At 48.4% G+C, this 142,955-nt stretch overlaps 2 protein-coding genes and 1 non-coding gene across 6 annotated transcripts; 1 reads left to right on the top strand and 2 right to left on the bottom strand.

The window, feature by feature from the left end:
- Positions 1 to 11,950: 11,950 nt before the first annotated feature.
- On the bottom strand, positions 11,951 to 12,170 carry LOC123463022. The gene has a single exon (XR_006638640.1). It is a non-coding gene; the product is annotated as a small nucleolar RNA U3 (small nucleolar RNA).
- A 30,232-nt stretch (positions 12,171 to 42,402) lies between these two features.
- On the top strand, positions 42,403 to 62,528 carry Mocs1 (molybdenum cofactor synthesis 1). Of its 3 annotated transcripts, none has more exons than XM_004649523.2 (11): positions 42,403 to 42,555; positions 48,690 to 48,816; positions 50,826 to 50,993; positions 53,798 to 53,962; positions 56,274 to 56,335; positions 56,672 to 56,783; positions 56,948 to 57,060; positions 57,413 to 57,523; positions 57,800 to 57,920; positions 58,451 to 58,498; positions 60,977 to 62,528. In XM_004649523.2, the coding sequence occupies exons 1-11, from the start codon at positions 42,433 to 42,435 to the stop codon at positions 61,735 to 61,737; spliced, it is 1,911 nt and encodes a 636-aa protein (XP_004649580.2). In that variant the 5' UTR covers positions 42,403 to 42,432; the 3' UTR covers positions 61,738 to 62,528. The 3 variants fall into 3 exon arrangements, with proteins under 3 accessions (XP_004649580.2, XP_045013486.1, XP_045013484.1); XM_045157551.1 differs by having other exon boundaries at positions 58,451 to 58,513; positions 60,977 to 61,114; XM_045157549.1 differs by having other exon boundaries at positions 42,418 to 42,555; positions 50,870 to 50,993.
- Positions 62,529 to 63,151: 623 nt separating this feature from the next.
- On the bottom strand, positions 63,152 to 132,310 carry Daam2 (dishevelled associated activator of morphogenesis 2). Of its 2 annotated transcripts, XM_045155983.1 has the most exons (25): positions 132,090 to 132,310; positions 126,513 to 126,602; positions 121,571 to 121,645; positions 121,082 to 121,176; positions 116,651 to 116,984; positions 115,607 to 115,717; positions 113,696 to 113,799; positions 112,530 to 112,596; positions 109,518 to 109,635; positions 101,325 to 101,463; positions 97,083 to 97,141; positions 96,766 to 96,950; positions 95,879 to 96,184; positions 89,671 to 89,778; positions 87,455 to 87,513; positions 86,481 to 86,612; positions 84,202 to 84,286; positions 80,639 to 80,745; positions 80,400 to 80,488; positions 74,329 to 74,497; positions 74,038 to 74,145; positions 71,152 to 71,212; positions 68,240 to 68,371; positions 66,222 to 66,392; positions 63,152 to 65,897 (listed from the first exon to the last, which is right to left on the bottom strand). In XM_045155983.1, the coding sequence occupies exons 1-25, from the start codon at positions 132,255 to 132,257 to the stop codon at positions 65,676 to 65,678; spliced, it is 3,294 nt and encodes a 1,097-aa protein (XP_045011918.1). In that variant the 5' UTR covers positions 132,258 to 132,310; the 3' UTR covers positions 63,152 to 65,675. The 2 variants fall into 2 exon arrangements, with proteins under 2 accessions (XP_045011918.1, XP_004649582.1); XM_004649525.3 differs by lacking the exon at positions 87,455 to 87,513 and having other exon boundaries at positions 86,481 to 86,587.
- Positions 132,311 to 142,955: the final 10,645 nt, after the last annotated feature.

The following is a 142,955-nucleotide window of genomic DNA, read 5'->3' as shown; positions in this document are numbered from 1 at the left end:
AGGTACTTCACAGCCCAGACTTAACTATAAGCAGCTGTGGCAGAGGCTTGGGAGGTGGCTCAGCGGCTAAAGATACTTGATCCAGCCAGAAGCAAGCAAGGTCGCACGGGCGCATAAGATGGCACATGCATCCGAATTCGACTGCAGTGGATGGACGACCTTGTGGGCCAATTCCCCCTCCCTTGCACTTTCTGTCTCATAAAAAAAAAGGGATGCTTGCCATAAGCCTGCTGAGTGGAGTTTGGATTCCCCAGACACAGTAGTACATGGAAAACCTGGCGCACCCAGTGACAGCCAACGAGAGGGGTCCTGCCTCAAAACAAGGTGGAAAGAGAGGAACCACACCAAAGTGGCCTTCTGGCATCCACACGGGCATTGTGGCACACACATATTTCATACACACGCTGATATAGTGATGAAAATCAATAAGAACTCGTTGTGACAAGGAGGCAGAGGTCAGCCCACACTCCTGTGAGAAGAGACATGGTAGCCAGTAGAAGGAGACTGAGGGTACCAAGAAACACCTGCAAAGATTTTGGAATTGCATCATGTGGACAGGGAAGGCTTTGGATTTCTGTTGAGTGGGTGTCTCGATTAAAATAAACTTCCTGTGGCTCTTAGAATAACTCTTTAAAAAATTATTTATTTGGGGCTGGAGAGATGGCTTAGTGGTTAAGTGCTTGCCTGTGAAGCCTGAGGACCCACGTTTGATTCCCCAGAACCCACATAAGCCAGATGCACAAGGTGGCACATGTGTCTGCCTGGAGCTTGCTTGCAATGGCCAGAGACTCTGGAGCTCCTATTCTCTCTCTGACCCCCTCTCTCTCTCAAATAAATAAATAAGTTATAAAAGAATGTTGATTGCAAAAGAATATTTCACATCAAGTTTTAGAATATACATTGTACTGAATGAAGAAAGTTTCTTCTAGTATTGTTGGTTGAGAATTCCATTCATTGACCCACATCCATTGAGATGCGGTCATCCAGCTCTTTTTTCCTATGAATACAGTTCTCTGTTCAGCTCCTCTTATCTTCACCAATTTCAGTCTTGATTACCATAACTACAAAGTAACTCATGGAATTGAGTAGATAGATTCCCCTCTCTTCATTCATTTTGGGGGAAAAATGTTTTAGTTATTACAGTCATTTTACCTTTCTATATAAATTCTGGAACAGTTGCTGAGAGCTGCATGGGAATTGGGTTAAACCTGAAAAATGCTACCATTTCTACTTACTGTTGGAGATTCTAACCCATGGACACAGCATCTCTCCCTTTATTTTTTTTTAATTTCTTTCAGGTGTTTTATAGTTTACAGCATGCAAATCTTACCTGTTTTGTTAAACACTTTTTAAAGCAAATCTAATTGGTACTGTTCTTCAATTTTGGTTGCATTTTTCCATGATATTATATAAAAATGCAATGGAACCTCACATGCTTACCTTATATTCCATGAAAATACTAAATACATTTATTCAATGGGATCTTTGCTGGTTTAGTCCTTGATATATATATATATATATATATATATATATATATATATATATATATATATATATATATATATATATATATAAAATCAAACCATGTGCAAAGAGACACAATTTTCTTTCTCCTTGTGGAGAGAGAAGGTTGTGTAACAGTTGCTTTCACGCTGCTGAGATAATATGCCAACCAGAGATAGTTTAAGGGAGAAAAGAGTATAATGTGGCTTACATTTGTACGGGGAAGTTTAACTGTGGTGGGAAGGTATGGCCAAAGAAGGAGCCTGAATCACATCACAGCACAAAACACAGAGGGAGAGAGATCAGCAAGTAAGCCCACAAGTGTGAGAACCTACATTCAGAACCCCAGGACCCACATGAATGCTGGGAGGGCATGGTGGCCTGCCCATAATACCAGTGCGCAGAGGGCAGAGACATGGAATTCCCAGGGCTAACTGGCTACTTAGTATAGCCAAATCAATGAGCTCTGGATTCAAATGAGACCCTGTCTCAATAAGTAAGGGGGAGAGCAACCAAGATAGACATGTGACATCAACTTCTGGCCTCTGCACACACACATGCACACGTGTGTCCCTCGCAAAACTAAATTGTAAAAATTAAAGGATGGGGGGCCGGACTGGAAGGATGGCTCAGCGGTTAAAAGTGCTTCTTTGCAAAACCTGCTGGCCCTGGTCCAGTTCTCTAGTAGCCACGTAAAAGCCAGACACACAACGTGACACGTGAGTCTGGAGCTTGTTTACAGCGGCAAAAGGCCCTGCCATGCCTATTGCTGTAGTTAGGCTCACACTGCTGGTAGAAATCACCCAACCAAGAGCAGCTTGTGGGAAAAAGAGCTATATTTTGGCTTATAGGCTCAAGGGAAGGTCCACGATAGCAGGGGGAAAACAATGGAGATCACCTCCTGGCCAATATAAGGTGGCCAATAGCAACAGGAGGGTGTGCCAAACACTGGCATGGGGAAACTGGCAATAACACCCATAAGCCCGCCCCCAACAATACACCACCTCCAGGAGGCGTTAATTCCCAAATCTCCATCAGCTGGGAACCTAGCATTCAGAACACCTGAGTTTATGGGGGACACCTGAATCAAACCACTACATCCTATATGCACACTCTCATAAATACAAGTACAGAATATCTCTTTTTATGAAAATAAGCAAAATTAACTCTATAAAACAAAACCAATATTCACTATTGAAATTTCATTGCTTATAAGCGACACCCAAATTTTTCTGAATTAATTGTGAATAAACTTGCCATTTAAAAACAATAATAAAGTTTTTATTTCTTTTGAAGTAGGGTCTCACTTGAGCCCAGGCTGACCTGGAACTCACACTGTAGTTCCAGGCAAGAAGCAAGCACTGCTTAGGAAAGGCTGTGACTAGACAAAGCTGAAAGAGGTTCTCCAGGCTCCAACTTGCAGGCAGTGTTCTGGTGTGACGGTCCTCGGACCTGGGGCACGGTCTCTTCTTTCCAGAGCCATAGGCATGTGAGGGGCCAAACTAAACTGCATTAGTATACGTAAATCATCTGCTCCTATCAAACAACTATGCCAACAGCTGAAGTAAGCTGAGGTGAGGCTCTTTTGTGGGACAAGAAGCTGCTATAGCCTTCTAACACTGCTCTCCCCTCCCATGGTGGGCAAGGTGTGGATATAGATACTCCAGGAGGAACTGAGCCCGGTTATTCGATCGATCACAACCAATTGCTGATCCTATCTTTACTGTCCCCCATTTAATTACTTTTGGACTCTGTTCTCTTTCTAATTTCCTGAGTTGATGATTAACCCATAAATTTTCAGACTCTTTGAGCATATGACGTGTACGTTTCTTTAAAGGTCACACCATTCCCTCATGAGTTTGGGCACATAGATTTTCTTCAGTCTTCACATGAAGTATCACCTAATATCCCTTATGATATTGTCTTTGATCCCCAAACTACTTCACAATGTTGTTTTTTACATTTCTAAAGGTTTTAATATTAACTTTTGGTCATGCTTTCTAAGTTAATTGGACTATAGTCAGAAGCATTATATAAATATTGATTCAGCATTTGTGGACAGTTGGTTTCTGGTTTAACATGCACCTAATTTCCACACATGTTCCGTGTTTGGATAAAGTTTATATTTTAAATTTGGGAGTGTAAGGTCTGACATAAGTTCACTAAATTACAGCTATACTAATATCTTATAAGCATTTATGAATTTTTATTTGATGTATAAAAAGTAAGGTTTTTTTTTAAAAAAATCCCTCTTCTGCTATAGATTAGACATCTTCCTTGTGTTTTTTTTTTCCTTTCTTGCTTTCTATATCTTGAGACTATTTTAGGTATTTAATATTTAGACATGCTATGCCATGTCTATCATATGAAATAGAGTAACTCTGAATAAAATGCTTATAGCTGGCTTTGTTTTGGTTAACATTTGCCTAATATCTTATTTTCCATTCCTTGATGTGTAACCTTTGTGTCTTTCATGTTTGAAATAATCACTTATGAATAGCATACAGCTAATCTTATAGACAAAATCCAATTAGACAGTCTGATCTTTTCAATTATTTAGCCCCTAGGTATTAATTACGATTATTGAATATTTATATTTATTTCTGCAATCTTTCCTTGCACTACAAATTTCATCAATTATAAGACACATATTTTAATATCTTTGAGATTAGACCGGTTCATATAATTCATGTTGCAATTAGCAGCATTTTTCTTTCTCAGTTGCATAAAATAATTAGGGATACTCTGTTGTGGAGTCATCCAAGTCTCATAAGGTCTGTGAAATGCAATATTTACACCTTTGGTCTTGTTGTTTTTCCCCCTACCCCCTGTTTTTTCGAGATAGGGTCTCACTCTAGCCCAGGCTGACCTAGAATTTGCTATGTAGTCTCACAGTGGCCTCAAACTCAAGACAGTCCTCCTACCTCTGCTTCCTGAGAACTGGGATTAAAGGCATGTGCCACCACTGCCAACCTTCCCCTTATTAAAAAAGAAAACACACATTTTATCTTTATTTATTTATTTATGAGAGAGAGAGAGAATGGGCACACCAGGGCCTCCAGCCACTGAAAATGAACTCCAGATGCGTGTGCCACCATGTGTATCTGGCTTACATAAGTTCTGGGGAATCAAATCTGGGTCCTTAGGCTTCACAAACAAGTGCCTTAAAGGCTAAGACATCTCTCCAGTTCACTTCCCCATTTTTTTCTGACTCGAGGTTTTCTACTTTTCTTTTTCTTCTGTACCTGTTTGGAAGCTCTGCGTGTTCTCCGTGTCCTTGTAGTAATTGCTCTCAAATGTTAGTGAGTCTGCTTGAGTTCCATATTAAAGCTAATTACTATTGCATTGTGATTCTTCAAAGAGCCTCCCCTCTTTGGGAAATGATATCCAGAAACACAGATGAAAAGAGAGGAAAGTGGGAAAGCAAAGGCGAGAGAGTGGAGAGAGGAAGCTCTCAGGGCCAGAGCACTGTGGTGAGTAGCTGGGCACAGACCCTCCCTGCCAGCAAGAAGAATTTGCCTGCCAACTTACATCCCATTAGTTCAAAGCTATCCCTGGATCAAACTTCTGGGCTGCACCTGCTTAAATTTGCATGATACCAGAGAAGAGCATGGGGCATAAAAGAGAGGTGTGTTTGAGAGAAGGTTTCTGGGAGAAAACTGCCTCCCTCTGCTGCAAGTGAACTTGAGCGGGCAGAGAGGATGTGTGGGGAGGAAAATCAAAAGTGTTTGCTACAATCAATACACTCCATCTCTTTCTCAAGGCCAAAATTGTGAATTCGTCATTTCAATCACCCATACTTTATACACTTGTCGGTGTATATTTAATTTCCACTTTGTGTTTACTTATTTTTTTAATGCAGGTACATATAGGTGGGTTGTGAGGATTGCATGTGTGTGTGTGTTTCTAGGTGGGGGCCAGAGGTAGTCAGTGTTGAGTGTCTTCCTCAATGGCTTGCCAACTTCATTTTTTTGTGCGTCTGGCTTACATGGGTCCTGGGGAATCGAACCTGGGTCTTTAGGCTTCACAGACAAGAGCCTTAACCACTAAGGCATCTTTTCAGCCCAACTTTACTTTTGACACAGGTTCTCTTACTGCACCTGCAGGTCATTAGACTAGCCTCTCAGCAAGCGCTGGGGATTCTCCTGTCTCTGCCTCCCCAGTGCTGCTGTGATTACAGGCACGTGCTACTCACTGCAGCCAGCTTTTACGTGGGTCCTGAGGATTTGAACTCAGACGCTTGTACCCATGTGGGGAACTTTATCTACTGAGCCATCTCCCCAGCTCCTATATGTTTCACTTGTTTAAAAAATATTTATTTGGGCCGGGCGTGGTGGTACACACCTTTAATCCCAGCACTCGGGAGGCAGAGGTAGGAGTATCGCCATGAGTTTGAGGCCAGCCTGAGACTACATAGTGAATTCCAGATCAGCCTGGGCTAGAATGAAGCCCTACCTCAAAAAAAAAAAAATTGTATATACATACACACACACACACACACACACACACACACATATAATATATATATACACACACACACATATATATTTGGGTTGGAGAAATGGCTTAGTGGTTAAGCACTTGCTTGTGAAGCCTAAGGACCCCAATACAAGGCTCTGTTCCCCAGGACCCACGTAAGCCAGATGCACAAGGTGGTGCATCCATCTGATGTTTGTTTGCAGTGTCTGGAGGCCCTGGTGTGCCCATTCTCTCTCTCTCTCTCTCCCTCTTTCTCTCTCAGTCTGTCTGTCTGTCTATTACTCTCAAATAAGTAAATAAAAATAAACAAAAAATAAAAGAAAGTTTATGAGACAGAGAAAAGGGCAGACAGAGAGAATGAGTGCAGGGTCTCCTGCCATTGCAAACAAACTCCGGATGTATGTGCCAGGGCCTCCAGCCACTGCAATCAAACTCCAGACACGTGCGCCCCCTTGTGCGCATGTGCAGCCTTGCGCTCTTGTGTCACTGTGCATCTGGCTTACGTGGGATCTGGAGAGTTGAACATGAGACCTTAGGCTTCATAGGCAAGCGCCTTAACCGCTAAGCCATGTCTCCGGCCCCATGTTTCTCTTTTAAACAAACAATGGTTATTTAGATTTCATTAATGTGTTTTTCATTCCTTGTTGGAGGTGCCTTTTCTTTCTTCATGAGTTTAATTTCTTGTGTTTTTAAATACAAGTCTCCCTCCCATCTGAATTTTTTGGATTAGATAGTGAAGTTGGATATGAAAATTGAAAAGTGTTCTGTGTTTTGCACATTTATCCTTCCTGGGCCTCAGAGAGCAACTAGGAAGAGCTTTCGCAGAAGCAGAGCTATGCAGAGAGTCATCTGTCACTTTGTTGTCTTAACAAGACACTCTTGATAGATTATCTTCGTCTTTCTAAAATTGATCGTTTCTTCCCCACACCTAAACAATGTCTTAACTCACTATAAAACTATAGGGCCATTGCTATTTTAGCTCAGCATTCAGTATATTGGTTGAATGTTATCAATGCAAAGTCTGCTACTGAGGCTGGGAAGGTAGCTTGGTTGGTAAAGTTCCTGCTCTGTGATCATGAAGACCCGAGTTCAGCCCCCACTGCCCATGTAAACGTGCCAGGCATATTTGTGTTCCCAGTGCAGGGCAGGTGGAGCCAGGTAGATCTCTGGGCTCACTGGCCAGTCAGTCTAGCAAATAGGTGAACTCCTGGCCAGTAAGAGACCCTGTCTCAAAAGAACCCACCGGAGGTACCAAAGGAATAACATCCTAGGTTGTCCTCTGGCTTCTACATACACACACATGCATGTGCACCTGTACACACACGTACACACACGCATCTGCTACCATCCTATTTTGGTAATCCAACACTTTTCTGGTTACTGCTCCTTTCCTTCTGGCTGTTGTTCTACACACCAGTGTGTCTACGTGGGTGCCTGCTTTCATTTACCCTACTTGTGGATGGTGTTCCTGCAAAGAAAAGACAGAATAGCTGGGCATACTCAGATTCTGCCAATACCTTATAAGGGAAAAAAAATGAAAATAAAGTTCAGCAGTGAAGTGAGTAAATAAAGTCAGTGGAAATCCACCAAGAAAGTACAGAGTGCAGACAACTCAAGTAATCAAAGTAGAAAGATCACACAAGGGCTGGAGACATGGCTTAGAGGTTAAGGCGCTTGCCTATGAAGCATGAGGACCCATGTTTGAGCTCTCTCCAGATCCCACATAAGCCACACAAAGGTCAGGCATGTGCAAGGCCACATATGCCCACTAGGTGGCGCAAGTGTCTGGAGCTCAATTGCAGTGGCTGAGGCCCTGGCACACCAGTTCTCTCTTCTTTCTCTTTCTCTGTCTCTCTCTAAAAACAATTTTTTTTTTATTAAAAAAATTTAAGATCCCACAAAAGCAGGAGGCACCAACCCCAGCTGAAGAATGTGAACTCGGGGGGGGAGGGGGAGACGTCTCCTTTTATCTGGAGATTTTAACACTGGCCTTGGCATGTCAGTCTGGGGTACAGGAAGGATCACTTTAGATGTGGACAGTTCTGGCTCTGAGATCTCTGTCCCAAGTGTGTTTGTCCCATAAGCATCTGCTGCAAGTAGCAGCTGTATCTTCTCCGGGAACAGGAAACCTGGGTGGATGAGGTGTTTCTTTGTATTTTTTTAAATTTATATTTGCATGTGTGTGTGTGTGTGTGTGTGTGTGTGTAGGTCAGAGGATATCCTCAAGATGCTGCGCCCTTCTCCTCCACCTCCTTTGAGACAAGGTCTCTTGTCACTGCAAATGAACATCAGTCTAGCTGACCCACACGCTGAGAGTTCTCCCAGCTCTGCCTCCCACTGCTGTGGCATATTAGGATCGCAGATGTATGAGCCACTGGGACTCCAGCTTCCCATGGGAATTCACACTGGAATCCCGGTGGGCAGGCTTTGTAAGGAAGCACCTAGACCATCTTCCCAGCTCCTCCCCCTCCAACCCTCGAGTTAAGTATTTCTTAGCTCTAGAATTACAACAGTTATGAGTATATCAAATTCCTAGCATTAATTAGCCTCTGTTATGTTCAGGATAATCCCTGCATGTTAGGCATTTAAAATGCTTGTGAAATATAATTGAGTTTGGCATATTAAAAGCAAATGACAAATTGACCTGTGATTCTAAATTAAATGTATGCTTCAATTTGAGGTTGAATGATATGAAGGGAAGTGAGTTAATGTATGATCAGTATTAAAATGGTTAAGGGAATGTGTGTTAAAGAGTTGTTCGGCAGCATAAGAAGGCTCAGCTTCTTGGGTTATAAGTTTATTGAATTTCGAATTCTAACTTTGTAAAGAAAAATCAAACATATTAATTTTATAAATGTTTCTGAGAGTGTTTAAATGAAATTAGTCCATTCAATCAAACTTACTTAACATTAATCAAAATTAAATTCCCTTGAGTAACCAGTCCAATTTATATTGAAGGTTTCTGTGGATAGTTGCTTTATATAAAGTGTACTAGGTTTAAAAAAACATAATAGAATTTATAAGATGAATTTAGTGGTTTAAGGAAAACTTCTGATTTATAATTTTAATAAATAAAATGTTCAAAAGCCATCCAAAATCAATGAAAATGACTGTCTCTGTGCTCAAAAGCTGCCTTAGGGGCTGAGGGGAGATCATATGCCCAATATCCATGTAAACATCACATGGGTGAGGTGCCCCGTGGTAATCCCAGTGCTTAGGAGACTGGCACAAACCAGCTGGCCGTGGCAGCAGAATCAGCGAGTGCCAGGTTCAGCCAGAGACCCATGAATAAAGTGCTATGGTGGAACGAGGTCAGAGAGACAGCGGCACACACGTGGACGCACACATGTGAACATGCGGGCAGGAACACCACAGATACATACGTGTGCAAAAAAAACAGAAAAGGAAAAACAAGCTGCCTTTGACATCAAAAATCTCTCCTTAAAACTGAATCTGCCTCCTAGAAGCTCTCATAGTGCTTTCAGGCACTACCACAGCGATCGAGCTATTCCAGGTTTGATCTCTGCCCGTGTGCTCTTTGTCTTCCTAAGCCTGAGTGACCTCATTGACGGGCATCTGGCCAGATTCCAGTTCCCAGCGATTGCAAATCAAGCAGCCACAAATGTGGCCAAGAAAACATTTCTCTAATAGTAAGACGGGACAGTCTTTAGGGCATATACCAGGTGTGGTATACGGCAGATCTATCTTGGATTTATTTACTTTTGTTTGTTTTTATTTTATTTAGTTTTAAAATATTTTATTTTTTAATATTTTATTTTTAGTTAGTTATGAGAGAGAGAGAATGGACGCACCAGGGCTTCGAGCCACTGCAAACCAACTCCAGGTACATGTGCCGCATTGTGCATCTGGCTTACGTGGATACTTGGGAATCGAACCGAGGTCCTTTGGCTTTGCAGGCAAGTGCCTTAACCACTAAACCATCCCCCCAGCCCCTAAAATGTATTATTTATTTAGATGCAGAGAGCAAGAGAGAGGGAGACAAACAAAATGAGCGTATCAGGGCCTCCTGCTGCTACCAACAAACTCCAGGTGTATATGCCACTTTGGGCATCTGGCTTTACCTGGATACTGGAGAACTGAACCTGGACTGTAAGGCTTTGCAGGCAAGTGCCTTAACCTTGAGCCATCTCTCCACCTCCCCCATCTTAGATTTTTGAAACACATCCATACTGATGACTCTCCCACCAACAGTGAATAAAGGTTTTGCTTTCCTGACCATGGTCATTGGCATTTGTTGTCATTTAAATTTTTGATGAAAGCCATTCTGACTAGAGTGGATCCTGCAAGCTCCAAAATCAGCCAGCCATAGGATATGCCCACAGGTGCAGTAGGGGGAACCACCTCTTCTCTGACTGGATCTGAGGCACACTCAGTGAGAGGGAGTTCATGCCTGGTGCTGTGAACAGAGTTAAAAGCCTATGGCTATGGTTCAGAAGGTCATAGACCCTTGGAGGAAGCACCCCCATTCTGTGCTAAATAAAGGTGTAATGCCAATCAAAAAGCCTTATAAATGTATATGTTATCCCATTTTATTAACACTGCTCTCTTGCTTCATTGTAGAGTCTGCTTTTTTTTCTGGGGGAGTCCCAAGACTGGTCAAAAATGACAAAAGAGGGCTAGAGAGATGGCTCAGTGTAAGTTACTTATCTGCAAAGCCTAAGGACCATGGTTCAATGCCCCAATGCCCACACAAAGTCGGATGCACACGGTGGCACATGCATCTGGAGTCTGTTTGTAGTGACCAGAAGCCCTGGCACACCCCTTCTTTCTTTCTCTCTATCTGCCACTAAATAAATAAATATAAATAAATAAAACAATTTTAAAGTGACGGGACAAAGCCGAGTGCCTAGTGCTATATAAGTCATCTCTATCACACCTCCCAGGGCCCAGGAGCCCCTGCAGAGGAAGAAGCAGCTGGATAGCGAATGCTGCTCTCACTGCGAGCCTGAGAAGCTTCCCCATGGAGGGGATGGCAGATAATGAGGAGATGCAATCCTCATCCTAAAACATACAAGGCCGTGGAGAGCTCGGCACTAAAGATTGCTAACATGCCCTCTGAGGCTCAGGGAGCATTGTGGAAGAGAGAGAAGAAAGAATGTAAGAGCCACAGTGAGGGAAGATGTGCTATGAGGCACTGCTCTCCCAACAGGAAACAAATGGTGCATCCATGACCCCCCAGTGCTTGCTGATCCCCCCCACACACACACACACAAGACCTGCACTGTGCTGAGCCATAACCCGTTTTGACCTGGAGGATGAAGGAGGACAAATGGAGAGAGACAACAAGGCAGAGGAAGAATTTCCTTGACAGAGGAGGATCCTCAGTAGAATGGGGATAGAGGAGAGGGTACCAAAGAGTGTCACGTGATTCGTGATTGATAGGAATATGGCCGAATTATTACATGTGGTGATTTGAATATGATTGTATGGTCCCTCATAGCCTTGCGTTTCTTCTTCTTGGGTTTTTTTTTTTTTGGGGGGGGGGGTATTGAAGTAGGGCCTCACTCTAGCCCGGGTTGACCTGGAATGCACTCTGTAGTCTCAGGGCGGCCTCAAACTCACAGTGATCCTCCTACCTCTGCCTTCAGAGTGCTGAGATTAAAGGCGTGTACTGCCATGCCTGGCTTCAGGCATTTATTTTTCTTTCATTTTCCTTCTAAAAATAAAAAATGAAATGGGGTTGGAGAAGTGGCTTAGCGACTAAGGCGCTTGCCTGTGAAGCCTAAGGACTCATGTTCAAATCTCCAGGTCCCACGTGAGCCGGACACACCTGTGACACAAGTGCACAAAGTGACACACGCACACTAGGGGGCGCACGTGTCTGGAGTTGGTTCCCAGCGGCTGAAGACCCTGGAGCGCTCTCTCTCTCTCTCTCTCTCTCTCTCTCTCCCTCTCTCTCTCCCTCTCTCTCTCCCTCTTTCTCTCTTTCTTAAATAAAAAAAAATTTGCCACCCAGACTGCACCCTCTCCCCCAGCTCCCCACAGGAAAGCAGGAACAGTCATCAGGGACAAGAAGCAGTTGCAGCAAAGCAACGCCAAGAGCAGGCTCCACACTCAGGAGAGAACGCTCAGCCTCCGGCCCATGATTTCCAGTACTCTACACAGTCAGACAAACCTTTCAAGTGACGAACTATAGAAATGATCCCTGAGGGCTGGAGAGGTGACTTAAGAGGTAAGGCGCTTGCCTGCGAATCCTAAGGACTCATGTCTGACTCTCCAGGTCCCACGTAAGCCAGACACACGAGGCGACACAAACCCACAAGGTTGCCCATGTGCGCAAGATGGCACATGCATCTGGAGTTCGATTCCAGCGGCTGGAGTTCCTGGTGCACCAATTCTCTCTCTCTCATACAGAGAGTTTTTTTTTTTTTTTTCCGAGGTAGAGTCTCACTCTGGTCCAGGCTGACCTGGAATTAACTATGTCATCTCAGGGTGGCCTTGAACTCATGGCAATCCTCCTACCTCTGCCTCCCGAGTGCTGGGATTAAAGGCGTGCGCCACCACGCCCGGCTTAAGAGATTTTTTTAAAAAAATAAAAGAAATGATCCCTGAAAGTATAGTCTTGCTTCAGGTATTGTTAATTAAGGTCAAGCTTCCTGCTTAAGTCAGGAGGTGGCCCTGGGAGTGGATCCTGGGGTCTAGCCCTAAACTGTGTTTGGAGGCACATCTTTTTTTTTTTTTTCTCTTTTTGAGGTAGGGACTCACTCCATCCCAGGCTGACCTGGAATTCACTCTGTATTCTCAGGGTGGCCTCGAACTCATGGTGATCCTCCTACCTCTGCCTCCCGAGTGCTGGGATTAAAGGCATGCACCACCACACCTGGCTTTGGGGGCAGATCTTAATTCCACCCAAAGATGTGGAGAGAGTTTGAGCTCTGTCTGTGCGTGTTTATGGTGCTGGCTGCTGGTGGTGCCTCTCTGCCTGCATCTGTGAAAAGGAGCTAGCTTCTTCCACTGACAATGGAACCACCCCTGGATCTGTAAACCTGAAATAAATCCTGTTCCTCGCATAAACTGTGTCTGGCTGGATGTTTTATTCCAGCAATGTGAAGCTGACTTCCACACTATATGTTTATATACTAAAGTTCTAGCCAAAGGAAGGGTATGACTCCTTACAACGTGCTCCCTCCAGACACAAAATGGCCTGGATATCCATGACCTCACAGTGCCTGACATTACCTACACAAGACCCTCATAAGAGGAGGAAAAGATGATGACATCAAAATAAAAGAAAGACTGACTGAGAGGGGGAGGGGATATGATGGAGAGTGGAGTTTCAAAGGGGAATGTGGGGGGAGGGAAGGAATTGCCATGGGTTATTGTCTATAATTATGGAAGTTGTCAATAAAAAGATAATAAATTTTTTAAAAGAAAAAAAATAAGTTTTTTTTTAAAAAAAGTGAATTTAAAGACTCATCCTTTATCAATGTTATTACCAGTGATAACATCCTGTCTTCTGATGGTCTCATGGGATGTAAATTGAACCGTTTAATTCTTGCATGCCTTGCTTTCCTGTTCCTTGACCCAGAATTTAACAGACAGGTACCTTTTTAAAGTTGTCTCTTTTGATTATCAAGACTGTCATCATTTGGGGCGCATTCATCCATCCACTGGTTTTCTTTTTCTGAATTTAAGTACCTCTATTTCACATCAGACACAGGCCTTAATGAGTCTCTTTAAACTGCTGCAACTGCTCTCAAAATCTCCCCCCACCCATCCTCCATGGAGAGAGCAGGCAGCCGGTCGCTTTGACTGATGGACCTCTGCAGACGGTCTGGACTCCTACGGCAGCAAGGCTTCCATTCTACATGTCACACCTGTCTCCACCAACTTGCTCCTCTCCTTCTGGCTATGTGATCTGGTTTCCTGAGTGGCATCTGAGGATGAGCAATGCCAGCCCTAGAATGTTAGCTTACATTTCTCTCTGCAGGGAAGAAACGTAAGCAGTGGGGACATGCGAAACAGGAGGGAGCTGAGGAGATGGGTTCCCATCTCCTCCTCTCTAATCAGAGGTGATGTTTCCTTTTGAAAAGTCTTCAAAAAACATAAACATAAAAATAAACAACTCTAAACAAATATGCCTGCTAGTTGACCAGGTATGGCTTCTTTGTGACTTCTTAAAAAATGACTGGAACAGTAATGAGACATACCACTTTTCTCCCCGTCTTTCCTTGCCCCCGTGACTCTGTTTATATGTATTCAAGAGTTGCAAGCATAGCAACATGAAGGTGAGAGGAAGAAAACATCAATATCTCAACCCTTGCCTCAGGCTCTGCTTTCTATCAAACCTCAGCCGAGACCCCTTAAAACTTTTATTTGGGGGGAGGCAGAAGGGATGGCTTAGCGTTTAAAGCATTTGCCTGCAAAGCCAAAGGTCCCAGGTTCGATTCCCCAGGACCCACGTCAGCCAGATGCCCAAGGGGGTGCACATGTCTGGGGTTCATTGGCAGTGGCTGGTGGCCCTGGCGTGCCCATTATCTCTCTCTCTTTCTCTATCTTCCTCTCTCTCCATCCCTCCCTCTTTCTCTCTGCCAAAAAATAAAATAGAATATTTTTTAAAAACTTTTATTTAGTTCCTTTAAAGAATTATAATCTTCTTTCATATTTTAATTTAAATAAATGTGTGTGTGTGTGTGTGTGTGTGTCAGGGGGTGTTTGCCTATGGAGGCCAGAGCACAGCCTCAGTTGTTAGTCCTCAGAAATGCTGTCCACCCTTTTGGAGACAGGGTCTATTATTGACCTGGTTCTTGACATTTGAGTTAAACCGGCAGAGATACTCTGGTCTCTGCCTTCCTGGCCCTGGGGTGACAAGAGCCCACCACCCCATGGGCCATCTTATGTGGACTCTGGTCCTCAGGTCCTCATGCTTGCAAGTGAGCATCCTTAATCACCGAGCATTCTTCCCAGCCCGGGTCCTCAGGCAACTACTTTATCTACTGAGACATATCCCCAGCCCCTCTCATGCTTTTAAAAGCTTGTTTTAGGGGTTGAAGAGATGGCTCAGCGACTAAAGGCACTTGCTTACAAAGCTTGATGGGTTGGGTTCAAATCCTCAGCACCCATGTACAGCCAGGCACACAAAGTGGTACATGCTTCTGGAGTTTCCTGGCAGTAGCAAGGGGCCCTGGTGAGCTCAGTCTCACTCATTCGTTCTCTTTCCTTCTCTCCCTCTGTACTTGAAAATAAATAATTTTTTTAAATATTCATTTTTATTATCAGTATAGCTCTCAGCCAGAGATGACAAAGATGTTTGTCTTAAATTGTTGAGAATCTAATATTTACATGGTGCCAACTATTACATGTCTGTGGTAGTTTGAATAAATGGCCCCCAATATATTCAGTGTTTTATTACTTTGTAGTTTGCATCTGCAGCCACCTGGCTGGAGGAAGTATCACCGGATGGATCTTAAGGTGTGGTGGTGGGTGTGAGATTGCAGTCTAAAAATACGCAAAGTGTGCCTAGCGGGAGTTCCTGAAGTGTGCTGGGCTGTGTGGCTTTTTGGCTTGTGCTTCTCTCTCTGCCTGGTCCTATGAACACAGGCCAGCTTCTTCTGCCATTACAGAACTTCCCCTGGATCTGTAGGCTTCAATAAATATCCCTTCCTCCATAATTGTGCCTGGTCTGGAAGTTCATATCAGAGAACCTAAAGCTGTCTGCTGCAATGTCCTATGATTTTCACATTGTGAGTTTATGTTTGTGGTTCCCGGTCGCCCTGGGGCTGCTGTGCATTGGTTTCCCATGGGCATCCAAGCAACTGCGGAGCAGGGTCTTGAGTGGTTTGAGTGTGACAGGATGAAACATCTGAGAGACTATGTCAGAGGACAGCTCGTTTATTTGTTGGGGGAATGGGTTTATAAGCATTCATGTAGTGGTGGGAAAAGGTAAGGGGTACGGGACACAGGGGGATTGGCTGTGTGAAGGCTGCTGGCTGATACCTCATTAACATAGAGTTGGGGTGGATGTATGGGTCACATGGCCACGGGGAAATCGAAACCTAGGTCTTATCAGGCTGTCCAGGTGCCCCAGGCGGAGGGAGGGAGCGGCCCCACTCCTGCTGGTCTGGAGGAAAGATTATCGGGGTCTATGCCTGCTGCAACCTCCTGTGGCCTGGGGCCCTCAAATGTGCCCACACATCTTCAGCAGGGACTGTGTTAAAGGGAACGACGGGAATCCTCAGCTGCAGTTCTGCACCTCCAGAGACTTGCATTCCCTTTGTCACAGCAGCTCCTTCTGTGGCTAAGAACTCCCAAGTTAAGCTGGTAATGAGCACCAGCCTCTGCCTTCAGAGAGAACCTGTATCTTGGGGCATCCTTTCTCTCTGCCGAGATAAAAATGAGCTCCCCTAAATTTTCATGGTGTGCCTCTGTGGTGGGACGGTCTTGGCTTTAGTTCCCGCTGTATTTTTCTGAAAATGCTCCTTGATGGTTCATCTTTCACGGAGGTGCCTGCACCAGACGCTAAGCCTCGAAGGGCACCTGCAGTAGATAACTCATGACCACTGCTCTGGTTTTCAATTTCCCTTCTGTTCTTGCCCCTAGGATTCACATTCTTATAAGCTCACTTATGCATTTTTGTAGACAATTTTCCATATTTAATCACACTTTAATGATGTTTTATGATGGAAAGGGCTTTCTCTTTAGATTAGATTATCTATTCTGCTAGAACACTAGAAATGTCTTTAACAGCAGTGACAAGTAAAATGGAGTGACTTATTGTAACAGGGCCCTAGCTTCTGCCTCACTCTTTTAGAAAGGGATGATGGCTTCACAATGGCGATCTGAAGGAGTCCCCTGCCACTGACATGACTTCCTCCATTTTGCTTCTGATTTCACGTTGCTTCCTTTTCCTCCTCTTGCGACTTCCTCCCCCACAGCGACTTGGTCTCAAGAACAGCAAGCCAGATGAATGACCCTGTAAAGGCAGCGGGCCCAACAGATACCTTCTTGACACCAACCTCGCTCAGTGCGGTTGGTCCTGAGACGTAACAGCCCGAGATGATGATCAACAAGACATGGCCAGAGCAAGATGACCTGGGGCGATACCATGGAACTCCACACCCAACCCTTGTCTTTGTTTCTCTTTCCTGTGTGACAGAGACTTCTGAGAGCACACTGAAAATGGGTCCAGGTCATGAAACCTCTGCCCTGGGTGACGTCATCCTGACAAAACTTCAGCTCATCATTTTGATGGCTTTCTGGGCTGGATGGTCGAGTTTGGTTCTTTTGTAAATATATATATAATGTATTTCATTTTATTTACTTGAGAGAGAAAAGAAAAGGCAAAGAGAGAGAGAATGGAGGCACCAGGGCCTCCAGCCACTACAAATGAACTTCAGACACATATACTACCTTGTGCATATGACTTGTGTGGGTGTTGAGGAATTCAACAATGGTCCTTAGGCTCCACAGGCAAGCACCTTAACCACTAAGCCATCTCTCCAGCCCAAATCTGGTCCTTTGAAACTCCCTGAATTACAGATTTTTTTTTTATTTGCTTAACTCTAGTATCATTATAGTTTTCCAAGTACTGCTATAACCCTATTAAACAAATTAACCCATCTTTCCTTTCAACAACTGTGTGAGGTAGAGGCTATCGTTATCCCTACTGGAAGAGTATGCATCTTCTGATAGGCAGGTGGCGAGGTCAGAATAGATGTGCAAGGGGTTTCTTCAGGAGAGTGCCCATGACAAGGGAAATTTGGAAGGAGCTCCAGAGGCTACAAGAGTCACTGGATCATGATCCAATCTTGTATAACCCTGAATGGTGGAGAAAGGGCAGTGTCTTACATTGCAGAGCTGCCTTAGGAAAATTGGGAAAAGCTACTAGAGAATGCTGGAGCCAAAGCTGGCTGGCAAAGGTGCCCTGTGTCTCCCGGAAGTAGGTGTGTCTTAACGTCCCTACTATATCCAGTCATTGCTAGGGGGAGTGATGGCCTGGCACAGATGTTGTGATAGACTCCAAAGCACAGCAGCTGGGGTCCTGGGCCAAGGGTGCACCCTGTGCTCCAAGGCTGCCCAGATGTCTTCCTAAACCTTCCATGCCCACTTTCTGCAGGCAAGAACACACACAAATTAACTGACTTACCCAAGGACACAGCCAGTGAGGTTCATAGTGGGATCGGGATTTACACGGCAAATTTGTCTCCAGGACACAAATTTGCACCAGTTTTACCACACTTAAAAAAAATATTTTAGGGATGTAGAGATGGCTTAGGGGTTAAGGTGCTTGACTGTGAAGCCTAAAGATCCAGGTTTGATTCTCCAGTACCCACATAAGCCAGATGCACAAGGTGGCACATGCATCTGGAGTTCATGTGCAGTGGCTAGAGGCCCTGGTATGCCCATTCTCTGTCTCTCTCTCTCTGTCTCTCTCCCTCCCTTCCTCTGTCTCTAATAAATTAAAAAAAAATATTTCATTTGTTTATTTGAGAGAGAGAGAGAGAGAATGGATGGGAGTATCAGGGCCTTCTGCTGCTGCAAAGGAGCCCCGCATGCATGAGCTTCTCGGTACACCCGGCTTCCTGTGGGTACTGGGGAATCAAACCCAGGCCATCAGGCTTTGCAAGGAAGTGTCGTTAATTGTTGAGCCATCATTCCAGCTCCCACACTTTTTAAGATGAGATTTTTAGAGCCAGGGTGGATGTCACAAGTCTGTACACCGGGAACTCAGGAAGCTGAGACGGGAGGGTCAGGCGCTCAAGGCCAGCCTGAGCAATGTAAGGAGACCCTTCATCAAAATCAAAGTCAAAATAACAAAGAGAAGATCCAGGAATTATTACCCAGTCATCCATCACGTACCCAGCATGTGTAATGCCCTAGGGTCAATCTCATTATTACACATACAAACATTTCACTGGACATTTATTCTTTGTGCAGTAAGAACGTTTAAACCATTGTGCATGTAATTTGTATTTTTGTCAGAATGCAAGGTATCTTCCTAATCGGATTCTACTAGTAACAACACGAAAGAAGAAAGAACAGTATAAAGAGCCTTTAACTTAACAAACCTCCAAGGTCAGGTACTGTGAATTTGACATTGACCTTTAAGACATGACTGCCACTGGGGACTTCATAATTATTACGCACAATCTGTCTGCTTTGCCTGTTACAGGTTAATATTGCTTCTTGCCTGATGTGGCGGTACGGGCCTGTAACCTCTGTACTCAAGGAGCAGACGCAGGAGAACTTAAGCATTGGGGGGTAGCCTGGGCTACATAGAAAGGCACTATTTTAAGAGAGCTTGCTCGGACGTTCCACCAGGGGAGCGAAGCTACTCATGTACCCTTGACTGAAGACAAGCCCTCCTCTGTTCAGGAAAGCTCGTCCTCTATTCGACCTCATAGAGGGACGCACATGGAGCGGTGAGGGAGGAAGGGGCCACCCGCCTAGCCAGCCAGGTCAGCGGAATCAACCTCTGCCATCGATGGGGTGACAGATGTCGCAGCCCGTTTGCCTTCACCTGCAACACTATCTTAAAACAAAACCAGTTTCTGCCCTCACAGGAGGTCTTTCTGTTTCCTTCTATGACAGAGCCACGTGGCTACTTACCCAGTACCAAGTCTTTCTTTTAAACTTCTATCTAATTGCCAGTCCCCCTAAAACATTAGGCTAGCTATATATCCCTCGCTTTACTTGGTCACGTGACTTAAAAAATTTTTCATGTATTTATTTATTTGAGAGAGAGTGAGACAGATAGAGAAAGAGAGTGGGTGCTCCAGGGTCTCCAGCCACTGCATATGAACTCCAGACTCACGCCCCACCTTGTGCATCTGGCTTATGTGGGTCCTGGGGAATCGAACCTGGGTCTACAGGCTTCACAGGCAAGTGCCTTAACCACTAAGCCATCTCTGTAGTCCTTCTTTTTTGTTTCTCTGCGGTGCTTGAGACTGAACCCAGGGCCTTCAGCGTGCTAGCTAGCAAGCACCCTACCACGGTGCCACAACCCCAGGTTCTGCAAAGGGCATCTGGAATAGAGCTCCTCCGTCAAGCTTCTCCCCCGTCAGGCTAGATTTCATGTGAAGATGAGTGGGTTCTTTTTTTTCTCACTTTAATGTCTCTGAAGTTGACAGACTTTTATAATGGCCATCACTCTTGTGGCATCCATGCCTCATTGCTGCCTTCCCTACACAGTCTTAGATATTAGCTGTCACTCTAATGTCCTCTAAGTGGTTTGTTGACTGCAGCATTGAGCGCTTATCCGGCACGTCGTGAGAAATATGAGTCTGGTGGCTGTCTGTGGACCTCTGCGTGACATCTTCTGGTAAAGTCAGTAACGTGCCTGCACCAATACTAGTAGAATGAGGGTCAGAAGCTTGGCAGAAAACTGCACAGGGAATCGTGGAGCATTGTTTAAAAAAAATGTTATCAAAGGGTTGGGGAAGTCGTTCTGTGGTTAAAGGCACTTGCTAAAGAAGCCTCAAGGCCTGGGTTCCTTTCCCCAGGTCCCATGAGGAGCCAGATGCACAAAGCGGCGCATGCATTTGGAATGTGTTTGCAGTGGCAAGAGGTGCTGGCATGCCCGTTTCCTCTCTCTCATTCTCCATTACTATCTGTGTGTGTGTGTGTGTGTGTGTGTGTGTGTCTCACCCTCTCTCTCTCCCCTTGAAAATAAATAACTAAAATTTTTTTTTAAATGTTACCAAAGCTTCCTGACAAGGCAGATGTGTTAGGTAGATGGGGGGCGGTGGGTAGAATTCTGATATCAATACTAATTTTTCCAGGGGACTTTGATTCTATATAACCAAGTCTCTCTCCCTTCCTCTCCCTCCCTCTCTCCCTCCCTCTCTCTCTGTCTCTCTCTCTCTCTGAGGGTACCCATCTTCCAATCTCTCTCTACCCTCTCTCCCCTGCACATAATTGTGGTTTAAACTTGCATTTCCAAATAGACTAATAATATTGGATGTCTTTTCGTCAGCTTATTGGCTATTCCCGTGTCTTTGATGGAATGTCTGTTCAAATCCTTTTTTAAATTGGGTTGCTTATTGCTCTTATTGAATTAGAAAAATTCATTACACATTCTGGGCATCATGTTTGCAAATAGTACCTCAGTCCATGGCTCATTTTTCTCCCATTTGCTTAACAGTATCTTTCTAAGAACAGAAAATAGAAATTTTGTGAATTCCAATTTGTCAAGTTGTTTCTTGTGCCGCTTATGCTTTCTGTGTCTAATCTAAGAAATCTTTGCCAAAACCAAGGTCACTGGCTGGAGAGATTGCCTAGAAGTTAAGGTGCTTGCCTGCAAAGCCTAAAAATCCCAGTTCAATTCTCCAGGATCCACATAAGGCCAGATGCACAAGGGGGCGCATGCGTCTGGAGTTCGTTTGTAGCAGCTGGAGGCCCTGGCACACCCATTCTCTCTATCTGCCTCTTTCCTCTCTTTCTCTCTCTCTCCCTCAAATAAATAAAATATATATGTATGTATGTATCTATATAGATTTTAAAGAATGGTCTGGGGCTGGGAAAATGGCTTAGCAGTTAAGACGTTTGCCTGCGAAGCCTAAGTCCCCTGGTTCAATTCCCCAGGACACATGTAAGCCAGATGCACAAGGGGCGCATGTGTCTGAAGTTCATTTGCAGTGGCTGGAAGCCCTGTCTTGCCCATTTTCTCTGTTTCTCTGCCTCTTCTTCTGTCTCTCTCTCAAATAAATAAATAAATAAATGAAATATTTTTAGAAAAGAAAAAATGGTCGGGCTGGAGATGGCGTAGCAGTTAAGACACTTGCCTGCAAAGACAAAGGACCTAGGTTCAACTCCCCAGTAACCACATAAGACAGATGTGCAAGTTGGCACATGTGTCTGGAGTTCCTTTGTGGTGTCTGGAGGCCCTGGCACACCCATTCTTTCTCTCTTTCTGTATATATATATGTATATATCCTCGCTCTCCTAAATAAATAAATTTATTTAAAATTCAAGCTCACAGACTTTCTCCTGTGTTTTCCTATAGACTTTATGAAACAGAGTTTTACAATTACGTAGGTAATCCATTTTGATTTTATTTTGTGTATGGTGTAAGGTATGTGTTCGTGTCCAACTGCTTCATTGCCATTTATTGCAAAGACTGTCCTTTATTGAATTCATTTATTGAAAATCAATGGGCTGTATCAGTATGGATCTATTTTTTCTTAACTTTCATTGATCTGGTTCTCCAGTCTTCTGCAGACCCATTCTCTCTCTCTTTTTTTAAATTTATTTATTTATTTGAGAGTGACAGACACAGAGAGAAAGACAGATAGAGGGAGAGAGAGAGAATGGGCGCGCCAGGGCTTCCAGCCTCTGCAAACGAACTCCAGACGCGTGCGCCCCCTTGTGCATCTGGCTAACGTGGGACCTGGGGAACTGAGCCTCGAACCAGGGTCCTTAGGCTTCATAGGCAAGCGCTTAACCGCTAAGCCATCTCTCCAGCCCGACCCATGCTCTCTTGATGGCTGGAGCTTTAAAGTAAATCTGGAAGTCAAGTCAGGTAAGTCCTCAACCTTGTTTCTGATTTGTTTTCCAAACCTCTTCTTATGGCTTCACTTTTCCTCATACATTTTTAGATTCACTTTTCTGCTTCAACAAAAAAGGTTGCTAGGATTTGGGTATTTGGGGATTATGTTGAATTTATAGATCAATTTGGAAAGAATTGACATCTTGGCAGTGTTGAGTCTTATAATCTCTGAACACAATCGATCTCTTCATTTATTTAGGTCTTTGATTTCTCTCAACAAAGTTGCATTGTTTTGAGCATAAACCCTCTACATTTTCTATTTTGTTTAGCTCTAACCATTCATGGGCTTAAAGTGATATTATACATGACATTTCTTTGAAAATGTATCATTGTTCATTGCTGGTACCTGGAATAAAAGTGATTTTTTTTTTTTTTTGGCAAATTCACTTTGTATCTTGCTACCAGGATAAAACCCAACAGTAGTTTTATCTTCTATTATTTTGGACTTTCTATATAAACAATAATGTTTTCTGCAAATAGTTTCTTTCTTTCTAATTTGTATGCCTTTTATTTCTTTTTTTCTTGCTTTATTGTGCTGGCTAAACTCTCCAGTATAGCGTTGAATAGGAATAGTTATTTTTTTGTCATATGTAGAAAAGATGGATACATAGTAAATCTGTCTAAGACAGCTCAGTAAATATCCGTAAAGAAAATCAAAATAAAAAGAACATTTTTTTGTCATCATTCAATTGGTAGCTGTTTTCTTTTTCGGTGACACCTAAAATAATGGTGTATTTTACCATTGATGGTTTCTAACAAAGACACCCTGTAATCCTTCCAAAAGCTCCTCTGCTGGCGCATAGATTAGCTGTGAGCACAGCCCTCAGAGGCACACAGTGAAGAGGTCCTGGTAGCAGGTTACGTGTGCCCACGGATTCATAGTTTATACAATTACCACCTCCTTTCTGATCGTCAAGTACAGACTTTCCATGTGAGCCTATCCTGGGTCTGCTATTTGGGATCCCGGAATGCTGAAAATGGTTGTTTAGCCAGTGACCTTTAATAGACATCGATCATGACATCTTTATACATGTGACCCAGAAAGAACTGAGATTTTCACCTTATTTATGGGCTCACGTGTCAACCCGGCACAGTTTCATGGAGACACGAAATGCCTGGGCAAGAGACAAGGAAGTTCATTGCTTGTAGCACAACCTGCTGTGGAAATAACATGTCTGTGTCGGTTCCCCTTGGCTATAAGGTGTCAGGAGGAACCAGGCGCAGCTCTACACGCCTGCTGTCCCTGCTTTTGGGGAGGCTGAAACAGGAGGATTACAGAGACAAAAGTAAAGTCCCACGGGGAAGTGCAAGGCTGGCCCAGAGGAAAGCTGAGCACATGACAATTTTGTGTCACACCTGAGAAACCCCAAACCTTAGAACCCCTAATCTTCAAAGGAGTTGCGAAGAAACCTCAAAGGGGTTGTGAGGAGACCTACCTAGCCTTCACCCCACAGAAAGACGTTATCTTTATTGTAATGCTGGACGTCAAATTGTCCCCCTGCTCCAAAGGGAGACCTCTCAAAGCCACTTCTGGTCATCGTATGTATGCAGAGGAGATAGTGTGGCCAGTGCTGGTGCTCAGAAGATGAGACCCATGGACACCTCAGTGGTCAAGTGGGAAAAGTGAACCTTGAGTGGAGCAGAATGTAGATCCCTCAGCGCCTCTCCTTCTGTGGCACTCGGCCTCCCTCTGTGCAAGTAGGTATGGTCATGTGACTCAGTGAGTCATCATAACAGAGATGGAAGGGACTTCATCATTTCTGGGCCTGGCCTGTAAGTGATAAATAAACCAATACATTTTTAGTGGCCTAAACATACAAGCTTACCAACTGCAGAAACTAGCGTTTTATATACTCCAACCAATACTGACTGAACCCCACCCCAAACCTGAATAGCTCTTCCTAGCTCTTCTCTTCTCTTGTGTGGTTGGTATCTATAAGAGGGTTATAAAAAGAAAATAAAAGAAATGGTAGCTAGGCAGATAGTTCCATTGGTAAAGTGCTTGCCTCATGGGCATGAAGACCTGAATTCAATACCCAATACCCAACTGTGGTGGTTTGAATGTGAACGTGCCCCCACCCAACTCAGGTGTTTTATTAAGCTTGTAACTTGGTTCTCCAGTGGCCTGGCTAGAGGAGGCGTCCCTTGGGGACAGATCCTGGGGTGCAGTCCCGAAGGTATGTTTGAGGCGCGGCTCTGATTCCAGCTCAAAGATGAGCTCTGGCAAGTGTGTGTTTGCCAGTATTGGTGCTTGTGGCGCTGCCTAGCTGATGGTTTCCTTCCGTTTAGATCTGTAAAAGGGAGCTAGTTTCTTCCACCATTGACGGAAGTGCCCCTGGATCGGTAAACTTAAAATAAATCCCTTCCTTTTATTTTGATGTCATGATCTTTTCCTTCTCTTATGATGTGGTCTTGGGTAGGTAGTGTCAGGCACTGTGAGGTCATGGATATCCAGGCCATTTTGTGTCTGGAGGAGCACGTTGTAAGGAGTCCTACCCTTCCTTTTGCTCTTACATTCTTTCCACCACCTCTTCTGCATTAGACCCTGAGCCTTGGAAGGTGTGATAGAGATGTTACAGTACTGAGCACTCTGGTCACTTCAATCCAGCACCATGATGCCTTCTGGGTCATCCCAAGGGGAGGAAATATGATGGAGAATGGAGTTTCAAAGGGGAAAGTCGGGGGAGGGAGGGTATTACCATGGGATATTTTTTTATAATCATGGAAGTTGTTAATAAAAATTTGAAATAAAAACAATAAATAAAAACAAAAATAAATAAATAAATCCCTTCCTGCCATAAACTGTGTTGTTGGATGGTCATACCAGTGACGTGCAACTGTCTAAAACAAGCCTCATATTGGATCCCCAGATGGTGGAGCTTTTCAGAGGAAAAGCCTGTTATGCCCAGATCACGGAGTCCCCAAAGAGAGCCAGACACGTATGCAACAGCAAAGAGCTTTATTTTGGGCTTAAACTCGGGCTCCAGACTTCACCAGCGCAGTGGGTCAGTCCAAGAGCCCAGAATGGCATTTGGGAGAAGCTTTTATTGGGTTCAAACAAAGAAAAGGGGAATTTCTAACATGATTGGTTGACATTTAGCAAGGGTACACATGTTGTAAGCTGATTGGTTACATAGTTGCTGAGGAACCTTAAGCAAACTTATCTATAGCCACAGGAGCCACAAGAATGCATAACAATTACTTGGTCCTTTCTGATTGGCCTGTTTCAGGGTTATTTCCGGTACTGGGCAGTTTGTGGTTTTTCCAGTAACTGCAAAGTACTGTGTCAGTAACTTGGCAGGGAACAGAAACTTAGGCCTACTAATATCTCTAAAGCTGGTCATGGCGTTACTTTGGTTTGGGCTCTTCTGAGCCCTGTTGGATGAAGCGTGACACTTGGCATGGACCTACCGGCTGCTCATAGCTAGCTCATTCTTTCTGCCTCCTCTCAGCTGATTAGATGTCCCACTATGTGCTCTGCCCTGCTTTCCCCACCATGATGAAACTTCCCCTCAAGACTGTAAGACAGGGCTAGGAGGATGGATTAGTGGTTAAGGTGCTTGCTTGAGAAGCCTAGGGATCCAAGTTTGACTCCCCATTATCCACATGAACCAGATGCACAAGATGGCACATGTGTCTGGAGTTCATTTGCAATGGCTAGAGGCCCTGGCATACCCATTCATTCATTCTATCTCTCTCTCTCTCTCTCTCGAATAAATAAAATATTAAAAATTTTAAAAGAACTTTCAGCCAAAATAGATTCACTCCATATGTTGCTTTTGGTTGGATGTTTTGTCCCACAAACCAGATACTTGCTAATCTACAAGAAAAAAAAAAAAAATGCCAGGCCTGGTGATATGTGCCTATAATCCCAGCACTTGGGAGGCAGAGACAGGTGGATCCTTGGAGCTACTAGCCTGCAAATCTAGCATACTTGATAAGGTCCAGGCCAATGAGAGACCCTGACTCAAATAGAGATGCATGGACAACACCCATGACCGCCACACACGAATACCTAAACACATAGGAACATGCATGCACACTATCTACAAATACACACACATAACTAACTAACTAACTAAATAAGTACAATATTCATCATTGTAGGTCTTGGCCACCTACCCCAAGTGAAGGAAGGTTTAGAAGAGATGAACAAGAAAATATAATCTTGTATTTATTAGCATTGTGTATGGGCTTGTGTGTAGCTTTGGAATGTATATATACATTATATATATATGTATATATGTGTGTGTGTATATATATATGTGTGTGTGTATATATACATATATATATGTATGTATGTATGTATGTGTGTGTATATATATATATATATATATATATATATATATATATATATATATATCTCAGGGCCTTGCACATGCTAGGAAAGTGTTCTGCCATTGAGCCACACCTCCAGTTCATGGGCTTCTTTAAAAAAAATACAAAATCTCACTACATAGCTCAAGCTGGCCTTGAACTTTTGAACCTTCTGCCTCTGTCTCCACAGTGCTGAGATTACAGGTATGAACAATTATGCTGAACTCATTAGCATCGTTGAAACAGCCATTGTTGTCTCCCAGAAATATCTGTATGGGAGCACAGCGTGGTCCACAGGTGTGGCTAGTCTTATTAGTAGCCAAAGCTGAGTCAAAGGGACCTGGGGTCAAAGGTCAATTGGAAAACAGGCTATGTCCTCCTCCTGCTTTTACTTCATGGGCTCAAATTCACTGGCCTCTCGTTTTTGTGATATTGCATGGAGACTTACCTCTGGTGGCTTTCATATTCCAAACACAGTCCATGTAGCAGAACCCACGTGACCTGCCAAGCCTGAGATATGCTATGGGGACCTTCACAAAAAGCCTGCCTGTCCCTGCTGTAGGAATCAGTGCTATGTGTGGACATACGTGGACACTGAGGCTTTGGCGGTTGGAGTCCCTGGGTCACCCGATGCCATTCACTGAGTTCATTGACAGTGATGCAGGTCCCTCGCTCTGGGACTTCCTATCCTTTCTGAGCATTGATTTGCCTATTTATAGAAATCCTACCCCACACATCTTCTGAGCCCAGATGAAAAGGAAGTGCTTAGAACACATCTTTTCCTCCCGTCCTCCTAGCCTGCGATCTGTCCCAAGCTCTGAGCCCCTGGCTGAAAGAAACCTCTGACGTGGGTCTCAGAAGAATTGGTGCTCAATTTCAAAAGTAAATGGATGTTCCGGAGAAGAGCCCAGCTGGACCTCCCACTGGGGGCAGTTTCTGGCTGTGAACACATCAGGACATACATCCGATGTTCGGGACTGGGGAGAGCTTTTAGACACTGTCATCAAGGCCACTGCAAATTGTGACGCATGGCTTCATTTACAGAGTAGAACCCCAGGAGCATCCTGTCATTGCTATGTGCACCCCAGTCTTACAGGCTAGTTAGTGCTTTAACCTCATCCTTTCTTGTTCGCTTTTCCTGCTTGCTGTGTCAAGTGTGTGCACCAAAGCCTTCCCGAGCCCACCTCCTAACCCCCGGTGGCCTTGCCTGCGCTCATCTGAGCAGTCAGGCTCCGAACCCACCCCACTCGACCGAATCAACTAGCCCCTTTCCAAACTCCCTCCTTTCCCCATCCATCACATCAAGCACCCTGACTCTCTCACAGTTCTCCTTTCAGAATGTGTACCTGGCGACCCTCTCTGGTCCCAGCATCAGCCTATCCCGGGACTCTCGGGGACAGGGGGTTTTGAACCACGACACATTTCTCTCCTGGACACTCAGTCACTGTAGAGAAGCTCTCAGACAGTTTGCTCCTCACCCATGAACTGTGGTGGGCATTTCTCAGTTGACTTCCCAGCATGTGTTCTTTACTCCCAACAGCACCTGGCTTTCTCTCTCTCTCTCTCTCTCTCTCTCTCTCTCTCTCTCTCTCTCTCTCCATCCCTCCCTCCCTCCCTCCCTCCCTCCCTCTCTCTCTCTCTCTCTCTCTCTCTCTCTCTCTCTCTCTCTCTCTCTCTCTCTCTCTATCTCAACAAGTGGCCCCACTCCTTCCTCAGGAATACTGTTTAGGTGGCTTTGACATCCCTTCCTGCTTTCCCATCACATCTCTGCAGGTGGCACTGATGGGCATAAGTGAATCAGTTCATGTGTCTAGGGCATCAGTCTTTGGGGCATCCTGGATCATGCCGTTAGTTGGGTCAATGACAGAAGAGTCTGCTGTGACTTCTGGGAGATAAGTGAGACCTGGGGGACATTCCTCCATCTGAGTGGTGGTGCAAAGTGTCTGTAACTGCTGCCCCCTGGAGTACCAGTGATGTCCTGAGCCTTTGAATCCAACCAAGCCCTAGGTCTGCCTTTGGGGCACCAAGACAGTCCGCCAGTAAACCTTCGTCTGTGGGCATATGCTAAGCTTGCAGGGTAGCAGACACTCTCTTCCAAACTTTGACCTCTAGGTTCAATCCCTGCCCCCTCCCCCGCCCTCCTCCCTGCAGACGCTGGCACCTCTGAGTTCCAGGGGATCATGGGCCACCTTGTGCCAGGGATTCCATCAGCTTAGCGCCCTGATCGTCAAGATCTCTGAATCTGAGCCTGCTTCCCTCCCTCCCGCTTTCTAGACGTCCTCCTCTACTTTCTCAGAAATCTGCCTTCTGTGTTCGCCCCTTTCATTCCATTTAGTATACTTCCCTACGTGAAAACAGTCCACACCTGTTCTCAGCCTGTGACAACCTTTCCCCGCCTCTCTTCTATCCTGCCCTGCCGGGTTTCCTTAGGAGAAAAGAGTCTTTTGGGCTGGAGAGATGGCTTAGCGGTTAAGCGCTTGCCTGTGAAGCCTAAGGACCCCGGTTCGAGGCTCGGTTCCCCAGGTCCCACATTAGCCAGATGCACAAGGGGGCGCACGCGTCTGGAGTTCGTTTGCAGTGGCTGGAAGCCCTGGCGCGCCCATTCTCTCTCTCTCCCTCTATCTGTCTTTCTCTCTGTGTCTGTCGCTCTCAAATAAATAAATTTTAAAAAAAAAGAGTCTTTAGGCTAGAGGGCTAGGAGAAGGCTCGGTGGATAAAGAGCTTGCCACTCGGGCTTGAATGCATGAATGGAGACCTCAGACTCCATCCAATGTAAGCCACAGGGCTTCTGTAAGTCCGCCGTCCTGACAGAAAGATGGGAGGTGAAGACAGAAGAACCTTCCGGAAGTACAGAAGCTCAAGAGGATTCAGTAAAGAACAACAACCATGAACCCGAGGGTGGGCGGGGGAGGGGGGATGAAGTGGAAAGGCAAGGAACACCTGAAAGTTGACCTCTGACCTCTGATCTTTATATGTGCTGTGGCATGCTTATGCCCATACTCATACATGAACATACATGATTTTTTTTAAATGTCCCACCACAAAGACAGTCAGCTGAGGGCAAGCTTGGGTGAGCTGCCATGGGCTATATCTAGGTTCCTATCTAGTAAATGGCTGGACATAGGAAGAGGATTCTCAAAACACCTGCCTGGGTGGAAGGCATGACGTGGATAGCCCTGGTCTTCCTCGCCAGAGAAGCCAGTGGAGACTGTGAGAGCTTTATGGGACATGGAACCCTAAATGGGGCCACACAGAGAGAAGCTCCTGTGAATGAAACCGTGAAAGTTAGGGGAGAAGATCGAACCAGAAGCACAGGGAAGAACGTCCTCCAGGAAGGAAAGGGTCTGCCACTTACTACCAGCAGATGTGCTAGGATGTGTGAAATCGTTGAATTTGATAATATTGGGAGTTTGGGTAACAGGGCCAGAATCAAGGTAGGAAAGAAAATGAAAGGTGAGCAAGAAGACAGGTAAGTTTTGAAAATGTTCCTTTCTTCCAAATGTCTTAGTTTATTTTTTAAAAAATATTTTTATTTATTTATTTCCATACAGCAAGAGAATGGGCACATCAAGGCCTCTAGTCACTGCAAACAAACTAGATGTATGTGACACCTTGTGCATCTGGCCTTACATGGGAACTGAACTCGTGCCCTTAGGCTTTGCAGGCAAATGCCTTAACCACTAAACAATCTCCCCAGTCCTTACTTTATAGTTTGTTTGTTTGTTTGTTTTGGTTTTTCGAGGTAGGGTCTCACTCTAGCCCAGGCTGACCTGGAATTCACTATGGAGTCTCAGGGGGGCCTCGAACTTACGGCAATCTTCCTACCTCTGCTTCCCAAGTGCTGGGATTAAAGGCATGTGCCACCATGCCTGGTGGAGTCCATTTATTTAAAAAAAAAAAAATTGTTGGGCTGGAGAGATGGCTTAGTGATTAAGCACTTGCCCGTGAAGCCTAAGGACGATTCTCCAGGACCCATGTAAGCCAGATGCACAAGGGGCACACGCATCTGGAGTTTGTTTGCAGTGGCTGGAGGCCCTGGCATGCCCATTCTCAATCTATCTGCCTCTTTCTGTCTCTGTCTGTCTGTCACTCTCAAATAACTAAAAATAAAAATAAATTTAAAAAGTAATTGATACAAGTCAGGCATGCTGGAGCACGCCTTTAATCCCAGCAGAGGTAGGAGGATCACTATGAGTTCAAGGCCACCCTGAGACTACATAGTGAATTCCAGGTCAGTCTGGGATAGAGCAAGACCCTACCTCTTTCTATCTGCCTCTTTCTCTCTCTCAAGTAAATAAATAAACTAGTTTTAAAAAGCTGGGCATGGTGATGCACGCCTTTAATCCCAGCACTTGGGAGGCAGAGGTAGGAGGATTGGCGTGAGTTTGAGGCCACCCTGAGACTATGTAGTGAATTCCAGGTCAGCCTGGGGCTAGAGCGAGACCCTACCTTAAGCACTATCCCCCCTCAAAAAAAAAAAAAGAAAAAGAAAAAGAAAGAAAGAAAGTAATTGATACAGAGTAGATACTAGCAGGACAAAAGAAAGGAGGTAGAAGAGGCGAAACAAGGTGGTTCACTCCTTAGGCTAAGCCGTTCTGGGCTGCCTGTGGACCGATGTGAACCAGGCCTCAGAATGCCTCCGCAGGCCATCTACCCACCAACTCTGTGCCCCGTGGAGTGGGTTTTCTTTGTAGATGAGCTCCCCAGTGGGCTTACCAAGCGGGTTCTGGCTGCATCTGCACAAAAACAAAACCTTGGGACGCAGGAGGGCGGAGTGCTGCCAATCTTGGCTGCCTTGAATGACGGAGAGCCCTGGGAGCCGCGTAGGGTGCCATGCCAACTCCACCCATGAGCCACCCCCTCCTTTGACAAGTTGCATAAAGTCACGGAAAGCTCAGGGCCTTTTGAAAGGCCCCCTGCAGACGGGCATGGGCAAGGCTGGAGACTCTGGGCGTGACAGTGGAGGAGAACGAGGCGCGCCGGCGGGTCGGTCCTTGCAGAATGACGGTGACTGGGCAAAGCTGACTGAGCTACGGATAAAGGCTTCGCTCCGCTTCGCTTCCACTTCCTGCAGTGAAAGCCAGGGTCAAGGGCAGGAGCCAGGAGAGGTGCGGGAGTCCTCCCGGCCCTCCCTCTGATCCTTCTTCAGGGCGGGACACCATCAACTACCTTGCTTGCTTCTTTCTTCCCACGGTTGAAACATGTCTGCACTTTTTAAAAACTATTTTCTTGGGGGCTGGAGAGATGGCTTAGCGGTTAAGCGCTTGCCTGTGAAGCCTAAGGACCCCGGTTCGAGGCTTGATTCTTCAGGACCCACGTTAGCCAGATGCACAAGGGGGCACACGCGTCTGGGGTTCGTTTGCAGTGGCTGGAGGCCCTGGTGCGCCCCTTCTCTATCTGTCTCTCTCTCTCTCTATCGCTCTCTGCTTGCAAATAAATAAATAAAAATTTAAAAGAAAGACCAGTCTGTTGGGCTTGCCTCAAAGAAATAAAAACTAAAAATTAATTAATTAATTAATTAAAAGGAGAAGACAAGATAAGGAAGCTCTGTAAGGAGAGCAAAGCTCCTCCCCCCCTCCCCCATGCCAAAGGCAGTAACTGGCTTCTCTCCTAGGGTCAAGATTTACTAGTACATGGTCTATCCCCATATACAGATCTCCAAGGCTGAAATTCTCGTGAACTTGAGGGCAAATGGAGCCAAGGAACATGGTCCTCCTCCTTGCAAGGTAATTAGAACTTGCCAGGGGAGGAAAAATAAACAAACAAACAAACCAAGCACTCCTTTTGCTCAGAAAGCAAATTTCTGTTAATTACCTTTCGCCTAATTCTGTATATTTCCTCCTCTATGAAATCCTTTATGTCTGATTCCAAAATCCAAAGTACTTCCGAAGATGCAAAGTTTCATCTGGACAGGAAAATGCAATTTTCAAACCATGTGTAATCATTTTCCCACTTCGCATGAATATTTTATCCCAGAAAACTTGACAGCTGTACACTTTCCTGGCCCTTCTCCTATATACTCTATCCATGTAGTTTTGGGGGTTTATAGTTTGTTTGCTTTTCTTAAATAGATATAACAGTTACCTTCTCATTGTTGCTGGGACAAAACACCCAACCAGTAACCTGGGTTACAGTGTTAAAAAATATTTTATTTACTTATTTGAGACAGAAAGAGGCAGATAGATGTAGATGTAGATGTAGATGTAGATGTAGATGTAGATGTAGATGTAGATGTAGATATAGATATAGATATAGATATAGATATAGATATAGATATAGATATAGATATAGATATAGATAATGGCTGCACCAGGGCCTCCAGCCACTGTAAATGAACTCCAGACACATGTGCTACCATGTGCTTCTGGCTTAAGTGAATGCAGGGGAATCAAACCTGGGTCCTTATGTTTCACATGGAAGTGACTTAACCACTACACCATCTCTCTCCAGCCCCTGGGTCACAGTTTTGAGAGGAAGTTTTTTTGTTGCAGGGAAAGCATAGCAGGAATAGGAAGCTGGCTGACATCATCTCATGTCAGCAGGGAGGGAGCTCGATTATAAACTCCCAAGTACTGGGCTGGAGAGATGACTTAGTGGTCAAGGTTCTTGCCTGCAAATCCAAAGGACCCAAGTTTGATTCCCCAGGACCCACGTAAGCCAGATGCACAAGGTGGCACATGCACCTGGAGTTTGTTTGCAGTGGCTGGAGATGCCCATTCTCTCTCACTTTATCTCTTTCTCTCTGTCTCTCTCTCTCTCTCAAATAAATAAAATTAAATAAATAATTTTTTAAAAAATAAATAAATAAATTCCCAAGGTCTACCCCTTCTTCAGCAAGGCTCTACTTCCCTAGGCTTCCCGCCAGTTGTTGCCCAAATAAGAGGCTCCATCACAGACACTTGAGGCTACAGGAGATGTCACAGTTAGGTTTTCCTTGCTGGGGCAAACACCCGACCAGAAGCAACTTATGGAAGGCAGAGGTTCATTTCCACCTTACAGTTTCCAGGGCAGGTTTCATCGTGGTGGAAGAAGCTGGCTCACTCCATGGTACATCTATGGCAGAGACACCCAGACAGCAGCCAGCAAGCATGAGCTGTCAGTGAACACACACGTAGGGCTAGACTCAAATGCCACCCCCCAGTGGCACACCTCCTCCAGCAGGGCTCAGCCTGCTGGAGACTAAGTAGGAAGCTTGATTTAAAATACCTGAGGCTGGGCTGGAGAGACAGCTTAGCAGTCAAGGCATTTGCCTGCAAAGCCTAAGGACTCAGGTTCAATTCCCCAGGACCTACCTATGTAAGCCAGATGCACAAGGTGGCACATGCATCTGAAGTTCATTTACAGTGGCTGGAGGCCCTGGCCTGCCTATTGTCTCTCTATATCTGCCTCTCTCTCTCTCTCTCTCTGTCTCTCAAAATAAATAAATATTTTTTTAAGCTGAGGCTATGAGACCATTTACATTCAAAGTACTATAACAGAGTGCCATGTAGCCTAGGCTATCCTCAAACTCAATTTGTAGATGAGGATAAGCTTGAGCTTGCTTTCTTCCTGCATCTACTTTCCTAGTATTGGCATCAGGGGTGTGTGACAGTTTATGGGGTGCTGAGATCAAACCCAGGGCTTCCCATATGCTAGACAAGCATTCTGCTAATGGAGTGACATCTCCAACTCCTTGATACACCCATACGTTATACATACTTATATACATGTCTATATTATATATAACATAAAATATTTATATATATATGTAAACATATATGAGATTTAGGATTTATGTTCTGATTCACTTCCACTCCACACTGTTCTTTAGAACAGCGTAGGGAAAGTTAGGTTTTACGTGGAAATTAGCAGATGAATTTACACAGAGAATGGTCTTAATGTTGCCTCTGATGAGCTGGAAATTCCTTCTTCACTTAGCTTTTCAGGCATGCCGCTGTCCCCTTAACTCTTATGTGAACTTATGGAAGACCGCTGTGTAACACAGAGTTCAGGAAAGTGACGAGGGAGGCAAAGATGCCCTGGAAGAGAATTCTCGAAGGACTGTCTGTCTACAAGGGCATGGGCAGGGCCAGCACACGAGCAGAGCCCAGGGCTTCCAGCCTGTGTCCTGAAGCTAGATGTCCCGGAGCCAAGTCACAGCTTTTCCACTTGATAACCTGGGTGTCCTCAGGCCTGTTAGCCTCCTCGTGGCTCCTCTTAGACTTCTCTTCTGTTATCTTTGTTTCTCCTCTTCTCTTCTCTTCCTCTTGCTTCATCTTCTCTTCCGTCCCCTTTCCCTCTCCTTTCTTCCCTCCCTCTCTTTCTCAATTTCTTCCTTCTTTCCTTTGTTCCTCCCTCTTTCTTTCTCTCTTTTCTTTCTGTTTCTCCTCTCTTTTTCTTTGTCCCCTCCCTTCCTTCTTTCTTCTTCTCCTTTCTTTCTTTCTTTCCTCCCTCCTTTCTTTCTTTCTTTCTTTCTTTCTTTCTTTCTTTCTTTCTTTCTTTCTTTCCTTCCTTCCCTCTCTCTCTCTTTCTTTCTTTCCTTCCTTCCTTCCTTCCCCCCCTCTCTCTTTCTTTCTTTCCTTCTTTGTTTCTTTCTTTCTATCTTTCTTTCTTCCTCTCCTATCACCCTGGGAAGTAGTTAAGGTAAGCAGCTTTCCCTTAAACCTATGGTGAAAGCATAGGCATTAAGTAATTGGCCCAAGCTTAGGCACTAGATATGAGGCAAGTGAAGACTGGCTGCAGATTTCCCAGTGCCAAGCCAGGGTTCCTCCCAGTTCATCGCTTAACCTTATCCCCGACTTCTCAGGGAGGGGAACTTGGCACGAGGTGTTCTCATCGTGGCCAATTCCCATGTGAACAGGAAGGGCTTTCTGGGATGTTTCCAGAAATGTCAGGCTTTGACATTTCTTTTCTATCTCCACCCTGACTATTACCCCAGCCAGACTGATCTACCAGCACTAAACCTGAACTTGTACACAGAGGGATCAGGCTTGAGTAAGCGTATTTGGTTGCCTTGGGGAATGAAAGGGTGTTTTCCAGCTCAAAGGCCGAGCCAACTATGTGCTGGTTTTGTGTGGCAGTCTGGTCCTCCCCAAGGTGAATTCGGCTCTACAGAGCAGAGCAGTCACATGTACTGCCAGCCCTTGCCTTCCCGGGCTTGGTGGCCAGGAAAGAAGAGTCAGGAAGGTCTGCACATGGTCATTTCTCCCTCTCCTACACTGCCCTTTGTTCTCCCAAGACAGCACCTTCCTCTGGTGGGATCCAAGCAGAAACCAAAAGCATGGGGATGCATGGAGTTGACATCTTAGGAGGAAAGCAGGATCAAGTCAGGTGAACAATAGAACTCTGGTAAAAGTGAGGGACATGGAGAAGAGAGTACCCAGAATCCACCAATACAGGTGCGGGTGGCAGGCAGTGACCTCAAAGACATAGCGACTCACACTGTGTGTTCACACACGTTGATCTTGCTTTGTAACAAGTTACCATGAAATCTAGTGGCTTACAGTTAACAGACATTTGTTTTGTCATACACTGCCCTAGTATCTGTTGGAGTTCAGGAGAAGTTATGCAGGTGATTCTGACTTGGGGTTTCTCAACATATCAGCAGGGGCTGTGGTCACCTGCAGGTTTGACCAGGGCTGAAGCAGTTCCTGGCTGTTGGCCGCAGGCTTCAGCTCTTCACTGCTGTTGGCAGGTGTCATTATCCCCGTGTGGGCCTCTCCAGAGACGGGCTGAAAGCATGGCAAAGGTGGAGGAAGGAAGAGAGAGCGAAAGGTGGAGGAGGGAGGGAAGGGAGAGGAGAGGAGAAAAGGAGAAGGAGGAGGAGCAAGAGGAGAACAAAAACTAAAAGAAACTATACTGTTCTCTTACACTGACCACCGTCAGAAGCCAACAGCATCCATCGCCCATTAGAATTCTCACTTAGCCTTCCCTTAAGAGGATGAGAACTAGCCTCTGCCTTTTGGTGCTTTTGTGGTAAGGACTTTTTGAAGATGTGTGGACCTCAGTTGGGTATGGTGGTATTCACCTAGCACTTGGAGGACCGCAAGTTCAAAGCCAGCCTAGGCTATATACATAGCCAGACCTCATTCTTTCTTTCTTTCTTTCTTTCTTTCTTTCTTTCTTTCTTTCTTTCTTTCTTTCTTTCCTTCCTTCCTTCCTTCCTTCCTTCCTTCCTTCCTTCCTTCCTTCTTTCTCTTTCTTTCTTTCTTTCTTTCTTTCTTTCTTTCTTTCTTTCTTTCTTTCTTTCTTTCTCTCTCTCTCTATCTCTCTGTCTTTCATTTAATGTGGACCTTTTAGAAACCACCATACACCTAGGGGAACTGTAGAAGAAATGACTTTGGTGGTTTTACAATGGTGCTGCAGGAGTGGCCTGCAAAAGGCCTAAAGGAGCCCTCTGATGATTCCCTAACAGTAGGGCATCTATTTTACCTGGCCATCTCTGTAGCTTCTCAGTCTTTCCATGTCAACACTCCACCCACCCTGTCTCCCAGTGTTCTTAGCAACCTGTTCCTGAAAAACAGGTAAGGTAAATGGAGCTGAGGGATTTGTAATAAATGAGTTTGCAATGAAGCCACAGGTTGCTTATAGGTGTTACCTAATTCTAAGAAACCCTGTCCTGGAGCCAGGTGACCCCCAAGGAACCAAGCTCTTTCATCTCCACTCTGTGCGAAAGGATGATGGAAGATCCTTACTCCTGAATGTGATGAAAACAAATCAAGTAATGCGCAAGCTTAATTCTTAAGACAAAGAGGCAGAGTGGTGTTTTAGTGGCCATGGGCAAGAATCTTAAACTAAGAAGAGGCGGAAAAGAGAGCGAGAAAGAGAGAGAGTGGGGGAGTGAGGGAGAGGAGAGAGAAAGCAAGCAAGTCAAAAGGAAAGAGGAGGAGAGGAGATGAGGTGCTAACATGAGACAGCTGTTAAACCTGGCCAGCCTGGGATGGGCCTATGGGTGTATGTCACTCCCTTGACTCCTTAGCAAAGCAACAAGTCCCTACCACCAGCAGAGGGGCCAGGGGCAGGTAAACATGTATGCTATTCCATCTTCAGTCGTTTGGGGAAGAGGCTGCGGACAGACATACAGCATTCATGAAGAGTACTTGAGGGTCTCCAGAGACCAGCTGAGGAGGAGTTCTCGAACTTTTTGCTTCAGGAGCCTTTTACACTCTTAACAGCTAACATAATCCTAAAGTGTTCTCACTTGTTTGTACCATGTCTACTTCATGCTTATCTTTAAAGTTTATTTTAGGGCTGGAGGGATGGCTTAGTGGGTAAGGCAGCAAAGCCAAAGGACCCAGGTTCGATTCCCCAGAACCCAGATAAAGCTGGATTCACAAGGTGGCACACGCGTCTGGAGTTCATTTGCAGTGGCTAGAGGCCCTGGCGAGCCCATTCTCTCTCTTTCTCTCTCAAATAAATAAATAAGACATTAAAATATTTATTTTAGCGGGTAAAATAATATATGCATAACACGTGTATGTTGAAATATGGACATTATAGAATGGTTAAGTGGAGAAAATCATCAAATATATTAACATATAGATGTATATAGTGGTGAGAACGCTCATGATTTACTCTTAGAAGTTTCAAAAAATATAATACATTGCTGGAGTCGGTACATACCGAACAAGACCCTGTCTCAAAAGAACTCCAAAACCAGTTGACTGTGGTGATGCATACCTGTCATACCTGCACCTGGGAGATGGAGCAGGGGATCAGTTCAAGGCCATCTTCAGCTACATGCTCAATTTTAGGCAAGCCTGGGCTACAAAAGACCTTATTTTATAGAATAAATCAACAAAAAAGAAAAAAAAACAAAGCAACAACAAAAACTATTACTAACTATAGCTACGAGTTTACACAATAAGTATCTTGTAACACTTAATATTTACTTGCCATGTGAATTTAATTTATAATCATGCTAGAAATTAAAGCTAGGAATTTCTCAAGTCACGAAAATAATCTCAACTATACATATGACACGTGAACATAATTTACTTTATGAAAAGGACTATTTTACAAAGCAAAAATCCTAAGAAGAAAAGTGGCAGGATTTCATTTTCCCAACACTTTTATCCTAAGTGTGGCTTTAGTAGAAATAGATAGCTTTAGTCTTCTCTGCCTTTGTATCTGGGGTCTTGTGGGATCGCCCTCTGTGTGGGTTCTGGAAAGTTCTCCTGTGTAGTCCTAAGAGCAAAGCGGTGGAAAAGGCAATTGATACCCTAGCATTGTTATAAAAATAGTGCTGGGGCTGGAGGGATGGTTTAGCAGTGGTAAGGCATTTGACTGGGAAGCCTAAGGACCCAGGTTCAAGTCCCCAGTACCCGCATTAGCCAGAGGCACAAAATGCTGCATGCATCTGATATTTGTTTGAAGTGGTTGGTTGGAGGCTATGGTACACTCATTCTCTCTCTCTCTCTCTCTCTCTCTCTCTCTCTCTCTCTATCTATCTCTATCTCCCTCTCCCTCCCTCTCTCAAATAAGTAAATAAAGTAGTGCTGGTCTCGGCACTCTACAATTTGAGAGGGACTGAGGTCAAGAGGTGTTGCAAACATCCCAGGATTTGCTGACGTACATTCTTCTTGGACATGGGCGCGTGTCTGATGCGGACATGCAAGGCTGGCTCAGCTAGTTCTGCTTGCAACAGGAGTGGCAGGGGACATGTAAATTGAGCCGTCCCGAACAATGAAAAGTCTAGCGTGACACAAGGGCATACCACAAGAGAAGGTCTGTACCCATGGCACCTGGATGTGCTTCCCCTCACTGCGAGAGGACTCCGTTGCTCTTCCCTTTGAAATTCCATGTGGTCACATGACTCGCCTCAGGCAGAGGCTCTCAGAGCCTCTCTGCTGTTTTGCCCCTCTTGATAACCGTCAGTATTCTGTATACACACCAGGTTGGGTCTCTGAGTGACTATAACCCTGAGAAACTAAATCCCCAGGGAGTGCTTGGTAGACATTAGCACAAGTGAGATCAGCTATTAAGATGTTAGGGCTGCTTATTGTAGCAGCACAACCTAGCCTTCCCTGACTGATACAGCCACTTAATTGCAAAGGGAAACCAAGAATAGATTCTGGCACTGGAAACAGATTTATTGGGAGCCTTTCATACTACTGACATAGAGTTAGTTAGGAATCAGCCCATAGGGGCTGGAGGGGTGATTCAGCAGATAAAGCACTTGCCTTGCAAGGATGTGGGTCTGAGTTCAGATCCCCAGTACCCACACTCCCATGAGTGCTTGGCGGGTGTGACTGCCCACTTATAATCCCAGCACTTATAAGGCAGAGACAGAAGGTTCCCAGCTGAATCAGTGAGCTCTGGACTCAAGTGAGAAACTTCACTTCAGTAAATAAAGGGGAGAATGATAGGGCTGGAGAGATGGCTTAGTGGTTACCTCGCTTGCCTGTGAAGCCTAAGGACCTAGGTTAGACTCTCCAGAACCCACATAAGCCGGATGCACATGGTGATGCATGTGCACAAGGTGGGGCACGCTTCTGGGCGGCTAGAGGCCCTGGAGTGCCAATTCTCTCTCTCTCTCTCTCTCTCTCTCTCTATATATATATATATATATATATATATGTGTGTGTGTGTGTGTGTGTGTGTGTGTCACTCTCAGAAATAAAAGAAAGAGGAGGAAACATGATAGAAGAAGATACCCAATGTGTACTTCTGGCCTCTGTATGCATACACACACACACACACACACACACACACACACACACACAAACATGCATATACACATGCATGCATACCTATTCTATATAGGGTGAAAAAAAAAAAGAACTGACGTGTAGAATCTTTGCTCCATCCAAACTCTAAGGACTTGCTCCCGGGACAAATTCCTCAAGTCACATGGCTTCTTCCCTGGATGGATGCAGATTCCTGAAGGCTTTTTCAGTCCTTGTGCCTGTGAGTAACTGGCTCGTGTCCTGTCTTCCTCACTTCCACCCCCAGCTCTTGAAACACGTAGATGAATGTAGCCTTACACAAGACATCATCTCAGGCTGCCTCAGTGGGTCCTCAGGCCTCTTGCAAATAGCCTTCTGACAAGACCTGCCCCACAAGACCAAAATGGATTCAGGCTGAATTTCCCCTGGTATTACTCTCAGTTCAGACACTACAACCCAAGTTCAGACAAAACAACCAAAAATGAAAGTATGTCTGGTGACAAGACTAAAACCATCTCAGCTTTTCTGATTGGCTTCCGTAAGTCCTCCTTAAGTGAACGTGGTTAAGGTGGACTTTGGTGGCATAGGGGCCATCCCAAACATGATAACCACTCCTTTTCTTTCCTCCTCTAGCAACCTGTCAATTCTTCTAGACCATAAGCCATACTTCAAACTCTCTGTCATACAACTGGCAGCCACTCTGCTCTGGTCATTGTTAGCTACTTGTAATTGCATGGCCCTAAGAGTTGTGAGTTGTGAGCAGACATTCTCAGGAGGAAAAATAAAAACCCATGTTAAACATTCTACAAGGCCAATTGTCTGGTTAAAGTTTCTATAATTAGTGCATGGAGGGGTGTCTGGAGAGATGTCTTAGTGGTTAAGGTACTTGCTTGCAAAACCTAAGGACCCAAATTCAATTCCCCAGAACCTACATAAGCCAGATGCACATGGTGGCACATGCATCTGGAGTTCCTTTATTTACAGTGGCTAGAGGCCCTGGCATGCCCGTTCTCTCTATTTTGCCAGAGATAGAGATGGTAGAGATAGAGAGGAAGGGAAACAAATGAACTCCAAGTGCATGTGCCACTTTGTGCATCTGGCTTTACCTGAGTAATGGGGAATCAAACCCAGGCAGTCAGATTTTATAAGCAAGCGCCTTTAACCCCTGAGCCACCTCTCCAGCCCCATTTATTCTGTTTTAAATGAGAAAATCCGTTTGTTAAAGCAGTTTGGGGACACAATTATTGGAGAAGTATATCTTTCTGTTGCTGTTGTTTCCAGGTAGGTTCTCACTCTAGCCCAGGCTGACCTGGAATTCACTATGTAGTCTCAGGTTGGCCTCGAACTCTTAGCGATCCTCCTACCTCTGCCTCCCGAGTGCTGGGATTAAAGGCGTGCGCCACCACGCACCACTAATGAGAAGTGTGTCTTAACATAGGGTCTGGAGTAGGGTGAAATAAGTGGAGTATTGTTGATATTGTTTTTCATATAAAAGTTTGGTATTTCATGTGTGTTATTGTTAATTTTTTTTTGAAATATTATTTGATGTGTGAAAACGCTACAGTAAAACCCACTGAAAAATCAATTTAGAACAACAAACAGAAAAAAAAAAAAGCAGTATCTTGACTACATTTTTCTTGGCACCCCTTTCAATCCAAGGGGCATCCAGGGCAGGGCCTCATTCGCCTGACCTTTCTCCAGCCCTGACTACAGAGTTAAAAGTTCTAGACCCAGGAAGGCAGGAGAAGAAAATAATAATAATAATCCCTCTGCGCTTAGACCATGCATCCAGCCTCTGAAAAGGTCAGAGTGAGCGGACTACAACTCCCAGAATCCCGCGCGGCGCGCTGCCCTCGCTGATTGGCCGCCTGGGCACCGCCCCCGCCCCGCCCGCCCTCGCCGGCTTGACCCTGGCGAGCTCCAGGCTAGCGTGCTCGGGAGATCGAGCCACCCGTCCAGGGCTCCGTGCGGGCCGGCTCCATGGCGGCGTGGCCGGTGACCCGGATGTTGCGGCAGCTCCTGAAGTCCAGCACCCGGGGCTGCAGCTCGGGAGCTCCGGTGACTCAGCTCCGCCCCGGGGGAGCCTCGCGACCCGCCTCGGAGGTGAGCCCACCCGGCCCTGACCCGGAGGGAGGCCCACGCGTGCCACTGCTCCCTGCCCTTCCTTCCCGTGCCCCATTAGAAACGCCCCGGTGTGTCCAGATGGCCACTTCTGGGAGGGACCCCTGGTGCTCTGCAGGTGGGCTGCTTGGGTGGGACGGACTTCCCTGAGTTTCCCTTGGAGCACTCCTATCCCCCACCGCGCCACCTCCTTGCAAATCTCCGCCCTTGCAGGACATGGGGGTGGAAGGGGGGGGAAGGAGGGGTACCAGGGAGGAGGACTTCGGATCAAGGGAGGTATTTCACTAGTTACCCATCAGTCCTGCCTCCCACCCATCTCCTGGCCGGTTCCCTGCCCTCCCCCCTCCTCCCCCAGGGAGTGGAGGTGTCAGAGTGTGATTCCAACCCAAAACATCAGCTGAGCGCCATCCACCCACGGTCACTTAGCACTTTGTAGTCGCCGGGCTCTGTGACCTGTCCTGTGTTTCATCTTTGTTTCCCTCGAGGGGGCTCGGCCTCGTTTTAGGATGGGACCGTGCAGGACCAGACCTCCCTCCCGGTTAGGACTTAAGTTTCTGCTCCTCTTGAGAGCATTAGGTGGAATCCCTCTTGACAGTGCACCCTGCCAGCGCTTCCTGTCAAAACAAGTTTGAAGTTCGACCTTTCGCCCATGTGCTTAGGGAAACATTTGCAGGAAAAGACAGTTTCTTTTCCTTTGGTCAGTTCTCTTTCCTAGACCCACATCGTTCTTTTCCTGTCTCCCAGGGCCTGGGGCTTTGAATGACACCGGGTGACCCTTCCATCTTGCTCAGGGTGAGGGTGGGCTTCTGCCAGACTTGCCATCTGCACACCTCTGCCCCCACCGAGACCCTCAGATAAGCAGGTCCATTGTTAACAGGGCTTTGCAGTGTCCTTGAACTCTGAGGAAAGTAAGGATGGCTGAAAGATCTTTAAGGAATAAGTTACCTTGTGCCTTTCATGAGAGGGTCTGCACTCAGTGACTTCCTGTGCTTTCACAGTCTCACAGTGAACCTAGTGAGCGAAGTATTCTCAGATCTCTGCTGGGGAGTGTGTTAGGTGGCTCTAGAAGAACAGAACCTATACAATGAGTTACATTAAAGGGAATGTATTGGGTTAGCTTAGGGCAGTCCAACAGTAGCAGTCCTCAGGTTTGACAGTCAAGGAACCCAGTAGCTGCTCGGTCCGCGTGGCTGGATGGATGCCTCAGCAGCCCCAGTCCAGCACTGAAGGGCCTGAAGGCTTCCTGGAGAGCCACTGGTGTTCAGTCCACGCTGGAAGGCTGAGGAAACTTGGTTCCAATGCCCAGGAAGGCTAGCCGAGCAGGACAGATGCTTGAACATGTGAAAACACCAGCAAGCAGCAATGGCAGCTAGGTGGAAGGAAGGGGCTCTTTTACGCAGAGCTTCCTTTCGTAAACGGTGCTCCAGGAGGATGGCCCACTCTAGGGGAAGGGCTCACTGTGGAGGAAGGACTTCCTCCTCCAGTCAGTCCTTCCTGGAAGCAACTTCAGACACCCACCCAAGAGAAATGTCTGTGGATTCCTGATCAGTTCAAGTTGACAACAGAACTTCACCGTCCAGGGAGAGAACTTGACCCTGGACATCTGCGCAGGCCACCTAAGGGTGCTTTGCTTTGCATAGCCAGGGCATGCATGGTATAGAAGGGAGGGATTCAGGGCAGCATGAGGGCTTTGAATCAGCCTGACACCTTATTAGATGTGTGAGAACAATTGTGTGTCAACAATTCCCTTCTTCGCAGACCCTTGGTTTTGCGGCCTATGGGATGGGAGTGACAGTGTCTCCATTGTCGGGGGTAATGGAGTGTAAGAGCTGGTGTGCATGGAGGTGCTGAGCTGTTAATGTTTGAGGTGATTGCTGTTCCTTGCAACCAATGGAGCATGCACGTGGACAGTTGCCTCAGGTGCAAAGGGGACGTAATGGTGTGGGGGTCAGAAGCAAGCCGCCGCTGGGATCGAGGTGGCTCGGGCATTTTCCGATTAGCCCAGACTAAGTGTGCCCCTTCCTCCCTCTGGAGCTCCAAGCAGGCTTTGTTGGGGCAACAAGGGTCTGGTCTGAGACCTTGAGCCTCCTGCCTGTGGCCAGAGTCAGGGTGACGCTGGGCAAGGCAAAGATGCTCAGGTGTTCAGGGTTCCAGGAAAGACCAAAGGGTGGCAAGTGATCATACAGGTAGTAAGTGGGTGGGGAGAAGACAGGATGGGGAGAGCTGCAGGGGTCCTCTTCTGGACGACCGGTCTTTCCGTCTCCTCAGCTTCACTGTCGCAGGGGGGTGAACCGTCCCTAGGCACACAGCTCTCACCTCAGAGGACATAAAAGTGTGTTTATACTGGAGCCAGATGTAAGTGGTCATGGCCTGGGAAAACAGAGGTTCGGGTTACCCCGGATTTCATGTTCCAACATATTAATAATTCCATGAAGGTTTTCTAGTTACAGAACAAAACGTCATAAGCCAAGGTGCTTTTCAGATGCACTGGTGGAGACATCAGCTAGGCCACTTACAGCAAGGCAGGAAACCTTCGCTGTAGTCATCAGATGTTATTTCACTCTCCGGCTTTGGGGTGATGGCAGCTGGGGGTCTGGTGGTACATTCCAGAATGCTTTCACCTGCTCGATGGATAGTCACGTGGATGTTGTGTCCGACACAGAGGTGGGCAATACATGGCTACTGAGGGCATACAGGTAGCCCAGGGTAACTTGGCTACGATTCTGAAACATCCCATCTCTCAGTGATCACGGGAGCTCTGTCGGTTCCTTCAGCTTTTGTTCAACGTAGATGGAACCCACTTTGGTAACAGTGTGAAGACCCCACATTTAGGGGAGAAATGGAGGCGAGGGCATCTGAGCCACGTGTGCATGTGTGTGTGTGAGAGCATGCATGCGTCCGAGTGCATGTGTGTACAGTATCTGTATGCATATGAATGTGCAAGTGTGTACATCCATGTGGAAACCAGAGGTCAACATTGGATGTCTTCCTCTGTCGCTCTCCACCTTATTTATTTATTTTTAGAGAGATGAGAGAGAGAAAGAGAGAATTGGCGCACCAGGGCCTCAGCCACTGCAATCGAACTCCAGACGTTTGTGCCACCTAGTGGGCATGTGTGACCTTGTGCTTGCCTCACCTTTGTGCGTCTGGCTTATGTGGGATCTGAAGAGTCAAACATGGGTCCTTAGGCTTTGCACGCAAGCGCCTTAACCACTAAGCCATCTCTCTAGTCTCTATCTTTTCACAGGGTCTCTCACATTGAACCTAGAGCTAGCCATCCAATAAGGCCTAGGGACCCTTCTGCGTCCATCTCCCTAGCACTGGGATTATAGACATCTCCCACTATACCCAGAATTTTATGTGGGTGCTGGGCCACATAACTCAGGTCTTCTTGCTTATGTGGCAAAACTTGGCATCTTTAGCCATCTCCCTAGCCCCAGTAAAGGTAAATTTTGAGAAATCCCAGGCATAAGCCATCCCAATAGAAGATATGTCAGGACCAGTGATGTGTAAGTTTGGAATTGGCTCTCTGTCTCCCCTGACTCTGCAAGGGCTGTCCAGCCTTTTTGCATTCGAATATACATTGTCATCTACAAATATAATGGGTACGTTTATAGCTTTTTTTTTCCTTTGTTTTTTTGAGGTAAGGTCTTGCTCTAGCCCAGGCTGACCTGGAATTCACTCTGTAGTCTCAGGGTGGTCTTGAACTCACAGCAGTCCTCCTACCTCTGCCTGCCACGTGCTGGGATTTAAGGTGTGAGCCACCATGCCTGGCTAGCCTCTTTTGTTTGAGGCAAGACCAACAGACTGGCTTTTTTTTTTTTTAATGCAAGAGGCAAGAGTGAGTGAGATAAAGAATCAGAGGGAGAATTGATGCATCAGGGCCTCCTGCCACTGCAATCAACCTCCAGACATGGAGGTTGTGGCCTTGGGTGCTTTTATTACTTTGTCCAAGGCTTGGAATTTTAACAGAAAGTGAGAAAGCTGGTCACAGCACACAGTCCCCCGTGGTCCTCCATAAATATCTGTAATGGCTGATTTCATGTAAGTAGGAGTTACAATAAAAAAAAAATGGCAGCGTCCAGAACACCTTCAGTGTCTTAAATAGGAATATAGTTTCTACTTTATAGAAGAGGAAACTGGGGCTAGAGAGATGGCTTAGTGGTTAAGGTGCTTGCCTGTGAAGTCTAAGGACCCAAGTTCAATTCCTCAGAACCCACATAAGCCAGATGCACATGTTTTGTAGTGGCTAGAGACCCTGGTGCACCCATTCTCTTCCTTCCTTCCTTCCTCTCTCTTTTTCTTTCTCATAAAAATATTTTTAAAAGAAGAAGAAGAGGAGGAGGAAACTGGATTCAGGCTGCTTGCTCGATGCTAAAACTGGCTTGTAGTCAAGGTTTACCTTTCCCAACGCCTGTTCTCAACTCTGTCGGGTCACTGCCTTCCACCCTGGCTGTATAGTGGGAAGCTGAGGTATTGAAAAGAGTTTCTCTTGGACAGAGCTCTGTCCTCCAGCTTTCCTAGAAGTTGAAAGCGAGTCTGATGGTGTGCCAGGATGGAGAACTTTGCACCAGGTGATACCATTTGGCAGCAAGCAGCCTGGAAGTGACTCGGTACAACTGAGCTTTGCACGCACACTTCCCTGACGAGCGAGCTAGGTGAGGTCTTCTGTTCACTGACAGTGAGGCTTCAGCAGAACGCAGGGGCTGCTGAGCCAGGAAGGACGATTTCCCTCTGAGGGATCCACGTGGTGCAGCCACAGGCCCTGGCACTGGGAGCCACTGGGAGCTTTCCACTAGCTTTGACATGTCCCAGCCCATGGGGAATGAGAGGCTTCACCGTCGGCCCTGGTTGTTCCTTCTGAATTCTGGGAACCTGTGATGGATGAGAATATTTTCTCCCCCCTCTCCAGGAGATCAAAGGGAAAGGGAAAGAAAGACAAACAGAAGTAGGAAGACAAGCATTGCTGGAGGAGAAGAGAGGAGCCATAAGCCTTGTTCTATCCAAGTCATGAGTCTGCATGGCCACCAAATTGTGTGTGTGTGAAAGAGCGAGAGAGAGACAGGTTTGCACAGCCCACATATATGTGCGTGTATGTGATGAGTTTGTATAGCCATTGTGTGTGTATGTGTGTGTGTGAAGTGTGAAGTTTGCATGGCTTATATATGTATGTGGGTTCTATGCATTTGCATAGCCACCATATGTGTATGTATATGTGCGTGATGATTTTTGCATGGTCACTATGCGTGTACACGTGTGTGTGATGAGCTCACATCAGCGGGTGTGTGTTTGAGATGAATTTGTGTGGTCAGAAGAGGGGAGTGTGTGTGTGTATGGTGTATGTATGTTTGAATTTGCCTGGCCAGAAAGTATGTGATGGGTTTGCATGGGCACTGTGTGTGTGTGTGTGTGTGTGTGTGTGTGTGTCCAGGAGGCCGAGTCATGGTGCGAATCTGGCCTCACACTCCCCCCATTACTCCCCGGCCAGGCTGCCTGCACCTTTCTGCTGAGTCATGCACCTCGTTCTTCTGGCCTGTTAATTCCTGGATTTGTTTTGGCTCCTCCCTCACATGGTCATGTGACATCAGGGTGCGGAGTGCCTCTTGGCGTGTGAAGAGCTGGAGCCTGGGGTGCTTCATAAATGATTAGATCGCCAGTATAGCTGATGAGGGAAAAGAAGGTACAGAAAGGCCAGAAACCGGCACTCCTAGGTCGCCACAATGGCTGTCTAATCCTTCCAGCGCTGGGTTGGGCCAAGAAATATAATAGGAGTAATAATAACTGAATAAAGAAGAATCTAGAGTTCTCACCCGCCTTCCCCGCCTCCACCTTGCTGCCCAGCCAAAGGTCCCAAACACCCAGGCTGAGCTAGATTCTCTGGAGATGATGTCTGGGTCACCTGCTTGCCTTGGAGGTCGGTGTCTTCCCCTGAGTCCGTCTGTGAGAAGGACGGGCCCAGCTCCAGCAGACACCCAGACAGGAGGCGACGGGCAGGCTGTGGGAGGAGCACTCCGTCTCCAGGCCCCCTCCTTTGTTCTCCACGGGTGGGTCTCCTGGCATGTGGTCCCCAGCCCAGAGCAGGGTCCCATGCCTCCTCCCTGTCCCTGTCCTCGCAGGAGCTGTCCCCAAGGCTCCGGTTCCTCCGGGACCACGCCGCCCCCTTCTCGGCCTTCCTGACTGATGGCTTTGGCCGACGGCACAGCTACCTGCGCATCTCCCTCACGGAAAAGTGCAACCTGCGATGTGAGTCTCCCTTCTGGGCCCGCCTTGGGCTTCTCCTCCTCTGCCAAAGCGTGTGGGGTCTCCCCGTGCCCACAGATGCCCCTCTCCCACCTTCTAGCCCCACTTTGCTTGCCACGCTCAGAAAGGACACAGGGTTCAAGGTTACTACCAGGATTCTGCAAGCTAGGTCTCCTTTAGGATTAGATTTGAGAGCAGAATTGCAAAAGGGTTTACAAAGAAGATAGAGGGCTGGAGGAATGGCTTAGCGGTTAAGGTGCTTGCCTGCAAAGCCAAAGGACCCGGGTTCAGTTCCCCAGGACCCACGCAAGCCAGCTGCACAAGGAGAAACATGGCGTCTGGAGTTTGTTTGCAACAGCTGGAGGCCCTTTCTCTCTCCCTCTGTTTCCCTTTCTCAAATAAAAACAAAAGAATAAGATTGAATCCTGAGCCTCTTCTGGGCTCCTGTACTAGTTACTTTTTCATCAGTGTGACCAATTACGTGAGCAGGTAGGGTTTATTTCAGCTTGCAGTTTCAGGCTAGTCAGGAAGCAGAGCTAGTCATGCTTAGCGCAGAGCGAGGAGGCAGGAAACACACCATCACAACTGTTTCCCTTCAGTTTCTAAAGTCCAGCACGTGGTCACCGGTCGGGGAGTGGGCATAGAAAATGTGTGTGATGTATACAGCACTGTGGTCAACACTGTCAGCCATCTCAGTGCCCCAGGCCCGTGGCAAATCAGTGAGGGCCAGGCTGACACACAGCGCCCATTGCTCAATCCTGGGGGGTCCAGTGCTGGGGTGACTTCCCCAATGGTCCGCCTCTTACCCTTCAAGATCTTTGCCTCCCGACCCCACTTCCTGCCTTTTCTTACGCACTCACCCTCCTGATGGATTTTACAGTAGGAAATCTTACCTCATGAGTCAGTAAACGTGTATGTGTGTGTATGGTAAATGTTTAACCAAACACGGTTCTCACCTCTTGTCTCAGGAGTCCAATTTTAGACACTAATTTGACTTTGACTCTCTAACAGCTCTCACCCTGACATTTGATAAAGCTATAGGAAGGGGTGGTAGGGAAATGCACCCCCCACCTCCACAGTCCATGTGTTTGCCCCATTCCACCACTCATCCTGAGCAAGGACCCCTCGGCTTCCCAGCCTGTGAACTGGGGCTGATGAAAACCCGTGTGGGGGATGGAGTTGAGGACATCCCTTGCTATAAGAAAGGGCCGTGTTGACCAGGTGCTGTCACTGCTTTTACCTCATAGTGTGCCCAGCAGAGGGGACTTTGCCATAGCATGACAGTGCCATCAGAAACTAGCCCAGGGCCCTGGCCTTTGTGGGCAGGCCTTGCCCTGCCGCCCCTCAGTTGAGGGGGGGCAGCATCTCTGGCATCGCCCTGCCCCAAGACAGGCTCTGTTCTTGACGTATTTTGGCATCTTTGTCCCCTCGCCTCAGCCCCCGGATGGAGGGATGGCAAGGCCAGATTCAAGGGAGGGCGTCAACATCTCAGATGAGAGAAGCCCAAGTGATCTTGAGCTCATGAGATCTCTTCACACTCTGAGTCCTCCAGTTATATTGTGGGGCTGGTTTGGAAATGATCAGTGGGGAGAAAGCTTGCTCTGTCAGCGTGAGGACCTGAGTTTGAATCTCCAGTGCCCACATCAAATGCCAAGCGTGGTGGTATTTGCCTGCAATCCAAGAACTGTGGATGTGGAGACAGAGAATCCCTTGGTCTCACTGGCCGTCTGGTCTAACTGAATCAGTGAGCTCTAGGCTCAGCAAGGAAGCCTGTCTCAAAGAGTAAGATGGACGCTAGCTGAGTAAGATCCTAGATGATGATCTCTGGTCTTCGCATGAACCCACACACACAGAACATGCGCACACGGTACATGCACACATGGAAAGAATAAAACGTATAACCTGCTGTGGTTCAGGGCCTCCGTTCATCAGTTGGGGAGCAGGAATGTCCAAGCCTGTTTCCCATGCTCATTTCCTCCCTCCTCCTCCTCCCTCCTCCCCCCTTCCCTAAGGCCAGTATTGCATGCCTGAAGAGGGTGTCTCCCTGACCCCCAAGGCTGACCTGCTCACCACCGAAGAGATCCTGACCCTCGCCCGGCTCTTTGTGAGGGAAGGCGTGGACAAGATCCGGCTCACAGGCGGAGAGCCGCTCATCCGGCCGGACGTGGTAGACATTGTGGGTGAGTTGGACCAATGTCACCAGCTCCTCCAGCCCCCCCCCCTCCCATGCTAGTGCTTGATTGACAGCTGTCACTCAGGCAGACATGAAGGTTGCTATGTCCTGCAGCATCCCCTGAGACAGATGCCATTTATTATTCCCATGGTGATAAAAAGTGATGGTCAGGCTGGAGAGATGGCTTAGCAGTTAAGGCACTGGCCTACAAAGCCAAAGGACCCAGGTTCAGTTGCTCAGTACCCACATGATGCCAGATGCGCAGGTTGGCACGTGCGTCTGGAGTTTGTTTACAGTGGCAGGAGGGCCTGGTGTATCCATTCTCTCTCTCTGTATCTGCTTCTCTTTTTCTCTCTCTCAAATAAATAAATTTTTTTTTAAGTGTTGGTGACAGAAACGTTCTGCTTGCCCATGGTCTCAAGGCTGATTAGTGCCAGGTCACAGTGGCTTGATGTCACAGTGAGATCAAAGACCTGACCAGGCAGGTCCCTGCCATCTGTGACCCTCTCACCCGTCACTCTGCCTCATCCTTCCTCATGAGCTCAAGATCCTTCACGTAGCCAGGCTTTTTCCACTTCCTGTCCCCTTTGCCAGGGACCTCTGGGTCTCTGCTCAAATGTCATCACCTCAGCAAGGCCTGCCTTGACTGTCTGCTGAAAGGGTACCTGGGTGTTCAATCTCACCACTCCCCAAAGGCTGGCAGCCCATGAGTCAGATCTGGGTCACCATCTGTTTTCTCTGTGACTCCCTGAGGAGAACATTAAAAGGGATAATGTTTTCTACCACATAAAATATCTATAAAACCCAAAGTCAAGTGTGTGTTAATAAAGTTTTATTGGCACACCGCCATGCCCACTCATCCGCCCGGCGACCAGTGGCCGCTTTTGCAGAATGGAACCGTTGCCGGGAAGACTGTTAACAAGACTGCTGGACCGAGATCACTGACCTGCGTTCTGTGTGACAGCCTCGGCCCCAGCGCTCGGCCCCGTTCGTCTGCGGATTTGATTCCGGACGCTTACGTCATTCTGGAACCGCTAATCGGTTCCACGATTTTGTTGTTGTCATTTTAGGGTTTGTTTTGGGTTATTGGGTACTAGGGATCGAAACCCAGGGCCTTACGCCTGCTAGGCAGCTGAAAGTTCTACCACTGAACTATATCCTCAGCCTTGTTGATTTATTTAGAGACAAGGTCTCATTATCCCAGGCTGGCCTCAAACTCACTAGGTAGCCAAAGATACATTGGCTACAAAGATACAGGAACTGTGATGTTCCTGCCTCCACCTCCCAAATCCCGGGGTCACAGGCATTCACCGCCATGCCTAGTTGATGCGGTGCCGACGACCAAACCCAGGGCTGCTTCCTATGTGCCAGGCAAACGCCCTGCCAACTGAGCCACATCCTCTGACTTGACAGATGTTGCTTGATTTTTTGGCTGTGCCAGGGATGGGACCCCGGACCTCATGAATGGTATGCATGTGCTCTGCCACCGAGTCATACCTCAGGCTGTCTCAGCCCCTTTTTAATTTTTATTTTGAGATAAGGTCTTGCCAAGCCAGCCAGACTGGCCTTGAACTTTGGATCTTCTTGCCTTAGCAAGTAGGTGGGATTATAGACGGGCACTATTGAATGTTTGCTTTTGACTTCTCTATCTCATCTATTATTAATTGGCATGAAACCTCCCAAGGTGCTGGAGCAGGTTTTATTCTGAACGATGCCACATACCTGCTGGGTGGTCACGACACTGAATGAATTAAGAGTGGGCCACAGGATGGTCCTTGGTGTAAGAGGGGCCTCTGCTGAATCTGAGCCATGCCTCTTAGTAGCAGCATGCCCGTTGGCACCTTTAGAAATTTGTCCTGAGCCTGGGACAGTGGTCAGAAAGACATGGACCTGGTTCATGGTCAAGTTCAACTGTCTACTAGCTTTGTAACTTTAAGAAGTTTCCTTCGTTTCTCTCCCATTCTTTTTCTTCAATTTTTTTGTTTGATGTGAGCATGCATGTGTGGTACATGCAGTGTGTGTAGAGGCATGTGCCCCCACCCACAGGCATGTGAAGGTCGGAGGAGGGAAAGGGATTTCTTTCTCTCACCTCCTTGGGACGGGGTCTCTCACTGAACCTGGGGCTCCCCACATTTGGGCCACACTAGTGACCGACCAGCGTGCACAGTGACCCTCTTGTCTCCACCCCTCACAGCACTGGGGTTACAGGCCTGCACAGCCGTGCCCTGGTTTTTGTAGGTGTGTGCTGGGTATCGAACATAGGTCCTGCTGACCCATCTCCCCTGTCTCAGAGTCCTTAGTATCTTGAACCCTCTTTCTGTATCTACTAAATGAGAATCATCGTTGAGTGTCAATGTGGTAACCTGTGCAAATCCCTCGGCAGTGCACCCAGCACAGGGTGAACACTCAGTGTATCATCTTTTAGCTTTTTTATATATAGTTTATTTATATTTATTTATTTAGCAGAGAAAGACATAGAGAGATGGAGAGGGAGGGAATGGGTGTGCCAGGGCTTCCAGCTACTGCAAACAAACTCTGGACATGTGCACCCCATTGTGCATCTGGCTAACGTGGGTGCTGGGGAATCGAACCCGGGTCCTTTGGCTTTGCAGGCAAACACCTTAACCGCTAAGCCATCCCTCGAGCCCCTTTTAGTTATTTTTTATCAGTGTGTATTCTAACAAGTCTGGCTCACAAGAGGACTCAGGGAGCCCCTTTTCCTCTCCATCCATTTGGACTAAGATTTTTGCCTCCCAGTCTTCCCGTCCTCTCCCAGAACGTCTGTCTAACGTCCTGTGCTCACCTCTGCAGCCCAGCTCCACCGGCTGGAAGGGCTGAGGACCATTGGCATCACCACCAACGGCATCAACCTCGCCCGGCTGCTGCCCAAGCTTCAGCAAGCTGGCCTCAGCGCCATCAACATCAGCCTGGACACCCTGGTGCCAGCCAAGTTTGAGTTCATTGTCCGCAGGAAAGGTAACCGCTGGCAGGCCGGGGTTGGTCCTCCTTCGGCAGGGACACTTGGGGCCACATGGTGCCCTGTCACTTCCCCTGGGTGTCTGGGCTGGAGATACACCCCTGCATTGATTCTTCACTGTCCACCTTATGATTCTCCAAAGGGCCGTTTGTCGGTTGGGGACTGTGGGTTCATGGGCATGAGCCAGAGTGGCCTCCTCACCCTTCCGGTTTTCCCAGGATGAAGGGATTTGCAGTTTAAAAGACTTGTTGGGTTTAAAGCCCATGTGCTTGCTGGCACACTGGCCCAAATTTGTCACCTGATATGAGCTGAGGGCTGAAGAAATGTGAGCTACCTAGGGTGGTGTAATTACCTGGAGATGGCGGGGGGGGGGGCTGTACACTACTAAGTGAGGTCCACAGAGTGCCCTGTGGTCACCCTGTGCCCACCTGGATATAAGCCTCGTTCCCTCATGTCCGGCAGCAGACATTCTCATGCCTGCCTCCCGCACGGTGGTTTCAGGGACTGCCCAGCTGGACAGGTAGAGCCACTCTAGACCAGCAGTCTCCTGAAGCCAGCTCCTGGCCACGAGCCTCATACCTTTTGATTTGGGGGGGGGGGATTGGATGACCCAATGCAGAGGACTCTGGAAGGTCAGGGATGCTAGGGAGAGCCAGTTCCTCCCCACAGCCATCTCCACCCACTCAGTTGACCTCTTCCCTCCCCTTCCTGTTGTGTGGTTGCCTGTTGACACCTTTTGGTTTTTCGATGTTGGGTCTCACTCTACTCACTCCAGCCCAGGCTGACCTAGAATTTACCATGGAGTCTCGGGATGGCCTTGAACTCACAGCGACCCTCCTACCTCTGCCGCCCCAGTGCTGGGATTAAAGGCGGGCGCTGCCATGCCTGGCTTGGCTGTTGGCACTCTTCCTTGTGCTGAGGAAGCTTGGCGGAGTCCCATCACCTTACAAAGGGCTTTTCCTCCTGTGGAGGGGCAGAAGGTACCCCAGGCATTGCCTAGCCCTACAGGCTTCTGCAGAGCAAAACTCCAGACCCCACGGGGTGTCCTTGGCTGGTTTTGTGGTACTGGCCGAGGCACCACGGGGAGAGAGAACTCCCTGCGGAGAGAACCTCCGGACACTTGAGGCAGAGGTGTGCGGAGCACAGGGCCAAGGGACTTCCTTTGAGGACCTATGAGCAGGGAACCCACAAGTGCTCAAACGTGGGACATGGAACGGCTGCCTGTGGACCTAGCCGCCCTCCACACAGTCCCCCCCCCCCTTCTTGACTCCTTCCCTGTCATTTGCTAAAGATAGCAGCACATCCCTAGGGGCCGGGCGTGGTGGCGCACGCCTTTAATCCCAGCACTCGGAAGGCAGAGGTAGGAGGATCACCATAAGTTCGAGGCCACCCTGAGAATACAGGGTGAATTCCAGGTCAGCCAGAGCTAGAGTGAGACTTTACCTCAAAAAAAAAAAAAAAAAACAGAAGCCAGATAGCACACCCCGACATCAGGACATCGTCCCCTGAGCTGCTTTGGAGGGGACAGCATCCCAGGGAGAAGTTGGGGATTTGGCTCCACTTGTGGAAAAACCGCACACTCCTGCCTCTTCCCTTCCTCGTGGGGCCACCCGAGAACGCTATAAAGACCCCATGGAAGCCATTACCAGACACCATCCCTCAGGGACCCAGGCTAGGGGTGGGAGGGGCCAGCGTGCAGCTGTAAGCGGGGCACAAGGAGAAACCAGCCTGGGGCTTCTCCCCGGGGAGAGATGAGAGCAGAACTCAGTCCCCAGCCATCCCTGGGCTGAGTGGATAGATGCTGGCTTGTCCAGGAGAACACGCTATCTGGGGAGAGGGCTGCCTCTGTCAGGTGGGCTGTGAAGACCACCACAGGGTCTGTTTTCCCTAGACCATGCGAAGGCCCAGCCCAATCAGGGGTCAGCTCAGTGTCCCATAGGCCAGATCCAGCCCAGTACCTGTGTTTTGTATTGCCTTTGAGCCAAGAATGACTTTCATAGATGTAACATCTGTTATCAACGGATGCTTAGGGACACACACTTAAGTAAAACGGTATCCCTGAAAGAAATTTTATTCCTTATAGATCTGTGTTCTCAATCCTATCTTGTTTATACTTTGAATTTAGTCAAAAGAAGAAAAAAAAGCATAACCTGTAATGTTTACTGCCTGGCCTGCTACCTAAGACATTTGTCATCCATCTGGCTAGGTGGTGTCTGGGTTCTGTACCATGTGGCTTTGTTGCTTTTCTGAGGAATGTGGAGATGGTTGGGGGTACGTCTTGAATCCTTGGTTCTCTCTGCCTACATGCAGGCTTCCACAAGGTCATGGAGGGCATCCACAAAGCCATCGAACTAGGCTACAGCCCTGTGAAGGTGAGGGCCTGCCACTGACGATGACCGCCGCCTGTGTCCCGCACCCTGAGGGAGAGGGATGGGATTGTGACACGTGGGCCAGTGTCCACCCTCAGCCTGGCCAGGGCAGCGGATGGACGCCTCCCACCACCTCTTTGCTAGTGTCTTCCAGCCCCACCCCGTCCTTGACAGGAAGGGAAGAAAAGCAGTGACCCCGTGGCATGTCCCAACTGCAGGAGTGCTGGGTAGCAACAGACAAGGCCTGGGTCCCCAGGAAGGGGTTCAGCGGGTGCCACGCCCTCCCCCCACGAGAGAACGCGTGGGGACGCTCCTCACAGAGCCATTGTCCTGGGCCAGGTGAACTGTGTCGTGATGCGAGGTCTGAATGAGGATGAGCTCCTGGACTTCGTGGCCTTGACCAAGGACCTCCCCCTGGACGTGCGGTTCATAGAGTACATGCCCTTTGACGGTCAGTGGCCTTGGGGACCTGGGGGCTGAGTGAGGTGGTACTGCTGGCTCAGGGGTGATTGGCAGGGGTGCTGGGGCATTCTCAGTCAAGTGTGAATGCAGTTTGGTCCATTGGGTGGGGCGGGGGTGGGGGGGCTTCAAGTCTGCCACCCCAACCAAACACAGGCAACAAGTGGAATTTCAAGAAGATGGTGAGCTACAAGGAGATGCTGGACACAATCCGGCAGCGGTGGCCCGAACTGGAGAAGCTGCCAGAGGTGGAGGCCAGCACTGCCAAGGTCAGAGCCAGGAGGGTGCGCTCAGGGCAGCCCTGGCTTGCCCAGACTGGCAGGCTGGGCTTGAGTGGTTGGGGCTGAGGCCGTGGCTCTGCAGCTGGTTGGGGACAGGGCTGTCCCATCCGTCCACGTGGCCTCCTCGGGACACAATGGCTCAGGTGTCTGTGTCCTTAGGGACACAATGGCTCAGGTGTCTGTGTCCTTAGCAGGTTCCCTCCAGGGCAAGCCAGGCGAAGGCTGATGCATCCTCTCACAGCTGGAGCCCTGGGTGTGCCCTCCCTGTGGGCTCCTGATGTCAGGGCGGCATGGGCTCAGAGTGGCCCGCCCGCATTCCCCTGCTGCCCTTCTCCCTCAGGCCTTTCAAATCCCCGGCTACCTGGGCCAGGTGAGCTTCATCACGTCCATGTCTGAGCACTTCTGCGGGACCTGCAACCGCCTGCGAATCACGGCCGATGGGAACCTAAAGGTGCGTGTCCCTTCTCCTCAAAGTGTGTCCCTTCTCCTCAGCAGCCTGTTCCCCCCTCACCTCCTGTGTGAGCTCTCTGGGCACGGGGGAGAGCAGAGGGGCACAGGTGGGGTCAGTGGCAGGACACCCGATTTGGATTTGGGAGGCACCCGAGCGCAACAGCGTGAGCTCCTGTCCTGCCTGGGCTGGGAGCCTGGGCGGTCCCTGGAAGGAGAGGCTCACTGTCCAGGGTGGAGGCCGCAGTGGGAGGCAGCGGTCGTCCTTGTCCCCGCGCAGGTGTGCCTTTTCGGGAGCTCGGAGGTGTCGCTGCGGGATCACCTGCGGGCAGGGGCCTCGGAGGACGAGCTGCTGGACGTCATCGGGGCGGCCGTGGGCCGGAAGAAGCGGCAGCATGCCGGTGAGTGTGAGGGGCAGCAAGGACCGAGGCAGCGGGCCGGGGGGGCCGGGTGAGAAGGCGCAGCCTAGGAGGGGACCGCCGGGTCCAGGCTTCGTCCGGGCCACTGCTGCGGGAGCTTAGGATGTTGGGGGTTGGGGATGGGTGGTGATTTTCCTCGGGCGAAATTAGCACTCCACTGGCTGCACCGGGGGCGGCTGGAAGTCCCGTTTTAAAGTGTTCGGATAGCTGCGCCACCGTCCTGGCCCCCTTTATCTGTGCCCATTATCTCTGGGAAGGAGGGCCAGGCCCTTGGGAATCTTCACATTGTTCTCTGGGCTCTGCCCTGGGCAGCCTCACCACAGTGCATGCGGGGGCTTTTTTTTTGACTTTTGTTGGAGGGAGTGTCAGTGGCCGAGTGAACGAGCGCATGCATGCACACAGGGCTCTTGGGCCACACCTGTCCAGCATTCAGTGAACTTGAACTCTCCTCCTCCCTCCCTCCCTCCCGGCTCTCCTCCCTGCCCCTCCCTCCCCCTCCCCCCCTCCCCCAGGTATGCTCAGTATCGCCCAGATGAAGAACCGGCCCATGATCCTGATCGGTGGGTGACCCATCTGTACGTAACCACGTGCCCTTGCCACTTGGGGGTCCTGTGGGGGTGGGACCCCTTCCTGGAGGCATCCCCTCCTGTCATATTCTGCTGTTCCTTATTTCTTTTCCTCTGTCTTTTCTTACGTCCCTGCTGTTTCTTCTTGCATGCGTGTAATATGTGCTGTTTGCACGTGTGTGGCAGACACACGTGCCCCATGCACACAGATGGCATCGTCTTCCTCGATTGGTGTGCCACCCTCACCGCCTCGCTAGAGGGTGTCTCGCTGAGCCTGGAGCTCACCACCTTTTGGCTGGACTAGCTGCCCAGCGAGCCCCAGGGCTCTCCCCCACTCACCGCTGGGGTCACACACGTGCATAGCCGTGCTAGACTTCTTACTTACATGGGTGTTGGGGATAGACAGAGGTCGGGTCCTCAGGCCTGCATGGCAAGTGCTCTTAGCCACTGAGACTTACTCCTGTCTTCTCTTCTCTGCCACGCGCCCCACCCCCATATGCACCCTGAAAAAACAAACGATCCTTCTCCGAGACGAGAGGTCTCAGGCAGAGTGTTCTGCGGTCTCTTGATCTCTAAGTTAGCTCTTCCCTGACAGTGGAGCTCCAGGCCAAAGCTCTCAGCTGTTGGCTCACCCAGCAGGGACACAGTGACAGGTATCTGCAGTGTGGAGCCCATCAGTCCCCGAGGGCCGTGTTACCAGCATCCGGGACAGGGACAAGTGGAGGCAGCTGTCCCACAGCGCTGCCTGTTGTTATTGGGAGGAGATGAGAACTGCCCAGCTCCTTCACTTCAGGGAACGAGGGCCTGCGAGATGCTTCAAGAATCTACTTGCAAAGCCCTAGGCGGTGCTCCGCCTTGGGGAGGAGCTGGGAGGGCTTCCATTCCTCTGCTCAGTGCCCACAGTGGAGCAGGGCAGGCCACCCCCAGAAGAGAGGCTCCCTCCCCCTCCCCCCCGAACTGTATGGCTACAGAAGAGGAGGTGCTGTAGGGAAGGATTCTGTTCTGCAGAGCTCGGAGGCCAATCAGCTCAGTGGCCCAGAGCAAAGCGGTGTGTAGTGGACCCGAGACAGCCCCAGCACCCCCACCGCGGTGCACCGGCTCCTCGAGCAGGGGAGTGAAGGTGGGGGAAGTACGCCATTAGGAAGGATCACCCCCCCACACACACCGCCCCGTCTCCAGCACTGTGGTCCTCTGGCTGGGTCTTGATCTGGACTTACGCACCTTCATGACAAGAAGAGGGGGCTCCTCCATAATGGCTTTCCTCCTCCAGAGGCACAGACAAGAGTGGAGTTCAGAGTATGATGTCAAGGTAGAAGTCAGGAGGTCATTTGCTTCCTAAAGAATTTCTTGACTAAACTGTGTAGAGTCCATGAGCCAAGACTCACCCCTGTGGCCTCCATGTGTATGTGAGCCATCTGTGGATCTCATTATTTCAGAACCTGGCTGGTGACGGGCGGGAGGGAGGGGAGGTTCTCCACCTCCTGCGATTTCTCAGAGGGGGCCAGTGTTGGTCCCTCGACCACTCTTGGACAGACAGGGTCCTTGCCTCCCTGGACCTTGGAACCAGTATGTCACTTTATGTGACCCATTAATGTGCTTGAGGGGACTTGAGGGACATTTAAAAAAATATTGTATTATTTATTTATTTATTTAAGAGAGGGGGGAGGGAGAAAGAGGCAGATAGTGAGAAAGAGAATGGGCACACCAGGGCCTCTAGCCACTGCCAAAAAAAAAAAAAAAAACTCCAGACGCATGCGCCACCTTGTGCATCTGGTTTTACATGGGACTGGCGAATCGAACCCAGGTCCTCAGGTTTTCCGGACAAGCACCTTAAGTGCTTGAGCCATCTCTCCAGCCCCTTGGGGGACATTACATTATTTAAGTGGATGGAGTATTTGCTTAGCACCTCACATATAAATGAATTGATTGCCACTGTTCCTTGTCCATGAGAAGCATGAGGATGATGGTGATTATGACTAGTCGTGGACAGCGAGGCCTCACTAGTTTTAAGAGAGGTCATTTGATCCAGGTGAAGCTTGAGACCTTAGGTCCGTTTGCAACAAAGTTCAAATGGGGGGAGCCCAGGAGTGACACCGGGCCGCCATCGTCCACGGATCGCGTACTTGGACTGCGCTCACATTCTGCCTCTGTCCCATCTGGTTTCTTCTTGCTCTGCTTCTGCCCTTTGTTTCTGTTTTGTTTTGAAGTAGGATCTCGCTTTATGCCAGGCTGACCTAGAATTCACAGTGCAGTCTCAGGGTGGCCTTGAACTCATGGCGATCCTCCTACCTCTGCCTCCCGAGTGCCGTGATCAAAGATGTGCGCCACCACGCCCAGCTCTGTCCTTCCTTCTTTCACCCGTGTGAAAGGGAACTCACAGTAGGACAGGGAGAGGGTTGTGGTCAAGAGGTGTTGTAGGGGGAGAATCGCCAAACTTTTGGGTTTAGTCACTCTTTCCTTCTTGCCTTTCAGAGTTATTTCCGATAGCCCACGCTTCCCCACCATCCAGTCGGAGCATTTCCATCTGGGACCCCCTCCATGTTCCGAGCCTGAGACCCAGAGGGAGTTTCTCCGACCACAGGGCAACTTGGTGGAGAGAAGGCCCGGCCTCTCCGGCCTCCCGTCCGCCTCGACAGTGCTGGGGGTCTGGTTCCCCTCAGAGACTTTACAACTCCCACACAGCCTCCGCCACCAACTCGAAGTGCCTTAGCCCAGGGTCCCAGGCTTCTACCGGCCTCTCGGGACCCTGTTCAACCTCAGACCAACTAACTCACGTAGACCCAGCAGGACGAGCATCTATGGTAGATGTGGGCGGGAAGCCAGACACAGAGCGGGTAGCCGTGGCCTCTGCCATGGTCCTCCTGGGGCCTGTGGCCTTCAAACTTGTCCAGCAGAACCAGCTAAAGAAAGGAGATGCTCTGGTGGTGGCCCAGTTGGCAGGAGTCCAGGCAGCCAAGCTAACCAGCCAGCTGATTCCTCTGTGCCACCACGTGGCCCTGAACCATGCCCAGGTAGAGCTGGAGCTGGACAGCACGCGCCACGCTGTGGTGATCCGGGCATCCTGCCGGGCCCGGGGCCCCACGGGAGTGGAGATGGAGGCGCTGACCTCAGCGGCCGTCGCCGCCCTCACCGTGTATGACATGTGCAAGGCAGCCAGCAGGGACATCGTGGTGGGGGATGTCAAGCTTCTCAGCAAGACTGGGGGCCAGCGGGGGGACTTCCACCGAGCTTAGCGCTCCTGCCCCCATCACCCAGATCTCCCAAGGGTATGTAATATGGACCAAGGGGAAGATGTCACCTTCTTCTAATTCTGACCACTAGGTGACATCACCACAAGGAACACAGGGTCACCTCGTCCCTTCGCTACTGATATTTATTGTCACCTACATGGCTTCCTCTATACAGAGGAGGCCACTGGCCTTGAAGCCTTCCAGGACTCTGATGCAATGGAGGGTTTACAAAGAGCAACACTAGATACCCACCCCCCCAAAAAAATCATGTCATATCACTTAGGCTGTTTCAGACCACCTGCCCACAGCACTGCCTCTCATTTGGGGTTCTCTCTCCTCTTCCTCGGGGCGGGGAGAAAAAGGGCTTGTCAGACAGAGGACCCCGCTTTGAGGAGGGGAACCACAAACTTACCTGAAGAATGTAACCCAGATTCATTCTCTTCAGCCCTCCCCTTTGTGAAGCCACACTCTTTCCCCTGTCCGGGTCCCTTGTTCAAGAGCTATGTGTCCCCCCTTTCACCTGGACCCCCGTGCCTCTCAGATTTCTAGGCTTTCGAATGAACAATTGCTCTGTCCCATCACCACCTTTGCCTTGACCCCACTCCCTCAAACGGGGTGCACATGCGCAGGCCACGGACCCTCCAGTCAATGCTGCTTCCCAGTCACGGTCCCCCCGTTCACGGCCGGTCTACCCCCAAACCCCACTCACACACACCAGGGAAAGAAGAGGGCGGAAGGCCACCTTCCCCTCACAGCGCACAAATAAAGCCGCAGTGCCCATTTGGGAGATGCAAGAATGTGGAGTGTCTGTGGGGTGGGGCCCAAGCTGCTGTAGTTTCCCCCTCATCCCCACCCCAAGACCCATTCCCACGGAGACGAGGAAAGCAAAGGTCCTGTCTGCGTACTGCGCCCCACCCCCACCCCCGTGCTGCTGCCAGAGAGACTATGGAGCTGGAGGTGCAGAAACGTACCCTTTGAAAAAATTCTCATTAGCAGAGATGGGGTGGGGATCCCTAAGCTCCTTGTTGCTATTGGAAATTGGGGATGTGAATTAGTGGCACCTGGTGTTCACACCTCCGAACGCCGGCCTAGCCTGCTGGACTCCCAGGGGTGGTGGGTATTTTGGGGGTGTGTTCAGTGGTGCCCCTGCCTCCTCTCTGCCGCTGTGCTGGGGGATGGGACAACGGGCTCTCTAGAAGATGGACAGCTTTCTGTCAATAAGTATTCCCAATTCAATGTCATCTGTCTTTTGGAAAGTTCTGGAAAATGTATCAGTTGGCTCTCACGGGGCCGACAGGGGCTGGTTCCGGTGCGTCACCGTGGGCGCTGTCCACAACAGCCCACCCCAAGTCCACCTGTGAAGGAGCACGGCTGGGTGGGGACAGTATGAATTTAATATTTTATTTTTAGTATTACAATATATTCTTATAAAAAAAAAGGTGCAGGTAAAAGGGACACTGGATTTGTACACGGGCTTTGTCATTGTGAAAGCAGCCATGGCACGAAGGTTGGCAGAAGTCCCCTGGAGAGGGTGGAGATGATCACGTCTCCCCAGCGGTAGTAGTGGGAGGAGATGGGGAGACCTTGCACCCTCCCTCAGCCCCCTGGAGAATGCTGTCCTCCCGCTCCCTAGATGTCCGTCACAGGAGGGCAGGCGCCACTGCCAAGAAGGGTCGAGTTGGATGGACAATGAAATTTACATGGGGCCCAAAGGTAACTGGAGTTTACCCACAGGTTGAAGGAAGGCTTAAGAAGGCTCTGGGGATAGGCTGAATCATGTCACATCAAGGACCACCTCAGCCACCTCCACGGGGCGCCAGCCCCTTCCTAACTGAATTGATCCTGACAGTTCACGGTCCAAGGCACAGTTGGAAACCTAGCCACAACGGGCATGTCGTGCCAGAGCCACGGGCCAGATTTAGAAAACAATAAATAAAGAAGGCAGTACTCTTTGGGGGTTTGAGGGCTGGGCTCTGGAACAACGCCACACTGTGTTTCTGAGGACTCGGTGCGTCTTCAATAGCTTCCACAGTCCTTATCTTTCCTGGTACACGTGTGGTCTTCTGTGGTGGATGGGAATGTCAGGTTTGGGCCATGCCTACTGAACAGAAGTGTAACCTGCCTCTGTCCTGTTTCCTGGCTCTTGCATGTTGAGCTGACAGCCTGGCCAGCACGGAAGAAGCCGGCTGCCTAACCTCCCCGGCGTCTCCTACTGTTTGGACTATCGCCATGCCGATGGGCTCCTAAAGCTTCGTATCCGGTCTTCTAGACGCCATCTTCTTGTCCCCACCTGGTCCCCAGGATGACCTCATCACATTTGAGCCGGCTGGGGGTCTTCCACTGGTTCAGACCCCTCCCTCGGCAACACACGTAGCCAACCCATCCCCAAACCAACGCACGTTCTGGGCTCAGCCAATCCTGCAGCTGCCCAGCTCCCACCGCCAGGAATCTCACAGAAGACAGAAGATGGGCAGCGAAGAGTAAGCGGGCCACTGGTCTATCCCCTGGCGGTGACCCCAGAGGACCAGGTCAGAAGATGAGAAACGTAGAACAGAAGGGGCAGGAGGTAGTGGATGGCGGGTGGCGGTGATGCAGGGCTGCTCTCAGAGATGACGTGTGAAGCATGATCGGAAGCGAGACCTCAGTCCTGCCCCGTCGCCGGCATCAAGGACAGCCGCAGATGGGTAAGAGGGAAGAAGGCGTGGACAAGAGCCACAGTGAGCCCTTGCCAGTGCGGCTGAGAAACCAAACTGGACATGGACATGGAGCAGAGACGTGTGAAACCCTCCAGGGACGTCGACTGTCTTCCTCCTCCCTCCCCAGAACCCCTGCCCCTGCTCTTCTCTTGGCCCCCGACCTGGGCGCCTCCCCCAGGGTGGCACATGAATGCAGGGGGCAGCTGTGGCCCTCAGGAATGAGTCCCCAAGGCCAGCCTCAGCCAGGTACGGGAAGCCCCTGGGACCAGCAGGTGGAGTGTCAGAGGCCACTGTGGCCCCCTTTCCCCTCGGGGACAGAGTCATGGGACGGTAGGTCAGGCATTCCTGGGGAAACCAGTGTCTGGTGAGGGGCTCCTGGGAACCCTAGGTGGCAAATGCGGTCCCTGTCTCCCTTCAGGACACTGGTCGGGTTGGGTTCACGTTCCCGCACGCCTTCCCGTGACCTAGCCTGAGGGGAGGTGACGAAAAAGGCTTGCCAGGACTCCTGTGCTTCCTGCGTCCGCCCCAGACCTGGGAGTCAGCCAGTGTCTGAAATGCCCCAAGGTGACTCTCGGGACTGTAGTGGATGGCATGCAGGTGAGCTATAGGGAGGAAGGGGAGGCCTGAGGGCTGGCCCCATAGGAAAATGACACCGAGACTCCATCCTCATAGCTCTAGTCCCTGGACCATTCTCTCTTGATGTTCGCTTTTCTGGAAAAATTCCCGATTGAGCTAGAATACATGTCCCCTCTGTTTCCATCTATGGGGAGCACTGGGCCCATCCAGCCTGGAGGCCCACCCTGGCTCTCAGAGCCCACAGTACCATCACTTCGCACCGCACGGGAGGTCAGGACAAGGTATAGGACCTCCTCCGGCCTAGCCCCAGAACGGTTCTGAGCCAACAAGAGGGTGTCTGGTGTGGGGGACGGGGGTGCCCTTGGTGGAGGGTTACCTGGCCCAAGGCCAGGGCCTGCCAGGGAAATCCAAACCAATCTTGGAACATAACCCCTGGGAGCCAAAGCGAGAGAGAGAGAGAGAGAGAGAGAGAGAGAGAGAGAATAATGTGAAAGGGAGATGAGAGCTGGCCCTTCACATCAGCGTGGGGAGACGCCTGGTCCCGCCACACACCCAGGCCCCAGGACCCAGCCCGGGGCTCCAAACCCAGCACCAAATTGCATAAGGCACCACCACCTCCTCCCCCGCAATCCCTGTCTCCGGACCTCGTTCGTGCGTCCAGTCCCCAGGTCAATAATTTAGCCTGTTTATCGCCCGCTCACGGGTGACCTCTGGGACCTGGCTCCCGGGTCGCTTGCGGCTGCGCTTGAACTTGCTTAAGTCTTTGTCGAACACTTCCCCAGAGCGCAGGGCTGACACCAGGTCGTCGAACTCGCCGCCCTCCTCCAGCGCGTTTCCTGCCAGGACCTTCCGCTGCCTCTGCCATCGCTCTCGCTCCCGCTGTTCCTTCAGCTGCGGGTGGAGGGAGAGGACTGCGGCTTTCGGAGGGACACGCGCATCTGTCGACGGTCCCTCTTAGCCCATGGGTGCCCGCCAAGCTAGGGGTGACATCTGCACTGAGACAGAGTAGACCTCACCTACCAGGGGACCACTTTATACTTTCCACGATGCTCCAACCTCCCCACCTTGGATAGCCCTCTCCCCTCAGCCTGGGAGATGTCTCTCCGGAAGCTAACAGCAGCCCCTACATTGTTGCCAGCCCCTGTCCCCACACAGCACCCCCTTTCAGATCCTTCACTGTCCCCGTATCCTGCGCACACCCAGGCCAGGCCTCACCATGGCCTCCATGCGTGCCCGCCGCTCCTCTTCCTCCTTCTTCCTCCTCATAGCTTCCAGGTCCTGCCGGGCCTCCGAGAAGGCCTGCAGGAAGGTTTCAAAGATGCCAAAGAATTCATCCGGCTGCATCCTGCTGTCCTGCTCCCCGAAGTGCCCCAGTGCCTTGGCAAACTGTGAAGGAATGAGTGGAAAAGTCACCAAGCATGGGTGGGCCGTGGCTTTCAGCTGATCCTAGGCCAAACCAGGAGGACTGTTGGCACGAGGCAGCTCGGGGGATGTAACAATCACCACCGCCCCCAACACACACTCTCAACACGCATGGTGACACTGTAATCCCAGGCTCACGGGATTCAGTCTTTGCCCCTATCTCTCCCATTCAACCCACACAACACTTGCTATGAAAGATGTCGCTACCAAAGTATATTCCTCGGACCAGCATCCCATGCTTCTGGGAGCTTGCTGGAAATGTTGGCTTCTCAGCCCCACCCCAAGCCTCCTGAGAAAGAAGCCACATGTATAAGGAACCCCGTCAATGTGCACGCACACACACACACACACACACACACACACACACACACACGGGGTCCACGCACATGTTTACATGAGAAGCAGCTGGAGGGATAACGAATGAGTCACCAATGGTAGACACAAAGCTAAGTGTCCTTAGCTTCGAAGCTACTCCTGGGGAGGTAGGTTGGGGCTGGCTGAGTGTCCACTTTTGGTTCCATCTCTGGGTCTGCTACCTTGCAGGTCTGAGGTCGGGAGGTAGTGACTTTGGAGAAGACGTGGCAAGAACTGAAAGGATTGTCCGAGGCTATCAAGTCATCATTATTGTTATTATTTGGCCCCCTCTGTGCCTCAACATCTTCATCTATAAAATGGGAGTCCACTTCCTAGTATTGTGGGTGTCAATAGATATAAATAATGAGCCCTATTCCCATGCACCCGGCACGGTTCTGACTTTTGCTGAATGCTACATTTACTAAGACAATCTATGCAATATCCTCCAAGAAAGAAGGGGCCACCCAAAGTTTACTCCTCGGATCAACAGTCTGTGGGGCCTCATTACAAATGCTGGATCTCCAGCCCCATCTACAGATTAAGAAGACCCTTCTCCTCCCTCCCCCCCCCACCCCCCGCACAAGTGGACCCATATGTATGTTCCCATGAGGAGCAGGTTCAAACCCTAACTGACCACTTGAGGTGCTTTTTCACCCAGCTGGGCCATCTTGGGCAAGTTATTTTAGATCTCTAATTCTTAGTCTTTACATCTGTTCAGTGGGATTATAAACTTTTAGCAAAGCCACAGGGTTGGTGGGGAAAGATATTCTCAAAACACTTCGTGGCTGGAGAGATAGCTTAGTGGTTAAGGCACTTGCCTACCAAGCCAAAGGACCCAGGTTCGATTCCCCAGGACCCTCGTAAGCCAGATGCACAAGATGTATCTGAAGTTCGTTTGCAGTGGCTGGAGACTCTTGCATGCCCATCCTCCCTCTCTCTTTCTCTCTCTCTCTGTCTCTATCTGCTTCTTTCTCAAATAAATAAATAAAATAATAATAAAAATACTCTGATGGGGCTGGGATTTAGTTCAGATGGTAAAGTACTGGCCTTGCAGACATGTGGACCTCAGTTTGATTCCAGAACCTAGACATGGTAGTGAGTACTTGTAACCTCAGCGCTAGCGAATTAGAGACAGGAGGATCCCCAAGGCTCACGGGTCAGCCAGCTTAACCTAACTGGTGAACTGCAGGCCAATGAGAGAGAGACCTTGTCTCAATGGAAGTGGACACTGAGGTTGACACCAGAGATTGTTCACACATGAACACGTACACTCACATATACACATGCCGTAAAGGAAAGAAAAAAAAAACCCACTTAAGTGGCCCCTAATCTTTGCAGGTCATAGCTTATCTTGAAGGAGGGAGGGTTTGTGGGGTAGGATGGATATAGAAGCCACACGCAGACGAGGCTTGAGGGGGTGAACAATGGGGATCCCAGGGGTGCTCGGGCAGCCTTACCTTATCTTTGGCTTCATTGAGCTGGTCCTCCAGCTCTGAGAAGCTGAAGCTGGACACCGTAATGAAGTCACTCATGACGGGGACAAACTTGTCATTGGGGTCCCGCACCTGGTGTCTTTGATATTCCAATTCCTGGGGAGAGATGGAGGACGGTGTGGGCGGGAGGGAGGAAGCAGGGAGAAATGTTGGTAAGATGGATGGGTCACCATTAAGGGTCACTAACTCCTTGTCACTCATAGAACACTGTACCTCTCTCCAGAAGAAGAGGGGTACTCAGGTTCAAAATTCTGAGGGTGACAATCGGTCTATCTGCCCACATCTTTCCTTCTTCCTTTCTCTAGTGTCTTACAAACTGAAGTGTGGCCCATGGCCCGAGATGTCACCTGGAAGTGCAGATTTCCAGGTCCCCCAGACCCAGGGGAGCAGTGTGCACCCGCATCTCCACATGGTCCATGGGTGATAAGTGTGGTTTTTCGTGTGTGTGTGTGTGTGTGTGTGTGTGTGTGTGTGTGTGTTATGCAAGCATTTGTGGGTGGGGGGGAGTGTGTAAGGGTACTCCTGCATACACATGCGTATGGAGGCCAAAGGACAATGTACCACGTTTAACATATTTTTTATATTTTATTTTTACTTATATTTGAGAGAGAAAGAGGCCAGGGTGGGGGGAGAATAGCCACGCCAGGGCCTTCAGCCACTGTAAATGAACTCCAGATATGTGAGCCTTCTTGTGCATCTGGCTTATGTGGGTCCTGGGGAATTGAATCTGGGTCCTTTAGCTTTGCAGGCAAGTGCTTTAACTGCTAAGGCATCCCTCCAGCCCGCTATCCACCTTTTTTTGAGCCAGAGTCTCTCAGTGATCTGGAGCTCACCATTTAGGCTGACTGGCTAGCAAACCCAAGAGATGCCTGTCTTTACTTCTCTAGTGTGGGGGTTAGAGTGGGCAGTCCCCCTGGCTTCTCTTTACAAAATTTTATTTATTTGTTTTATTATTATTATTATTATTAGAGAGAAAGAGAGGCAAACACGGGGAGAGTGCGTATGGGTATGCCAGGACTTTCTGCCACTGCAAACGAACTCCACATGCAGGAGCCCCTTAGTGCATCTGGTTTTATGTGGACACTGGGGAACCAAACTTGGGTCCTTAGGCTTCACAGGCAAGAGCCTTAACCGCTGAGCAATCTCTCTAGCCCCCTGGCTTTTCTTTTATGTACGTGGGTTTGGGGGTTTGAACTCAGGTCCTCATGCTTGTGAGGCAAGCATGTTACCCACTGAGCTATCTCCCCAGTCCCCAACAGCTGTCCGCATAACTGGACTACCAGCGCGGACCGTGGAACCCTCAGTAGAGAACAACAAAAGACACCCTCTCTGACTTTTCCTCGCTCCTCTTGACCTCCTACTCCCTTCATGGAGATGTGGGGAAATGGCTCGAGTTTCTAGGTGTCGGAGACAGGGATCGAGGTGGCTGAGGTGAGATGCAGGGGTTCAGGTGGTTTGAATGCAAATGTCCTTCCGTAGGCTCAAGTGTCTGTGATTAAACCTTCTACTTCGTCCCCCCACCCAAGCTGGTAGAGCCTTTGGGAGGTGGAGCCTTGCTGGAGAAGGTGTGTCACTGGGTCTCTCTGTTGCTGATGTATGAAGAAGTGAGCCAGCTTCCTTAACGTGTCATGTTTTTTTTTTTTTTCCATCATGATCAGACTCCCCTCAAAACTGTAAGCCTGAAATCGATCCTTTCCTCCCATGAGCTGCTTTGGGTCGGGTATTTTTGTCCCAGCAAAGAGTAGCTAACTGCTATAATATCTCAGCTCTGGCTGGGCCAACCTATGGATAGAGGATTAGCTGAGAAACAATGGGGGCAGGGAATGATGGGAAGAGGCCAGAGACTGGGTGAGAGGGGTCTGAATGTTTGTGCCCTGCCCACATTCCTGTGTTGAAATCCTGAAGGGGAGGTAAGGAGGAGGGATCTTTTAGAAGGGCAGAGCCTGCATGGTGGGATTAGTGTCCTTAAGAGAAGAGGCCCAGGGAAGGTAACCTGTCCTTTCCACCACACGAGGACACAGTGAGAAGGTGACACTGGTGAGGAGCAGTCCTACACTAGACCCCAGAACCTGCCAACACTTGGATCTTGCATCTCTTATCGTTCTGCAGGCTGGGAAGCCCATGTCTCTTGTTTATAAAAGCCACCTTCTTGGGCTGGGGAGATGGCTTCGCAGCTAAGGCACTTGCCTGCAAAGCCTAAGGACCCAGGTTCGATTCCCCAGGACCCACGTAAGCCAGACACACAAGGTGGAGCATGCGTTTGGAGTTCATTTGCAGTGGCTGGAGGCCTTAGTGTGCCCATTTTCTCTTCTCTCTCTCTATCTGCCTCCTTCTCTCTCTCAAATTAATAATTTTTTTTTTTAAAAAGCCACACTGTTGATGATTTGTTTTAGCAGCCCAGATGGGCTGAGATACCCTAGTTTCCAGCAGTGAGTAAACTCATGGATCCTCCGCTAGTTCAAGTGTGGTGGAAAGAGACGTGAGGTGGGATCTTGTGAGGGCAGTGGTCCCCACTCTTACACTGGGTGCTTCCTCCTGTAGTCAGATACAGCTTCCCATTAGGGTCAAACTTGAACATCAACCATCTTAAGGTTTATCCCACTCCTCTGCCAGGTGGCTGTCTCATTATTGCTCAGTGGATCCTCTTTGAGGTTTTAAATTTAAACCCTGATAATATAACTACCCTTTCTACCCATAGTGCCAACTGCCCCTCCTCCCCTAGCCAGTGGCTGTGGGTCTCAGAAATGCACCAGGGCAGGGGCTCTGCCGTTTGAGGTGTTGGGGACGATTCCAATTACATCTGACGACGGCAACAAGAGTGACTCTTCCTCAGACACAGCGTCCCCGCAAACCCAGCAGGCTCAATGAACACTCACCACCTCCACAGCTCGCAGACCCTTCCTGAGGTTGCCCACCTCCTTCTCCAGCTCTGCCAGGCTGTGGGGGAGACAGGGGAGCAGAAGGAAGGCATCAGCTCTGGACGTGAGAGGCTGAGGCTGGTCCAGAGAGAATACACCTTGAAGCACGGTGCCTGGGGCGAGGGAAGGCATCCGTGGCCCTCGGACCCAGCCCTGCTTGGGCCACCTAGGTCCCTGGCACATCACTCTCCGCTGTGCCTGTCAGTGCTGCTGCAAAATACCAAGTGCAGAGCTGGGGAGATGGCTCGGTGATTAAAGGTGCTTGCTTGCAAAGCCTGCCAGCTAGGGCTCAGTTCCCCAGTACCCACATAAAGTCAATACACAAAGTAGCATATGCATATGAAGTTTGTTTCCAGTGGCAAGAGGCCCTAGCACGCCCATACTCACTTTCTCTCTCTTTCTTGCAAATAAATAAATGAAAATACTTTTTTTTAAAAAAAGTAGAGAAAGGGTTGATTTAAAGAAAAATACCAGGTAAAGGGTCTGTTCTCTAGATCAGAAATGTTATAACATGTTGGGCTAGAGAGATGGCTGAGCAGTTAAGCACTTGCCTATGAAGCCTAAGGACCCCGGTTCAAGGCTCGATTCCCCAGGACCCACATTAGCCAGATGCACAAGGGGGCGCACGTGTCTGGAGTTCGTTTGCAGTGGCTGGAGGCCCTGGTGCGCTCATTCTCTCTCTCTCCCTTTCTCTATGTCTCTCTTTCTCAAATAAAGAAATAAACAAAAATTTAAAAAAAGAAATGACATAACATGTATCTGAATCTGTGCGTGTGTATGCACGTGCATGTATGTGCATGCGTGTGGAGCCCAGAAGGCAACCTTGGGGGTCATTCCTCATACACTGCACCTTTTCATAATACAGGGTCTCTCACTGGCCTGAAACCCACTAAGTAGACTAAATTGTCTGGCCAGGGAGACCCAGGGCTCTGCCTATTTCTGCGTCTCCAGTGGTGGAATTTTAAGCATGTGCTACCCTGCCTGGCCTCCTTTTTAACATGAGTTCTAAGGATCAAACTCACGACTACCAACTAAGCTATCTCCTCAGCCCTATCAGCCCTAACACCTGGAACCTGCCTTGGATTTCTTTCTTTTATTATGACTATGCAATATCATCAGTTCTGCCAGGGAGCTATGGTTAGAATGGCCCCATCCTGGAGTTCACATATTAAAACTTAAACTTCAGATTATTATTATTATTATTTTGGTTTTTTGAGGTAGGGTCTCCCTCTAGCCCAGGCTGACCTGGAATTCACTATGTAGTCTCAGGGTGGCTTCAGACTCTTGGCGATCCTCCTACCTTTGCCTCCCAAGTGCTGGGATTAAAGGTGTGTGCCGCCACACCTGGCGAACTTCAGATTTTTGAAAATTTCATTTATTTATTTATTGGTTTTTCAAGGTAGAGTCTCTCTCTAGCACAAGCTGACCTGGAATTCATGCTGTATTCTCAGGGTGGCCTCGAACTCACGGTGATCCTCCTACCTCTGCCTCCTGAGTGCTGGGATTAAAAGTGTGCACCATGACCCTTGGCTAAAATTTATTTTTATTTATATATTTGAGAGACAGAGAAAGCAAAAGGGAAGGAGGGAGGGAAGAAGAAAGGGAGGATGGGCACACCAGGACCTCCAGACACATGCAACACCTTATGCATCCAGCTTATGCGGGTGGGTCCTGGGGAATCAAGCATGGGTCCATTGACTTTGCAGAAAAGTGCCTTAACTGTTGAGCCATCTCTCCATCCAGCCCCAGAACTTCAGATTTATATGCTGATGTCATCTGGAGGTGGAGCTTTTTGGAGATAGAATTGGGCTTAGATGAGATCTTGAAGTTATCTGTGGCTTTTGCTTGCTCCATCCTAGCCTGGGATGCCCTAGACTATCTTATAGATCCTGGTACTGTGCCCTCGGGCTCTCAACCCTCAAGAACCATCAGCAAAATAGACCTCCATGTTCGATAAGTTACCCGGTCTTACGTATTGCTGTAGCCACAGAAAACAGAATAAGCCACAGGGTGCTTTGTGGGCAGTTGTGTTTGATACCAACTAGCTACTGGCCGCCTTTCTGCCTCTACTGGAGATGGCCTCTCTCAGCCACCAGAGAGAGGACTTAATTGCTGTTGCACGTGGGGTGGGTGCCCCATCCATTATGATGCAAGTTCCTCACTCTTCCAATTAGGTGAACAATTTCTTTTATTTTATAAGAATTTTATTTTTATTTATTTATTAGAGACAGAGGGCAGGGGAGAGAGAGAGAGAGAAAGAGAATAGGCGCACTAGGGTCCTCCAACCATTGCAAATGAACTCCAGATGCATGCACCACCATGTGCATCTGGCTTACGTGGGACCCAGAGAATCGAACCAGGATCCTTTGGCTTTGCAGGCAAATGCCTTAACCGCTAAGCCATCTCTCCAGCCCAGGTGAACATTTTCTTTCTGGGCTAACCCCATCTGCCTTTACACATAGTCAGAGACTTACATCCTGCCTCCATTTCTCCACCACTCAGCCAGCGATGAACATGGGGATGGGGTGGTGACTGCCCCAGGGTCCTCATCCCATGGGCGGGGTGACCAGAGACGGTGTTCTGCGCCACATCCCTATGAGGGGCACTTCTGCCCACAGTGGTAACTGACAATAATGCTTTGGTTGTGAGCATTCTATATGAGGCTCACTTCTCCCCACTCCTCTACTGGCGTTTTAATCTCTGAAAAGATGAGTTAAGAGGAAATTGTCTCTGTTTGATTCTCCCAAAAGCACATCCTGAGGCACTGGCCATTCCCAGTGGCCCAGAAGGAGCAAACGAGCTGTGTGGTCATGGGGGTCGGGGAGCATAGGGGAGACGGCTCACTTGACTTTGGCCGCTTCTGAGAGGTGCTGCAGCTCAGACGGCAAGTTCAGGATGTCCGGGAAGTGTTTCTCCAGGATCATGATCAGGTAATGAAGCAGAGAGATGTTTCTGTAGGTGACAATCTCGGAGTCAAGGTAAGGGGCAGAGGAAATCGGGTGGAGTGCTAAGTGGTGGGGGGGAGGGGAAGCCAAGGAACCTGGGAGAGGGAGTTGGAGGAGAGTTAGGGAGAGGGAAAGGAGAGGTGGGGTGGGGGGGAAGCCCGGAGCTGAGAAAGCTGCTGACTCCCTCTACCTGTCGATGCTGGACTTGGTGTCGGCGATCTTGTTGAGGCTGGCCACCCGGAACCCATAGGCACCCCCACGCTGCCCTTTGTTCATGAAGTTGCCTATGGCCAGGACGACTTCCAACATCTGCTTTAGATGTTTGCTTTGGGTCAGCTCCCGGGAGGCCAGCAGGATGGCTGGAAGAAGAGGGACAGGTCAGGTCACTGCACTGACGGGATTAGGACAGCTGGTCGACCCCCTGCTGCATAGGAAGATGTCCCCACAACATTCAGGAAGAGGGGCTACCTTTGCCACTCTCAGGGGACAGAGGCTACCTGCCCTCAGCAAGCCCCTCCCCTTCTCCTCCCACATTTACCCCTTTCAAGGCCAAGTCAGCTCTTCCCATGAGCATGTCACCTCTTCTGAAAACCATCTGAGAATAACTTACCTTGCACAGAAAGACCACTCGACTTTCTTATGACTATGCACCTGAATGTGACAACTCTGCTTTACCACACCCAACGCTTAAGCACTGTTCTCTCTCCATCATGCATAGTATGAGATGCTGCTGTGCATTTTGAAATTCCATATTTTGGGGAACGGAATCCATGGATAAATTTCTAACATATTAGCAGTGCTAATATTCCCATAATAACTTACTCTAGAAAAGAACAGTGTGCTCTAGAGTTGACAATGTCTTAGGTTAGATGAACTAAATTATTTCACATCTTTCTGGATATTATTTTTAAAAAATTATAACCTTTGGGCTGGAGATATAGCTTATTGGTTAAGGTGCTTGCCTGAGAAGCCAAAGGACCCAGGTTTGATTCCCCAAGACCCACATAAGCCAGATGCACAAGAGCGCATGCATCTGAGTTTGTTTGCAGTGACTGGATGCCCTAGAGTGCCCATTCTCTCTCTCTCTCTCTCTCTCTCTCTCTCTCTCTCTCTCTACTTCTGTCTCTCAAATCAAGAAAGAAAATATTTTTTAAAAGTTATAACCTTTGAAAATGTTAAATATTTTCCTCCAACGATCACTCAATACCTTTGGGTATAACCTGTGGGCTCGCGAGATGACTTAGTGGTTAAGGCACTTGCCTACAAAGCCTAAGGACCCATTTTCAATTCTCCAGATCCAACATAAGTCAGACACTCAAGGTGATGCAAGCCCATAAGGGCACACATGCACACAAGGTGGCACACACATCTGGAGTTCATTTTCAGTGGCTGGAGGTCCTGACATGCCAGTTCTCTCTCTCTCTCATTAAAAAAAAAAAAAATTGCAAAACAAAAAACATTAAAAAGAAGAGGTGCCATTGCTTTGAATGTGAATTTGGGTGGCTCCCAGTTTCTTTTAATTACAGTTAGAATAGTTAAATGATTTGGAATGAAATAAAACTGCACTAGAAAATGAATCACCACCCACGCTACACAAATCAATGGGGGAAATTCCCATACTGCTGAATAAAAGAAGCCAGCACGGAATTATTCAAACACATCATTCCACTTGTCATGTTACAATGGAGAATGTGGGGCTGAGAAGGTGGCTTGGTAGTTGAAAGTGCTTGCTTGCAACACCTAGAAATCTCGGTTTGGTGGATTTGGTTCTCTAGTACTCACATAAAGCCAGTTACCCAAAATTGTGCATGCATCTGGAGTTTATTTGTCATGGCAAATGGCTCTGGCATGCCCATTCATTTTCTCTCTTTCTCTCTTTTACCTTGTAAATATATATATATATATATATATATATATATATATATATATATATATATATATATATAATTTAGAAAAACTACACAACCATCTAGAAATCAAGATAGCTGTTATCTTTGGAGAGAAAGCATGGAAGCTTGCCTTGGAAACAGAATGACTGGGCCAAGAATGCAAAGAAGGGATCTGGGGGCCAGAATCATTCCGTTTCTTTCATAAAATATTTCATTTACTTATTTTCAAGGAGGGGGGGCAGAGAGAGAAAGGGTAGAGAATATCTCATGGCTTCTTGCCACCGCAAACAAACTCCAAATGCATGTGCCACTTTGTGTATCTGGATTTACGTAGGTACTGGGGAATTGAACCTGGTTTGTTAGGCTTTGCAGGCAAATGCCTTTAACCACTGAGCCATCTCTTCAGCCCTGTTTTTAATTTTTTTTTTTGAGGTAGGGTCTCACTCTAGTCCAGGCTGACCTGGAATTCACTATGTAGTCTCAAGGTGACCTTGAACTCACAGCAATCCTCCTACCTCTATCTCCCAAGTGCTGGGATTAAAGGCATGAGCCACCACGCCCAGGTTGTTTTTAGATTTTTTTTTAAAAATGTATCTTATTATTTATTTTCAAACAGGGAGAGAGAGAATATGGGGTACCAGGATCTCTTGCCAGTGCAAACAAAATCTGGGTGTGTTCACCACGTCGCGCATCTGGCCTTACATGGGTACTAGGGAATCTAACCCAGGCTGTCAGACTTTACAAGCAATCACCTTAACTGATGAGCCATCCCTCCAGGTCCAGAAACATCCCATTTCTTGCCCTGGATTCTGATTGCACAGAGGTCACCTTACGCTGACCCATCAATAGTAGTTCTCATGATCTGGGTACTCTTCTGTGCACATGCTGTGTTCCAAAAAAACATTACATGTGTGGGCTGAAGAGATGGCTCCGCAGTTAAGGTGCTTACCTGGGAAGCCTAAGGACCCAGGTTCAATTCCCCAGTACCCACCTAAGCCAGATGCACATGGTGGTGCATGTGTCTGGAGTTCGTTTGCACTGGCTAGAGGTCCTGATGTGCCCATTCTCTCTCTCTCTCTCAAATAAAATAAATAAGTAAAAAAATCATTTGCAAAAAAAAAAAAAAAAAAAACCACAATGGAATTCTATACAGCAGTAAGAAAAAAACGACACAAAGAAATTTGAGGAAAAATGGTTGAACCTGGAACAGATCATTCTCAGTGAACTTACCCAATCACAGAAAAAAAATCGACACATAGTCTCACTCATCTACAGCACCTAACCTGAATCTACCCAAGATACCTTACATACCCAGCAAGCACCTCATAGACTAGACAATAGGATGGATGGGGAGGGCGAGGAGGGCATCGAAGGGTGGAAAACAGTAATCTGGACCCAAACGGCAGTGGTACCATAATATTCTACTTCCTAAAAGACAGACCAAATGGCTGAACCTTCACTAGACCCTTACAGGAAACACCTGAACCACAAGACACTGGAGAGGGTACGATCGAGACTAACCTAAATCTTCTACATCCTCCCTCCCTCCCTCTCCCTCTCTCCCCTCTCTCTCTCTTCTCTCTAACTCTTGTATATTAGTTATGTTTTTCCTCAATTTCTTAGTGGGCACTGACCTGTAACCCCCACTCCAGCTTGGGCCTACCATCCACAATGAGCTTTTGATCAGAGAAACCTACAAGGTTTCCCAAAACAATGACAGACTTCTGTCAGAGTACTTGATAACCCACCAAAGGCCAGTGGTAAGACCCTATTGCTGAAGACTCCATACGCAGCTGACACGTAAAACGGAATGGCATGGCTGGAAGCCAGGAGAGAGTCAGTCCCCAGACAGTCAGCGTGTCTAGTGCCAGAAGGTGCTACATGGGCGAATGGGGGAAATGACCAATATCTGTCCAAGCAACTCATTGTCTAACCTAATTAGCAACAAATAACCTGATGTGATGCCCACACAAATGCAATAGTGGCACACAGCCATGGTGGGGAACCACCTGCTCTTGATTTGGCTAACTGATCCCCTCAGTGGTACGAGACCCATAGCTGGAGCTGTGAAACAAGTCAGAACCATACCCAAACATAAGCCCACTCTCCAATATCAAGCTACCATCAATCATGGGCTACAAGAGGGCATACACCTATCAAACTCTCTATCAAAAAAGTAATTGTTATCTCAATTTTCCAGGTGCTAACTTACTCTCCTTTGGAGAATCTGCTTCTCTTTTTCAGATAGATGCAGATCCTAAGGAGAGAGCTGCCCCAACATACCTCAAAAGGGGCCCGACTGAAACTAAGGACAATTGGTGAAACAAGCAAGGGTGATGTTTTCCTGATGAACTGGATACCAGCACAAAGGGGAAGGAGACCAACACAAAGAAAAATCAACTCCTACCAAATCAGAGAGCCAGAGCCTCAGAGGCCCCCAACACCTCAGCACTGAAGCAGACCAAAAATGAACCCAACATGGCTCAGGGAAATTTTGCGGAAGAGGGGGCGGAAAGAATGTCAGAGTCACATGTTGGGTCATGATATGCAGAGACATTTATCGTACCAATAACTGTGGGCTAACTCCACAGTGCACGACCCATTTACCTCAACAAGGAGGGTCCAATGGGAGGCAGTAGATCATGGATGAGCCTAAACAATGGTACTAAACTGCCTGTATTTGCTGAAAAGAAAACTAATAAATTAAATTTAAAAAAATAAAAATAAAAAATAAAAAAAACACTGCTTATAAGATTCACAGTAATTTATATCACTTGGCATGATTTTTCTAAGGCTAATGTGTTGTTTGAAAAATTTGGAAAGAAATCTTCCCCCCCAAAATGCTAAAATGTTGGCAAAGCAGAAAAATGACAGGAGCTGAAAGGAGCTCAGTGTGGGATGAGAAAACACCCGGATGCGATCCTGACACTCTAGATGTGTTCACAAGACTAACGCAGTCATGAACACATGCAGAAGAGAATTATGGCTGCGGGCACATTCATCTCAGCTGTATTTACTGAATCTGCTCAGGAGAATGCACCGGTGAGTCTGATCTATGCAGCAATGCACATATTCATCAGAATAATGCATTCAAGAATGTGTTCACGAACAAATTCAGGACAGAATTGGGAAACGTGTCAGATTTGCTGAGTCAGTTTTAGGCAATCTGACCCCCTAAGCCCCTCTTGGGTCAGTGGCTCAGAACCCAGCTTCTTCTTGGAAAATCTAGATCCTTTTAATTTGTTTGTTTGTTTGTGCAAGGGTGTGAGCACGTGTGGGCATAGGTACATACGCACACTCATGTGGAGACCAGAGGTCAGTGTTCTGTACAGCCCTCAGCTCTCCGTCCCAGCGAGGCACACTAATCTGATTCTGTCCTACACTCCATCAGACATCACCTCCTACCCAACTCTGGGCTGTTCAAAGGCAGCAGCCAGTGCCTCAGCTAAAGGAGGCTTCTAGAACACAGCTCTTCCCCAGAAGTCTTCTCCCACACATACCTTATTCTATGTAGCTTGATATCAAAAGATTTTACAGAATGTCCATCGATGGGACTCTTAGGGAGAGCTGAGCAGGGAACACCTTAGAGCCGGGAACTGACATTAAATCTTCCCATGACTCAGCTTCTCCGGTTCATACGTTCCACTGACCCAAGACACACAGATAGTTGAGTGCCTACATCCAGGGCTTGAAGGTCTCGTCTGTGGCTCACACCCCAAAAGCAGCTTCCAGGAGGAAGAAAGTGGAACTGAAACTAAGGACCTGCCCATCACCAGGGCAAAGCAATGCCACCAGACCTCACAGAAAGGGGTCACTCCCTGCACTGGGCATCTCAGAGAGCGTCCAGCAGAGGGGGCCTATGTTCTGTTCTGGCAGCAGCCTGTTGCCTATGGCATCCAGGAGTCTCTTGTTGCGCCAGCCCTGTGGATCCATCTTGTCCTCTATAAAGCTTCCAGCCTCTCCTGCTTCTGCTTCCTAGGTACACCACCCGCACTCCTGTCTCCCACATCCCTTGTATCTCTATCCTCTGATGCCCCCACAGACAGCCCCAGGAAGATGGCCACCCACCGACACACTGGCCCAGGACGAGAGATAAGGGCTGGCTTGGAAGAACCGCGGGTATCTGCCTTCCCCTCCTGGCTCCACTACTCCCCAGGTTCATGGCCTTCTGAGACACACACAGACTCTCCCTGGGAGTGCCGTGAGGAGAGCTGAGATGTCCATGCAGCATTCCACAGCACTTCACAAGGGGCCCCGAAACCGACACATTTATTGGGGGGCTGAGCAGATGCTCAGTTAAGTTTCGGTCTGCCGTGCTGTCAAATCTCCAGACGCAGCTCCACCCCAGGCACGCTGCAGCCGCGGGCCCTACCTTCCACTTTGGGCTTGGCCTCAGCCAGCCGCTCCTGGAACTTCTTCTTGAAGAACAGGGCCTGGAGCCGCTGCTGGTAGTGGTCAATCCTGTGGACAGGGGCTACGTCATGGGTATAGCCACCGCCAGACGCGACAGCTCCGAGCTTCGTCTGGGGACATGCCTCCCTCCCCTTCCTTGGCCGAGCCCACCTATCCCAAGCTTAACCTCTCCGACCGTCCCCACTGCCCCGACCGCACCTGCTCATTTCATAGAGGAAGCGGTCCGCACGGGCCATCCGCTCGATCTCATGTTTGTGCTCTTCCAGAAGGTCAAGGTCGCTCTTCTCAGGGATGAACTTGATGAGCTGCAAACGGCAGGTGCAAGTCACATAGGAAACCGGTGAGCAGTTGATACAGGGGTACAGTGAGTGAGGGGTCCCTACACGTTCTGATCAGAATGCGGAGAGGGCTACCGAGGTAACAGGGTTGTGACTTCAAGGGCAGCCTGGTCTACATAGCATGTTTGAGGCCAGGTTGGGCTACCTGGTGAGTTTAAGGCCAAATTTGGTTAGACAGTAAGACCCGGACTCAAGACAAAAGCAAAAAGTGAAGGCATAAAGAAGATCGAGACGAAGATGAGGAGAAGGCTTAGAGAGAGAGTCACCCTTGTGTGGACTCTGAGGTTCCACCAGCCCAGAGAAGATGGCAGGGTACCCAATCCTGACTCCTGTTTTTATTTTTTTTTACTTAAGATATGATATGACTTACAACCAGATGTGATGGTGCATGCCTCTAATCCCAGCACTTGGGAGGCAGAAGTAGGAGGATGGCTGTGAGTTCAAGGCCAACCTGAGACTACATTATGAATTCCAGGTCAGCCTGAGCTAGAGTTGTGAGACCCTATTTCAAAAACAAAACAACAGCAACAAAAAAGATGTGACTTACATGCAGTGCAAAATACTATTATTAAGTGCACAGCTCTATGGATATTCTTTTTAAGCAAACTTTATTGAGGAATCACCCACATAAAATGATATGTACCCATCTTTTAAAATTTTATTTATTTGCATGTGTGTGTGTGTGGACACACCAGAATCTTTTGCTATTGCAAAGAAACACACACCCAGCTTTACGTGGGTGCTGGGGAATTGAACCCAGGCTGACAGACTTTGCAAGCAAGTGCCTTTAACCACTGAGCCATCTCCTCAGCCTCATGGACTCATTTTAAGTTCATTGAAGTCTGCCAAAACTCTACACCTGAACCACAGGATTAAAATATAAGATCTTGCCAGGCGTGATAGTGCACGCCTTTAATCCCAGCACTCGGGAGGCAGAGGTAGGAGGATCTCAATGAGTTCAAGGCCACCCTGAGACTCCATAGTGAATTCCAGGTCAGCCTGAGCTAGAGTGAGACCCTATCACAAAAAACCAAACCAAAACAACAACAAAAAGATACAAGATCTTTCCCTCTCCTTAGAAAATCTCCCATTGTACCTCAGAAAGCTATCTCCACTCTGAGGATCACCTCTAATGAATTCTATCACTTTGGGTTTGTTCTTGAATTTCACATACATTAACTCATGCTATATGTTATGGTTTGAATTTGTCCTCCCCCCACCAAAAAAGTTAAAGTATAGAAGTATAGGGCTGGAGAGATGGCTTAGCAGTTAAAAGTGCTTGCCTGGGAAGCCTAAGGACCCATGTTCTACTCTCCAGATCCCATGTTAGCCAGATGCACAAAGGTGAGGCAAGTGCAAAGTCGCACATGCCCACTAGGTGGCACAAGCATCTGGAGTTCAGTTGCAGAGGCTGAGGCCCTAGCACACCAATTCTGTCTCTTTTCTCTCTCTCTTAAAAAAAAAAAAAAGTTAATAAGCAATAGAAGTGTAACCTCCTTTGGGAAGTAAATAGGACTAGATAAGGTCATGAGGGTGGGGCCCTTACCCTGGCATTAGTGGCCTGATAAGAACAGAAAGCGAGATCTGAGCTAGGGCACCTGCTCCATCTCGTCATGTGATACCCTCACCATGACACCACGATGCCCCATTAGATGCCAACCAGATGTGATGTCATGCTCTTGGACTTTCCAGCCTTCATGATTGTGAACTAAGTAAATTTCTATTGTTTATAAATTAACCTGATCTTGGGTATTTGTCCTATCTGCAGAAAATGAGCTAAGACACTATAGGCTTTTTTTTCCCCCCTAATCTGGCTTCTTTCACTTAACACAGGAACCTGCAAGACTCACTCATGCTACCGTCCTGCAGGTTTTCGTTTGCTGCCGAGTAGGATTCCAGTGTGCAGGTATGTCACAGTGTCATTGTCCTCTTATCAATGACTGATTGGGCTGCTCACACTTTAAGGGGGTTGGTTATGAGTGAAGTTGGGGGCTGAGGAATACGGTCGTTATGACTACTGTTTGTGGGTGTCTTCTTTGTATTTATACTGGTCTCTCCTGGGTATGCACCCACGTATGGGAATCCCGAACAATGAGTTAGGCAAGGAGTTCTGAACACGTGCAGCCAGTGTGTGTCATGGCCAGTTTTTTCAATTTTAGCTGTTCTGGTGAGTGTGTGACACTACTTCACGTGACTTGCTGGTGGCCACCAGCATCGACATGTGCTTTTTGGCTGAGGGAAGTCCACTTTCATAATGTTCCTGTCCAAGTGTTCTGCTGATTTTTGAAGTTGATGTGTTTACCATTTTCTCATTGATTTGTAGAATTTTTTTTTTAACAAGAATACATGATGTTGGGCTGGAGAAATGGCTTAGCAGTTAAGGTGTTTTCCTGCAAAGCCTAAAGACCTGGGTTTGATTCCCCAGTACTCATATAAATATAGAGGCACAAGGTTGTACATGTGTCTGGAATTCATTTGCAGAAACTAGAGGTCCTGGCACACCCATTCTCTCTATTTGCCTCTCTCACTCTTATGAATAAACAAATGAATATGTAATGTTGTTAGATGTCTGGATGGCAAATATCTCTAAGGTTTGGCTTTTTAAAAAAATATATATATAAAGAGAGAGAGGGGGGGAGAGAAAGAGAGAAAGAATGGGCATGCCAGAGCTTCCAGCCACTGCAAACGAACTCCAGATGCATGTGCCACCTTGCACATCTGGCTTACATGGGTCCTGGGAGTTGGAACCAAGGTCCTTTGGCTTCACAGGCAAGTGCCTTAACCACTAAGCAATCTTTCCAGCCCATGGCTTTTAAAAAATATTTCATTTGTTTACTTATTTAGGAGAGGGAAAAGAGAAAGAGAGGGAGGGAGAAAGAATGCCAAGGCCTCTAGCCACTGCAGACAAACTCCAGATGCATGCATTCCCTTATGCATCTGGCTTATATGGGTACTGGGGAATCGAACATGGGCCTTTAGGCTTTGCAGGCAAGTAGTTTAACCACTCAGCAATCCTCTCCAGTCCAGGTTCAGCTTTTGTTATTGCTGGTAAAGTGTCTTTTGATGGACAGTGGTTCTTAACTTTAATAAAGTCCAATAGGTAATATTTTTGCTTGTGTTTTTTTTTCTATGTCTCTCTTAAAAGACACAACAGATTAATGTGGAGGCGATTTATAAGAAGAAATGATGACTGACCACTCTATTTTGAGACCCATGGTGCTTTGTACCACATATCTCCTTCCAAGGGCTTTGAAGCTTTCTGGCAGCCTTTTCTAGGGAAAAATACTAATCCAAAGAAGTTTCTAGAAACTTTTTCTGCTCCTCCAGCTTGATGCTTCCTTGATTCATGGGTCTCAGCCTCTCAGAAAGGGGTGAAGTTGTTCCCAGACGGATCCCCTCCCTTCCCCATACCAGAGTCCTCACCTGTTCCAGCATGTCCTTAGCGAGATCTTCCTGCTCATCCATCCTCAAGATGGCCTGTCGGATCTCCTCATTAGACAGCTTCAACCTGCGACAAATCTTGTCTGAGCAGCCTGGTCTTGTCATCAGCTCAAGACAATCTTCTTCTCCAGATGGGATCATAATGCCCCAGGTTCCCCACTTTCCCCCAGAGTGGACATAGGAGCACTCAAATGGCTCTCCCTTCTCACTTCCTCTGCAAAGCTTTCTCAGGCTAATTTTATAATAACACTTTTGTTGTTGCTGTTTTGAGAGAGAGAGAGAGAGAGAGAATGGGCATGCCAGGGCCTCCAGCCACTGCAGTCAAACTCCAGACACGTGCGCCCCCTTGTGCACACGTGCGGCCTTGCACACGTGCGTCGCCTTGTGTGTCTGGCTTACGTGGGACCTGGAGAGCTGAACATGGCTCCTCAGCCTTCTCAGGCAAGTGCCTTAACTGCTAAGCCATCTCTCCAGCCCATTAACACGCAATTTTAATAAAGAGCTCAATATGATGTGCTCAATGATGAGCATTTTAGTGTCTAATCAAAACTAGAGTCCCTAATGCCATCCTTGAGGATTCATCAGAGCTAATGGGACAGGAGGGATTAAGAGGAACATCTTGGGCCGAGGCGAAGGCTCGGTCAGTAAAGGACTTGCCTTGTAAGCACAGGGGGCTGCTTAGAAAGCACATAAAAATGCTGGGGGCATGGTAGCATATGCTGATAATCTCACAGCTGGGGAGCTTGAAACAGGAGGGTCCCTGGGGCTCCCTGGCCACCCTGTCTAGCCTTATGGGTAAGCTCTGGGTCCATGAGAGACCTTGTCTTAAGGGAGGTGGACAGTATTTCTGAGGGCGACACCGAGATGGTCATCTGTGCACACGTATTGGCACACACATGCATACGGCTATCTGCACATATACACATGCATAGAAAAAAATAGTACATGTTTAGTGCAGACTAAAGACAGGACAGGACTGAAGAGATGGCTTAGCGGTTAAGCACTTGCCTGTGAAGCCTAAGGACCCCGGTTCGAGGCTCGGTTCCCCAGGCCCCACGTTAGCCAGATGCACAAGGGGGTGCACGCATCTGGAGTTCGTTTGCAGAGGCTGGAAGCCCTGGTGTGCCCATTCTTTCTCTCTCCCTCTATCTGTCTTTCTCTCTGTGTCTGTCACTCTCAAATAAAAAAAAAAAAAGATAGGACAAAGGGTTTCTACCCCCCCCCCTTAATCCTCTTCCTCACGAGTAAAATGTCCTTGGCATCTCCTTGGGGAGGGCAGGACAGGACTTTAGTAGGCCACCCAGGGGAGTCTCCCTGTCTCGGCAGAGGGAATCACTCTGTCCCACAGCTCCCAGAGAGGACAGCAGCCAGTCCCCACCCGGTCCCCAGGCCCTGCACCCGCACATTCACTGCGAACTGGGAAACCCTGGAGGACTGGGTTGCTCCCCCACTCCTTGGAAGAAACGAGGCCCGAGGCACACGCCCGGGTGGTGGGGCCAAAGGCAGCACTAAGAATAGTCCTGGAGGCGGTAGCCTGTGGCTGTCTGGCTGGGGGAGTGCCGGGCAGAAGCAGCCCGGAGGAAGTGCTTGTGGGCCGGGCTCAGGGTGCTCCCTGGCCCAAGCAGAGCGGGCCCTCCGTGAGCTCCGAGCAACTGGGCTGCTAGATGCTTAGCAGGCCCTCAGGAGTCTCGAGAGCCCTTTCCACGCTGCTGTTCACCCTGGGCTCCCAGGGCAGGGGTCTAGATCAATGCTCGCCCTCCTCTGCTTCAGAGGACGGCAGGGAAGGGAGACCAGAGCCACCCTATCCTCACCCTGTTCCTCTGCCAGCTTTCCCCAGGAAGTAGCTCTCAGCTGCTTTCATTCTTGTTTTTTTTTTTTTTTATTCTTTTTTTTTTTTTAAGTTTTATTTATTTTGACAGAGAAAGAGGCAGAGAGAGAGACAGAGAGAATGCGTGCACCAGGGCATCCAGCCACTGCAAATGAACTCCAGACCCATGTGCCCCCTTGTGTGTCCGGCTTACATGGATCCTGGGGACTCTGACCTGGGTCCTTTGGCTTTGCAAGCAAGCACCTCAACTGCTAAGCCATCCCTCCAGCCCTCAACTACTTTCTTCCTATTGCTTTGCAGTACTGGAGGGCTTGGGTTCTACCATTGAGCTCCCAGCCATTCAACCCCCCCATCTTGGGACCTCTGCCCTTTGGCGAGAACAGGAAGGCGCTATAGCAGGCAGAGGAGCCCGGGGGACAGGGCAAACACCTACTTGGAGAGAAGGATGATACAGTTCTGGGCTCTCCGGCCATCAATGACAGACAGCTCCTTGACCTTGCGGGAAGCCAGGTAGATGTCCTCTGTGGATCCCAGCTCTTTCTGCAAATGACGAGTTAGGGGTTCACTCAGGTGTGTAATCCCCCAATTCTCCTGTTGCCCACCTGCCAGGACCTACTCTGCTTCTAACTGGGAATGACCCTGATGTGAGGGGTACTGAGAAACACAAAGGAAATATAAGGAGAAGGGAGGGCTTTCATCCAATAGCTTGTGGGGGGGGGAGGGGAGTTTTCTCTGGGACTATATCATGGGCTCTTAGAAAGGGTGAGGGGGGGTCACTAAAGAGCCCCCTACTTTGAATAGCATCTTTTCTTGGGTCGCTTAGGAAAACAGCTGCCCCAGTAGGAAGCCGTGACGGCTGGCTGTGGCTTTGGGCAACATGCCATGCTCTTCGGCGTTCTGTACAGCGTCATGCCCAACTCCCCACCCCTCATCCCCCACCCCCCGGCTAAAAGATGAGAAGATGGTCCAAGCCCTCTATAAATTCCCGGGTCCTGGGGGGCCTTAAGCACAGAGCAATGCACTAGAGGTAAAGAGATTAACAGAGATCAGATCTGAGGAAACTGAGGCAGACCTCCACCTCGGATCCTTCTAGGGTCCCAGCAGGCACACTGAAGATCCCGCCCTTCTGCCTCGTGGGCCCCTGGGGAGGGAGCTGGGGAGCTTAACACAGGGCCCAGCTGCTGTTCTGGGTAGGGCCTCTAAGCCCGTGTTCCAAGTTGCAGAACCCCAGGGCTTGTCACATGCATCACCATGTATGTGAGCTGTGCCTCTGCGGTTGTGCCGTGTCCAGCGTGCGCAGCTGGACACGAAAGCCTTGCCTTGGGGCCGGTGGGCAAGATGAGAGGCCCAGCAGCCTCCTCCTCGCTCCTGCACACAGCTGCCGCCACAGCTGCCTCCGAAGATGACGGAGGCGGGTCTCCGCCTCTCACACCTCTTTCTCTCTGGGGACCCTCTTGCATGCCACCCTATACGAATGAGTGATAAGGCTGGAGGTGGCGCAGGCAAAAGCATCCTCCCCATTCAGGGCCAAAGCCCAGGAGGCTCAGTCCAAGAGAGAGAGAGACAGTATTCCAAGTGGCTCACCTGCTGGGAAGCATTAGTTATCAACTCCTAGTGGGGCAGCAGCCAAAGCCAACGGCGAATTAAACATGCACCATGTTAGTCAACAGGACCCAGGGACAGCAGGCCAGATATGGACACCCTTTAGCATTTATTCTGCCCACCATGTCCCCAGGGGACTCCAAAGGTTGGGGACACAGGAGCCCACAAGGTAGCCATGCACTCTCGTGAGAAGCCACACAAGCAGACGTCAGTCACACCTTCCTCCTGCACTGGGCCCAGAGTGTGGCCAAGCCCCAGGCATCCAGGGCTTGACTGCCTCCAGTGAAAACCTGCTGAGAGGGTAAGGGTTTTCTCCACCCAGTGTGAGCTCCTCTCTGTTCAAACAAGAGCTCTAAATGGGCTTGAGCTGGACCCTGGGACAGACAACTGGAATTTGATGTCTAAGGGAATTTGAAGGGGACAGGCCACTCCCGTGACCTTCTCCCTCGGCACTGATGGAGATTAAGCCATGAATTCAGATCCTAGGACACAGAGGGACTTTGAACCTCCCTCCTGTGCCATGGCTTACAGCCCAGGGCCCTGTGACAGGGAGAGACGGGATCCACAGCAATGTGGCCTCTGGGACTGGCCGAGATCGGGCTGTCCACTGACTGAGAGGGACCTGAGTGAGCCAGGATGGAGTGGGCTTGGTAGCGGAGGGGAACAGATGGGGGGACTGTCAAGAGGAGGCATGGCCTTGCCACTTCTCTCTCCCTCTCTCCCCCCACCTTTCCCTCTCTCTCTCTCTCTCTCTCTCTCTCTCTCACACACACACACACACACACACACACACACACACACTCACTCCTCTGGCCCCCAGCACCCACTCGAGGCACCAATGCTCTCAGAGCTCCTTCCAGATCCTGTATTTCTGGTCTCTGCCCACGATCATGCCATCCTGACAGCATGGAATTAGGAGTCGAGAATTGGGCGTCTAAGATATCCACATTTAAATCATTATTTTTTTTTAAAGTTGTATTTCCTGAAACCTCACAGCAGGGCCAAACTTCACACCATCCTTTTGGCCAGGGCCTGAAGAGCACTCTCATATAGCTTTGACCCTGCCTGTCTCCAGGAAAGGTCATGTGCAGGTCAGAACTTGGCAATAAGTAGAGTGGAAAGTCTTCTGCAGGCCTGTAGGGGGCAGGTCACAGGATCCGGTGACTGCCCATGGCCCAGCAGCCCATCGTTGTACTGGAAGTTCTCAAGGCCAGAGCCCTGGGCTGAGCAGAGATAGGGAAGGGAGCAGCGTAACCCTTAACCAGGGCCTTACAGCTTCTAGGCTGGTTACAGCCCAAGCGGGCTTAGGGGGAAAGGTCCGTGGGCATGAGAGTTAGCATTCAGATTCCTGGGCCTCAACCCCCCTGAGAATCAGCATTTGGCCATCCAGGGCTCAGCACTGTTGGAGACCTGTGCCTCAGGTATGCCCTGAATTTGGATAGCAGCCAACTACCCCACATCTTCCGCAGGTAGCAAGAGCCAGCTTTGTGTACTGAGGCCCCATGGAGCAGAAGTGACATGGGACAGGCTCTCCACATTCTTTGCAGCACGAATGCCCTCTGCCCAATGGGCGCACAGTGGAGAGGGGTTGGAGAACAGAATATGGTGGGAAAGGTGGGTTTAGAAGTTACAGTGGCCTCGGGTTCAGTCAGAAAGCCCCAGGCCAGAGAGAGCAGGGCTCCGTGGAGGCCAGGCCTTGGGACTCCGTCTCTAACGAATGAGATGCACCTTTGCATCACTTGATATGTAAGCTGCTTGTCACCTGATCTTTCCCCTCCTGGGCTGTACAACTCTAATCCATCTGTACATCCTTAGCAGGATTATTATTAATAAATAATAACATCTTGCAGTGTAGTAGTGAGGAAGTGAAACAAAGAGAGAAGGGAGGGAGGAGGATAGAGAGGAGAGGACGGAGGAGGAGGGAAGGGGCTAAGGTTTGAGTCTATGGGGTGCTTGTGCGTAAGTGTAGAAGTTAGGATGGAAAGTGAAGACCCAAGAGACCAGAGGGGACAGGGTCTTACCTGGTGCCTCTGATAGGCAGAAAACATTTTTTCAAAGTCTTCTAGGTCCAGAATCCGAAATACCTGCGTGTCATCAATGTCATTCCACACTGTGCCAGGGACACGCTCCTGAGATTCGGGGTAAAGAGAAGACCTTATGGTCAGCCCAGACTCTTCATTATGGAGATGCCCAGTGCTTCTCTAACCTGTCCCCAGTGGCACATGTTACAAAAGCCAGGCTCTCAGGCTTTCAGAAAGGGGTGAATCCCCCCAATTCATCACCTGCTCAAAGGTGGAAGGCCGAGATAACCTTTTCCCTCGGTGTCATGGGGGGCTACATATAAGCGCGTTCCAGAAATCACTGGAAGTGCTGAGCACTGGGAAGACAGGTCCAAAAGGTGGGGCACCATGTTTCTTTTAGAAAAGCAAAACCTGAGGAGATGGCTCCGTGGATAAGGGCACTTGCTGCTCAAGCATAAGGACCTGACTTCAGCCCCCAGCACTAGGTAGAAAGCCAGATACGGGCAGACGTGCCTGCAGCATCGAGGGGCAGGGGTTTATAGTGACGACAGGACTATTGAGGCTAATCGGTCAGCCAGTCTCACTGAAAAACAGTAAGGAGCTGACGAGATGGCTTAGGGGTTAAGACGCTTGCCTGTAAAGCCAAAGGAACAGGGTTCGATTCCCCAGAACCCACTTAATCCAGCTGCACATAGTGGCACACGCGTCCGGAGTTTGTTTGCAGTGGCTAGAGGCCCTGGTGGGTGCCCCTTCTCTCTTTCTCTTTGTCTGCCTCTCAAAAAATTAGTAATATAAAAATAAAATATTTGGCCTGGTGTGGTGGCGCACGCCTTTAATCCCAGCACTCAGGAGGCAGAGGCAGGAGGATCGTTGTGAGTGCAAGGCCAGCCTGAGACGACATAGTAAATTCCAGGTCAGCCTGGGCTAGAGTGAGACCCTACCTCAAAATAAATAAAATATATTTTTTATTTTTTGTTCATTTTTATTTATTTATTTGAGAATGACAGAGAGAGAGAGAGGCAGATAGAGGGAGAGAGAGAATGGGCGCGCCAGGGCCTCCAGCCACTGCACACGAACTCCAGACGTGTGCGCCCGCCCCCTTGTACATCTGGCTAACGTGGGTCCTGGGGAATCGAGCCTCGAACTGGGGCCCTTAAGCTTCACGGGCAAGGAGACCCTGGTTTGGTGAGAGACTTAGTCTAAGTGAAATAAGGTGGGAGCGTCACAGAGCAGGACGCGTGGCACCCTCCTCTGCCTCTGCACCCATGAACGTGGGGCACCCATCTGCACATGCATCCAGACATTGGCCTGCTCCTATTTATATATAACACCAGAATCTAGAAAGAAGCTTCTTCTGTTAGCCAAGCCAAACTTTTCCTGGGAGTCTGGTATCGTGGCTGGCTCAGAGGACAGGAGCGTGGGACGCAGACATCAAGCGCCGAGCACCCCCACCCCCCGGCGTGTTCTCCACTCCCTCCCAGGAATTCACCCCTCCTCCAGAGCTCTGTTGTCCCCTGAAAACAGAAACACCCACCGTCCTCCATGGAGAGGGCAGCCAGGGAGCCTCCTCAGTCCCTCTGCCTCCTCCCTGTATCTCCCCCTCAGAAGGCTTGGCGAGAGAAGCATACCTTTCACTCACTTCTATTTGCTTAAACTCTGAAAAGAGGAGGCTAGGCCAGAGTCTGGGAGAGGGGGAGGGGACATTCCTGTGGCCTTCTGAAGGCCAGGGACCCTTGAGCACAATGCAGGGCTGGGAAGCTCAAAGCATCAAGGGATACAGGCAGCTGGCCAAAGCCAACATGGCCACATTCTTTTCGTGGCAGAAACAACCGCTCTGTGTGTGTGTGTGTGTGTGTGTGTGTGTGTGTGTGTGTGTGCGCGTGTGTGTTTATAGTCAGGGGCATGTGTGGAGGAATTAGACTCCTGGAAATTGAGCTGTAGGAGGCAGAAGTATGAGAAGGGGAAACTGAGTCAAGAAGGCAGGGAGGTGGGGTGGCTGAATGTAGGTGCTGAGGTATTCAGAGTCGCCTGTGAAGGGAAAGGTGAGACCCCCCCCTCTAAGCAATGATTCCAGTCGTCCTCTGTATTCTTTGTTTTTTGTCTTTTTTTTTTCAAGGTAAGGTCTCAGCCTGGTCCAGGCTGACCTGGAATTAACCATGCAATCTCAGGGTGGCCTCAAACTCTCGGTGATCCTCCTACCTCTGCCTACCAAGCGCTGGGATTAAAGGTGTGTACCACTATGCCCGGCTCCAGTCCTCTGTATTCTTGAAGAGGCGGGGGCAGGAAGGCTGGGGTGAGGACAGGACCAGAGGGTGTGCCACATGGGAGGAATTTCCCCTGAGACGATGCATGGTGACCTCAGCCCTCGCCACTGCTGCCAAACACTGCCTGTCCCTGATGCTCTGCTCCCTGCATGTACGGAACCATGTCGGCCTTTGTGGGGACGGTAGGGGGGTCCGGAGCTGCGGGCGGGAGAGCTCGTCCTCATTCCCCCCATGTCGGACCTCCATCCCATCGCCCCAGTGTGCTCTCCTTGCATGACAACGCACCGATCTTCAGTTTTCCACCGCTCTGGCCAAGACCCTGTCATTTCCAGTCTAGATTCCCGGGACTTCCGTTCTCCTAGAGATGGCCATGTCAATGCTAGTGACTCATTTCATGGCATGTCCCTAACACAGCACTGCCTCTGCGGTCAGGCAGACCCAGATGGCTGACGGGCGTGGCCCTGCCATTAGGTAGGCCCACGAGCAAATGGAAAGATGCTATTCTTATCCCACGACACATGATGGGAAAAGAAGTCTCTGGGAGAAATGGCTCCCTGACTCGATATGACATAGCATCCTCAGGGGCAGACATGGCATGTGCCACTAGTGATGACTGATCTCACATCGTTAAATGCCCTTATGCCTAGTACTCTGTCCATATTAAGTTAACCAAACTTTGTCCATCTTTTGAAATGGGTAGTATGATTGTCCCTATATTTTTTAATTTTTTAAAATTTATTAATATTACTTATTTAGTTATTATAAAATTATTGCAAGCAGAGAAGAGACACAGACAGAGAGAATGTGTGCACCAGGGCTTCTAGCCTCTGCAAACGAATTCCATATGCATGAGCCACTTCATGCATTACGCAGGTACTGCGGAATCGAACCTGGGTCATTTGACTTTGCAGGTGAATGCCTTAACCGCTGCGTCGTCTCTTCAGCTCATTCCTTATCTTTAGATCAACCAAAAGACTGAATAATTAAATAACCGTCATTGTCTACGGCCATACCACCCTGAACAGGCCCAATCTCATCTCATCTGAATAAACTGCTCCTATCACACAATTCAGAGCTTGGGACCAGCCAGTCGTTTCTCCAAATGTAACTCAGCGCACTTCCATCACACTCCTTCTCCCGCGATGTCTGCAAGACAAGCCAATGCTCCTCATCGCCCCGCTACCGAAAACCCATACTCTCCCATCTAACAAAAGCCTCCCTGAGATTCTGGGGAATTCTTGCAGCCTTCATTAATACTAGCCCACAGTTAAAACAAACAAACAAGCCGGGCGTGGTGGTGCATGCCTTTAATCACAGCACTCGGGAGGCAGAGGTAGGAGGACCACCGTGAGTTTGGGGCCACCCTGAGACTCCATAGTGAATTCCAGGTCAGCCTGGGTGAGAGTGCGACCCTACTTCGAAAAGCAAACAAAGAACATCTTAAGGATAAAAGCTTGTGTAATGGAAATATGGCACAAGTTAATGACCCTGTCTATATGCCTTAATCCTTGGCACAGCCTATAACAGCCCATTTGTTTGTGTGCATGTGCCCATTTGTTTGTGTGCATGTGTGTCTCTGTGTGTGTGTGGGGGGGTGTACATGCATAAGCATACATGTGTAGAGGTGTCCATGTGTGTGCAGGTGAACATGCGTGTGTGTGTGGGCATGTGTGTAGACCAGATGTCATTATTGGCGTCTTCCTTGATCACCCTTAACCTTATTTCCTAAATCAGGGTCTCACTAAAACCAGCACTCACCAATTCGTCCAAGACGAAGCAGTCAGTTTGCCCCAGGAATGACCGGCCCCTGCCTGCCGAGTGCCGTCGCCCCTGCCGGCCGTCTACACGGGAGCTGGGGATCTGAACTTGGGTCCTCACACTTGCACAGTAACTACTTCACCCACTGAGCCAGCTCCCCAGACCCTTTACTTTTATTTTATATTTTCGTTGGCTTAATTTTTTTTAAGAGAGAGAGAGAGAGATGGAGAGAAAGGGAGAGAAAGAAAAAGAGAAAAATATGAGCATGCACGTGCCACTTTGTGCATCTGGCTTTATGTGGGTACTGGGGGATTGAACTCTGAGCAGCAGGCTTTGCAAACAAGTGTCTTTAACCATTCAGCAATCTCTTCAGCTCTACATTTGAACCAACAACAACAAAAACCTTAAAAGCTGCTGGTTCAGGAGGTAATTTTTTGTAAACCACAATAAAAATATTTCATTGTGTTTCGGCTTGTGAACAATGAACATCTCCACATCACCTCTGGCCTTAGGTTCTAGAAAGCCATGTGTCTGCTCCGATGTCACTGGTCTCTCTGGCATTCTTGCCCCACCCCCGCCCTCGGCCACGGAGCAGCAGCCATGGGTCACAGAGCAGCTGCATCAGACATCAAGACTCTTGGCTTTGAGACACGGTTGCAGGTGGTGCTAACGCTCTGATAACTCAGACCAAAGATGGTTTCAGGCCCAGGAGATCACAAGCAGGCTGTGTTCATGCTGCATGTTTTTGTTTTTGTTTTTTTGCCAAGATTGTGAGACCAGAGGTGGAAGGTCACATCAGACAAGCCAACTGGGCTACAGACGAGAGATTTTCACGAGGTACACGGTTAGCTAGAGCCCAGCCTGGGTTGCTTGGAAGTCTGAACCTCTCCCTCAACCTACCTCATGGACCTCCTGGTGTTTCCTGGCTCCGTGTCCTAATTTGTCAGATCCCACATCCTCACGGGCCAATGCTATCGTTCTCCTTCAGTTATTATATGCGCCCTCAACGCCCCCAAAGAAAACTCTACATAAATAAAGCAGCTATCAGCCTGCCTTGCCAGCTGGCTAATTGGGAAGAGACACGTAATGAACAGCGGACTGCATGCTTGTCAATTTCTTCTGTACTGAGCAAACCCATCTTTGGCAACCTTCCTGACTGCCTTTACCTCCCATCCAAAGAGATGTGCATCCCCATCAGAGCTCACTATACCTCAAACACAATGTACATTAGGAACGCCTTGCTAGTGAGGCTAACAAGCCCATGTGTAGGCTTGGAGTGGATCCATCAGTCCTATCTAGGAGTTGACATCTCCACAGCTATGATTAAAAGTATGGATGAGGGCTGGAGAGATAGCTTAGTGGTTAAGGCGCTTGCCTGTGAAGTGTAAGGACCCATGGTCTACTCTCCAGATACCCACGTGAGCCAGACGCACAAAGGTGAGGCAAGCACAAAGTTGCACATGCCCACTAGGGGGCACAAACGTCTGGAGTTTGACTGCAATGGCTGAGACCCTGGTGTGCCAATTCTCTCTCTCGCTCTCTTGCTCTTAAAAAAAAAAAAAAAACAGTATGGATGAAACCAGTGACCACACAGGTGTTTATCCCAGTGATCAACCCGCTCATCCTCTAAATAGGGCTGGTCATCAGACAGAACCAGGACTAGGGCATGGGGAAGCTTGTTCAATTATTGGGGTATTTTAAGACACAAGGCATGTCTATGTTCATGAGTGCCCAACAGAGGTGTGAACTCCAGCACACTGGCCTGGGATTGGCTCAACTGGCCAGGAAGGCCTACCTCTGCTTTACATAAAGTTTAGTTTGCGGGGAGTAGATGTGATAGGTAAAGGAGAGAGATAGTATTGACTTGTGGGAGATTTGGACAGTTTAGATCTACCGTTTTCCTCAAGTACACCCTCTTCCGGAACTTCTTATCAGGAAGGTGTCCCATTGGCCCGGCTCCTAATGTCCCCTCCTCCCTCTAGCCTCAGCACCCACAGGCTCATTTGTAGATGGCTTTGTCACGTGATCTGTGCCAAGCTTCTCTCCCAGTGCCCAGGCCTTCTCAGGGCACAGTGACCTGTTGGGCTTCAGCAAAGCCATCTGGCATCCCCTGGGACTGTCCCTAGCTCCCCACCAGAGACAGGATCCAGGAGGACTTGTGCCAACTACAGATGTGACCTACTTACCTCGTTCAGTTTGACCCAGTTGAAAGACTTCAGTGGGTGGGAAGGCTGAGGGACACGCTTTTTCCTGAGTGGGACCCCACTGCTGGCGGAAGGGTCCTGAGGCAAGGGCAGGCCCAAGCCGAAGCAGGGTGGGGCACCTGGGGGAATGGGAGGTCCTCGGGGAGGGAGGGGAGGTGGTGGTGGTGGAGGTGGGCAGGAGGAGGCAAAGGGGAGAGGAGATGGGGGTGGAGGCAGGTCGCTGGCTGTCATGGAGGAAGACAAGGGAAGTGGGCCCCCGGGGGGAGGCGGGGAAGTGACGGGGCCTGTCTGTAGGAAGATGGAAAAAGGCAAAATGAGGCAGCTATCAACATTGGTGCTCATCAGCTTCCCACGACTATCTTTCCCTGATCCTTGCTCTCCATCTGAACTGGACTGCTAATCCTTGATGCTACCTTCCACACACACATTTAGGCCCCATTTTCTCTGCACCCCAAACATATCACACACACACACACACACACACACACACACACACACACACACACAGTGTCATCACAGTAGGATGGATGGATACAGTTGTGCAGGCTACTCTTTGCACAAGAGCATCTAGTTGAAAGGGGGTGAGGCAGAAATGCCTCCTGTACCCTGCTGTCCAAGATACTCTTCCTGGGACAGTCTCACCCAGAGGAACAGTCATTTTTCCCTAATGAACACAAACAGATCACCCATTGAGCCTCAAAGCTCCCTCTGGTTCTAGCCCAAGGTTCTGTTTCCTCCCTCATCTTGGGGTTCCCGCCTTCTGCCCACCCTGTCCCTGAAGCTCAGGGGATTGGCTAAACTACATAAAAGAGAGAGAGAGAGAGAGAGAGAGAGAGAGAAAGAGAGAGAGAGAGACGATGCCCACGTACTGAGGTCTCACTGAGTTGGGCCACCAGCTCCGCCACTTGTCCCCTTGCCTGGCGCAGCTCCTGGGACTCTCGGGCCAGCTTGTCCCTCATCTTGTTCAGGGTTCGCATCATCTCTTCCTTCTCCAGCGTCTTGGTCTCGCATTCTCTCTCCTTCCTCTCCAGCCGGCTCATGAGCTCCAAATGTTCTGGAAAGGAGTGGGGCCAGAGAGGGAGAGGGAGGAGAGACTGTGAACAGCCGTGGGTTCTCTGTCCCAGGCTGGGAGGGAGGAGAGGGGGTGCGGGCAGCAAGCTGGTAGCTGGCGGAGGCAGAACCTCACCTTTCCGGGACTTCTCTGCCTGCTCTCTCCACTGTTTCACCTCGTTCTCATTGATGAGCCTGGAGGGAAAGAGAGGAAAGGGGCCAGGTGACGGTCGACCACCCCGCTGGCCACTTCCCAGAAGACATGGCGTCTCTTTGCTACCCAGGGGTGTGCTCAGATCTCTATTCTGCCCTGTCACCTCGGGGACACTCGACTGCACGCCCTGGTCTCTTCTCCCTTCCTGCCCTGTTCTCACTATGTGTCTGCCCAGAAAGGATCCCTCTTGTGAGGCCCTTGAAGCCCCTGAGGCTGAGAGAGCAGAGATGGGGGTGGGAGCTAAGTCGTGGAAGAGGTGGGGACTGGATTCAGCTCTCCTCTGTTGTACAAATACTTACACCCCATCCTAAAACTAGATCCATGCATCTGAGAGGTAAAATGTTAGCCATGCTTGGGCACAGGCTTCCAAAGACCAGTGAGTAAGGGGCATGGAGATTCCCCACCAATGCAGAACCACTGGGGGGTGGTGGTGGTGGTGAGAGTGGGTGAGGTAGATACGATCTTAGGAAGGCTTTGATCATGACAAGTTCCTGTGTGTGTGTGTGTGTGCGTGTGTGTGTGTGTGTGTGTGTGTGTGTGTGTGTGTGTGTGTGTGTAAACATATGTGTGTGCCATGGTGCTATGTAAAGGTCAGAGGATAATGGTCCTTACTTCCCACTTTGTCTGAGGCAGGATCTCTCATTGTTCCCCACTGTATTCACTAGGCTAGCTGCCCCTCAAGATTCTGGGAGATTCTTTTCTTCCCCTTCCTTCTCACTGTAGGATCTGCTGGGATTATAGGCATTACAGTGTCTAACTTTATGTGAATTCTAGGAATCTGTAGTCAGGTATTCAACACTTACACAGCAAGTGCCTTATCCTCTAAGCCATCTCCCCAGTCCTGTGGCAAACACTTGTAAACAAGTGTCAAAATTAAACCAAAGTGGGCTGGAGAGATAGCTAAGCAGTTAAGGCACTTGCCAGCAAAGCCAAAGGACCCATGTTTGATTCCCGAGGACCCACAAAAAACCAGATGCACAACATGTCACGTGTGTCTGGAGTTCATTTGCAATGGCTAGAGTCCCTGGCGTGTCCATTCTCTCTCTGTGTGTCTTAAATAAATAAATAAGTAAGGTAATTTAAAAAAATTTAAGCTTAAAAAGATCAGTAATCATTTATTTTGCAAATGTGAAAAAAATATGGCTATATGTGTGGCTTGTGGAGTATTTCACTAGATCAAGGCTATAAAGAGGGGACAGAAGCATGAAGAAAGGGGAGTATTTGGAGGTGGTGAGATTCCTCCAGAGAGCCATTGCCATGGTCCCATCCAAGAATGTCATGTTTTGGGTCCATCCAGACTTTTTGTCTATGTTCCCATATGTTGGGAGGGAGGCAAGGTAGACTGGGTTCCTTACTTGAGGACAGGCAAAGGCAGAGGGTGAGAAAGCACTTCATAGAGGACAGCTGCACTGGGACCTGTTGGAGTTTGGTGAGAGACAAGGGCCTTTGTAAGGGTGAGCCACGCAACAGCTGTGAGCCTCGTGGAGGAAGTGGGCTGGTGCCGTACTATACCCAGCCCAAGGGTCCACCTCAGAGAAAATGGGGAACATCAAATTGCAGGTTGACAATAAAGCCAGGGCCAATGGGAGCTCCAGAAGCCACCAACCAGCCAGGTGGGTAAAAAAAAAAAAATCATTGCACAGCCCACACACCACATTTTTAAAATGTTTTTTTTTAATTATTTATTTATTTATTTGGGAGCAACAGACACAGAGAGAAAGACAGATAGAGGGAGAGAGAAAATGGGCGCGCCAGGGCCTCCAGCCTCTGCAAACGAATTCCAGACGCATGCGCCCCCTGTGCATCTGGCTAACGTGGGACCTGGGGAACCGAGCCTTGAACCGGGGTCCTTAGGCTTCACAGGCAAGCGCTTAACCGCTAAGCCATCTCTCCAGCCCCACACACCACATTTCATAGGGGAGGACGCTCAGCAAAGAGCTGTGGGAACTGCCAACATAGATCTTCTCTCAGGCTCAGCGTCTACAGAGCAGGACCCTGCTTTTCACAGTGCGTACTAACCCCAAACCTTTCTCTCTTTCCTTCCCACCCTTGGAGTAACTTCAGAAAGGGTCATAAAGTGGTTAGACACACACACACACACACACACACACACACACACACACACACACACACACCTTTCTCATTTCAGCCTCCAGGACCTCAGCCAGTGGAAGAGAGATGTCAGGCTAAATTGAGTCTTGAATGGCAATTCGCACCCAGGTTGCAACAACTACTAATGATTTCAAGAGTCCTGTCCAAAAAGGAGCAGGGACTTTATGGGACCAGAGGAGTTGTCATCTTTTCTAGGCACTGTTTTTTGTTAAAGCTTCCCAATTAAAAAAAAAAAAAAAAAAAAAAAAAAAGATTTTTCATGAAACTGATCCAGAGCTGCCCTTTGACTACTTAACCTGGCTGCCCTTGTCCATCTGGCTTTGGGACAGACTTTCATGAGATACTGGAAGGCAATTGCTCTCTTTGAGGCCAATCAACTCAAATGCAAGTCAAAATCAAATAGCATTTTGAAATTAAAAATAAACGGGTTAGTTTAAGGTCCGCTCATTAATTCACTCATGTAAATATAAAATTGTTCCTCTGCGTTCCTGTGTGCTGAGTCAGAGGCGATAAAGCAGAAGATGCTGACAACCTCGTCCAACAGACTTGTGACCATGTGGCCACGCTCTGTTCCAGCGCCCAGCAAACCTTCCGTAAGCCTCTGTAAAGGGCCAGCACCGGCATTCCAGCCGAAGCGCCGGGCAGAGTGGCCATCGCGTAGTGTTGTAGTTGTTCACTTATTTCAATGTCAGAGCTGGGGCTGGGGGATGACTCGGGAGGTAAAGCACTTAGGACTTTAGCTCACTGAGGACTCGAATTTAAGCCCCATAATGCACATAAATGCCCGGCGCTGAAGCATAGAACTCTAATCCCAAGCCCTGGGGAGTTGGAGGTAGTCAGAGTTTGCTGGTTAGCTAGTCTAATACAATTGGTGAGCTCCAGGCCAGTAAGAGGCCCCACCACATGGAACGTGGATAGTGTGAGCCTAGGCATAATATTCAAGGTTGTCCTCTGACCTCTACACACGTGTGCACACCCCCCCACACACACATACAGGAACTATTTGTGGCTCAGGGGCCACACATCTACAAGCCAGAGGAATGGTGGGCTCTGTGCAAGTGTGTTTAAATCACCTCCAACAAACCAAATCTTTCCGGGGAATCATTAAGAGTGGAGAGTTGGGTTAGAGAGATGGCTTGACTAAAAGACCCAGGTTCGATTCCCCAGGATCCATATAAAGCCAAATGCACAAGGTAGTGCATGCAACTCGTTTGCAGTGGCTGGAGGCCCTGGTGCACCTATTCTCTCTCTCTCTTTCTCTAATAAATAAAAAATAAGTAAAATATATATTTTTTAAATATTTTTTTGCTCATTTTTTTTTATTTGATAGCGACACAGAGAGAAAGACAGATAGAGGGGGAGAGAGAGAATGGGCGAGCCAGGGCTTCCAGCCTCTGCAAATGAACTCCAGATGCGTGCGCCCCCTTGTGCATCTGGCTAACGTGGGACCTGGGGAAGCGAGCCTCGAACTGGGGTCCTTAGGCTTCGCAGGCAAGCGCTTAACTGCTAAGCCATCTCTCCAGCCCAAATAAAATATTTTTAAAAGGAGTGGAGAGAGTTAAAAGCCTAGCCTATAAAACTGCACTGTCCCCTGCAGTCATCCCTGTGCCCACCACCAGAGGACATTCAAATTTAAATGAATCTAAATTTAAAACTCCATGTGTTAAAAACTCATTGGTGGGCTGGAGAGGTTTCTCAGTGGTTAGCGCATTTGCCTGCAAAACCTAATGACACCAGTACCTATACAAAGTCAGATGCACAAAGTGGCGCATGTATCTGGAGTTCGTTTGCGGTGGCTAGAGCCCTGGTGCGCTCTCTCTCTCTTTCTCTCTCTCTCTTTCGTGTCTTTCTGCTTACAAGTAAATGATTAAAAATGTATTTTAAAAAGTCCTTGGTGACATTTGGCCGCCATTCTGGGCGGGATGGATTCAGTGTTCCTCTAGCAGCTATGAGTCGTGGACCTGTCCGGGGCTCCTGGGTCGGAGAAGGAGCTGAGGTTGCACTGGAAGGAGCCACAGTGGGAGGGAGGGGAAACATGGCGCTGCTACTCACATGTTGACGATGTTCTTGACGTTGAAGTTCTCCAGCGGAGCCAGGTCCGGGTCCACACCCCGCTCGTCCTGTAGAACGATCTGCTGCAGGATGCGGTCCAAGAGCTGCCACTGCTGGAAGTAGCCACCATTGCGCTTGTCTGCGGGGTGACAGGGCGCACGTTTGTACTGAGACTGGAGTCCTCAGGGGTCCTGCTTCAGCACGAGGGCCTGGGACCCTCCCTGCCCCCAGGAAGCTCCCAATCTGGTGGACCGGGCCATGCTGGTAACTGATCACGTAGTCTCACAGTCGAGTCACTCCCGGTCACCTGCACCTGACCTTCTTGGAGTGTGTCACCTCCCCTGATGCATCTTGTGACTCCATAGAATCTGCCCTCCCTGGCTGCCTTTTATTCCTTACTGGGACCCTGAACATCCTATGTTCTGGGAATGTAAACTGCCTTTTCACACTGTCTATAAAAAAGCACCTGTTTTGGGCTGGAGAGATGGCTTAGCGGTTAAGATGCTTGCCTACAAAGCCTAAGGACCCAGGTTGGATTCCTCAGTACCCGCATAAAACCCAACGCACAAAGTGGTGCACACAGATTTGGAGTTTATTTGCGGTGGCTAGGGGCCCTGATGTGCCCATTTTCCCTCTCTCTCTCTTCCTCCCTCCCTCCCTCCCTCTCTCTCTCTCTCTCTCTCTCTCTCTCTCTCTCTCTCTCTTCTTCCCTCCCTCCCTTTCTCTCTCCCTCTTTCTCTCACTCTACACTTGCAAATAAATACATTTTAAAAAATACTTTTAAAAAAGCACCTATTCTAAAATCTGACATACTGAATAATGAAGTCTCCAGGGAAATTTTAAAGTAAGATTTCAAAATTGTCTCTGTTCTTGCTCCACAGAGAAAGATAAATAAAGATTGATCAATTCCAAGTTCTGAAAGATAACAACTGTCAACCAAGGTTACTTTATCCTGCAAAGTTATCCATTCAAATAGATGGAGAAATAAAGACATTCCATGACAAAAGCAGGTTAAAGGAGTATTTGAAGACAAAACCAGCTCTACAGAAAATACTTGATAGAATCCTCCATGCTGAACAAAAGGAAAAGCACACATATAAGGAACCTAGAAAAAACAAGCTATACTCAAATACCAGTTAACAGAAGAGAGCACAGGTAGAACCGGAACCACACACACACACAAAAATGGCAAACATAAATACACACCTTTCAATAATATCTCTTAATATCAACGGTCTCAATGCCCCAACGAAAAGACATAGATTTGCAGACTGGGTTAAAAAGCAGGATCCTACAATTTGTTGTCTCCAAGAAACTCACCTTTCTACAAAGGATAGACATTATCTTAGGGTGAAAGGTTGGAAGACGGTGTTTCAAGCAAATGGGCCTAGAAAACAAGCAGAGGTTGCTATCCTAATATCAGACAGGGTAGACTTTAGTCCGATGTTAGTCAAGAAAGATAAGGAAGGTCACTTTATATTGATTAAGGGCACACTCCAACAGGAGGACATTACAATCCTAAACATATATGCACCTAACATGGGGGCTCCCAAATTCGTCAAACAAACACTATTAGAAATAAGGTCACAGATAACACCAAACACAGTGGTGGTGGGTGACTTTAACACCCCACTCTCATCAATTGACAGGTCATCCAGGGAAAGAATAAACAGAGAGGCATCTGGTCTAAATGAGGTCATAGAAGGAATGGACCTAACAGATATATACAGGACATTTCATCCAAAGGCTGCAGAATATACATTCTTTTCAGCAGCACATGGAACATTCTCTAAAATAGACCATATATTAGGACACAAAGCAAATCTTAACAAATTCAGGAAAACTGAAATAATTCCTTGCATTCTATCTGACCACAATGGAATTAAACTACAAATCAGTAGCAAGGAAGGCTATAGAGCATACACAAAATCATGGAAACTAAACAATACACTACTAAATGATGAGTGGGTCAATGAGGAAATCAAAAAGGAAATCAAAAAATTTATAGAGTCAAATGATAATGAGAACACAACATACCAAAATCTCTGGGACACAATGAAGGCAGTTCTAAGAGGTAAATTTATAGCCTTAAGTGCCTATATTAAGAAATTAGAAAGGTCGCAAGTAAACGACCTAATGCTTCGCCTTAAAGCCTTGGAAAAAGAAGAACAAGGCAAACCAAAAATCAGTAGACGGGAAGAAATAATAAAGATTAGGGCAGAAATTAATGAAATAGAAACAAAAAGAACAATCCAAAGAATTAATGAAACAAAGAGTTGGTTCTTTGAAAGGATAAACAAGATTGATAAACCCTTAGCAAATCTGACCAAAAGAAAGAGAGAAGAGACACAAATTAATAAAATCAGAGATGAACAAGGTAACATCACAACAGATTCCAGAGAAATTCAAAAAATCATAGGGACATACTATAAAAGCATATACTCCACAGAGTATAAAAATCTGAAAGAAATGGATGATTTCCTTGATCTATATGACCTACCTAAATTAAATCAAAATGAGATTAATCACTTAAATAGACCTATAACAAACATGGAGATCCGAGCAGTTATCAATAATCTCCCAACTAAAAAAAGCCCAGGCCCGGATGGATTCACTGCTGAATTTTACCAGACTTTTAAGGAAGAGCTAACACCATTGCTTCTTAAGCTTTTCCAGGAAATAGAAAAAGAAGGAATTCTACCAAACTCCTTCTATGAGGCCAGCATCACCCTGATACCAAAACCAGGCAAAGATAGAACAAAAAAAGAAAATTACAGACCAATCTCCCTCATGAACATAGATGCAAAAATTCTCAACAAAATATTGGCAAACAGAATACAAGAGTATATCAAAAAGATCATTCACCCTGACCAAGTAGGCTTTATCCCAGAGATGCAGGGATGGTTCAACATACGCAAATCTATAAATGTAATACATTACATAAACGGGTTGAAGGACAAAAATCACATGATCATCTCATTAGATGCAGAGAAAGCATTTGACAAAATCCAACATCCCTTCATGATAAAAGTCCTACAGAGACTGGGAATAGAAGGAACATATCTCAATATAATAAAGGCTATTTATGACAAGCCTACAGCCAACATATTACTAAATGGGGAAAAACTGGAAGCTTTTCCACTAAAATCAGGAACAAGACAAGGGTGTCCACTGTCCCCACTTCTATTTAATATAGTTTTGGAAGTCTTAGCCATAGCAATAAGGCAAAAGACACACATAAAAGGGATACAAATTGGAAAGGAAGAAATCAAGTTATCATTATTTGCAGATGACATGATTCTATACATAAAGGACCCTAAAGACTCTACTAGCAAGCTGTTAGAGCTGATCAAAACCTACAGCCATGTAGCAGGATACAAAATAAATACACAGAAATCAGTAGCCTTCATATATGCTAACAACATACACACAGAGGATGAAATCAGAGAATCACTCCCATTCACAATTGCATCAAAAAAAAATAAAATACCTTGGAATAAACCTAACCAAGGAAGTAAAGAATCTATACAATGAGAACTTTAAAACACTCAAGCGAGAAATTGCAGAAGACACTAGAAAGTGGAGAAACATCCCTTGTTCCTGGATTGGAAGAATCAATATCGTGAAAATGGCAATCTTACCTAAAGCAATCTACACATTTAATGCAATCCCTATCAAAATTCCAAAGGCTTTCTTCATGGAAATAGAAAAAACAATCCAAAACTTCATTTGGAATCACAAAAAACCTCGAATATCTAAAATAATACTGAGCAACAAAAAAGAGGCTGGTGGTATCACCATACCTGATTTTAACCTATACTACAGAGCCATAGTAACAAAAACAGCATGGTACTGGCACAAAAACAGACATGTAGATCAGTGGAACAGAATAGAGGACACAGATGTAAGCCCAAGTAGCTATAGCCACCTGATATTCAATAAAAATGCCAAAAATACTCATTGGAGAAGAGACAGCCTCTTCAGCAAATGGTGTTTTGAAAACTGGATAAATATCTGCAGAAGGATGAAAATAGATTCTTCTCTCTTGCCATGCACAAGAATTAAATCCAAATGGATTAAAGACCTTAACATCAGACCGGAAACTTTGAAACTGCTAGAGGAAAAAGTAGGGGAAACCCTTCAACATATTGGTCTTGGCAAAGACTTTCTGAATACAACCCCAATTGTTCAGGCAATAAAACCACAGATTAACCACTGGGACCTAATGAAATTACAAAGATTTTGCACCGCAAAGGACACAGTGAAAAAAGCAAAGAGGCAACCTACAGAATGGGAAAAAATCTTCGCCAGCTATATATCTGATAGAGGATTAATATCTAGGATATACAAAGAACTCAAAAAGTTAACTAATAAGGAATCAAACAAGCCAATCAAAAAATGGGCTATGGAGCTAAATAGAGAGTTCTCAAAGGAAGAAATACGAATGGCATATAAGCATCTAAAAAAATGTTCTACGTCACTAGTCATCAGGGAAATGCAGATTAAAACTACATTGAGATTCCATCTCACTCCTGTCAGATTGGCCACCATCATGTAAACAAATGATCATAAATGTTGGCGGGGATGTGGGAAAAAAGGAACCCTTCTGCACTGCTGGTGGGAATGCAATCTGGTCCAGCCATTGTGGAAAACAGTGTGGAGGTTCCTAAAGCAGCTAGAGATTGATCTACCATATGACCCAGCTATAGCACTCCTAGGCATATATCCAAAGGACTCATCTCATTTCCTTAGAAGTACATGCTCAACCATGTTTATTGCTGCTCAATTTATGATAGCTGGGAAATGGAACCAGCCTAGATGTCCCTCAACAGATGAGTGGATAATGAAGATGTGGTACATTTATACAATGGAGTTCTACTCAGCGGTAAAGAAAAATGAAGTTATGAAATTTGCAGAAAAATGGATGGACCTGGAAAGTATTATACTAAGTCAGGTAACCCAGGCCCAGAAAGCCAAGCGCCACATGTTCTCTCTCATATGCGGATCCTAGCTACAGATGACTGGGCTTCTGTGTGAGAATGAAAATACTTAGTAGCAGAGGCCAATAAGTTGAAAAGGAGACATAAAGGGTGGAGAAAGGAAGGGAGGAAGATACTTAATATGTTGATATTGTATATATGTAATTACAATGATTGTAATGGGGAGGTAATATGATGGAGAATGGAATTTCAAATGGGAAAGTGTGGGGGTGGGGAGGGAGGGAATTACCATGGGATATATTTTATAATCATGGAAAATGTTAATAAAAATTAAAAAAAAATTTAAAAAAAATAAATAAAGATTGATCACAAGTTCTCTGAGCATGCCAAAAGAGTTCAAGAAGTAATGAGAAATGGTTAATGGGTTTCAGAGAAATTTTTCTAGTGATGACCTTGAACTATGAAGGCAAAGGTGTTTGTGTTGTGCCTGATCTTTATTTTTTGTATGTGTATGTGTGTGTGTATGCATGGTGTACATGCATGTTAATATGTGTGTGGGTGCACATGTGTGAATGTGTATGTAGAGGCCAGAAGTTGACATCAGTTGATTTCTTCAGTTGTTCTCCACCTTATTTTATTTTATTTTACTTTTTTTTTGAGGTGAGCACAACAGACTGGCCTTTTGTTAAATGAGAGTAAGCAAGAGAGAGAGAGAATTGGCATGCCAGGGACTCCAGCCACTGTAATCGAACTCCAGATGCATGTGCCACCTTGTGCGCATGTGCAACCTCGTGCATGCATCACCTTGTGTGTCTGCCTTACATGGGATGTGGGGAGTCGAACATGGGTCTTTAGGCTTTGCAGGTAAGTGCCTTAACTGCTAATCCATCTCTCCAGCCATCCACCTTGATTTTTTTAAAATATTTTTTATTTATTTATCTGCAAGCATAGAAGAGAGATAGAGAGAATGGGCATGCCAGGGCCTCCTGCCACTGCAAACAAGTTCCAAATGCATGTGCCACTTAGTGCATCTGGCTTTACGTGGGAACTGGGGAATCAAACTTAGGTCATTAGGCTTTGCAGGCAAGCGCCTTAACCACTGAGACACCCCTCCAGTCCCTCCACCTTATTTTTCTGAGTCAGGGTCTCTCACTGAACCTAGAGCTCACCAGGTGGGCTAGACTAGCCAGCCAGTAAAGTCCTGGGGAATCTTCCCCAGTTCTGGGATTATAGGCATGCACTGCTCTGCCTGGCATTTTCATGTAGATACTGGGGATTTTATCTCCTTTCTATGCGACAAGCACTTTATCTATTGAGCCAAACCCGCCCCCCCACCCCACCAGCCTGCACTGTGTCTGATCTTACGAGACTTTGCTCTCATGTCTTTGACTCTGGCTGGGTGTGGACTTTCTGTTCACATGCTGGCCACTAGCTCTCCTTCCTTGGTCCTTGATCCCAAGCATTTCATCTCCACTGACCATCAACAAAAGTCAATTTAGGGCTGGAGAAATGACTCAGCGGTTAGGATGTTTTCCTGCACAGCCTAATGACCCAGGTTCAATTCCCCAGACCCATGTAAAGCCAGATACACAAAGTGGTGCATGTACCTGGAGTTATTTTGCTATGGCAGATGGCCCTGGTGCACCTATTCTCTCTCCATCTCATCTTTCTGCTTGCAAATAAATAATAAGAAAGCATTTTTAAGTCAATTTAACCCTAACAAATTCTGGAAGACCATGTCTTGAAAGTCCCAGTTAAGTACAGAATAGAGGGACCCATCTATAGAAACATGAACCAGTACAGACAAGGAACCACTGGGAGCAAAACAAGTCAGATTCCCAGAGCTTTCCATACCTTCTGTGAAGATCTAAGCTGAGTTGCAGAGACCTGATGGTTGCCTGGCCCAGCTAGCTCATGGTCTCCAGCTTTCTCTCTATTCCATTCAATAGCAACTACATTGCTAAGTGGCACCCTTTCCTTTGGCTGTGAAAATTTCTATTTACCCAGGTAAGCAATACAAATCCAGGTCAGTGGCTCGTAGAGTTAGATCACTTTTCTGCTAAAGCCTGACCTCAAAGACTGGAAAATGCCTTCTGCATGTGGAGAACTCACTCTGAGAGAGTAACATACGCTCTCCAGGTCATCTTAGGCTCAGAGACGACGTGCTAAGGGCCCTCCAATCACACCCGACCCAGAGGTGGCACACGGTGAATTGTAACTGTCACCAAGACCACCACCACTACCACTTCTGTGAGGAACCCACTTAGGCTGAACTGTTACAGTGGACCACAGGACTTTCCAGAATCTTCTGTTTTGTGCAAAGCTGTATCACCAGGTCCCTGGGCAGCTAAAGCTCATTACAGATTGCATTCAACGGTAACTATGAGCAATTACACGGAATTTATTTGATCCCTTGCAAACCCCTGGAACTTAAGAACTTAGTCGCCTGCCTCTAAGATGATATTGGCGTTTATAAAGAGAGGCAGGGACAAGGGAATTAGGGTGGGACTGAGCAAAGGCTCAATGGAAGGCTTGATAAAATTAGAAAGAAAAAAAGAAAACACAGCGGTTTGGGAGATGGCTCATTTGGTGAAAAGCTCATTGCGCAAACATGAAGAGCTGAGCTTGGAGCCCCAGCGCCCACATCAAAGCCAGGTGTGGTGGTGGCCTGTGACCTTCATCCCAGTGCTGGGGAGACAGAGGCCAAGAAGACCCCTTGGGCTCACTGGCTAGCTAGCCTAGCTGAATCTGTGAGTTCTAGATTCAGTGAGGGACTCTGTGTCAAATACTGAAGTGGAGAGCGACTCCACGTGTGCACGCACACACCCCCCGCACATACATGATGTCTCCACACATACACACACAGGAAGAAAACAAAGCAAAACAGCACGCACGTCGCACATCCAGCCTGCTCTCCCACACATGAAACTCCCTCTTGCAGATGGCGGGAGGGTTCACGAACAAAGGCCAAACTAGCCGACTTGGGCAATGGCCAAGCCACTGCTTATTAGGCTGGAGCGCTGGAGTTGTCCGGGCCACGTCCCCCGTTCCCCACCTCACCTAGGGTGGCAGTGAGCATCCAGTCCATCCCAAAGAGGGAGGAGCCTGAGTGTTGGGGCCTGACCTTCTGAGGCGGGGCAGGGGCGCGGGGCAAGTGCAGATGGCCATGCATCAGACTGGCCAGCCAGGTGAGGTCCCGCAGCCGGGATGACCAGGGCCCGGGCACAGGCGGCGGCGGGGCCGGGGTACTCACAGGGCATCTGCAGGCAGTGGTGCAGCACAGAAAGCAGGCAGGGGTAAGCCTCGGTATGCTTCAGTTTCTTGTGGATCAGCTCAAACATCTGCGAGGCGCTCTTCGTGTCGATGTGGACCTGGGGGCGGTTAGGCCTCAGTGAAGGGGAGGGCCAGGTGATGGAGGAAAACAGCAGGGGCCTGGAAGAGCCAGCTTCCGTCCTCCCAGCCCCGTCGTCTCCCGGAAGAACATTCTTTTCGCGTCTCTCACCCAGTCTCGGATGGAGAAATCCACATGCGTGTGGAAGCAGCGGGAAGTGCTAAGTACACAGACTGGGGTTTCTCTGTGTCAGCACCACGGGCATCTTGGGGTAGAGAATTCTCCGCTGTGGGGGCTGTCCTGCGCCTTGGAAGATGGTTAGCACTATCCTTAGCCACTGCCCACTAGATGCCTCTGGTATCCTCCCCTTTCCTTGTCCACCTTGGGGCATCCAGAAAACAAACATCTCTCCTCTGGATAAATGCCCCATAGAGGATCAAGGGGGGGCCAAATCACTCCTGGCTGAGAACAGCTGGTCCACGTGAAAGGAAGGAAGAGGGGCCTGAGGCCTAGGCTGGACCTAGGTTCAAGTCCCATGTCTGCTCTGGTTGTGTGACAGCTGATATGCCATAACCCAGTCTCCTTCTCTGTAAATGTGGGTGACACTCAGCACCTGAAAACACCACTGCCTACAAGGAGGCTACTGTTTGGGTTGGATTTTAAAGATTTTATATTCATTTTTTAAAATTTTTTGTTTATTTATTTATTTATTTGAAAGTGACAGACAGAAAGAGGCAGAGAGAGAGAGAGAGAGAAAGAGGCAGAGAGAGAGAATGGGTGCGCCAGGTCCTCCAGACACTGCAAACGAACTCCAGATGCGTGTACCCCCTCGTGCATCTGGCTAACGTGGGTCCTGGGGAATTGAGCCTTGAACCAAGGTCCTGAGGCTTCACAGCAAGCATTTAACTGCTAAGACATCTCTCCAGTCCTATATATATTTTTTTTTATTAGAGTCAGAGAGAGAGACAGAGAGTGAGAATGGGTGCACCAGGGCTTCCAGCCACTGTAGACTCCAGATGCATGTTCCACCTTGTACATCTGGCTTATGTGGACCTGGAGAATCAAACCCACAGTCCTTAGGCTTTGCAGGCATGCGGCTTAGACACTGAGCCATCTCTTCAGCCCCTGGGCTGGATTTTCTACTAGAGCGTGTAAGCAAGAAAGAGAAGTGTATATTTTCAGGATTGCTGAGGCTTTGATGGAAATATGATTTGGTTTGTTAAGCATGACCTGGCTAGGGATGGAGAAAGATGACTCAGGAAATTGCTAGGAAGAGCTGAGGAAAGCCAGCCCAAGAAAGGTACCAGAGCCCACATATGTACAAGAACTGGCTGTCCTTCCTTGGAGACTTTTGGTCTCCTTGGGGGCAGATGGCCAGGTATGGCTAAACAGGTGAGCTCCATCAGAAGCAGATCATGCAAAGCTGGGCAGATGGCTCAGTGGGTTGAGCATTTGCTGTGCAACTGTGAGGAATGCCTAGCAACCAGGTAAAATACTGGGTGGGGCAGTGCCCTGGGGAGGTAGAGACAGGTGGATCTGAATAGGTGAGGTCTAGGCTCAATGAGAGATTAAGGTGGAGAGAGACTGAGAACAACCGATGTCAACCACTGACCTCCACACATGCATGTAAACATATATAAACACATACACAAATGTGTGTGTGCCTACATGCATACACGATAGTTTAAATATGAATGCATGTCCCCCATAGCCTGAGATTTTTAAAAAAGATATTTATTATGTTTTTTGAGGTAGCATCTTGCTCCAGCACAGGCTGACCTGGAATTCACTATGGAGTCTCAGGCTGGTCTCAAACTCCCAGTGATCCTCCTGCCTCTGCCTCCCAAGTGCTGAGATTAAAAGAATGTACCACTATGCTTGGCAATCTGAGATTTATTTTTTATATTTTTGTTTATTTGAGAGTGATAGACAGACAACAGAAAATGGGCAGATAGGTAGAGAGAGAATGGGCACACCAGGGCCTCCAGCCACTGCAAACAAACTGCAGATGTGTGTGCCAGCTTGTGCATCTGGTTTACATGGGTCCTGGGGAATTGAGCCTTGAAGGGATCCTTAGGCTTCACGGGCAAGCACTTAAGCACTAAGCCATCTCTCCAGCCCCATGAGATTTTTTTTAAATTATTTGTTTTATTTTAGAGAAAGAGAGAGAGAATTAGAACTCCAGACACTTGTGCCAGCTAGTGGGCATGTGCGACCTTGTGCTTGCCTCAACTTTGTGTGTCAGCCTTACATGGGACCTGGAGAGTCGAACATGGGTCCTTAGGCTTTGCAGGCAAGTGCCTTAACCAGTAAGCCATCTCTCCAGCCCCTGATGTGTGTGTGTGTGTGTGTGTGTGTGTGTGTTTATATATGAATGTGTGTGTATGTGTGTATGTGTATATATATATATGTATATATATATATATGTGTGTGTGTGTGTGTGTGTGTGTATATATATATATATATAATTTGATTAAGCTTGCAACCTGAATCTCCAGCAGCCCGCTGGAGGAGATGTCACTGGGGCTTGATTTTGTAGTCCAGCCCTAAGGTGTGTTCAGAGCAGTCTGAGCTCCGGCTGGTGGTACTTCCTACCTATTGCTTCACCTCCCTCTGCTGTGCTGATGTATGATGGGATGAGCTAGATTCTTCCACCGTTGATGGTGTTTCCCCTGAATTCTGTAAACCTGAAACAAACCCTTTTCTCCCATGAGCTGCTTCTGGTCAGATGTTTGTCTAGCAATGTGAAGGTAACACACACACACACACACACCCCAATGGATAAGAAAAGAAGCCAGCCCTGGCCATGGGCCATGTGACTCCTCCACCAGTGACTCCTCAACGCAGGGCTTTTGCCAAGCCCAGGATCTGAAGCAGTGATTATAAGATCACTCGGGACCCCATGCCACCACCGTGTTCCCACAGGCACCTCACCATGTCAAACCTCCGGGCCAGCTCCAGGTCGTCCTCATTCCGGACCATCTCAAAGAAGTCCAAGTGCCTAAGGAGATTAAGAAGGAGGGGATAGGAAAAGGTGCTGTTACATCTAGCACTTCCCTGATGGAGGATTCCAGCCCCTGAAATCCCCATTTGGCGATGCCCAAAAATTTTATTTAGATGAAGCTATGGAAAAACCGGAAACAAGCCACATGACGTAGGTCAATACTGCCTACTTTCATAAGATCCCACAGTCTTCCTTCACGGAAGCTGGCCCAGGGTGCTATCATTGTAGATCCAGTTTCTTTGGCATTACTGACAGGCTTGGCACAGTCATCTGTGTGGTGATGGGAGGCTGTGGTGTGCTACAGGATACCTTGCATGTCCCTGCCCTCTACCCATGCAATGCCAATAGAACCCCCATGCAAGCCAGGTGTAACGGTCAGATCTGTAACCCCAGCACTCACGAGGCTCACAGAGTGAGACTGGGTCTCAGGAAAACAAAAGCCCCTTCTCCAAGCGTGCTAACTGAAAAATGTCTCCAGCCTTACTGGAAGACAAAATCCGCCACCACTAAGGACCACTGCCTTCCCCAGGGCTCTCATAGTATCCCCAATTCGGTCTTCAAAGCAAACCTCTCCCTTGCTTTCTACTCCCACTGAATAAAGCCCGCCTTTCTAAAAATGATCATTCCCCTCTCCTTGAAGCCCAGCATCTTAAGATAGCCTCCATCAATGGGCCAGAGCCAGTGGGGCCCGCTAGTAACATATAAGGAGGCTATTCTGCCCTTTGAGCCACGGGGTATTTATAGCATGCATTTTGGGCAGCATCTGCATTTCTGCTCTCTTCCAGCAATCACTAATGGTGTCCTCCAAATAGCAAGAAACCCAAAGACCACCCACACCTATTTCTAGACGTTCCTCGGGAGGCCTGGCTAAGGGCCAGTGGGTTTGTGCATCTATAGCCTCAGGGGTGAGATAAGCAGGTTAGCAAAGAGCAGGGGGCCAGGGTCCACCTGCTGTACCCAGAGCTGATTCCGAAGCTAGGCTGAGTAGGGTAAGTGGTCCCCGGGGGAAGCACAGCATTCACTAAGGTCCCGACCATCTGCAGCAGAGCCACTGTCCCCGCGGGTGTGTGGTGGGGCCGGGTGGCCAGGGCCTTACCTGTCCAGGATGGCGTTTTCGTGCTGCCGGAGCTTGTCAATCACCGGCTGGATCCCCAGCATCAGGAACTCATACCGGAGATGGAGGCGGAACTCCAGGTTATCCTGCACGGAGCCAAGGGAACGTCAGACTCAGCGGACAGTCTCAAGAGTCACCTGGAGACCCCCTCACCACCCACCTCGGCCACCGCCCCTGTCATCTTCTAGAGCAAACTCTCCTGAGGCTATTTCCAGTTCCGGAAGGATGGCAAGAGGCTGACGCTGACCTTGCTGTCTCTCTAAATCAAGTTCGCTGCCCGGCTCTCCTGCCAGCTCTGCCACCTCAGTCCCTTTCTGTCCCTCAATAGCCTGCTCTTAGCCTCTGGCATCGATAGGTAGAGTGACACGGCACAGGAGCCCAGGAGTCAGAGAGACTGTGGCTGACCTCCCTGTGCCGTCACTCCTAGTTTTGTGGCTTTGAAACAGCCTATAAAATAGGCTTAGTAGCATCTACCTATGGGAGAGATCGTGTCAGGACACGAGACAGCCGTAAGTGACAAAAGGGTGCCATAATCTTAGGGACAGGTGGTTCCCCAGCCTGCCTCTCCTAACTCAGGTCATCAGGACTGCATGCAAAAATCAATCAATCAATAAGATAATTGATAAACAACAACAACAAAAACAATAAAAGCATGCTGACAGGAAACCGGGAATTATAGAGGTCACTAAACTAGCAGTTTGGGGCTGAAGAGAGAACTCAGCGGCTAAGGTGTTTGCCTGTAAAGCCTGAGGATCTGAGTTCAGGTCTCCAGTACTCAGGTAAAGCCAGATGCACAAGGTGGCATGTTTGCCTGGAGTTTGCAGTGGCTAGAAGCCCCGACATGCCCACTCTCTCTTTCTCTTTCTCTTTCTATCTCTCTGTCCACTTCGCTGTGGCTTCTTTTGTCTCACTCTCCCTCTTTCTCAAATAAATAAATGAATGAAATATAAAAAAGTTAAATTACTATTTTTTTCCCTTTTGCCTTTCTGTTTAACCTTGGTTGGGGCATATGGGATTTTACCCAGCTTCCAGCTTTTCTAATGTTCCTATTTTGTATGCACATCTATTTGGTGTGTGTGTGTGTGTGTGTGTGTGTGTTTGTGTGTACACGTGCACGTGTATACAGAGGACAGAGGTTGCTATTGGGTGTCTTCCTCCACCACTTTATTAAGATAGCTTCTCTCGCTTGAACCCAGAGCTCACAGACTCGGCTAGTCTAAGCAAGCCAATTTGCCCCAGAGATCCTCTGTCTCTTGTTTCCCAAGGGCTGGGATTACAGGTGAGCCACCACGCCCACCTAGCACGGGCGCCGAGAATCTGAACTCGGGTCCTCACGCTTACAGAACAAGCCATCTCCTTATGTTCCCGCCTTTACGTCCTGGGAATCCCATCCTGAGTCCAGAGGAAGAGAACGCAGAACTCACACCTCCCCTCACAAGGTACTAAAAGATCATGGCCAGTCAATCCAGAAAGCAGTCTCAAAGCAAGTTTCTAGAAAGTTCTAGAAAGAAGGCCCAAACGTTGCCTTTCTCCCCTAAGGATCTCCATGCTACTATCACCAGTCTGTCTTGCTGAGGGTTTGTGCATGACCCAGATGGAAATCCTCCCCCAGGCTTAGATAAAACCAAATAGAATGGTGTGGAGAAGCGAGGGGGCTGTGAAGCCCAGGTCTGGTTGACATGGCATGGCCCTTATTGCAGTCACCTTCATGACCGGCTAGTCTTTCACAAATCCAAGGGAAGGAGGCAAGCTTCTAAAGGTGACCTGAAGGTGACCATGGCAGCAGGGACACACTGACCAGATGCCTCAGCCCCTTCTGAGGTGGCCCCACTCACATACGCCCCTGGGTCCAGGAAGGGAGGTAAGAACAAGAACGAAAAAGAGAGGACTCACCTCTCCTGCCCCCGCGTTGAGGACAGCATTGATAAAGGACATGATGGCTGTCTTGAGGTTCACCTCGTCCCGGTACCGGCCTAGACTCCGGTCGAGCTCATTCAGCAGGGTCTGACGGGAAGGGAGGGCAGGATGGAGAAGGGTCTCAGGACGTTAGGAGAACAGCCTCGACACCTCTCCTTCCAGCCCACCTAGGAGCGAGCCCCCTCCATCCTCTGCCTGGGCAAGCCTGTCTAATTTATCCGCACCTCTCCAGATCTCGCCCCTGCCAAGGAGTCTCCTTGCTTCTCTGCGCCCTGGTCCCAAGTGCTTTGCTCTCGGCTCAGCTCTTAGCCCTCAGGACTTTGTTTCCAGTGCCGGGCACCACCATAGTACTGCATCCTGTCTGCCCCAGCTGTCCCTCTCCACTCCCCAGCCTCATGGACACCAGTTTTTGTTTTTTTTTTTAGGTAGGGTCTCTCTGTATTCTTAGGCTAGCCTCAAACTCACAGCACTCCTTCTACCAATCCGGACACAAACAGCAATGGTACCATAAAATTCTACTTCCTAAAAGACAGACCAAATGGCCGAACCTTCACTAGTCCCTTACAGGAAACACCTGAACTACAAGACACTGGAGAGGGTAGGATCAAAACTGACCTAAATCTCCTACATCTTCCCTCCCTCCCTTTCCCCCTCTCCCCTCTATCTCTCTCCTCTCTAACTCTTGTATATTAGTTATCTTTTTCCTCAATTTCTTAGTGGACACTGACCTGTAACCCCCACTTCCAGCTTGGGCCTACCATCCACAATGACCTTTGATCAGAGAAACCTACAAGGTTTCCCAACACAATGACAGACTTCTGTCAGAGTACTTGATGCTTCCCAAGTGCTGGAATTTAAGGTGTGCGCCACCACGCCTGGCAACACCCGCCCTTGGGGTCCCAGTTCGATCTGCCCTGGACGACTAGGCTATGCAGTCCTATGCAAGGTCCCTGACAAGCTTCTGTCCTCAGTCCGTCAACCTGACCCTGGGGGGCCGCTGGCTCCCGTGGGGGTCCTCACCTGGAAGCGCGTGCGCTCCGCGGCATACGCCTGGTAGTGCAGCATGGCTTCCAGCACCTTCTTGTGACCTCCAGGCACGAGGCACACGGCGCCCAGGATCTCCAGCGCGGCCACCTTGGTCTTGCTGTTCTCCGTGCGCAGGCTCCGCGCGATGGTGCTGATGGCCTCGGGCTGCGCCAGCACGTGCGCCCGCCCCTGGGAATTGTTCATGAGCGCCTTGATGCAACCGATGAGTGAGGTGTGGATGCGGCTCTCGCACGTGGCGTGGTCCATGCTCCGGAGGAAGTTGAGCAGACAGGTCAGGCCCTCCAGCTCCATGAAACGGGTCACAAACCTATCAGCCGGCGCCATTAGGGGGGATAAAAAGGCACTCCTGTCTTTGCATGTCATTCCTCGTACATTTTTGCAAATAAATACCCCCGTTATCTGTGCACTTTATTGTTTAATATATTTTATTCATTTATTTGAGAGAGAGAGAGAGAGAATGGGCACACCAGGGCCTCCAGCCATTGCAAACGAACTCCAGATGCATGCGCCCCCTTGTGCATCTGGCTAACGTGGGTCCCGGAGAGTCGAACTGGGATCCTTTGGCTTTGCAGGCAAACGTCTTAACCATCTGTGCACTTTATATGATAAAGTTTGTACATAGGGGCTGGGGAGATAGCTCAGTAGTTAAAGGCACTTTGCTTTGCAAAGCCTTTCAGCCCACGTTCAGTTCCTCGGTACCCACGTGAAGGCAGCTGTACAAAGCGGCACACGTGTGTGGAGTCCCTTTGCAGTCACAGAGGCTCTGGCATGCCAGTATTCTCTCTCTCCCTCCCTCACTGCCTCTCTCTCTCTCTCTTGCAAATTCAATGAATAAAACTTGTTTTAAAAAATTATACATAGCATTGAACTCCTATTACTTTTTTTTTAATTTTTATTAACATTTTCCATGATTATAAAATATATCCCATGGTAATTCCCTCCCTCCCCACCCCCACACTTTCCCATTTGAAATTCCGTTCTCCATCATATTACCTCCCCATTACAAAAGAAAAATGAACTCCTATTACTTTTAAGAGGAGTCACATTTTATTTGCATTTTAACTGCTGTGTGTTATTGTCTGTTTATGAAATGTCTCTCCGAAAGACTCATGCACTGAAAGCTTCGTCCCCAGCCACTGGCGCTAGTTTAGAAGGTTCTAGAATCAGTCTGAGGGAGGTCCTAGCTTGGAGAAGTATTATGTCACTGGTAGTGTGACTTTGAAGAACATAGGTTGTCCCTGGACCCTCCCCTCCGCTCTCTCCTTCCTGCCCACTGTGATGTGGGAAACCTCTGCCACACGCTCTCACCCTCACCATGTTCTGCCTTATTTAGACCCACAGGCATAGAGCTGAGTGACCATGGCCTGAACTCTGTGAAAGTGTGAGCTAAAATGAACCTTTCTTCCCTTAAGTTAATTTTTTCAGGTATTTGCAATGATGTCAAGATAAACTAAAACACTCCATCTGTGTATCATTAACCATCAGTTGCGCAGCTCCAATAAGAATCATGTGAAAAGATATGATCCCAATTATTATGACCAGCATACCTGAAGACTCGTGTACAGTGAGACCAGGCATTAAGAGAATTATCGTTAGGTGTCCAGATACAGCCCTATTGGAGAGGCCATCAAAACTGATGAGCCAAGGGGCCAAGAGCGGAAAACCACATTTCAGAGAATCCTTGGGAAAATAGCAGGGCTCAACTGTTAGCAGGAAATATGACAGGCCACTTATTTTCATCATTCTTAACCCTGGAGTCTGCGTTCCTTTAAAGAGCCCATGTATAGCACTCAGGGGCCTGAGGACTTAGATGGGAAGAGAAAATTACACTTTTATTTCTGATAACTTCTAACTGAAAATTAGCATTCCCTTCAATGATGAAGGGAGGCTATAAATGACAGAGCTATTAGCAGAATCTCTGACTTTCTCACCTGCACAAATCACTGCTATTTTTGTATCAAATTATAGTTGTTGCAGGTATGTTGAAATATCATTTACACCCACTGGTATCTCAAGATTATAGTTATCAGACCCGCTGCCAGCTCTTGCTGTTACAGGCATAAAGAAGTACGTTCATTGCCATCTCATGCATCTTTAATATTTGCTAGCTATATTTTAATTGAATTGGTTTGTTCTTCAACCCTATCTATTTGCCTATTTTATTTTATTATTCAAAAGTATCATTTCTGAAAAGTGGTAGATAGGTTTTATAGGCACGAGACATCTATGGCAACACATGCTCCCCCAAATAGTGTAGTTTCTTTAATTTAGTAGCATAATTGATTATCTGAAAAAAATGTTCACCAACTGAGTTTCAGGAATAACATATTAATACATAGCTGTATCTCTGTGTATTTATATCACTGTACAAATTTGCCTGGAACAATGGAATATGCTCTCAAATTAAGTCAACAATACATGTTTTTCTTTTTCCTATTATATGCTTGTCTTTATTTCATACAATTTGTACGATGACTACATATAATTCTTGTGAACAGAATTTTATTATGGGAAAGCAAAATGAACTGAGTGATGGGGAGATGAACATGCCAGTGCCTCCTCAGCCTCCTTGCTTTTTTTTTTAATATTTTTTGCTCATTTTTTATTTATTTATTTGAGAGCGACAGACACGGAGAGAAAGACAGATAGAGGGAGAGAGAGAGAATGGGTGCGCCAGGGCTTCCAGCCACTGCAAACGAACTCCAGACGCGTGCGCCCCCTTGTGCATCTGGCTAGCGTGGGACCTGGGGAACCGAGCCTCGAACCGGGGTCCTTAGGCTTCACAGGCGAGCGCTTAACCGCTAAGCCATCTCTCCAGCCCCCTCCTTGCTTTTTTAACTACCTCATCCCTTCCTGCCTCTCGTTCTGAGCCCAACACCACCGTATCAGAGGGACATTCTGGAAATGAGTTGTCCTCAGTCTCCCAGAGTTTGTTTACAGACTCCTGGGGCACAGAAATAGCCCACACAATCCTCTGTGTGAGAAGACAGCTATTAAGTGCTAAATAACAGGACTTTGGGGAAAGAAAGGGAAGATATGAGAGGGATGTGGGGAGTGGGGGGTAAAGAAAGGAAGAAGGAGAGAGGAGGGAAGAAGAGAGGGATGGAGGAAGGGAGGGAAGAAGGCCTGATGGTACTATTTGCCCATGTCTTTGGCTGCTAGCCAAGAAAATTCCAAGCTCTTGCTGTGATGGCATTGAACACGGGGTTCAAGAGATGCATCATGGCATGCTGTTCCCTGGCGCGCCACGGGCACAAACTCAGGAGCACACAGTGTAGTAGACAGCTTACGTAATAGTGAGATGTGGGGGGGGGGATTAATAAGGTAATTAGTGGTCTACTTCAAATATTGCTTTGGTTATCACTTATTTAAACATAAGTTTATAACATTTAAATTTTAATCAAAGCTGTGTTTAACAACCCGTCTGCAAAACAGCTGAAAATTTTAACTGTAGGCACGCCAGCCAGAGCGAATCACTTCCGTTACACCATGGAGCAGAGCCCAAAGCCAGGATCCCTTTGGGGCCCATTTTGGACTCTGTACATAGGGTGGCCTTGGCATCCACCACTATCCTTTGCTTCTGTTTTTTTTTTTTCTTTAATTTTTTTTGACAGCTTCTATCCTTACAGACATTAAACCATGATAATTCCCTCCCCTCCCCCACCTCCCCCTCACAACTCCGCTCTGCATCATACCCCCTCCCTCTCACCATCAGTCTCTCTTTTATTTTGATGTCATCATCTTTTCCTCCTATTATGAGGGTCTTGCGAAGATAGGATAATAAATATGTGGTACATTTACACAATGGAGTTTTATTCAGTGGTAAGGAAAAATGAAATTATGAAATTTGCAGGGAAATGGATGGATCTGGAAAGAATTATACTAAGTGAACTAACCCAGGCCCAGAAAGCCAAACGTCGCATGTTCTCTCTCATATGTGGATCCTAGTTAACAAATGTTCTCCTTTGCTTCTTGGATGGCTCCCATGCCAGGAGGCCGGATCTTGCTCACGGACTCACCATCTCCCCCTAGTGGTTGTGGTTAGAGAGTTTCTCAGCCCATCTCCACCTCCTCCCTAGACAGGCATTCACTCTGTGCCATCTCAGAAAACCTTTCCTTAGACATCACCCATCCCTCAAAGGCTCTTTCAAGAGCTCCTGGAAACCCAAGGCTTACCCACTCTCCTATGCCAACTCCTTTCTTCCTCTCCTGCTGTCCCCTGGCAGTCACCCAATGACCCAGGGGAGAGAAGTGAAAGCTTGAAAGCAAAGAATATGAAATAGACCTCAGGGAAAGCTGGGGTGGGGTTGATAACAGGCCAGCATGGGACGGGGAGTTACGAGTCTGTCGGACCACTGGAAGGAGGCATGGGAGGCACAAGGGATGGGGGACAGGCTGAGTCACCTCATGGGCTGTGTCCGCAGGGATGTCTTCAGGTCTTCTACAACTCGGTTCCTTATGTCCATCTCTTCTTCATCAAATGCGTACAGACTCTGCATCTGAGGCCCACAGGTTAAGGTGAAAGGGGTCAAACGGGGCCACCTGCCTCCCGGGCCCATGCATGACCAAGGGGCCACCTCGCCTAGTCAGGGAAGAGCTTTTACTAAGACACACTCAGACTCCGAGAGGGCGGGATTTCTTCATCTGGGAAACAGAGACGGTGGCTGGCCAAGCCTGCTTCAAGGCTCAGGTGGGTTTAAGGGGGGATTCATGAGCCGAGAGAAGCTGATTCCCTGACTTATTACAAGATCTCTGGAAAGCTGCTGGGTCTATTGAGCACAGCACTGGGGTGGAGGGGAAAGTGCAGAAAAATGGTGTGGTGATATTGAAGTACCACTGACCCCCCTCCGCCCGCTGGTGCTGGGAACAAGCAGGAGAGGAACAGCCACTCACCGCAGCCATGGAATTGATACGATCGATGTAATACTCGGGCCAGCTGGTCGCCAGCTTGTTGGGGTCCTCCTGCTCCTGCACCAAAAAAAAAAAAAAAAAAAAAAAGACACTTGCTCCTATGACCGGCCAAGCACATGAGCAGAAAACATATCAGGGGTCACATTTAATGAACCACATATATAAAGTTAAAAATATCCTTTTATTCCTACTACATCTGTTCCACCTGTAGTTAATAAAATATTATTTCATGGTTGTTGGACTCATATGTTTTTATGGGTACTTTTGATTATCTTTCATTTTGTTCCATCTTTTTGTTTCTATCTGATCACATCATTCTTGTAGGGTAGACAAGCATTGGTCACTGGTGGCTTAGAAATGTCAGAGTTTGGTCTGTCTCAGACAGTTTGACAACACTGACATAAGGTATCCTACGCAGTGCTGGCCACACCCTAGAAAATAGAAACTGTAGAGACAGGAGGAGAAACTCCACAACCCTGGGTTCTGGAAAGCTCCCATGAGGCCTGTCATTTTCTCACTGCACACTCTCCTGAAGCAGGGGCGTGCACCATGGGGAGACAGGCTCATTGCACACTCTCCTGAAGCAGGGGCGTGCACCATGGGGAGACAGGCTCACTGCACACTCTCCTGAAGCAGGGGCGTGCACCATGGGGAGACAGGCTCATTGCACACTCTCCTGAAGCAGGGGCGTGCACCATGGGGAGACAGGCTCACTGCACACTCTCCTGAAGCAGGGGCGTGCACCATGGGGAGACAGGCTCATTGCACACTCTCCTGAAGCAGGGGCGTGCACCATGGGGAGACAGGCTCACTGCACACTCTCCTGAAGCAGGGGCGTGCACCATGGGGAGACAGGCTCATTGCACACTCTCCTGAAGCAGGGGCGTGCACCATGGGGAGACAGGCTCATTGCACACTCTCCTGAAGCAGGGGCGTGCACCATGGGGAGACAGGCTCATTGCACACTCTCCTGAAGCGGGGCGTGCACCATGGGGAGACAGGCTCACTGCACACTCTCCTGAAGCAGGGGCGTGCACCATGGGGAGACAGGCTCATTGCACACTCTCCTGAAGCAGGGGCGTGCACCATGGGGAGACAGGCTCACTGCACACTCTCCTGAAGCAGGGGCGTGCACCATGGGGAGACAGGCTCACTGCACACTCTCCTGAAGCAGGGGCGTGCACCATGGGGAGACAGGCTCACTGCACACTCTCCTGAAGCAGGGGCATGCACCATGGGGAGACAGGCTCACTGCGCACTCTCCTGAAGCAGGGGCGTGCACCATGGGGAGACAGGCTCACTGCTCACTCTCCTGAAGCAGGGGCGTGCACCATGGGGAGACAGGCTCACTGCACACTCCTGAACCTGGGTGTGCACCACGGGGAGGCACAGTCATAACGGGCATGTGCTCCAGCTCTCAGCACCCACATGAAAGGCTCACTCAACTCCTGGTGAGAGCAAAGATGATGGGAGTTCAGCAAATAAAAACTTTGACCGGAATCTAGACTACCTCAGACAAAGAACCTGCTTTTGGGCCTGACATACATCCCGCTGCCTCTTCTCTCCTCTTCTGGGTCACATCCAACATTTCCCTTCTCTGCTGCCAGCCAGTCTCCTGCTTCCTAATTGGCATAAGAGCACCTGATTTGGCCGCCCAGTCACAAAACCCCTGCTCCAGAAACCCCGATATACTCTAGAAGACCTTGAGGCCCCACCTCTTCCAGATGTCCCTGATAAAACACCTGTCCTGAAGACCCTGGGTAGATCGCTCTAGAAGACCCTCAGTGGATGACTGCTCCAGATACCCCTGATGAATCTTGTTCTAGAAGACCCTGTGGGACCGTCTGCTAGAGACCCTGATGGAAACCTGTTCCAGAGCCCCTGAGGAGCTTCTTCCCCGGTACCGCTGGCCTTGAGCCTCTGTCCTCTAGAACTTCATTATCTGGTTTCCTAAAAAAGCCAATTTTAGACCAGTAGAAAGGTTATTGCTCTGGTCTCTATGGCTTCTCATGGCTCTAGATATTAAAGTCCTCATGGCTGATGACCCTCTTGTCTTTGGCGCTGGGAGGGAAATCACAGCACCAGAACCAAGTGTTCTGCCTCTGCATGTGGCTGCCTGCGTTTGCCGGCACATCGCTGCCTACGGCAGGTGCACTTACCCAGCTCTGCAAGTCCCGAATGACAAGGACATGGGGTCTTCCATGATGTAACAATCCAGTGCCAATGAAAGAGTGAGACATGGAAGCTGGAGAGATGGCCTAGCGGCTCAGGCGCTCACCTGAGAAGCCTACTGACCCAGGTTCGATTCCCCAATACCCATATAACTCAGATGCACCACAGGCCTGGAGTTCATTTGCAGTGGCTAGAGGCCATGGTGTGCCCAGTCTCTCACCGTACCCACCCCCCCGGCAAATAACTAAATAATTTTAATTTTTTTTAATGAAAGAGAAATACCTTACATTAGAACTACCCACAGTAGAGGGTGTGCAGTGGGGTGAGACAGGGTGGCCCCAAAAGGACTGGGTTGACTTATTACAGATGATGCAGAACAAGATGGGTGGTGTGTTATAGACAGGGTCAGGGCACATGAGAAGGGTCAAATAATGTGGGGAAACACACACACAACTTAGTTTGGAATGTAGTGTGATGATTTTCTTATATTTTAATCCATTTTTCATTTCAGCTCTATAGGAAGGAACTTAAGGGAACCCCATAGTCATCAGTTTGGATCATGGAGAATCATGAGATATGATTAATTATTCCTAATATTTATCCTTCTTCCCTTCCTTCCATGGCAAGTCTTTTTAGGGCCCAGTTTTCTCACGAGATTCAGGGACACGAAGCACTGAATTAAATGACTTGTGGCCTGTGCCACCACCATCTTCTCCTCGGTTCTCAGATTCCAGGACTTTCCTCCCCAGAAGTCCTGGGTTCTCTGCCATCTCAGCCAGGTGACTGGCTGAGTCTATTGCCTCTTGAGGCCGTTCTTGCCTCCTTAAATAGACTGAAGATTCCAACCGGGCTACTTTTTTGGGATCCTTCCAATGCCAAAAGGCATTTGATTCTATTCCCACTTTATAAAGTCAGCCTGGCTTAGTGGAGAACCCTGACGATGGGACAAATGTCCTGGCCAAGAAGAGTGAGAAAAGAACTCCAAATGGGAACAGGAAGGGGGAAGACCTGCCTGACTTGCCCTGAAGAACATGGACATAATAGGACCCTCGTTCCCAAATAATCACCGTCTGAGGTCAGAGGAGCTGGGACTGAAATCTGGAAGATGGGAGGACCGAGCAGAGATGAGAAAGGCAAGTCACAAAAAGAACATGCCTGAAAGAAACAGAAAGGCTACAATAAAAGGACAAGAGAAAAAGCAGAGGAAGAATTGGTGAGGAACAGATGAAGAGAGAAGAAGGTGTGGTCTGGAGGAGATGGGGAGACACACCCACCCAAGGCTGCCTGGTGCCCAGCACAGCCCTGTCTGGGAAGAGCACAATGGGGACCATCGGCATCTGTAAATGAATGCCAGCTAAGGGGGCAAGTTTGATGACAGCGAGGACCCATGTGTGACCTCTGGCCACGACGCAGCAGAAAAGAAAGATTCCCACCCCATCCTCGATCACTGAGTTCTTCCAACAAAGCTTCTCTGGGATGGCACAGAGAAGTGGCATCAGGCTTAAGAAGGGAGCGGGCACTTCTCACTTCTGTATCTCACTGACCCAGCCCCAGTCCAGGAACTTGGCAGCTGCCTGCCCAGTAGGTTTCTGGAATAGAAAATACGAATTCGACTGGAGGCATGGCTTAGCGGTTAAAGCATTTGCCTGCAAAGCCAAAGGACCGAGGTTTGATTCCCCAGGACCCACGTTAGCCAGATGCACAAGGGGGCGTATGCGTCTGGAGTTTGTTTGCAGTGGCTGGAGGCCCTGACAGGTCCATTCTCTCTCCCTCTCTCTCTCCCTCTTCCTCGGTCAAATAAATAAAATTAAATATTTTAAAAAAGAAAAGAAAACACTAATTCCCTGTAGATAGGCCCCATTTTTTCTTTTTAAAATATTTATTTATTTATTTGCGAGGAAGGAGAAAGAGAAGAGGAGAGAGAGAGAGAATGAGAGCATCAGGGGCTCTAGCGGCTGCAAATGAACTCCAGATGCATGGGCCATTTTGTACATCTGGCTTTATGTGGGTACCAGGGAATGAACCATATCATTAGGCTTTGCAGACAAGTGACCACTGAGCAATCTCTCTAGCCCTCTTTCTCTTCTTTTCTTTTCTTCTTTCCCTTCCTTTCTTGTTCATCCTTCAACATCTAGAGTGATGTTGGTGCATAGGACCATCTCACAGATGATGGATGGATGGATGGATGGATGGATGGATGGATGGATGGATGGATGGATGGATGCATGGATGGATGGATGGATGGATGGATGGATGGATGCATGGATGCATGGATGGATGGATGCATGGATGGATGGATGGATGGATGGATGGATACATGGATGGATGGATGGATGGATGGATGGATGGATGGATGCATGGATGGATGGATGGATGCATGGATGCATGGATGGATGGATGGATACATGGATGGATGGATGGATGGATGGATGGATGGATGGATGGATGCATGGATGCATGGATGGATGGATGCATGGATGGATGGATGGATGGATGGATGGATGGATACATGGATGGATGGATGGATGGATGGGTGGATGGATGGATGGGTGGGTGGGTGGATGGATGGATGGATGGATGGATGGATGGATGGGTGGATGGATGGATAGATGGATGGGTGGATGGATAGATGAATGGACAGATAAGGATCAGAGTTCTTCTGTGGAAACCCAGAAGTGTGGTGTGTGTGGTGTGTGGTGTGTGTGTGTGTGTGTGTGTGTGTGTGTGTGTGTGTGTGTGTGTAGGGGAATACCTTCTTCTTGCTGCAATAGATCTGCCATTTCTTCTCAGGTGGTAATGCAAACACAGCCTCCCGGTTTTTGTCTGTGAGATCCAGTTCATCCTGCAAAGACACAACAAACCTGTCTGAAACCCAAGGAAGGCTGAGGTTGGATTATCTATCCCTACAGGAAATTAGGACACCCCAAACCTGCCTACCCTCTTCCTCCCTGAGAGCAGCAAAGATAATGAGGAATGGGGCTTTTTGTTTTCTACTTGACACAGAGTCCCAGCCCCTGGCCTCAACCAGTTGCAGGCTGCTTCTACCCATGGTCCTTTGCTTCCTCCCAGTGCGTCCTGGTCTCAGCAAAGCCTCCTCCCTCCTCCAGGCCACCTTGTCCCCTGCATTTCTGCGCGACTTCCCCGCTTCCCACATCATCTTGTGCGTCTTGTGAGCTCAGCCTGGGAACCTCTCAGACCAAGGCCCGACAAAGGTGGGAGTGATGCCCTGACCCGGCCCCGTCGCTCTCTCAGATCTTCGCTTCATCTTTCGACGCTGCCCTGCCTCTTGGTTCTCTCCCCAGGAATTCCATGGTTCAGCATGGGTTGGGGAAGCTGGTGAGGACCAGTTGCTGAGCAAGGTAGGAAGTGCCCCATGAGGCTGCGCATACACTGGGGTCAGGGTCCCGCCAGGCTGGTCTCACTTTCTGAGGGGCAGAAATGGTGAGCTCCTGAGGTTATCATATTTGGGGCTCGTGCTGTAAGTACAGGAGCTAGGGGGCTCCTAAAGATCTCTTTCTGTTCCACTTTTGCTTTTTTATTTTTAAATTTTTCTTATTTTTATTTATTTATTTGAGAGAGAGAGGCAGGTAGATGGAGAGAGAGGGAGAGAATGGGCATGCCAGGATCTCCAGTCACCAGAAGGGAACTCCAAACACACGAACCACCTTGTGCATCTGGCTTACGTGGGTCCTGGGGAATCTAACCTGGGTCCTTTGGTTTTTCAGGCAAACACCTTAACCACCAAGGTATCTCTCTAGCATTTTTTTTAATTTAATTGATTATTTACTTGCAAGCACAGAGAAAGACAGAAGTAGACCATGGGCACACCAGGTCTTCCTGCCACTGTAAACGAACTGCAGAGGCATGTGCCACTTTGTGTATCTAGCTTTCCGTGGGTCCTGGGGCTTATTTTATGTTTATGACAGGATCTCATGGCTATAGCCCATGGCCCGGAACAACTCACTTTGTAGCTCAGGCTGGCCTCGGACCCTCAGCATCCTCCTTGATCAGCCTCACAAACAGCTCTCTCTGAAACTTCCTTATTGCATAGTTGGTAAGCAATTGCAAGACTCATCAAAAACATGGTTCACAGGGCATAAAAACATGGTGTGCTCGTTGAATTAGTAGTGAGAGTTTGTGTGTGAGTGTTTGTGTGTGTGTGTGTGTGTGTGTGTGTGTGTGTGTGGTGTTGCCACAGATTGATCTCAGGGCCTATACATACATGCTAGGCAAGCCTCTAGCACTGAGCTACAACCCCAGGCCCAATAGTGAGACTGGAAAAATCCAAAGCAAAATTCACTTTAAGACCCCAAGGCATGATTATTACTAACATTTATATTTTCAAGTATGATAAACAGCCGTGGTGATATCTACGGGAGATAAAAGGGTCTTAAAAATCTCCACACTTATAATCTTGGCTCTGTGCTCCTATCTTAGGGAAAATATTTAAGGCTTTCCTTCCCCCAGGCCAGAAATATTAACTAGAAATATAATATAAGCAACATATATTTTTAGATGTCCTAGTCACATTAAAAAATTTAGGATAAGCTGTGGGAGAAGTTCATTCAAATATTACATTTTGCCATAACTAATACACATAAATTGCGATAATTTCAACAAGTAATAGATGTAAAAAAAAATAATCAGTAAGATATTTTACAGTCTTTTTTCCTTACTTTTTGTGGACAGAGTCTCATATAGACCAGGTAGCCTGGACTTCACTGTGGAGCCAAGGATGACCCTGAATTCCTGATTCTCCATCTCCTGAGAGATGGGTGAGCTCACAAGCTCATTTTTTTCCCCAAACTATGTCTTTAAAATCCCATGTGCATTTTATACTCAGTTCAGACTGGCCAGCAGCCCCAGGCAGCCAGTGGACAGTACAGCCAGTGGACAGATATTTGAAATAACAGCCCTCAGTTTACCTGTCTTGGAGACTAAACATTTCTACATATTTAATTCCGAAGCAAAGATTCTTTCATAGAACGTTCCTCTACACATCTTAGGAATGTCATTGGACAAAATTCCCACACCCTTGTTTGAGGTTTCTTTTCCTTAATCAGAATTTTTTTTTTTTAATTTTATTTATTTATTTATTTGAGAGTGACAGACACAGAGAGAAAGACAGATAGAGGGAGAGAGAGAATGGACGCGCCAAGGCTTCCAGCCTCTGCAAACGAACTCCAGACGCGTGCGCCCCCTTGTGCATTTGGCTAACGTGGGACCTGGAGAACCGAGCCTCGAACCGGGGTCCTTAGGCTTCACAGGCAAGCGCTTAACCGCTAAGCCATCTCTCCAGCCCCTTAATCAGAATTTTAAAAAACATTTTATTTATCTATTTAAGAGAGACAGACAGACAGACAGATTAAATAATTAGATAGGGAGATAGAGAGAGAGAATGGGTGTGCCAGGTCCTCTAGCCACTGCAAACGAACTCCAGACGCATGTGCCACTGTGAACATCTGCCTTACGTGGGACGTAGAGGATTGAACCTGGGTCCTTAGGCTTTGCAGGAAAGCACCTTAACCACTAAGCCATCTTCCCAGCCTTGTAATCAGAATTTTTTTTTTTTTGATGAGTTTGATACCCCTCATCTTTTGCAGCCCAAATCTCTTCAACCCTCTTGCTTTTCTCACAGTTAGTTCTACCTGGGTGGCCCTCCCTAACCCTGCCTGAGGAGGGAGGCTCCTGTCTAATTCCTATGGCTAAAGATGGGCTCAGACAGCAAAACCTTTCATTACCTTCCCAGGTTGGAACAATCTCTTTCCCGAACTACACAGCAGTTACATTCAACTTGACATGCTGTTTATTATACTCTCGTCTCTGACAGCCAACAGCCTTCACGTCTACATCCATGAGCGTGTTTCTGATTTTGCTCAGCCCAGGCACATGGGGTTTTGCTGAGCCCCCTCCTGATTCAGTGAAGGATGGGACACCATGCCCGTACATGCAGCCTCACTCTCAGACACCCCTTTTGCCTCACTCTATGTTACTTTTTTTTTTTTTTTTCGAAGTAGGGTCTCACTTTAGCTCAGGCTGACCTGGAATTCACTGTCTAGTCTCAGGGTGGCCTTGAACTCACGGCGATCCTCCTAACACCGACTCCCGAGTGCTGGGATTATTTGGGGGGGGGCGGTCTCTTGACGTGGCTTCTATTTCATATTTCACCTTCACACGGCAAAGTCTCTTTGGGGTGCCACCCTGCATCCTTTTCTCCCTTCCCTCCGTGCCTTCCCCTGTGCCTCAGGTACCTTTCTCACTGCCATGATCAAGGGCAGTCCATCAGTGTGCTGGGCACATCGCAACCGCAGTCAGAAACCAGAGCAATGGGCACCAGTGTCCCAGTTCACCTTCCCCTGTGTGTACGCTTGAGGACCCCCTGCACATGGGATGCCTTCCACTCACACTGAAGGTGGGTCTTCCCACCTCAATTCATCCAGTCTAGAAAAGTTCTGAGATGAGCCATCACACCCTAGGTGAAAGCCACTCGCTCATTTCCAAGGACTCGCCTCTCTTGCACCCACCCTCACCTGCCCGTGCTCCCAGCCCGCCCGGTTCCCGAGTTCCAGACCAAGGGGCTCCAGCTTCCTCTGGCCCCTGTCCACTTGGATGTCTCTCAGGTCGTTCACATGTTCACGTCCTTTTGCTCTGGGCCAGTCACTGTGCAAAATGCCTCACGGTTTGTGGATGTCTTTGATAGTTTGCAACCACGCCTTTTATGGATGAGGGAGCGTGCACAGAGGGGCCACGGGGAATTGACTATCTCATCCCCGCTTCCTGAACCCCGGGGCGTTCTAGGAGAGCCTGCCTCATCCAGGGCCCAATGCCCACCAGAAACTTGGGTGGTCCTTACTCATACTCACTCATCCATCTTCCCGAGTCCCAGTGTCTTTCCTCAGAAATCACCTTTGAACCCACCCATTTCCCCTCCATACATGCTGACACCTCAGTCTAAGCGGCCATTCTCCCTACAATACCCTACAGAGAACAGGAGCGGAGGTATTTTTTTAATATTTGAATCAGAGCCCCAGGCTCTTTCCTCAACCTAGTTCAAGCTTCTTCTACCCATGGTCCTTTGCTTCTTGCCCACCCATCCTTGTCTCCCTATGACACCCTCCTGAGATCAACCCAGATCCATCCTGCAGTAGAAGGTCCAGAATGGCCTTTTCGTCTAGCACATTGGGTCACCTCAAAGGCTCTGGTAGTTTTCTGTTGCCCTGGGGAGTAAGCCCCCGATCTTTAGCTACTATGGTCTTTATTGTGCCCCCCACCATCACAGGACCAGCTCTTCTTTGGCCCACAACTGTCACCTATGCTGTTTCTTCCTGAAGGGACCCTCCATAACCATCCTGAATTCCCATGCTCTTAGCTAATCTCACATTGCTTTTTTAAAAAATTATTTTATTAAGCCAGGCATGGTGGCACACGCCTTTAATCCCAGCCCTCGGGAGGCAGAGGTAGGAGGATCGCCATGAGTTCGAGGCCACCCTGACACTACAGAGTTAATTCCAGGTCAGCCTGGACCAGAGTGAGACCCTACCTCAGAAAACCAAAAAAAAAAAAAAAAAAAAAAATTATTTTATTCATTTGTTTAAGAGAGAGAGGGGGCTGGAGAGATGGATTAGCGGTTAAGGCACATGCCTGCAAAGCCTAAGGACCCAGGTTTGATTATCCAGGCCCCATGTAAGCCAGATGCACATGGTGGCGCATGCATCTGGAGTTCATTTGCAGCGCCTAGAGGCCTTATCATGCCCATTCTCTCTCTCTCTCTAATAAATAAATAAAAATAGATCTTAAAAGAGAGAGAGAGAAAGAGGCAGATAGAGAAGAGACAATGGGTATGCCAGGGCCTCTAGCCACCTGTGTATCTGGCTCATGTGGGTACTGGGGAATTGAACCTGGGTTCTTAGGCTTCACAGGCAAGTGCCTTTAACCGCTAAGCCATCTCTCCAGGCCCCTCACTTTGCTTTTGGGTTTCAGTGGAAAGGTTTCTGCTTCAAAAGCCATTATCACTTGCCTATCTAAAGAAGCCATGCCCCTGTCTAGACATGCCCACGGCCCCCAGAATCTGCTATCACTCACTATATTGTCAGTGTACTCCGTGATCCATGGATGTCCCATTGCGGAGGCAAAACCCTGCCTGGCACGTCATCCAAATTGCTAGGACCCCTATAGGGTCCAGAACTTGACATTTCTCATGTTATCTACCAACCCAAGCAGAGTTTTGAGATGCGGGGACCCCGGCCCCAGCCCTCTGTCCCTCTCTGCTTGTCCACACACCCACATCCCCACAAGCAAGCCCCTCCCGCCCCCCTCCCCTGCCACTGACCACCAGCTCGGCGAAGCGGATGTTGAGCTCCTCCGCATTCGGGATGGGGCTGGAGAACTCCATGTACTGCAGAGGGCGGTTGTCCCGGAGGTCAATCTCGGGGAGGTCACTGCCCCCAAAGCAGCACAGGAAGCCCAGGCCATGGTGGCTCCTCTTGCGGGGTGCCATGGTCGTGGTAAGCGGGGACGGTCAGCAGGCGGGCGTTCTAGGTCCTCATTGCACTGTGAGCCAGAGAACACAGACAGAGGGCGGTCAGGGGGAGAGCTGAGAGATGGAACCCCAGGAAAGGGAACAGGGGGTGCCCATTGAGAAGGTATTAAATACAACAAGGGGAAGACAGTCAGGCCTGTCATTCAGACCAGAGGACTTTGCTCTGGCCAGAGACTAGAACTGGTGGGTACCCAACAGTTGGGTGGTGGTTGGAACAGAAAAGGTGCCACTGGGGAAGCCTTGCATAGCGGTGACCAGCCTGAGGAGGAACACCGTCCCCACCATGGTCACCACATCGCCACTAGTTTGCTTATATGTGACCATACACACACAGGCCTCCTGAGGACAGAACCACCTTCAACAAATGATTCCTAAATGTGCTTCCAGCAACCTGGGTGGGTGCAGTGGGCAAACCATTGTTCACACATCTACGTTTGCCCAGACGGATTCTCCCTACCTGTACATATAGATCTTATTCTGGACATAAGTATAGGATTCTTTTAATTTCTTGTCCTAAGCCTATGTGTGTGCATGCGTGTATGTGTATGTGTGTTTGTGGTGGACACATCTGTGCATATGGGTGGGTCTATACGTATGTGTGTGCATGTATATATGGAGGCCAGAGGTCAATGTTGGGTGTCTTCTTCAATTACTCTCTTATTTTTTTAATGCCTATTTATTTATTTATTTGTAAGCAGAGAGCAAGGGGACAGGGAGAGAGATTGAGAATGGGCAAGCCAGGGACTTTAGCCACTGCAGATGAACTCCAGATGAGCGCACCACTTTGTGCATCTGGATTTATTTGGGTCTTGAGGAATCAAACCCAGGTCATTAGGCTTTGCAAGTAAGCACCTTAACCGTTGAACCATCTCTCCAGGCCTCCACCTTATTTTTGGAGTTTCTCGCACTGAGCATGGTGAAGCTGGAATAGCTGGCCAGCAAGCCCCAGGGACCCTCCTGTCTCTGTCTCCCAGTATTATGCCTACAGGCACATGCTGCTGCACCTGGCTTTTACATGAGTGCTGGAGATCCAAACTCACCTCCTCATGCTTATTCAGTGAGCACTTAATGAACAAGATGATCTTCCCAGCCCCAGCTTCTCTCTTCTTTTAATAATTTTTTTTTATTTATTTGAGAGGGAGAGAGAGAATGGGCACGCCAGGGCCTCCAGCCACTGCAAACAAACTCCAGATGCATGCGCCTCCTTGTGCATCTGGCTTACATGGGTCCTGGGGAATAGAACCTGGGTCCTTTAGTTTTGTAGGCAAGTGCCTTAATCACTAAGCCATCTCTCTAGACCTCCCCCCACCAGCTTCTTCTTTTAACCCCTACTGGATATTATTGGCTTTTGGGGTGGGGAGTAGTCAATATATCTGATGTATATCCATCTCTCCTGGATTTGGATCACTGGCCTCCATAGTTGAAAATGTTGGCTACAACAACCACTTACACCCCAAAGACAGAGCCACTTCATCACTAGTTGAGGGTGTCATCCTCCTGCCCACTCTGCACCCACATAATTCTTCATTCCCACCCCTCTTTCCTATGAAGGCAACATGAAGAGTTACTCCATAGCCATAGAAATAAGAGACACAGAGTCCAAGGCATTCCTTTGGACCAAGCTCTACAGTCCTATGGAGAAATAAACATGATAAGCATAGCATGCCATTCCTAGAAAACTTAGGATAGTTCTAGAAAACAGTGCTTTACTTTCCAGCTCCCAACAATCTAGATAAAACAGAGTAATCTTATCTTGCCTCTCTTGTCTTGTCTCTCATATAACTCATGGTTCTTTTTTTTGTGGCACTTCTTTCATCTTTCTTTAGGAGTCTTTTGATAGGCTTTTGAAAAGGCCAAGGCCAGCCTCAAATAAAAACATATTCTAAGGGGGCCTGTATCACTGGGTGGTTAAACACGGGGTCTTCTCATTCATATTGGAGAGTTCTTGAGGACAGGGGCTATGGCTCCAGCCTCTTTGGTGGGCCCACCCCAATTCTGTAGCTAATAAAAAGATTGTGCTTTTTAGTAGGAGTCCAATGCAGTTCTCGGTCAACTTGGAAGTGACTTGTGCTCATAGAAAAGGAAGAAAAAGAGTTCTTCTTAACCAGTTAGGAAATACTGATCAAAATCTCTGGCTACAGGCAGTTGCTAAGCAATGAGAACTGTTTGCAAGGAACAAGAGACTGGTGATGGGGAAGCAGCTGGGAGGATAAGAGCAATCCTGAGGCAGAGTTCCAGTGACATAAAATGATCAGGGAGGGATGTCAGCTGACAGCGTGTGGGGGAGGGAGCAGAGCCCTGGTATCTGGCTGATTCTTGGGCTTTGTGGAGCATCGACCTGCAGGAAGACAGGGATGGCGGGAGTGGCCATGGAGGACGCACAACAGATCCCATTTCACCTGACTTCTATGTGCAGAGGCAACTGGCAATCAAGACTGCTTTGGGGGCTGGAGAGATGGTTCAGCAGTTAAGGCACTTGCCTGCAAAGCCTAAGGACCCAGGTTCAGTTCCACAGGACCCATGTAAGCCAGATGCACAAGGTGACACATGAGTCTGGAGTTCGTTTGCAGTGGCTGGAGGCCCTGCTGTGCCCATTTCCCCCCACCCCCTCTCTCTTGCTTTCTCTCAAAAAATAAATCAATATTTCAAGGCCACCCTGAGATGACAGAGTTAATTCCAGGTCAGCCTGGACCAGAGTGAGACCCTACCTCAAAAAAACAATAAATAAATACATACATACATAAATAAATAAATAAATAAAAAATAGGACTGGAGAGGAGAGATGGCTTGGAAATTAAGACACATGCCTGCGAAACCTAAGGACCCATGTTCGATTCTCCAGGTCTCACATAAGCCAGACACAAGGTGATGCAAGCATGCAAGGTTACATATGTACACAAGGTGGGCTCATGTGTCTGGAGTTTGATTACAGTGGCTAGAAGCCTTGGAATGCCAATTCTCTCTCTCTCTCTCTGTCTCTCTCTCTCTCTCTCTCTCTCTCTCACACACACACACACACACACACACACACACATACATGAAAAGGCCAGTCTGTTGGGCTTGCCTCAAAAATCAATCAATAAATCAATCAATTATTTTTTAAAAAGACTGAGTTGGGTAGGGAACAGAGCATGCAAGGAAGCATCCATGTACTAGGGTAATGATTGGCTGGGCAGCAGGATGGGCTGTAGGAAGGAAGTGCTGATGGCTAGAAGGATACGTGATCTTCTCTTCCCACACTCACGCCTGAGCTGCCTCTGCCCTCAGCCTCCCTGGCTCTTCAGCTCCTAAAGCAATACCTTGCCAGGAGGACTCAGGGCCAGGCTTGGTTAGTATCCATGATGATTCATCTGTGATTGTCAACTTGACTGGATTTAGAATCACCATGGAAACAAACATGTGGTCACGTCTATGAGGGATGTTCTAGACAAGATTAGTTGAGGGGGGAAGACCCATCCTGACTGTGGGTTACAGCACCCCATGGGCTGGGTTTCCGCCCCCCCTCACTCCCTGCTAATGTGATGATATGATGCTGGCTGGCTGCTCTTGCCAGGTTCTCCCCTCTAATGATGAAACTTCTCTTAAAAACTATAATCTAAAAATAAGCCCTCTCCTTCCTTTAAGCTGTTTCTGGTTGGGTGTTTTGCCCCATCAATGAGATAATAATGGATGCTGTATCTTTATGATACCTGTTATCAGATGCAGTATTTCCTTCAAGTGTGAGGAGTGAGGTACAGGAGTGGTCCAGTGAGGGGAACGTAGACACAGACCCTCCAGCCAGGAAGCACTGCCCCCCAAGAGAGGGGCCCTGTGCACTTTGGGTATGTTGGGGGGAGGCACCTGTATGACAGATTCAAAGGAGAAATATCCTATCTGAGGGCATAATGTCTTGAGACAGGTGGGATTCAAACCTAGAATTCAGGCTGGGGAGATGGCTCAGTGGGCAAAATGCTTGACACGTAACCACAAGGACTTGAATTCAGATGCCTGGCACCTACATAAACTGCTCAGTGTGCTGGTAATCCCAGAGTTAGAGAAGCAGGGACAGGAGGGTCCTGAGGGCTTATAGGGTAGGTAGTCGGGTCAAAGCAGGGAGCTCCAGGTTCAGTGAAAGACCCTATCTAAAAAGAGTGAGGTAGAGAGTAGAGAAAGACCCTCAGGGTCAACCTCTGACCTCCATAGGCATGTGCACACATATACACTCTTACACACACATACTCACACATATCCAAACATATACACATCAAAAAACACAACAACTAGGACTCCATCATCTGGCTGTGGTCTGGTTGTGACACCACCATGTCAATGTTATTTCCCCATTTTGTACTCACAGACCCCTTCCCACCCCTCCACATAACCTCTGTCCACTACGAAAAGACCACCTGCTATGGCTTGAGATAGAAATACCTCCACAAGTTCAAAGGCCCCTAGTCCAGGAAAGGCTGATGGAGCTTTCCAAGGCTGCCTGCCTCTCTGTCAGCAAGACAGTAGGAACCTCTTCCGTCTTCCAAGCCCAGGTTTCCCAGCTCCCTCCTGGCTTGGGAGAGTAGAGGCTGGAAGTGAGGCAGCCTGGGCTTTCTTCACCTCTTGACCGCTGGACCAGAGAATGCCCCGTAGCCTTTCGGAGCCCCCGGCTCCTGCTCCCTGAAACGGATCGAATCACGGCATCTTCCTTGTTGAGTTTCCACGCACAGAAGTAAAGAGCCCACAGTACCTGGGTGCTCACTAGGTGGAGGCCAACATAGCCACTGGGCTGCGTCCTCAGCGTCTCCAGCGGTGAGATTGGCCCTGCCCAGAGCAGCAGCCCCTTAAACAGGCCCGTGGGCCTGCTAAGTCCTCACCTTGTAGGAATTAACGGCCAGGAATAAGACTCCTTTACAGGGGCTTGGGATATAGATCAGCCAGGAAAGTACCTGCCTCACATGCATGGGGACCTAAGTTCAACCACCAGAACCCATGTAAACAAGCGTTGAACCCTAGTGCTGTGGAGACAGGCAAGGAGGATAGCTGGGGTTCACCAGCCAGCCAGTCTAGCCTACTTCGCCAGCTCTAGGCCAATGAGAGATCTTGTCTCCAAAAAGAAAATGGGGGTGGGGACTGAAGCACAACACCTGAGGTTGCCCCTGGGGGCTCAAACAAACACGCACACCCAAAACGCATACACTTACACGTACATGACCATACACACCCAAAACGCATACACTTACACGTACATGACCATACACACACATACACACACACACACACATGCCTTTAGGATCTGAGAAAGTGAAAAGAAGGAGTTGATCTTTGTCCTGGGCTCTGAAAAAGTGATAGAAGTATGAGGCAACGGATATGCCAATTATCCTAATTTGGTCATTACCAACATAGATGTAAGACATCACCTTCGTACTCCAAAAGTAAATAATCGTGTGCTGGTCAAAAATAAATCACAACCACGCAAGGGGAAATGGCTCAGTCAAGTAAAGGGCTTGCCATGGAACTGTGAGGAAATGAGTTCAGATCCTCAGCACCCAGGCATGGGAGGTCATACCTACAATCCCAGCCCTGGAGAGACAGAGGTAGGAAGCTAGCGAGCTAGTCTAGCCGATTAGGTGGGTTCAGCAATTCAGTGAGAGGTAGAGGAGCTGGAGAGACAGCTTAGCAGTTAAGGCTCTTGCCTGCAAAGCCAAAGGACCTTGGTTCGATTCCCCCAGAACCCACATAAGCCAGATGCCCAAGGTGGCACATGCATCTGGAGTTCATTTGAGGCCGCTGGAGGCCCTGATGCACCCATTCTTTCTCTCCTCTCTGTCTCTCTCTTTCAAATAAATAAGAAATAAAATAAAAATAAGGTGGAGAGTGATTAAGGAAGACACTCAACAATGACATCTGCCCCCACACACACATTGGCATGCACACACATATATGTCCAAGTGCTTATGAACATGCATGTACACATGCATGGACACCAAATACACGCATAGACATGCAAAAATAAATAAATAATGAAACACAGAAAGGCAAAGAAAGAAAGTAATTCTAATGGCAGGCCCTGAACAGAGATTGGGAAAGCGAGGTAGCCAGAGAAGTTCCCTCCCACGAAGGCCCCTTTAAAAAGAGGAGCTGTGGCGCTTTCTATCTGGGTGAAGAATTTAGAAGCAACAGAGGACAACAGGACACAAGGACGGAATGGAATTCAGCTGAACTTGAACTCAGGCCAGAAGGACTGAACCTGCCCCTGGCATGACCCATGTTTCTCTCCATGGAAATTTCCCCAGTGCTGACAGCCCCCTGCCCTCCCTATCTTGTCCTTCCTTCCTCACCCCCGCTTCCTGTGGGGACAAGGTCTTCTCACGACTGGCAGACCCTAACCACAAGCCCCCTGCCTATGACATGGAGCCATGGAGTCAACACCACCTGTGAGCTGCAAAGTCCCCATGAAGGGTCTCCCCCAGAAGTCACCCTCACGGTCACAGCTTCCCCACTGGAGGCTGGGCAAGTCCCAGCTCCGTCACTACCGTAGTGGGCCAGGGACCATGGCGTCCATCTCTCTCTGAGGCATGTCCAATGCCTGCATTCTATTAAAGACTTCGAAGGAGTCTACCAGCCCTGACCTTTCCCACTGCCTGGCTCAACCCCCTTTTCCCCAAAGGGATCCCGAGCAACTCCCCTCAGCTTCCTCCGAACACTTCCCCCACATTCCATCCAAGCCAGGCAGGAAGGACTTCCTATTGCTAAATATCACTCCACCGCCCCCCCACCACCACCACATTTTGTCTGCAAAGATGAAAATCCTAACCCTGACCTCTGAGCCCTGACCACCATGCACTCCACACAGCACAGTTTGCACGTTAGGACTTCCGAAGCCACAGTCGGCTGGTGCTCATTGCTTGGTTGTCATTACAGGCACAGTGACGTCCCCGCTCAGACAGGGCTGTGTGCGAGGCACTGGATACCCTACCGTGCATCCCCATGATGATCTGAGGTGGATGGCTTCCTTTCAGAGAAATGATGACGGGGCTCTGGAGATGGCTCTGTGAATAAAGTGCTTGCCACACAAGCATTGGGACCTGTGTTTAGGTGCCAGCAACCCACGTGAAAGCCAGGCATGGCAGGACTTGTTCGTCATGCCAGGGCTGGGAGGACACAGGAGGATGCCCGGGACTCGCTGGCTTGCTAGTTTTGTTGAAACACTGAGTTCTAGGTTCAGTGAAAGATCCTTTCTCAACCAGCCAGGCCAAATATGCCAACTGGCGCAAAAGTGGCACATCTGTTATGGAGGAAACCAACCGCTATCTAATTGGACTGGTGGCCTGCTCCATGGGAGGGAATACATCCCTGATACTGAAAACCTACAACAGGGGTAGTCATGAGCCCTAGGGGTATAACATCTACTGCTGTCTGGCTAAATGTATATACTATGCTCACCAAACTGCCCAGTAAGCACTTCTCTTAATGTTCATACCCTTATATTAATGCTACTCTCACTTTTGGTTAGAGAAGCTTATCTTTTCAGATGGTGGTGACCACTGGGATGATTTTAAAGGCACCATAGTGCTGAGAAGAAGTGATAGAGGAGTGCTCAGCACTGAGACATCTCTATCACACCCTCCAAGGCTGAAGGTCCATTGTGTGAGAGGTGGTGGAAAGAATGCAGGAGACAAAGGAAGGTTAGGACCGCTTACTCTTCTAGACACAAAATGACCTGGATATCCACGACCTCACAGTGCCTGGCACTACCTACACAAGACCATAGGAGAAAAAGATCATGACATCAAAAATAAAAAACTGATTGAGAAGGGGTGGGGTGTGATGGAGAGTGGAGTTGAGAAGGGAGACATGGTGGCGAAGAAGGAATTATCATGGCTTATTGTCTATAATTATGGGAACTGTAAATAAAAAAATTAAAAGAGGGCTGGACAGTGGTCCAGTGGTTAAGGCACTTGCCTGCAAAGTCTAAGGACCTGGATTCGACTCCCCAGCACCCACATAAAGCCCGATGCACAGTTCTGCATGCATCTGGAGTTCATTTGCAGCAGTTTGAGGCCCTGGAGCTCCCATTCTCCTCTCCCTCCCTCCTTCTCTCTACCTCTCTCTTCTCTCCATCTCTCTCTGCTTGCAAATAAATAAATCAGGAGATATTTTTAAGTTAAACAATAAGGTGGTTTTCGTAGAGAACCTTCTCTTTTCAGATGGCAGTGACCTTGGGATGACTCAGAAGGCATCATGGTGCTGGAAAGAAGTGACAGGAGTGCTCAGCACTGAAATATCTCTGTCACACCTTCCAAGGCTCAGGGTCCATTGCGGAAGAGGTGGTGGAAAGAATGTAAGAGCCAAAGGAAGGGTAGGACTTTTTACAATGTGCTCCTCCAGTCACAAAATGGCCTGGATATCCATGACCTCACAGTGCCTGACACTACCTACACAAGACCATCATAAGAGGAGGAAAAGATCATGACATCAAAATAAATGAGAGACTGATTGAGAGGGGGAGGGGATATGATGGAGAATGGAGTTTCATAGGGGAAATGGGGAGAGGGAGGGCATTATCATGGGATATTGTTTACAATCATGGAAGTTGTTAATAAAATAAATCAAGAAAAATGGAAAAAAATAAGGTGAGGAGTGATTGAGGAAGGCACCTAACATTGACCTCTGACCTCCATGTGCACGTAAACCCACCCACATATGAACATGCATACATACTTGTGTGTTCACCCCACACACCCATGCATACGCAAAAAATGAGAAATGATTAAGGAAAGGGAGAACAACAGTGTGGTTCAGAGAAGTTCATCGCCTTGTACAAGGTCACACAGCTCGTTGGCAGTACAGCGACGCTTCAGTCCTGGTACAAACTTGACAGCTGGAAACCATTAAGCCACAGGGCATCTGTCCAATATGCTAAGTTGGGATTAATTGAGAATTTTTTCCAGTGTCGTACAGATGTGGAGTCAATAACTCATGCTCCTGTGTTTCCTATGAGCTGGTCCAGGTGTTCTTGTGGTGTTCTGTGATCTAGTTGACTTTATGACATGGGTATTACTATTATTATGCCCCTGGTAGTTGGTGTTATTAAGACTATAGGAGCTTGGCATGGCCAGGGCAAAAATACTCAACTCCACACCCAGCTAGGACTCAACAAGTTAGCATTCGGGCTCCATGTCCAGTGCTCTTGTCATAGAACCAGAGCTGACTCGTGTGCACACTTCAGTTCTTAAAGGCCAATGCCATAGCTTTGGGACATCCACATAGCCTTCTCTGAGTCCCCATCCCTGGTCTAGGGCTAGGTATCTCTGTCTTTCCTTGGCCATATTCTCAGAGCCTACTAGAAGCCAGGTGTGGAGACAATCATTTCCTACACTGTTTCACTGATGTCCCCAAATTCTTTTTTTTAAATATTTTGTTTTTATTTATTTGACAGAGAAAGAGGGAGGGAGGGAGAGAGCGAAAGAAAGGGAGAGAGAGAGGGAGAATGGGCACACCAGGGCTTCCAGCCACTGCAAATGAACTCCAGACGTGTGCGCCCCTTGTGCATCTGGCTACCGTGGGTCCTGGGGTATTGAACCTGGGTCCTTTGACTTTGCAGGCAAACGCCTCAACTGCTAAGCCATTCTTCCAGCCCTTGTTTTTTGCATGTGTGTGAGTGCACATGTGTGAATGTTGGTGTGCATGTGTATGTGTGTAGAGGCCAGAGGTCATGGTCAAGTACCTTCCCCAATCACTTTCCAGCTTATTTTCCGAGACACAGTGTCTCACTGAACCCAGAACTCCCTCATTCAGCGACATTAGCCAGCCAGGTCACCCCAAGAAATCTCCGATCTCTACCTCCCCAGTTCTGGAATGACAGGCATGTGCCTGTGTACTGGCTTTTATGAGGAGCTGGAACCCCAAACTCAGGTCCTCCAGCTTTCGCAGCAAGTACCTTGCCCACTGTGCCATCTCCACGGCCCCTGATGCCCACCCTCATCTTCCTGCGATGAGAACAAGTTTCTCAGAGAACAGGGGACTCATCCAAGGACCAAGTGTCACCTTGCTTTTGGGACAGTAGCGTCTCATTCAAACCCAGGCACTTTTTAAAAATTATTTTCTGGGGCTGGAGAGATGGCTTAGTGGTTAAGCGCTTGCCTGTGAAGCCTAAGGACCCCGGTTCGAGGCTCGATTCCCCAGGACCCATGTAAGCCAGGTGCACAAGGGGGTGCATGTGTCTGGGGTTCGTTTTCAGTGGCTGGAGGCCCTGGTGCACCCATTCTGTATCTATCTGAGTCTTTCTCTGTCTGTCACTCTAGAATAAATAAATAAAAATAAACAAAACATGTTTTTAATTATTTTCTTTTTTATGTGCACACGCATCAAAGAGAGAGAGAGAGACAGAATTGGTGCACCAGAGCCTCCAGCCATTAAAATCAAACTCCAGACGTGTGCGCCCCTTGTGCGCATGTGTGACCTTGGGCACGCGCGTCACCTTGTGCTTCTGGCTTACATGGGACCAAGAGAGTCAAACGTGGGTCCTTAGGCTTCTCAGGCAAGCGCCTTAACCACTAAGGCATCCCTCCACCCCGAACCCAGATGCTTTTAAGCCCTATGCTAGATACTGATCTGGGAAATGGGGACATTAAGAGTTAGGTGAGCATGGTCCCTTTCCTCCAGGAAGTCTTCGTGGTGACTTGG

This window comes from Jaculus jaculus, chromosome 8, assembly GCF_020740685.1.
Source record: "Jaculus jaculus isolate mJacJac1 chromosome 8, mJacJac1.mat.Y.cur, whole genome shotgun sequence".
Lineage (NCBI taxonomy): Eukaryota > Metazoa > Chordata > Mammalia > Rodentia > Dipodidae > Jaculus > Jaculus jaculus.
Note: the sequence above shows the minus strand (reverse complement) of the source record. Positions and strands in the feature narration are given on the sequence as shown.

What these genes read in the sequence shown, in the direction of transcription:
- Mocs1 (XM_004649523.2), top strand. Translation starts at nt 42,433, where the DNA reads ATGGCGGCGTGGCCGGTGACCCGGATGTTGCGGCAGCTCCTGAAGTCC. An exon ending in GGACGTGGTAGACATTGTGG is followed by an intron (nt 50,994 to 53,797) that starts GTGAGTTGGACC and finishes TCACCTCTGCAG; the next exon opens with CCCAGCTCCACCGGCTGGAA. An exon ending in TAGGCTACAGCCCTGTGAAG is followed by an intron (nt 56,336 to 56,671) that starts GTGAGGGCCTGC and finishes GTCCTGGGCCAG; the next exon opens with GTGAACTGTGTCGTGATGCG.
- Daam2 (XM_045155983.1), bottom strand. Translation starts at nt 132,257, where the DNA reads ATGGCACCCCGCAAGAGGAGCCACCATGGCCTGGGCTTCCTGTGCTGC. An exon ending in TCAACGCGGGGGCAGGAGAG is followed by an intron (nt 113,800 to 115,606) that starts GTGAGTCCTCTC and finishes GGCTCCGTGCAG; the next exon opens with GATAACCTGGAGTTCCGCCT. An exon ending in GGGCACGCATGGAGGCCATG is followed by an intron (nt 65,898 to 66,221) that starts GTGAGGCCTGGC and finishes CTCCACCCGCAG; the next exon opens with CTGAAGGAACAGCGGGAGCG.